The 139,020-nt window shown below is 36.8% G+C and overlaps 17 protein-coding genes and 1 long non-coding RNA gene across 37 annotated transcripts in view; 5 read left to right on the top strand and 13 right to left on the bottom strand.

The window, feature by feature from the left end:
* Positions 1-5,303, bottom strand: part of LOC137746739 (uncharacterized) — a 7,685-nt gene extending 2,382 nt beyond the window's left edge. For both annotated transcript variants that reach the window (XM_068486748.2, XM_088688077.1), the window contains exons 1-14: positions 4,715-5,303; positions 3,958-4,477; positions 3,543-3,803; positions 3,341-3,432; positions 2,878-3,087; positions 2,397-2,798; positions 1,692-1,828; positions 1,483-1,576; positions 1,311-1,367; positions 869-1,003; positions 659-730; positions 411-524; positions 119-280; positions 1-18 (exon numbers count right to left, since the gene is read on the bottom strand). The exon at positions 1-18 is cut by the window's left edge and continues 111 nt beyond it. In XM_068486748.2, coding sequence (XP_068342849.2) covers positions 1-18; positions 119-280; positions 411-524; positions 659-730; positions 869-1,003; positions 1,311-1,367; positions 1,483-1,576; positions 1,692-1,828; positions 2,397-2,798; positions 2,878-3,087; positions 3,341-3,432; positions 3,543-3,803; positions 3,958-4,477; positions 4,715-5,218 — 2,778 coding nt within the window. In that variant the 5' untranslated portion in view covers positions 5,219-5,303. The remainder of the gene's footprint in view (positions 19-118; positions 281-410; positions 525-658; positions 731-868; positions 1,004-1,310; positions 1,368-1,482; positions 1,577-1,691; positions 1,829-2,396; positions 2,799-2,877; positions 3,088-3,340; positions 3,433-3,542; positions 3,804-3,957; positions 4,478-4,714) is intronic.
* An 830-nt stretch (positions 5,304-6,133) lies between these two features.
* On the bottom strand, positions 6,134-7,110 carry LOC137747358 (pectinesterase inhibitor 3). The gene has a single exon (XM_068487456.2). It carries the CDS (start codon positions 6,953-6,955, stop codon positions 6,338-6,340), a length of 618 nt encoding a protein of 205 aa, XP_068343557.2. The 5' UTR covers positions 6,956-7,110; the 3' UTR covers positions 6,134-6,337.
* A 10,234-nt stretch (positions 7,111-17,344) lies between these two features.
* Positions 17,345-18,433, bottom strand: LOC137747734 (uncharacterized). The gene has a single exon (XM_068487890.2). The coding sequence runs from the start codon at positions 18,133-18,135 to the stop codon at positions 17,563-17,565; it is 573 nt and encodes a 190-aa protein (XP_068343991.2). The 5' UTR covers positions 18,136-18,433; the 3' UTR covers positions 17,345-17,562.
* Positions 18,434-29,496: 11,063 nt separating this feature from the next.
* On the top strand, positions 29,497-32,600 carry LOC137746603 (putative flavin-containing monooxygenase 1). The gene is made up of 5 exons (XM_068486615.2): positions 29,497-30,048; positions 30,433-30,673; positions 31,264-31,445; positions 31,693-32,045; positions 32,142-32,600. The coding sequence occupies exons 1-5, from the start codon at positions 29,602-29,604 to the stop codon at positions 32,482-32,484; spliced, it is 1,566 nt and encodes a 521-aa protein (XP_068342716.2). The 5' UTR covers positions 29,497-29,601; the 3' UTR covers positions 32,485-32,600.
* A 2,185-nt stretch (positions 32,601-34,785) lies between these two features.
* Positions 34,786-36,438, bottom strand: LOC137747240 (peroxiredoxin Q, chloroplastic). Its single transcript, XM_068487310.2, has 4 exons — positions 36,114-36,438; positions 35,856-35,993; positions 35,541-35,630; positions 34,786-35,250 (listed from the first exon to the last, which is right to left on the bottom strand). The coding sequence occupies exons 1-4, from the start codon at positions 36,312-36,314 to the stop codon at positions 35,032-35,034; spliced, it is 648 nt and encodes a 215-aa protein (XP_068343411.2). The 5' UTR covers positions 36,315-36,438; the 3' UTR covers positions 34,786-35,031.
* A 930-nt stretch (positions 36,439-37,368) lies between these two features.
* LOC137746429 (uncharacterized) lies at positions 37,369-38,538 on the top strand. The gene is given in 4 exon segments (XM_068486448.2): positions 37,369-37,506; positions 37,590-37,749; positions 37,751-37,798; positions 38,202-38,538. Coding segments are annotated over 3 exon segments (291 nt in total). The 5' UTR covers positions 37,369-37,506; positions 37,590-37,642; the 3' UTR covers positions 38,338-38,538.
* Positions 38,539-38,750: 212 nt separating this feature from the next.
* On the bottom strand, positions 38,751-44,426 carry LOC137748848 (respiratory burst oxidase homolog protein E). 2 transcript variants are annotated; one of them, XM_068489036.2, is made up of 14 exons: positions 43,630-44,426; positions 43,317-43,476; positions 42,263-42,311; positions 42,005-42,118; positions 41,367-41,792; positions 40,813-41,196; positions 40,612-40,707; positions 40,429-40,544; positions 40,161-40,328; positions 39,919-40,078; positions 39,628-39,816; positions 39,396-39,524; positions 39,227-39,305; positions 38,751-39,074 (listed from the first exon to the last, which is right to left on the bottom strand). In XM_068489036.2, exons 1-14 carry the CDS (start codon positions 44,189-44,191, stop codon positions 38,965-38,967), a joined length of 2,742 nt encoding a protein of 913 aa, XP_068345137.2. In that variant the 5' UTR covers positions 44,192-44,426; the 3' UTR covers positions 38,751-38,964. The 2 variants fall into 2 exon arrangements, with proteins under 2 accessions (XP_068345137.2, XP_088544178.1); XM_088688052.1 differs by having other exon boundaries at positions 38,810-39,074; positions 39,231-39,305; positions 43,630-44,333.
* Positions 44,427-49,057: 4,631 nt separating this feature from the next.
* On the top strand, positions 49,058-51,164 carry LOC137748936 (uncharacterized). Of its 3 annotated transcripts, none has more exons than XM_068489126.2 (3): positions 49,058-49,494; positions 49,911-50,509; positions 50,865-51,164. In XM_068489126.2, the coding sequence occupies exons 2-3, from the start codon at positions 50,005-50,007 to the stop codon at positions 50,888-50,890; spliced, it is 531 nt and encodes a 176-aa protein (XP_068345227.2). In that variant the 5' UTR covers positions 49,058-49,494; positions 49,911-50,004; the 3' UTR covers positions 50,891-51,164. The 3 variants fall into 3 exon arrangements, with proteins under 3 accessions (XP_068345227.2, XP_088544176.1, XP_068345226.2); XM_088688050.1 differs by having other exon boundaries at positions 49,873-50,509; XM_068489125.2 differs by having other exon boundaries at positions 49,060-49,494; positions 49,982-50,509.
* Positions 51,165-52,623: 1,459 nt separating this feature from the next.
* On the bottom strand, positions 52,624-56,244 carry LOC137746635 (putative pectinesterase 63). Its single transcript, XM_068486640.2, has 4 exons — positions 55,563-56,244; positions 53,657-53,863; positions 53,298-53,533; positions 52,624-53,088 (listed from the first exon to the last, which is right to left on the bottom strand). Exons 1-4 carry the CDS (start codon positions 56,058-56,060, stop codon positions 52,929-52,931), a joined length of 1,101 nt encoding a protein of 366 aa, XP_068342741.2. The 5' UTR covers positions 56,061-56,244; the 3' UTR covers positions 52,624-52,928.
* Positions 56,245-66,561: 10,317 nt separating this feature from the next.
* LOC137748418 (auxin-responsive protein SAUR76) lies at positions 66,562-67,319 on the bottom strand. Its single transcript, XM_068488561.2, has one exon. The coding sequence runs from the start codon at positions 67,226-67,228 to the stop codon at positions 66,863-66,865; it is 366 nt and encodes a 121-aa protein (XP_068344662.2). The 5' UTR covers positions 67,229-67,319; the 3' UTR covers positions 66,562-66,862.
* An 8,937-nt stretch (positions 67,320-76,256) lies between these two features.
* Positions 76,257-84,918, top strand: LOC137747591 (uncharacterized). 2 transcript variants are annotated; one of them, XM_068487725.2, is made up of 11 exons: positions 76,257-77,327; positions 78,206-78,482; positions 78,654-78,839; positions 78,927-79,079; positions 79,213-79,671; positions 79,846-82,143; positions 82,592-82,791; positions 82,878-83,033; positions 83,352-83,586; positions 83,689-83,996; positions 84,244-84,918. In XM_068487725.2, exons 1-11 carry the CDS (start codon positions 76,573-76,575, stop codon positions 84,572-84,574), a joined length of 5,358 nt encoding a protein of 1,785 aa, XP_068343826.2. In that variant the 5' UTR covers positions 76,257-76,572; the 3' UTR covers positions 84,575-84,918. The 2 variants fall into 2 exon arrangements, with proteins under 2 accessions (XP_068343826.2, XP_068343827.2); XM_068487726.2 differs by having other exon boundaries at positions 76,345-77,327; positions 78,252-78,482.
* A 23-nt stretch (positions 84,919-84,941) lies between these two features.
* LOC137746808 (pectinesterase-like) lies at positions 84,942-87,143 on the bottom strand. Its single transcript, XM_068486816.2, has 2 exons — positions 86,194-87,143; positions 84,942-85,734 (listed from the first exon to the last, which is right to left on the bottom strand). Exons 1-2 carry the CDS (start codon positions 87,134-87,136, stop codon positions 85,040-85,042), a joined length of 1,638 nt encoding a protein of 545 aa, XP_068342917.2. The 5' UTR covers positions 87,137-87,143; the 3' UTR covers positions 84,942-85,039.
* An 8,683-nt stretch (positions 87,144-95,826) lies between these two features.
* Positions 95,827-101,130, bottom strand: LOC137747161 (sucrose synthase). Of its 2 annotated transcripts, none has more exons than XM_068487193.2 (12): positions 100,959-101,130; positions 99,358-99,493; positions 99,113-99,239; positions 98,860-99,011; positions 98,517-98,709; positions 97,978-98,409; positions 97,710-97,886; positions 97,503-97,619; positions 97,239-97,405; positions 96,929-97,153; positions 96,278-96,841; positions 95,827-96,191 (listed from the first exon to the last, which is right to left on the bottom strand). In XM_068487193.2, the coding sequence occupies exons 2-12, from the start codon at positions 99,453-99,455 to the stop codon at positions 96,020-96,022; spliced, it is 2,424 nt and encodes an 807-aa protein (XP_068343294.2). In that variant the 5' UTR covers positions 99,456-99,493; positions 100,959-101,130; the 3' UTR covers positions 95,827-96,019. The 2 variants fall into 2 exon arrangements, with proteins under 2 accessions (XP_068343294.2, XP_068343293.2); XM_068487192.2 differs by lacking the exon at positions 100,959-101,130 and adding an exon at positions 99,811-99,940.
* Positions 101,131-105,568: 4,438 nt separating this feature from the next.
* LOC137747581 (sucrose synthase-like) lies at positions 105,569-110,421 on the bottom strand. 3 transcript variants are annotated; one of them, XR_015957909.1, is made up of 13 exons: positions 110,159-110,418; positions 109,120-109,239; positions 108,869-108,995; positions 108,615-108,766; positions 108,274-108,466; positions 107,735-108,166; positions 107,452-107,628; positions 107,245-107,361; positions 106,981-107,147; positions 106,671-106,895; positions 106,020-106,583; positions 105,698-105,932; positions 105,569-105,665 (listed from the first exon to the last, which is right to left on the bottom strand). XR_015957909.1 is itself a non-coding variant. In XM_088688028.1 (12 exons), exons 2-12 carry the CDS (start codon positions 109,215-109,217, stop codon positions 105,761-105,763), a joined length of 2,424 nt encoding a protein of 807 aa, XP_088544154.1. In that variant the 5' UTR covers positions 109,218-109,239; positions 110,159-110,421; the 3' UTR covers positions 105,569-105,760. The 3 variants fall into 3 exon arrangements, 2 of the variants coding, with proteins under 2 accessions (XP_088544154.1, XP_068343814.2); XM_088688028.1 differs by having other exon boundaries at positions 105,569-105,932; positions 110,159-110,421; XM_068487713.2 differs by lacking the exon at positions 110,159-110,418 and having other exon boundaries at positions 105,569-105,932; positions 109,120-109,470.
* A 4,112-nt stretch (positions 110,422-114,533) lies between these two features.
* LOC137748851 (3-oxoacyl-[acyl-carrier-protein] synthase II, chloroplastic-like) lies at positions 114,534-121,038 on the bottom strand. 9 transcript variants are annotated; one of them, XR_015957892.1, is made up of 7 exons: positions 120,865-121,038; positions 116,752-116,847; positions 116,535-116,705; positions 116,125-116,188; positions 115,487-115,546; positions 115,292-115,399; positions 114,534-115,055 (listed from the first exon to the last, which is right to left on the bottom strand). XR_015957892.1 is itself a non-coding variant. In XM_088687989.1 (6 exons), the coding sequence occupies exons 1-5, from the start codon at positions 121,036-121,038 to the stop codon at positions 115,494-115,496; spliced, it is 558 nt and encodes a 185-aa protein (XP_088544115.1). In that variant the 3' UTR covers positions 115,136-115,399; positions 115,487-115,493. The 9 variants fall into 9 exon arrangements, 3 of the variants coding, with proteins under 3 accessions (XP_088544115.1, XP_088544120.1, XP_088544106.1); XR_015957893.1 differs by having other exon boundaries at positions 115,292-115,386; XR_015957890.1 differs by having other exon boundaries at positions 115,487-116,188.
* LOC148698777 (uncharacterized) lies at positions 118,277-120,340 on the top strand. 2 transcript variants are annotated; one of them, XR_015957904.1, is made up of 2 exons: positions 118,277-118,412; positions 118,570-120,340. It is a non-coding gene; the product is annotated as an uncharacterized LOC148698777 (long non-coding RNA). The 2 variants fall into 2 exon arrangements; XR_015957905.1 differs by having other exon boundaries at positions 118,359-118,412; positions 118,543-120,340.
* Positions 120,811-127,895, bottom strand: LOC137747466 (TMV resistance protein N). Its single transcript, XM_088687942.1, has 5 exons — positions 127,278-127,895; positions 123,936-125,046; positions 123,496-123,792; positions 122,193-123,359; positions 120,811-122,074 (listed from the first exon to the last, which is right to left on the bottom strand). Exons 1-5 carry the CDS (start codon positions 127,457-127,459, stop codon positions 121,211-121,213), a joined length of 3,621 nt encoding a protein of 1,206 aa, XP_088544068.1. The 5' UTR covers positions 127,460-127,895; the 3' UTR covers positions 120,811-121,210.
* Positions 127,896-128,191: 296 nt separating this feature from the next.
* LOC148698776 (TMV resistance protein N-like) lies at positions 128,192-138,753 on the bottom strand. Of its 3 annotated transcripts, XM_088687934.1 has the most exons (9): positions 137,995-138,706; positions 134,381-135,491; positions 133,965-134,261; positions 132,660-133,826; positions 131,527-132,541; positions 131,051-131,221; positions 130,637-130,705; positions 130,238-130,364; positions 128,192-128,499 (listed from the first exon to the last, which is right to left on the bottom strand). In XM_088687934.1, the coding sequence occupies exons 1-5, from the start codon at positions 138,492-138,494 to the stop codon at positions 131,543-131,545; spliced, it is 4,074 nt and encodes a 1,357-aa protein (XP_088544060.1). In that variant the 5' UTR covers positions 138,495-138,706; the 3' UTR covers positions 128,192-128,499; positions 130,238-130,364; positions 130,637-130,705; positions 131,051-131,221; positions 131,527-131,542. The 3 variants fall into 3 exon arrangements, with proteins under 3 accessions (XP_088544060.1, XP_088544063.1, XP_088544057.1); XM_088687937.1 differs by lacking the exon at positions 128,192-128,499 and having other exon boundaries at positions 129,472-130,364; positions 134,381-135,488; positions 137,995-138,753; XM_088687931.1 differs by lacking the exon at positions 128,192-128,499 and having other exon boundaries at positions 129,472-130,364.
* Between the last annotated feature and the right edge of the window lie 267 nt (positions 138,754-139,020).

Here is a 139,020-nt window from a genome sequence, read left to right as displayed (position 1 = left end):
CAACAAGCCCAAATTAGCCTGCAAAAAAAAATAACAAATAAGTCAATGATTTATCAAGCAGTGCACTCAAAATAACTGATAACGCCGAAATGCTGATCCAAAACAGAAGGGAACAAACTTTAATTATTTCTTTGTTCTTTCTCTGAAGGAGGAGAAATGTGGACGGGAGTAAATTGCTGGCACTTGAAACAAGGTCAGAAAACTCATAAGCCAACCGAGCTAAGCCCTTCATCGCAGCACTGATCATATGAGGAGTTTCACCAGCTAGCCCCCCAGCTACCTGTGACCATAAGATTAAGCTTAGACATGCTGCAAATTTATATCAATTTCTGCTTTCCCACAGAAGACCAATTATAGCCAAAAGAATATCAGTAAAAAACTGCTGCAGTGTCTGAAACAATATCCAGTACCATGTTAAAAAACTGCTGCAGGTTTTCTCTCTTCCCGCCAGTCTCCTCATCTCCACAAGCATGGCCAATTTGGACAAGGATATCATAAGCTCTATTTCTTGTTTTCTTGTTAGCCTGCATTGAAAAAGAAAACTATTAATATCATTTTCAAGGGCAAGAAGCTGCAGCTATGGAAGATCTTCTAGCATTTCAAGTAAAAGAATTTTTTGTCATAATAAATCTGATATCGCTGCAGCTTAACCACATACCTCTTTAAGTGCAAGAATTATTTCTGTTAGGAAGGAACTTATGATGTCTTGACGCCTCTCCTCTGTGTCCCTCTACATAAAGATTTAAGTTCTTAAGCATTGAACATATAAAATTTTAACCTAAAGCAAACTTTATTTCTAATACTCAAATAATGAATGCTACACAGAGCATCTAAATACAATTTGGAAAACCAATGTGTTTATGTATACCTTTGAAACACGGACTACCAGGAGGTACAAGCAGTCAAGTCTGTGCCGTTTAGCTGAAAAATGGCATGAAGGAAGCACTTCAATCATAATATCAAACAATTCCTTGAGCTTTGATGAAAGAAACCAATCACAGTCCTGACCATACATCCAGCAATAAGATCCATAAGTAAAAGAGATGGGCAAAGAAAAAAATCACCATAACACAGATAAAAGATGGCTCAGCAGCACATAATTCTAGAAATTATGAATGCCCTTGTAACCATGTCTTCTTTAACTAAGACATGACATTAGCAGTGACGCAAACAACTTTGACCTGGTAAACCATGTTTCCAAATATTCTACTGACCGGTGATAATAATTCAAGTACACTGCAAAAGCATTAATAATTTAATACAGATAATCCCCAACGTTCAAAGCATACAAATCAGTAACTTTTGCATACCCTGAGAACGATTGAAAGAACTTTGTATGCCTTCTTTTGTATCAAACCTTCATTATCCTGAAGCCAGGAAGCCCATAGTTAGTAACTTAGTGCAACATTTCCTTTTACCAAGCATTTCTAGATCCCCTACAAAGAAAGTAAATAACCAGATGGAGGAAATAAATTTCCAAACCTGCAATGCAGTCTTTATTGCACTAAACAAAACATCAACCTCTTTAGCATCTAAACCAGGTAAAAGTGAGACTGCCAGGTCAAATAGTTGTGCCCTGCAGTAAGATGGAAGAATTAACGTCAGGTCAGATATCATGCTAAGATAGAGAAGTAATAACTCAATTGTGAAAATGAACTAAACATCATAGACATAAAAAAAAAATGATGTACCTTGTGGTATTAGAATCTCTAGAGCTTTCTGCTTTCCTAGCCTCTTCAGTAACCTTTAAGAGCTTCACCAATGTACTTCTAAAGTACCTTGATACAACTTCTTTATCTGATATTGAAGCAAACTCACCAATTGTCGACTGTAAAAGGTGCAAACATAATTATTCTCAACTTCACAAAATACTAATGATGCAAAATTTATCAACAAATCCCGTATTGAACGTACAAACAAGTATCTAGCAAAAAGTGTATTCTCAAACAGCAAATTGGACCCAATATGGAAAAAGACAAGAATGTAAGGGGAAGCAGAGAGGACAAAGAGGTGAAAATGTATTCAAAGGACAAAGGGAAGTCAAAGGAAAGAAAAAAAGAGAGGTGAAAACCGTGATATTGTAAAAAAAAAGGATGGAGCTTATACAGTAAGCCAGCTCCATTTTATTCATGTGTCTTTGTTGCTCAATGTTCACTATGAGGTACCTAATACATTTAAGTAAAAAGATGACTCCCCTCCGCCTCTCTTTCTCTTATAAAAGAACGTGTCATGGTTTTAACAAAGATAGGCATGAGTTGTAGGGGAACTGCATTTGTTACACAAGTAGGATATGTACACCATACAAAATCAATGTGGATTTGGCATTCTTGTCAAGTATTTTGCAGGACAAATAAACAAAACACATGTCTACATATAACCACAGTATGCTGAAGTACCTGCAAACAGCCTGCATCATCTTTTGTGGTATTCAAGAAGACACCTGATAGAACAGGTAACAACTTGCGTGCTGATGACTTGAGCACACTCATGTTACCTTCTGTAACTTCAGGGGTATAATTGGCCATAGCTCTATGTCTGGCACTACCTACTTCACTGTGAGACAGATCATTCACTTCCACAATTTTCTTATTTTGTTGAACAAGAATCTGCAAGCTCAAGCATATTATTCCACGAATCTCAGATTCATCTTGAAGGGCACTGCACAAGACTTGCTCTAGATCCTGGAAACTTTCAGCAGTATCAGAAGCATAGTTGCAAAAGGAAGGTAACAATGACCACAAAGCGTGTACAAGTGCATCTGAACTCCTTGATGAAACAATACGTCCTTGTGACTCCAGCTGCAAAATATAACACATAACTAAAAAATTCCATCTGAACTAAACAACTAGCATTCAATCAGTATGAGCTGTTCAATACCTTTCTGGATTTCTCCTTTATGATTCCAACCATACCCAAAATTGACTCTGTAAAGAAGCTCAAACGTGCACCAATAGTATACTGTTTCAGTATCGGAAAGAGCCAAACATTCACCTGACTTAGGTCTTCAGCCTCCAGATTAAGAGGTAGAAGACCTAAGAATGTTTCAGGTCCCATTGCAACAAGAGCCAATCCAAAGCATTCATGCAACTATATATTAATAAAGTCATTAGATTAGTAAATGTTGCACTAATTGAGTGTAAACAAAGACAAAACCACACAAGATGCTTCCAAACAATCTTAAAAAAAAAATGAAATTAGTTTGACTTGCAATCACAAAACCAGTAAATGATAATAGTGGACATCGTAAATGCTATGGTTCATATATAGACGAGTTTGCAATATAGGGATCAATACAATAATGACAAGTAATCATTTAAAACTCAATAATATAAAAAAAGACCTGTTTCCTGAAAGGGAAATCTTCATCAGGTAACTTCTCCATCTCTGCCATGCTCTTGATTGCACCGCTCATGAAATAAGAAGAGTATACCCCTGCATGATTACAGCTGTCATACCTCTTATATCAAATGGAGATAATAAGAACTGAAAAATAAATCAATTAAAAATGTGAGAAAAAAAGTCAGATACATCAAACGTAATACCAAGTTTATCAAACATTGCTGAAACAACTTGAAATGCAAGGTCCCAGACACCCGCGTAGTGATAACCAAGTAAGCTTTCAATAGCAGCACACACTTTTTCAATGACAGTTGGCCCAGACTTCCTTGCATCATTTTTACCATTCATTACAATCTGGTCAACTCCCTGTTTGATCAAGCTTTCATCAATGCAAGCATGAATGAGACTCTTAAATGTGTCCGCTGCTGCGTTTATAGCCTCTTCGTGCTCAGATGCCAACACATCTGCCAAAATCAAAGAAAAAACACAACAGAACTTTTTGAGTTTTGCTTTCTACAATAGAACAGATATAGACAGGAACTTAGACGAAGATTTCTTTAACGAATAAGAGGTAAAACATACACAGCTAAAGTCAATGGAGGACAAAACATTACATACCTTTGAGCGCATTGAATACAAGAGGGAGTTTAACTACACATAATTGCTTATTAAGGGAATAAACTTTCCCCACTCCAGTACCAAGCAAGCGAGCTGTAAATGTCATGCCATCCACAGAAGTCTCATTCGTAGAGACAGATAGAGCTAATGAGCACAATAGATCGAGCAACACTTCAGGAGAAACGTCCAACGATGGATTGAGACAAAGTATATTCAAACTATCTGTTATGCGCTTTGTAACAAGTGGTTGGCGCAGTTCCAAAAGAGTTTTGTAGTACTTGAGGACGTTGGTTTTGCACTTGATTGACATAAGAAACAGACACTCTTTCAAAGCATCCAAAACATACAAGACCTCCTGGGCTCCCTTGGGTCCTTCACTCGCATCTGCCTTTGACCCACCGGCAAGAAGAAGAAACCTTTCAAATAAGTTAGTTATCCCTTCACTTGCAGGTGCAAGGAGCGACGTTCCTTGAAAACTTTGCAACACATCACGAAGACACAAATGTGATTGTCTTCTCACCTGATTTCGAATCCAATCAGCACACATTCACACACATGTAACAGAATCGAAATCTGAATTCAATCATAACAATCGGTATTTACCAAAATATGCAACAATTGTGCCGTGAAGTCGTTTGATAAGCCTCAAATTCATCGAATTTATATAATAAATGACCGGAATAATCTGAATTCTACGATATACAATCAACATGAACCATAAAAACTCGAAAGGCAAATAAAATGTGAGAAAATTCACCTTAGGGCGGGAGTCGGTTTCGAAGCTCAATAGAAATCCATACAATTGAGACACATCAGACCAGTTGACACGGCCTCTGACAATGAGCAAATGCGATATACATTTCAATCCCGAGACGGCGGCACCCACGGTCAACGACGGCGACCGAAAAACACGGACCAAGAGCTCCGACAAGAACTCGTTTTTCTTCACGATAATCGCCGCCGATACTTTCTGAAAGACAACGGAAAGAATTGTGAGGAGTGCGTCTATCACGTGACCGGGAGGGTCAAGCTGGGAGGCGAGGCCGTCGAGGGAGGAGCAAGTGATTCCCAGGTATGCGACGGGAGTCAAAGGGAGGTTCTTGTCTTTGAGCTCCTGGGCCATGGCGCCGACAGCGGCGCAGAGGTGGTGGTGGTCCTCGCGCGTGGAGCTGCTGAAGCGAGTGAGGATTGAGGCGCAGATGTCGTCGTCGTCGTCGTTAAGAGGGAGGGCGTGGGGATCGTCCATTTCTACGCCTTCCATGTTTAGGCGGGAGTTTTGGGGAGTTGCAGAAAAACCCTAGCTTAGATGGATTCAGGAGGTGACTAGGGTTTTAGGGGGGAGAGAGAGAGTTGGGATCTGCTGTGCCCGTTAAGCCTCTACCCACCCTCTGCCTGCATTCTCGTTTCGACACCTGTCTCCGATTTACGGGTCAAGTTTTCAGTTACGTTTTGGGAATTGGGTGGCCCAGTTAGAAGTGGCGGGTTAGGAGTCTCTGGGTTGGTAAGCGCCCGCCGACTCTCTTTACGTCAATTTGGGCTTAACGAGCCTGTCAACAAAAGAGGATTTCCTTTTGGGGCGGGTCGGAAGTACTGACCCGAATTTAACTCTTTTCTCCCCATTTTTTAGGAAAAATATCTTCTCCGAATCTTTTTCACCAAGGTTACCGGATCAAGTGATCCGAACCTTTGAAATTTTATCTAACGGTAAAAAATTATTACACCTTTTAAGGAATCAAAACAGGTGACCCGTTAGATAAAATTTCAAAAACTCGAATTACTTGATCTGATAACCTTGATGAAAGATATCCGAAAAAGATTTTTTTCCCATTTTTTAAGTGAGAGGGTATACCATTATTTTACTGTGAGAACAAAGATAAAATATAAGAGCAAAAAAGGAAACATAAAGGTATTGTTTCTGAATGTAGTTGATGTAATTATTTATGAGTTATGACGTCCTTCCTAGCACAATTTTTCAACACACATTATTGAGGATCATCAAGAGAGCGGTTGTTTGACGTACCCAACAAACGGAAAAATAACCATCAAACAACCACGCATCAGAGCAATCTATCACTTACAAACATTAATTTTAAATGTAAGTAAATGCACAAGAAACTCACGCATCAAAGCAATCTATCACTTACAAATATTATTTTTAAAATAAATAAGATCTTGATAAGTAAAATATCCCAAACTAATAAAAGATTTTATATTACATATGTAAGCATCATTACTATACTCGTTAACAACTTGAACAAAGATTTTACAAAAAAAAACCAAAAGATAGACACTAAAAAGAAAGTACGACGCCATCACCGGCATGGACTGACACTGAGACCTATACTGACAGAATCACAGCCGTCCATCCTCACAATCTTCATCAAGGTCTAGATCTGGGCCGTCCGCGGATCTCGTCAAGGCGATTGATCAGGTAAAGCGCGTTGCTCGTAACCCTAGCCGCATTCTTAATCTTCCGCTTCACATCCGCGGCCTTGGCCTTCACATCCGCCTCCTGAATCCCGTCGAGACACGTGTCGTCGTCCGTGAGAGCGGCGCTGAGCCACGTCTGGGCGTTGCTCATCTGGAACCGAAACGTCTCCTCCCGGAGGTGCTGCAGCTCGCCTAGCGTCTCGCTCAGCTCGTCCACCGACGACGACATCAGGTCCACGCAGTCGCCTATCGCCGAGCGCTGCCTCTTCGTCCCCTGGAAGTTGGCGGAGAGTTGGGCGAGGAAGCCGGAGACGCGGCGGGCGCGGGCAAGGCTGACGCTCACGGACGCCTGGGCGAGGTCGCGGGGGGTCTTGGCTGGGCCCGCGTAGTCGGAGAGTGTGCGGAGGCAGATTTTGGGGTAGGTGGCGTGGCGACATGATGAACGGACGAGATTTGATGCTGGGTTGTGCTGTGAAGTGTGTTTCCGTGCGGTGGCGGCGGCGGCGGCGGCGGAGTAAGGCGAGCAGAGGAGGACGAGGAGAGGGAGAAGAGAGAGCAGGAAACGCATCGTTTCGGTGGGGTACGAGTTTTCCGGCGATGGGTATAAAGAGCAGAAGAGTGGGGGTGAGTAGAGTGAAGAGTGTGGAAAATAACTGGTGGTGGTTCGTTCGGGGATGGGGGTTTTGGATATATATAGGGGTTGTGGGGAAGTAAACGGGCAAGCCTCTGTTTTAGACTAGGAATGTTTTATTTAAATATTTAAATTAATCAACCTGATTAGATTAGGAGAAGATTTTTTTCCTTAATGTTGATAAACTGCTTTTTAATGGAAAGAAAATAAAAGAAGGAAACAAAGAATAGTGACGTTTACATTTTGTAACTTTATCTAGAAATAACATTCGAAAATATATCTTTCTCGATTCATAATTTTTTTGTTTGAGAGCGAGTTTTTAATTTCACAATCTTCTTTTTGTTGTCGTAACATTTCCTTTTTATCTTTTTATTTTGTATTGATTCCATCTTCGGCATCATCGGTAAAATTTTTAGGTGGTGTTATCACCATATATTTTTTTACTTCTTTTAATTTTTAATCTTCAAATCAATTTAATTAAAAAAATTTAATTAATAAAAATTAATAAAAATGTATGAAAAATAAAAAGAGGAACTCAAAATTCTTGTGAATCACATCTTAATTGTCACATCACATGAATATTTGTCTTCTCAATCACATCTTAATCATCACTTTATTTGGTTTATGTAGTCAACGTAGAGATATTCATCAACGAACTATGTACTCTTTTGGAATGATAAATTAAATGGCAGTATTATTGTGTTTTTTTTGTTCTAAAAGGTGTTAGGCTCTGCCCACGACAAATAGGTGTCTAGCATTCAAGAAATTAAGTGGAAGTCTAAGTGAATTGTTTTATTTTAATTAAATTTATTATTCTTATTTAGTATTATGATCTAGTGATATTCTTCTTCACTTGAGTGAAAGGTCTTAGATTCGATTCTCGAAAAATAAGAATTTGAACCACATTATTATTAGCTCATTATAAAGTTAAACTCACATCCCCTCTCTTAATGTAGATAACATCAGTTGTTAAAAAAAAAATTATTTGACATATAAATAAGTGTCTACTTATAATACATAATTGTAGCATAATTAAATTTCAACATAGAATAATGTATAAATTATAAAGTACAATAACATATTGAAACATGGGAACACGCATATAATATGTTTATTCAAGTATCCAACAAATTTTTTATAATTTTCTTTTAAAAAAATAAAAGTTACCTGAACCATTTTCTTTAAAAAAAAATTAAAAAAAAGCAAAAAAAGTCATAAAACTGCTAGTCCTCCTAGACTTGTCCAGGCATCCTTTCTTATATTTTTTAAATACTTGGACAGTAATTTAGGAGATAACCAACCACCTAGCACACGAAGACATTTAGAACACGCTCAAGAGTATTTTATTGATTATGGGTTAGTCCATAGCACCAACCAATGAAAACCAAGGTAATACACAAAACGATATCGAGAGCTATAAGAAATGTTTATGTGGAGCGTAAACGCTACTGTATATAGTGTTGTTATTTTGAAAGCATTTTAACCGTTCTAAAAGCGTTTTTAACTGTTCTAAAACATTAAGAAACGAATCCTTAGTTAAGAATTTCTAATACCATACAGACATTTTTTTTCAAAGGAAGCATTTTTGCTTACCACTATTTAGTGTAGTGTATGCTTATCATTCTATTTATCACCGTTAGATACGTTTGAATTTATGTTTATCATTCTATTTATCACCGTTAGATAAGTTTGAATTTCAAGATTCGTGCAGTAGATATGCACAAATCTCAAAATTCAAACTCATCTAACGGTGATAAATAATATAATGAGCATACATCACACTAAATAATGGTGAGGAAAAAATACGCTCTTTTTTCAAACATGTAACAGGCAATTTAAGAGCCCCCATTTGTGGCTAGTTTTGGCAAGCGTTGGGGACCGGTCAAGATCCAAATAAATGCAACCACCCCGGTCGCCTGGTAGAATAGCTGCTCACCCTTCAACCTATCACTAACCAACCAAACTATGCAAACATGGATTCATTAACCAATAACCAAACTCCCTCGAAGCGTAAAGTGCATGTCCACCCTGTTTTCTCCTCTCCGTTGACGTTGAGTGACCAATCTGTTTCAACCAAGCTCTATGTATCTAATACACGAGGAGACCAAACGGTGACAAATATCCAATTTTTAGGGACATTTCGTCGGCAACTCCAAGCCCGCCTTAGACATCTGAGAGCCACTCACGTACTCATAGACAATAACACAAAAGCACACTTGATTACTTTGATTAAACAATCGTGTTCATACTTCATATCCTCTTGTTTGTACACTAGAAACATCATTCTTTAAAAAGCCAACGAATGAGATGGATTGACACGATTTAATCCGTAAGAAACGATGCTTGGGTGTAGGACTTTTTTATTCGACAAAGTAAGTATTTTATTAACAAGATAAATCTGACGGGAAAACATTACAACTTAGCTATAAATCGTAGGAGTTTATATAAGAGAGATTATGTTCACACACTCCAAATTATTTCTCTCACACCTTTTTATTTTTTTAATATTCAACACATCACTAACACTTCATAGAAAAATATTTAAAAAATTAAAAGAGTGTGGGGGAAGTAATTTAAAATGCGTGAATATAATCTCTTTATATATATAGAAAGCCTTTAAGGGAAGGGATCCTCATTTTTCAAAAAAAAAATGGGAACATCATCTTAATCGTTAGATTTGGTTTTAATGAAATCATATGGTTGAGATTCTATGGCCTGTGATTTAATCTCAGCCATAAAATTTCATTAAAGTCAAATCTAATGGTCAAGAGGGTGTCCCCATTTTTTTTTTGAAAAATTGGGATCTCTTCCCTTAAAGGGCCTGTATATATATATTTAGTACAACAATATATTTTACAATAAGGGGAGGAGAAGTTCAGCTAAATCACACAATGAGCAACCTAGTTTGGTATCAAATTCATCATTCACGAAATTCGAAACTAAAACCCCTCACTTACAATTGAAGAGGAATATCACCCAAGCATAATACTGAGTGACATATCCCTTTAGAGAGATTATATTCGTACACCTCAAATTACTTTTCTCACATCCTTTTAATTTTTTAATATTTTTTAATATTTTTTACACACCATGAACACTTGATAGAAAAATATTAAAATATTAAAAAGATATGAGAGAAGTAATTTAGGGTGTGTGAATATAATCTCCCACCTCTTTATATATTAGATGAGATTTTACACATGGTAATGGCAAGAATATACCATGCCAAGAAGCTATGGCCCTAATGGGGCCTATGATTTAATGAGCATCACCAAACAGACGCAATTACAATGGTCAGTATTCGAAAGCATCGCATTTGCATACAGCGTTTGACGGAGTGAGTGGGATTGAAATTCATTCTGGATTTCTACATTAGGAGTTAATGGGCCGGGAGATCTGGATTACTTATTTTTAATTATACGATCTTCATTAGCTCATATCATTGGTCCATTTCATAAAAATTCAAAAAATTTGAATGGTCTAAATATCTTTTTCTCTTAAACAGTTTGAATCTTTTGATTCACGAAATCTGAACACAGAAATCCAAAATGAATCTCATTTCGAATATGTGGGGAATTTTGATTGAAAAACATGGGACCCTTAATTTATCAATGAATTATTATTTGCTGAAAAGCGGTAAGAATCGACCTCTTGTGAGCCCAGCAGAGCAACCTACTCACGAATTCGACATGTCCGTGGTGAAAGTTCTGAAACAAAACATGTGGAATTACACTCTGGAATGCGCTTTAAGAAAATCCCTACCCCACCATATAAATTGCACAATGAGGTGGTCTCTTTAATATTACGTATCGGTATCACTTAGAGTTGCGGGGTTTTTAGCGGTTGGATTTGATCTTAACAAGTCACAACTATTAAATTTTTAATTTTCTATCTCAGCTATTCATTTTTCATACTAGTCAGTTTTACATATTATTAAAAAAAAATTGCTATGCATTAAGCCAATATCTTCTTTCTTTCAAAAAATTGTACATACACCACCATCAATATTATGTGCTTGTGTTTTTCCCCAGACTTACCACGTAGATTCCACTTTTATTGTGAATATACAGCACTTTCGTAAGAAATGGGATCTTCTTTGTTCCCTTCCATTCGGAATCTTGTCCTTCAATTGAACATCGAAAGGCTAGGAACTAATTAACCTTTTTTTTTTTTTCTTTTTTTTTTTTACCTTTTCTTGTTCATGTTCTTCCCCCTTCTCACTCTCTCTCCCCCGACTCTCTTCTCTCTTTATGGGAGGATTTGGTTCTAATTTTGGGCAACCGGAGGCTAGAAGACGACGGTGTGGCCGTGGTGAGCCGGCAATTAGAGCTAGCACCCTCCGAGAAAGTAGAGAAATGAATGATTTGAATAATCAAAATAGAAGCGATCCAGAGAGAATCTCCACTCACTTTTGTGTAGAACATTTTGTTTTTATATTATATTTTTATTTGGATTTCACCTGAAAGAAAACCATTTGACAGCACCAGCTGGCTTTTCGAGGAGGCCCAGTTCAAAATCTGTGGCGTGTGAGGTGTTTGATAAGATGCCAGAGCGAAGTCTTTCGGCTGGATTATGGCTTTGGTAAGCCATGTGTCCACGTGAAGCAGTGGATTGCTTGGCCCAAATGGGAAAGGCGGGTTAAGAAGCACAAGTTTGAGGCCCCACCATTTTAATTTTTGTGGGTCGGGTTTCTTGATGGATGTCCAACTTTTTCTGAAGGGCTAGTAGGACCCAACTGAGCTGGTGACATTGGACAATGCATCCGTTTCACAAGCCACTCGATCCAACAGTTGAGCATATTTTATTTACAAATCGGGATTTCGTGCTCAATTATTTGAGTACTGGTAATTGGTCATCAAAAGGCCTTGTGGTTCGAGATAAACTTACGTAAAGCGAGTGTATACTTTCTTAATTGATGATTTGATGAGAAGTATATTTTCTTGTAACAAGCTGGAAAAACTTATATACAAAAAAAGATATATACATAAAAAAAATATAGAGCTCGTTTGTAAGTGTTTTTAAAATGATTGATAAAGTTTTTTAAATCAATTCTTAATAAAAAAGTAAGTGAATCATGAAAAAAAATACTTAAAATGCTTCCTGCAAAAATCACATAATTTGTGCTTATTGTAGAAAATACTTTCAGTATTTTTAAAACCTAAAAACACTTTTAATTATTTTAAAAGCATTTTTAAACGAGCTCATACACTATACATAAATAAGTACTTATCTACATTTCGTGTCACTTTATGAATGACGTTGCCCGAACGTAGCATATGGCCGCAATTGGGGTGTGGTTTTGGTGGGAAAAACAGCACAACTATGGCAATTGGACGAGCTCCTACCTGGAACCCATTTACGCAAATAATTGACACAGGAAAAGAATGGCATTTGAAATTAATCTGAATATATAGATATGGAAGTCTTTAAGGGAAGAGATTCTTTTTTTTTTTTTTTGAGACAGAAGAAGAATGACATTTGAAATTAATCTGAATATATATAGATATGGAAGCTTTTAAGGGAAGGGATCCCCATTTTTCAAAAACAATAGGAACATCCTCTTAAGCGTTAGATTTAGCTTTAATGAAATCATGTGGTTGAGATTTTGTGACATGTGATTTAATCTTAGCTATAAAATTTCATTAAAGTCAAATTTAATGGTCAAGAGGTTGTCTCTATTTTTTTTTGAAAAATAAAGATCCCTTCCTTTAAATGGCCCGTATAGATACAGTACATTAAGGTGTTCACATTTGTTGAGATATTAATTCGCGATGATTAATTATACATTTTGCGATAGATACTTTTGTTAAGTGGAAGTTATATAATATCTAGGAAAGTGCTTCCTGTACGACAAGGCATTTTCTCACCCAAAACAACTTATATGATTAATTAATTTTAGTGCTTTGTTTATGTAAGACAAGACATTTTCTACCCCAAACCAACTTATATGATTAATTAATTTTAGTGCTTTGTTTATGAAACGATAAAAAGTAAAAGAGAATTTTAGTGCATTTTAAAAGGAAACGTCAAATTTAAAATTTTATATTTTAATTTGAAAGTGGATTTGACAATTAAAAATATTGTTAATATTTTTTTTCCATCTGATATACGAAAATTTATTTGCTTCATTAACAAATATAATAAAAATTGGGCTGTTGATGGTTTAAAAATGATAAAAATACACTTAAATATGCTAGGCATTAAAGATAAGACAAGTTGAATGCCTTTAAAAATAACAAAAAGCTTATTTGATGCCATTACTTCATGGCGTCAACTTTAACGCTTGAAGCTCGACCTTCATTTTCACGTCAGCTTTGACATTTTAATTAGAGCTAATGATACGTTATTTGTTATTGTTATACATCTATAAGACATATTTGATATTTTCTTTGAAGATAATTTAACCTTTAACCGAGTATATATCACTTTGTATCTCATTTTAGGCGATGTATCTCGTGGACATATCAGTTTATCTAGACTGGTAGGCGACTTGAGACCACTGGTTGCTTGTTGTAACATTCACTACGTAATTTACAACAATTCCCTATGTACAAAACTAGACGCCAAACTGACACACCCCGACCGAGATCAGGACGTGCTGGCCATCACACGAAGGTGACGTAGCCATGTGCACGTGCGGAAGCTAATAAGATAGTAATATAAAGTACGAATAATTAAAAACTAACTAGCATACAAGGTACTAATACAGTGCTAGTGAGGGAGTCATAATTTCAGAGCAAGTCTACAGCACTCCAAAAGAAAAGATACAATAAAAGTGCACCCGAAGGTGACCCTACAATGATAGGTGTCTGTCAGAAGTGTCGGAAAAACCCTCTGGGAAACCACCGGAACTGCTACTCAACTAGAACCTGGAGGGGCGCAAAACAAAAGCGTGAGTGGGCAAAAACAAAGCTTTCGAAAACCATTTATAAAATACTTTCTAACCCCTCGCCGTAAAACCTGTATACTTCCCAGAAAATATACATATAAACGTATGTATAAACATGCCAAACATGCTCCAGGGTATGCCAATCATGCTCAAGATATGACATGCCAAAATCTCATAATGAATGTAAGTGCCCAGGTATAAATCATATCAACATCATAACGTCTGGCAGCCGGAGTCACCTAACGTGACCTGTACGGCTGTATCTAGAGCTCAAATTTCAATCTCAATATCTGAACTTGCCCACGAGTCGGAACCACTCAAGGTGGTCTGTACGACAGGCCTGGGTGTAACATATATATACGCTCTAGTGCTACGATCACGTAAAGGCTGTGCGAATAATCGCGGGTCACCTACGAGTCGGAACCACCTAATGTGGTCTGTACGACAGGCCTATGCACCAAACTTGGATCCAAGCTGAGCGTGTGGTGCGGGAGGTGAACATCACGTGAATGACTGTGCCCTACTCTGGGCGGGAGCACTAACACCGGGGGTGCAGGTTATGAGCTCTCTAAGTATCTCGATTCGCAACTGAATGTAAACAAGTATAACACTTACCTGGCACTTACCTGTGCGTCCACAGCACCCAATATGCATATATATGTATGCCACTACTAATGTGTGCAATGATGCATAAACGATAATAATAACATGCATGGTATAAGGCAAATAACCCTTTTTAAATCAATTTCTGGGAATATAAATGTATATAGGTATATACGGAAAACAAAAGCCCACTCACTGGTATGTAGAAGGGTCGTAGCCCCCCTGCCTCGCGTGACCACGCTCGTCCTCGGGGTACGTGTCACCTAAATGCGAAACAATTATAAAAACGTTAACTTTAAAGCACATAACCCATTTCTCGTAATAACTTCTCACACATTGCTCAAAATGGACAAATGAATATACCAACGTGCTCTACACAACCTCAGGATCACAACCATAATTTTAAAATAATTTTTGGACCTCTCACGCGCCCCCACGCGCCAGAATAGGCACGGACCCACGCGCCCCCACGCGCGGCCACGTGCCATGCACACTGACGGTGTCAACTGACGCCGTCAGGAATATTCCGTTAAACTTAACCCCTGCCGTTAGGAATATTCCGTTAAACTTAACGGAATATTCCTGCTTCTTCTCCGATCAGTCCCCGACGCCGGCGCCGTCGCCGGAAAACCTGCAACTCACGTTTTCTCGCTCGTTTTTCCACCTTTTTCCACGTTTCTTGCACCAAAATCAACCCTAGAGCTAGTAGAACACATTCAAACTACTTTTAAAGGCCAAAAACCACACGATATTACCTGCGCAAACTGTCCAAAACCGGCCAACTTCGAACCAAGCTATCCCGACGTCCAAAATCGTCCAACGAAGTACTTCTAAGCTCCTTGGGACCTCACTAAGACGTCTATGAGCTTCAAAATCCCAAAAACAAGCTAGATTAAATTTGCATGAACAGTACTCAAAACGGACATCGTCGAATCGACGTGAAAACGATGTGTTTCTCACCTGAAAATGGTATGGTTGTGTTCCCCTCGACCTCACGAGCTCAACTGTGTCCTTGGTTTCCTCGATCTGTGAACGTTCGAGTGAGTGTGTGTTTGTCCGTACGTTTTAAGGTGAACGGGAAGGGAGAGGGAGATGAGAGACAGAGACAGAGAAAGGGCAGAGAGAAACAGGGAGTGTGAATGTGTGTGTGTGTGGCCCAGCACATGCCACAACACACAAAACAAACAATAATGTCAAAGAACGAACTAGGGGTAATTTAGTCATTTCACACGTGCGTTTCGATATTTCCGGGACGGGATGTCACACAAACCGACCTTTAGCATGTCACATTATTTTTTACATTTTTTATTTCACCCCTATAATTTAGTACAAGTCGCATTCATACAGTGGTCAGTCTTACTTTTACTTATAAGTAAAAACTTCCGGTTTATTTGAATGTGTATTTAAAATGACTGAAAACGTTTTTGGTTAAAATGGTTTTGGAATTAATCCTTGGTAAAATGACAAGTAAATTTTGGAAAAAAACACTTTATTGCTTCGTAGAAGAAACACATAATTGGTGTTTCTTGCAAGAAACATTTTAAGTACTTTTAAACCTAAAAGACATTTCCTTGTATAAGCGTTTTTAATCATTTTAAAAACAATTTCAAATAAATCTACCAATTTACCCCAACTCAAATTCAAAAGTTGGTTCCGTGGTTGCAATCAACATTATCAATCATTTGTAACACATACATTATAGAACCAACTCATCTTATAGATCATAAAATATTTTGTGTTGTTAATTAATTCAATAGAATAAAGTTAATGATGCTGCTTTGGGTAGTCTACTACCAAACACAACCACCCCCACATTAGTCCTAATTAATTAATTAAATTAATTAATCAGATGCTGTTCTCTCTATCGCAAAGTTAATTAATTATTGTACATGAAAGTTATTCCCAATTAGCCTCACAAGCTTCCGTTTCTCAGGTTCACAATTGAAGAGGATATACAACTGATCAATCGATTTCGTAGATACAAAGAGGATAAACAACCAATTATCAGGAAAAAAAAAATTACTCGTTAATAGATTACATGACTTAGTAAATACAAAAGCATATACAACTGATCGTAAAATAATTTCTCTCATAGTTGAGAACTGAAGAAGATATATAACTGATTGATTTTTTTTCTTGTCAATTGAGATTTTCGTTAAAACCGCCGATACATGCTTTCAGATAAGTGACGGTCCGAATCTTATTTAAATTGCAAGAATAACTGTATAAGCCGTGCCATAAGGGTTATTCTCCAAACGGTACGGGGCCAAGCCTTTAGATTGTTTAAGTGCCTTGCAACACCGAAACATCACTGATCTAGCCACAAGGGCACCAAAAGAAAGGTAGGTGGAGTTAACCCCTGCCTAACCTTGATTTACATTCCTCGGTGAACATGGCTGCCCATCCTTTGACATAACCAGAGAGGAAGGAGCCTGCGAGGCCCACCGTTGATGGCACACCCTCTCAATAGCCGGACAAACAGCTTCTTCATATATTTGTTCGCTTCTCTATGAATCCAACTAATGAATTATACATGCACGATATGATAGACACAAAATTAAAGTTCATTAGCTAATTACAAAACTTCGTAAATACATGAGAATGTACAACCGAATATCGAATAATAGAGACAAAAGTGATTTGATGTGCATATAATAATAGAACATCGGATAGTGCCAATTCAAACATCAATTTGCAAACACTCCTCATACAGCCAGCTGCCAATTCTATATGCTTTATAATACGCACATGAGCATACACAAATAAATCAAAGATTAATGAGGAATTATAATGAGGAATTATATCACGATTAGCTTAAAAAGAAGATTAGCAAGTGAAGAAAAAAGCAACAAGTAGCGTTGCAATTTGCATTGATTGGAGTGGATTATCACGTTTAATCCAACAAAATGTATTTACAAGTTCTTCGGACTTTGAAATTCAAGACCTTATTACATAATTAAGCCTAAAACCAGCTGCTAATCTAACTACCAAACGACGTCACAGCGTTTGGGTTTTGCTGAGCTGGACGTGGTTTCACCAACTATTCTACTGCTCAATCATCCCATAATCTAACGACGTTTCCGTTTAGCTCCGTCAAGTCCTGGAACCTGTACCAAACCATCTCCCCCGTTCTCAACCTCAACACATCATCCCACCAATTAGCCACCACCACCACCTCATCGCTGCCGCTCCCTTCCATCTCATCCTCCTCCGCCATCAGCGATGAGGTCGCGGCCAGGTCAATGTCACTCTCAACGTTACTATCCTCAAAGTACACCGCAAACTTCGAACCCTTTGTCAGCTGCACTCTGCTGTCATTGAACTTGGCCAATGATGGAACAGAGCATGGCGGGTCCACCTTTTTCGCCGCCGCATCTGACTGCGTTATCTCGGAAACCGGCGACGACCCATGCAAGCTGAGGTCGGAAACGGCAGGTTGTGAGCGGAAACTCAATGAAGAAGATGAAGGAGAAGTGATGGCACTGCTGGTGGAAGCGGCGGCTCTGGGTCTGAGCCTCCAGAAGCTAATGGCGGCGGTCAAAACGGCGACCCAAGTTGTCGTGAACAATCCAAAGCTCAAGTAATTGACAGCAAGAGCCTCGAGATTAGAATCCAACACGTTCATGATTGAAAGCGAAGATTAAGAAACGGAGACAGAGGAGGGCTTTTGGTGTTGGTTTAAGGTTTGTGAGAGGTGTGAAGCGTACGAGGTGTTACTCTCTGGTGGAGGCGAAATTATTATTTATGGGCGGAGGAGAGAGAGGGCGAGGGAGAATGTGAGCCGTTGGATTTGTGTAGGTTGTGTCTGGTTCGGATCTGGATAGAGAGATGCCAGGAGAGATGCTGAGAATCGAGAGATAAGATGCGAATTGCTTAATGGTAGATCCCAATTCTTATACCGCATTTTATCCCCACTTGATCGAGTCCATTGACTCTTCGTTGCGTGAACCCCGCAGTCTGATGCAACCCTTTCCTTCTCATGCTAACCACTAAAATGGCACGGTTTAGAAACCCGTAGAAAATTGTAAGATAACAAAATCTACATGTGGTTCAATAGATTTTGGCAGTCATTTCAATTAGGCACGGATAACACTTAGATATTCCGTTTTACTCACGCATTGTTATATATTTTAAATTATATAAATGCATTATTGTGCGTTAGTAATTTTGAAAAGTATACATAACATTGTTTCGGTTTGCAAAAGCACTTGTGACTCACATGTTAATAATACAGATTTTTTACGCTTAAAGTCTTCATTTTGATTCTTTCTTGCGTAATATCAAATTGTAAAATAAAAAAAACAAATGTGCAATATTGCCTTTTAAAGCCAAATTCACCATTATCCGATAAAGGTAATGACTTTATCTAACTCAAGAATGAGTAAGAATTCATAATTAAAATTCTTCATGTTAAAATACAAGAGTTTTGTGCTTATGATTAGAACCGTTCATATTATGTATCACTTTGTAAAGATCATCTCTACAAATAAAATGAATTAAAACTATCTATTATAACAAATACATAGATAATTCGTAATTTTTTACGAATTATGTTAATCTATTATTATACAATTCGATGATTAAATGACCTTAGTTTTATTTGATTTTTTTGCAAAGGCGATTTTTATAGAACGATTTATAATATGAACTATTCCGATCATAAAAATAAAGTTCAATAGATCAATAACGAAGAATTTTAATTACAAAATCCTACTTATTTTTCGAGTAGCCAAGTATTGTTGTTACCATATAAACTAGCATAGTGCGCTGTCTTTTTCTAATTCGTCCGACGCCTCGTACTAATTGTTTCTTGAGAGGATTATACGTGGATAGACATGAAGAAAACTTTACTTTTTTAATCCAATCACTTTGACGAGAATTATTAAAATTGATAAATTTTCTTTTAATAATTTATTTTCCACCTCCAAATTGGCTACAATATCTTCATGTATTCCTCCAACATGGGTTTAAATAATGGTTTATCATTTCTAATACAATTTTGTGTGCCAAACGAGACTGAGTGACGCTTAATCTTGCTTTGGAATTTCACTACCCTAACGTGAACTTATCTTTAGAGCGATGGTACGTAACCTTTGAACTTCACCTTTCTCATATATCCACGTGCCACACACGTGTCTGACAAAGATCATTTGGGCCTAATGAGGATGTAAGATATGAGTGCTGAGCTAGTTAATTGGTGGTTATGATTGATTAGAGCGTTAGGTGAAGGTGGTTTGGTAGATATCTTGTTAAAATGATTAAGCTGATAGGGTTTGGGAAGTTTTTGAGCAATTGGGTCAAGTGTGGAATTTTGGAAACTTGCAAGTCATAGCAATCTAACTCATACTGTGATTCAATGCTCCCATCTTGTTTTTGCAAATTTAGATGTAAGAGGTCATTTTCCTTTTTATATAAATAATAGTATGACAAATCACACGCATACAAGGGTGTATCTTTGCTCACTATTATATTTATCATCGTTAAATGAATTTAAATTATGAGATTTGTGTCTATTCACTACACAAATCTTTAAATTTAAACTCAATTAATGGTGATAAATAAGGTAATGAGCATCACCCTCACTTACGAGTGGAGAGCAAAAATATTTTTCGCATACAAAAGCACAAGTCTTCATTTGTTGTAGCTTTTGTTAAATTTTTTTTTCTTTTGTGGAAATTCAGGGTGAGAAGGAAGGAAAAGGATCCTCGCTTGTTAAATTTTAAAATAATTTTCTGATCGCATAATGTACGATGAACGCTCATAATTACGGAATTTTTAGGATCCTTTTCCGAGACGGAAGACGTTTGAGGCACAGAAGTTTCAGAGAATGAAAGGGAGCAGATATCTGATGGTGATTCGGAGCTGTTCTACTGTACTAGTGTACTAGTATTAGTATAGTTGGCCAAATCTTTCATATCTACTTTCATTTGTGGCCTCTCTGTTTGGAGGAAATGCGTCCAATGCATGCTATAAAAAATCAATAATTGCACTTCATGAAATGCTGGCGATTGTACTTATAACAACACTTTAGAAACGCTATAAAAAAACCACGACACTTCAAAAACGCTAATGTTTATGTCTACAATAGCATTTATAAAATGCTATAATAGTATAGTTTTCAATAGCGTTTCGAAAATACTATGGAAAATCCCTAATCTATTATAACGTGGAATGTTATAGCACTATCTAAAACACTATTATATCCTATTTTAGCGTTTTTGACATGCGATAAATGACAGTTTGTGTTGTTATGGTTTGTGCCACTTAATATTTTAGTCTAATGATGTTGTATACGAACATGGTAGAGGAGGAGTTTGTTTCATTGTATAAGCACAGTACCTAACATGTCAACAGCCAAATAATTTCTGTTGATGTCAAATGCGACAGAGCCAGAAAGCCCAAAACACACATGAAATAAGGGCCAAGAAGTAATTCAGAAAAGAGTTTTGGAGTGGATTAGGCGATTTAAGCCCTGGTCCTTAAGCCCTGTCAAGTATCCATATTCCAACCCATGTATATATATATATATGAATATATGATTTTTGACGAAATACTACTTTAAGTACCACATCTTCAAATTTTTAGCAAACTTTAGTAAAAGGGTAGGAATTCAAACATAAACCTCAGATATAAAAGTATAACTTTCCATCATTTTTTTAAGAGAAGTACAACATTCATTGATGATATGAAATGATTCGTACAAAGAGGCTTTGATACTTTATTTAGGCCTTGAAAAAATCTTCCAAAAGATTTAATCCGGATAAAGGAAAAAGAGTGTCCACACCACAATTGCAAATCTTATCTACCTCTAAAAAGAGGTCTACAATGATATATGGAGGCCCCTCAAACCACACAAAATTTTGTGACGCGGATAAACCAAAGCGCGACTGCCTATGTGCTACTGCATTCGCTGCTCTACTGACCTGGTTGCTGGAACCCAAAATCAACAAGAGAGCAACAAATCTCTAGTTTCTTTGCAATTCCATAATTTTTATCAAAATCAACAAAACTTACAAATGAGCAACAACTTATCTGTGACATGGAACTTGGTGGTCTGTGTCTTCTTCTATTTTTTGTTATGTTGCTCAATAATTAATTTCTCGAAGTGAACAATCCTTTCTTTTAAGTAAAAAGTTTTAAGTATGATTTTTGTTCCAAAAAATAGAAAAAGTTTTAGTTATGATTACAATATTGCTCTGAAGGTATTCTTATTTTATGAAGATCATAACTATCACAATTACTGAACGTACATCTCTTCCTGTTACATTTTTTGTTTAATTTTTCATGAGAGCTTATCACATTTTTATGTTTTTTTAATCTACATTGGATTACAATTATTTAAGAGAACAAATACTTTTTCAGCTATGAGATCTTTTGCATTGTTTTGTTCAGCAAAAAGGGTGCAGAAGCTTGGCCTATGATGAAATCGTCTTTAGGAGACCACGGCATAGCGTGTGAATTGAGTGTGGTATATTGTGATCAATTGTTTATTTCGAGTTATGCATATAGTTTGATGCACATGTGAACTTGTTCTGTTTCACTTATGGGTTAGTCTGATCGTTCCATGAAAGTCTCAACAGCCATGAAGAATGAAGACGAAGGACAGAGATCTTATTGTCAAGCCAGGCATCTTCTTGAACTGCGAGGAAGAACTAACGTTCCACCTTCACTTGTAAACAAATTATCTATTTTTCATGGGAATTGTTGAACTAACTTTTAAATTTGAGCTTATTCTTATTGGACTTGCAACATTTTGATTTCTGGCAATGGAAATTATGAACAGCCGCAGGCAACATATCTTCATGAAGATTGGGCATCAAGAAGGTGGGCTGTGCTCAAGGTTTGGTGTAGGCTGCCATGGGGGTTTCTGGTCATATAGGGTCTGTTTGGTGGGATATGATGTGACTAATTAAAATAGACTTTAGTTCAATTTCTTATTTATTGTGTCAAAATGTGAGATGGACATAACTAGACATATTATGAATCCATAATAGAGTGAGTTATCTAACCTATCCTTCTGGGTTACAAGTCCTGTCTTACAAGTCTCTGCCAACCAACCATATCCCTAAGACTCAATCCCATCTAGCCCACCAAATGTGCCCATAGGTTTAGAGGTTGCACCGCGTGGGAGGGGAGGTTGGTTAGGAGGAGCCACGTGGAGGGGTCAAATAGGGTCAAGGGTGCAGGCTTCAAGAATCCGGTTGAGCGTTTGGGTTCGTGGATTCTTCTAGAATGAAATCTCTGAAGATGATCAGACTAGAGATTCCAGGGTGAAATCCAATAGCATAGTGGGAGATTCGGTCGGGCTTGGGGTGATCGGGAAAGGGAATTAGGGGAAAGGGAAGTGGGAGATGAGCCTATGGTAATTTTATTTTATTTTGGCTTTTTAGCCAAAATGGTTCATGAGATTTGCATAACTCCTCATTTTGGTTCCTGAGATTATCCATCATTAATCATTTTGTTCATCTTGAAAAATCTCCATTAAAAAAAATAAAATGACAAAAATACCCTCAAAATTTTGGCAAATCATTTTGGCCAATTGTTTGTTAAATTGAGGGTATTTTTTCATTTTGATCCTTATTTAACATAATTTTTAATAGAATGATTAAAATGATTGATGATGGACAATCCCATGGATTACTTCTATTGTTTTCAAATCTTAGGGATCAAAGTGAGGAGTTATGCAAATCTCAGAGATCATTTTGACTAAAAAAACCTTTTATTTTTTATTTTTGGATTGGATGTGTTCCTATTGTAAGTTGTAGTATTTCATTTTATTGTTTAATTTAGTTTAAATATTTTTTTTAAATATTAAAAAATTAAGAGGTGATACAATTTTGACAGAATGTTGATGGCGGTTGTAAATTAGCACCAAAGCTAAAGTGTATAGTGGGTAATTGTTAAATTTTTTTTTTTTTTGGTGGCAAATGCACAAACCTTTGAAAATTCAGGTGGTATTTGTGTAAATTTTCCATAAAACAACATTCTGAAAATAAAAATAACTTGAAATAGTTTCTAGTTTTTTTTTTCTTTTCTCTTCTATAGCAAAATCATTGCACCACTCTTATCCATCTCTTCTTTCAATCATGTCTTCGCAAGCACAAAAAACAAAAACTAAAAAAAAACCTAAAACTAAAAACCAAATAATTATCCAATGATTAGTAACCGTTTTCTATATGTATAGCTGTTAGCAAGACGAGTACGTAAGACGGCTGGTGAGATTCAAAGCCGCACCTCAAGGTGAATAAAGCGATCTAAATCATTTTGTTTGAGTTACTTATTACTAGAGTCTAGTGGTATTCTTCTTTACTTGTAAGTAAAAGATCTTAAGTTTGATTATCACCAAATGCGAATTTGAACCACATTATTGCTAGTTCATTATGAGGCTCAGCTTACTCCTTACCTTTTAATGTGGATAATATCGTTTGTTAAATAAAAAAATCATTTTGTTTGATTGTTTTTAATAGCTTCATATATGTGTGTTCTTTTTATTCTCTATGCTAATTGTTTCTCAAATTTTTTCACTATAATCTCAGTAGGGAATTAGTGACGTGACATGCACAAGTGCTTAATTATTTCTGTGTAAGTGTTGTCATTTTGGCTGTTAGGGTTTTACAATATTTTTTCCCCGTCTTATTTCCCACTGGTGGGTGGTATGTAAACGATGATTGGCACACATGCACTACTCTTGTGGGGGAAGCTGGAGGTCCATCTGATGATTTAGAGATTCGCCGGCGAGGACTTTGGTGGAAGCCTACATTGTCCGTAGTGTCAAGCATACTTGCGTGCTAGAAAAAGAAGAAGAAGAAGAAGAAGCTGCATCGCTTGCGAATAGTCTCAAAGGGAAAACATGATATTGAGAATAAAGTTCCAAAGTTTCAAAGGGAGCAAAAAGAAGACTAGTCAGAGTCTTGAAACTGAAAGAGGAGATTTTCTGCTTTATATTGCTGAGTTGGATGTATTTTAGCCTACCTATAGGCTTCTTTGATGATATAGAAGGAGGTTTATGTACCAAAATCTCCATCTAAATTTGAAAGTAAAATTTTAGAGGTAAATAAGAAGTAAAAAAAGTCAGATGGAATGAATGGGTCTTTAGAATTGAAAAAAAAAAAAAAAGCTCTATTGATATGTTGACAGCATAAAAACCTGTTTGGAAAATTCATCAGGCAACTCCAATGGGTCTTTAAAATTGAAAAAACTATATTCTAACTATTCTAGATTTTCGTTCTAGATGAGAAAATTTGGAGACCGATCGATTTGAGACTCCAGAGGTTCAAGTTTTAAAGAAACTTATTTTTCATTAATTTGTCAAGTAAAAGATAAGGGAAATGTACGTTATTAGTTCAATTGCACATGACAATATATTCGCGTTAATTCAATTGCACATGGTAATATGTTCGCAATCTTAAAAGAGTAGTTTATAAACATCTATTGTCTCGTCAAAATACCGCGTGTTGGAGAATGATTAGTGACTAGAAGTGTGCTTAATAAGTGTAAACCTTCGTTTAGTTTCATGTATAACAAAATAAAAACGATAAATGCCATGAAAAATAAATGTTGGTTACAACGAACCGAAAAAGGAGCTTTGCTGACTGTTTCTAGATCAAGCCACGTTGATGGCTCTGTTTGACTTCCATTTATAAAAAGTCGGATTTTGATTTCAATGTTATGTTCTTCTACGTAACTCTTAACTCACCAATTAATCATCAAGAATTAATGTTCAATTCTTCTGCTTCCTCTTAAGTGGCAGACAAGACTTTTGGATCAATTCCGGAATTAACGTGGGCTTGCATTCACACAGTACTCAAAATGCCGAAGCTTAGGGAATCAGGTTCCTTCGAGATCCAAATGAATTGAGCTCAAAAATCAAATAATCTGGATCATTGAAATTTAATCTAACGGTTACAAGTATTATAATTTTTAGAGAGATCTACTATTTGTAGCCGTTTGATTAAATTTTAATGGTCTGAATTATTTGATTCTTAAACTCAATTCCTTTGGGTCCGGAAGAGATCCGGTTCGTAGCTTAGCGCACGGTAGTCTGACAAAAAACAATAGTGCATGCATTAGGGCTTATCAGTGATGATGGGAGAGTACTGCATGCAGACTCCCCTCCTTCCTCAGTTCTGTGAATCTAATCATTTCATGTCCTTTTTAGTTGCAAGTGCATATGGCATTTTGTCACGTCTTAAGGAAAAGGAAAAACTTTTTTGAATTACATTTTGGAGTATGTACTGCTTTGAGATTCCAAGTCATAATCATCTGTTTTATCAACATGAATTTGAGGAATGCAAACGAAATTAAAGTTGCAAATGCCATTTTGCCCAATTCTAAAGAAAAGCACTAACTATTTTGAACTACATTTTGGAGATTGTATTCAAGACTCCACATAAATCATCATGCACTCATTTGTTATACTAACATTAAGTTAAAAAGTGCAGAATAATTTTTATGAGCACCACCAACAATTTCTATACATACAATTACATATGTATCATATATTTGGAAGCACATCAGTATATAACTTTGAGCTGGACGTGAGTTTGAAATAGATATGTAATTTAAATGTAGCCGACATCATTATATTGTTTTGTGCGAAAAATATCTTGAATAGATGGATGCATGGATAGCAACGGGGAGACGGGCAGGTGGTACTATTAGTGGGGATGGATATATAAACACGTGAGGGCCGGCCCTAACAATTTGGGGACCTCAGGTGAATTTTCAAAGTGGCGTTATAAACTCTGATTTCTGATCCTTTGTACATCGATATGTATAAAAAAAATTTTACTAAATACATAAAAAAATTTATTTGTACATCAAATATCATTATAAATTAATATCATAAAAGAATATATATATATATATATATATATATATAAAATACAAATTTAAGCACAAAGTTTATAATATTAATTTATATATAATATATATAAATAAATAAATAATTGAAAGCCCCTTCGCAGTGGGGCCCATGGCGGCTGCCTGCTCCGGCTACTGAATGGATAGCAAAGAAGCAAAATAAGGGAGAAAAGCAAAAGGAGATGGTACTGTTATCCGGTATATACACACTCCACAAGTTCCAAGTCCAGTAGTCCAGGGCAGCTGGGGATAGCTAGATCGATATGTGGCCAAAGTGCCGCAGTCCTTTTGGAAATTAAGATGGATATATGATGTGAAGTGACTTTGAAATTGGAATGGTAATTAGATAGATGCATGGCTAGTTCTCGATAAATAATGCATTTGAAAAGTCGGGTCAGAACTGCATATATCGAATAGTACAGCATATATATACATATATATATATGTTTCCTTTTTCTGGCTTCCTAAATGTGTATTTAGTGTGGAAAGCCAGCACCTGAGTTCTGACCGGCCACCTCCATCTGCCAAAATTTTGTTTCCTGCTATGACTAATTGACTCCTTATAGGCACAAACCCTAATAGGCTGATAGCTAAGGAACTCAACAAGAAAACTCTAAGACTTGTCCAACAAGAAAACCCATAAAATAACAATATACCCTAACATAATAAATTAATAATAAACCAAACAACTAACTAATTAAGATAGATATTTGCGATGAAGATAGTAGTTTATAGGTTTAATAATAATCTTGTTAATGGTAAATAACATAGTAATACTCTATTGTCAGACAACTTGACGTATCAAATCGTCACAATTCTAAAATTACAATTTAAACTTCTTAATCCAGAACAAAAAGCTATAATATGTACATAATAAGAATATGATAGTTATTTTACTTAGATGAAACTCACTAAGAAAAAAAATAATACCATGCACAAATTATTTTAGTGTATACTTACGTATACAATAAGTATAAAATTACGAATATGTTATGTGGACTATGTGCAAATTTTAATTCAAATTCTTGTTGTAGAAAATTATATATATATATATATTAGTGTATACTCACATTTATAAATGTATACAACAAACGAAGATCAGGGGCCCTTTGAAATTGAGGCCTCTGTGCGAGTGCACCACTTGCTCTCTTCAGGCCAATCCTGATTGATGCTACGTATAAATGTGAACTAACTGATGTATATATAATTCATCCAAGAACATGCATGGCAAGTCTTACTATAGACTTCTGTTCAAGTATATATGCATCACGTATTTGCATGAAATCAACTGAATTTTTTGAAATATCGACTCAAATTCTCAATATAAACCGCATGAATCATGGCTAAAAAATTAGCACTTAAATATACCAACATATCGAGTCAAAGGTAGCTGTGAAATTGCATTAGCAATTTCATCACATTGTTTGAAGTTTGAACAGAAATTGTCAACCAAATACTCCACGTGTCTATCTGACTAGCCAATTGGATTGCTATTTTTTAATACATTTCCAGTTTGCTTGTGGCTCAACTTTAGCGTGATAAAGAAGGGTCAGACATAGACCCCCACTTAACTTCGATTAATTTCCACTTCGTTTATGGCTTAACTTTGCAAAATATATAGAAAATACATTCTCATACGTACAAAATATTGAAATTAAGCTAGAAATGCACAAATGTTAAAATCAATGTTTTTGTATGAAACCATTGCATCAACAAACAGTGCATGTGTATCTTGGTTGTTGGTTAAAGGATTGCTTCAATTGTTTTCGAGAGAGACGCATTATCTTTAATTTATTTTCTAATTCTGTATCTTCTCTTTGAAGTAGATTTCAGTCTACAAGTGATCTCATTTCCTGTAAGTTTCTTGTTCAATTCTTGGATGTTTCCTTTTACACACTATTTCATTAATCATATTGTTTCGTGGATTATGTTGCATCAAATTTTTTGGTGGATCATTAATCAAATTGTTTTGTGGAGTGTTGCATCAAATTTTTTGGTGGATAATTAATTAAACTATTTAATGTAGGTTTATATATATGCCTTGCATGAACATATGCATAACAAAATATATGAATTAAATCGTAGCTTTCTATATATATGAGATGCATGTCAATTAATGATTTTATTCGAGCTCTAAATATATCATCACATAGGTCTCCTGAAATGTAGTTGTAAACATGATCAACTTAGCCGCGTGGATGTTGCCACTCCCAGTTTTGAATCTTTCTATGTAATTCCTTAGCCCAATATAGGCACAATTGGTTCAAATTCTTTTAGAAGTGAATGCATATATAAAAATAAGTTGACATCTTTAGTATTTTTTTTTAACAATATACGGTATGATTAATTGATATGATTCTTATTATACACTCATATTTTTCAATAATATACAGTATGATCAAGAAACAATCGCACCATCACATCAAGAAACTTTTATGTACCTGGAACACTTGTCACATTTTTATGTGTTATAATATAAGTGAATGATAAGTTGCCTGTGGTCCAATATTTGGACAGGGTATTGGTTTGTACCCATGCATACTTGGTTCGAAAAACATTCATCTCCTAAATTATTGTAATAGTTTCGAACCCTCCTCTCACCTTAATAATAATAATTTTTTTTTTTTAAAAAAAAGATAAGGTTGATAATGTCCTGCTTTCAAAGTTTATTAATGAAAAAAATAATACATGTGTTACAATTTGTGTGTAACTATAATCTCATGTGACGATGTTCTAGCTACACCTTCACCGAAAAATCTCTCGCACCATGTCATACACTCAATATTTTCTTCTTCATTTTTATAATTTCAATTTGCACGAAATAATTAGGATATTATAAATATTTGAATGCTCAAAGGTATTCAACATAATTACTATATAATTTGATCAACAAATGTAAATAAAACATGAAGCGGTGGAAGGTTCCCCCTCCTTGACGAACCAATTTCGCATAACTAGCTGAAGAAATGGTCGTAAACCACGATCGAAATTCAACCCTAGCATGCCCTTTAGACTTGAAATTCAATTTCACGCGATTCCATCATATATGACGACCCTCTCATGAAGCCCCGCCCCGGACCTCCACTATAAATACCCCTGCTCTCACGTTGTTTTATCAACCAAGCAAATCGACAGTCTACAAATATATCCACCCTCATTTCCAAAACCATCTCAATTTCCAATCGGCTCGCCAAATCCTTCATTACTCTTTATCGTTAACAACAAAATTATGGCTCCAATAGTCTCAAAACTTGGCATCATTGGTGCCGGTGTAAGTGGCATAGCAGCAGCCAAACAACTAGCCCATTACAACCCCATTATTCTCGAGGCCTCTGACTCCATTGGAGGGGTTTGGAGGCATTGTTCTTACAATTCCACAAAACTTCAGTCCCATCGATGTGACTATGAGTTCTCTGACTTCCCTTGGCCTGACAGGGACAACACTGATTATCCTTCTTACCTTGAGATATTGGACTACTTGAAATCTTATGCTGAGCACTTTGATGTGCTTAAGTTTGTCAGGTTCAATTCCAAGGTGGTCGAAGTCCGGTTCGTTGGTGACCGGGAAACTACTGATTTTGGTGTCAAACCTGTGGAGTTTCAGAGTCTCTCGCCGGCCGGCGGTCAGCCTGTTTGGGAAGTTGCCGTCCAGACCAATGATTCAGAGACCATTCAGGTTTAATTATTTATTTCATGCATGCTTAGGGTTTGCAGATGACTACTTACTACAGTACCATTGTGGAAATGGAACTCGGATTAATTACTAGAGTCTTACTAAGAAGTATATAGAGACGCAAATATGTTACAAAAAGTACTTTTATACGTAACCGAATTATTGGTAATAAATAAAACTATTTGAACACACAAAATTAACACACTTATAAACACTTTCTAATAGAGGTGAATTTTACCATTTTATGTAAATCAAACTGTATTAGAGAATGTGTCAGCAATTGAGATGATACCTTTTCCGTAGCTTAAATGTCAATCCTACTAGTTATTATCTTGGAAATGATAAAATAATGTTCTGATTTGTTTTTGTTTGTTCGAATTAATTCAGTGGTATGCCTTCGAGTTCATTGTGGTTTGTATCGGAAAATATGGTGATACACCCAAACTTCCAGAGTTTCCACTCAACAAAGGGCCTGAAGTATTTCAAGGTCAGGCTCTTCATGCTCTTGATTACTGCAAATTGGACAAGGACGCTGCTTCTGAATTGCTAAAGGATAAGGAGGTCGTTGTGGTTGGCTACAAAAAATCAGCCATTGATTTAGCTGTCGAGTGTGCTGAAGCAAACCAAGGTAAAAATTTGGTCCTAAAAATTCCTATATATGATGAAATCTTAGGTTAAAAAATGATAGAAAAATAGGTCTACGTTTTCACGTTACGGGGTTGTAATTTGCATGGTTACACACAGCAAGCAAAGAAAGAATTCAATGGAAAATACGAATTGCGTGGTCAGGGTGTCAAAAGAACTGACCAATATTATGATGGTTTGGACTTCTTTGACTGCACATGTTTTTCAACGATATGATTCCAAATCACATGGACTGAATTACATCCACATCATTAGATTTGACTTCATCAATGTTAATTACTAATTAATTATTTGCTAATTTCGCATTCTCTGTCACTCATTCAATTATCTATGTGTAAAAGATTTGAAATTTTGCAATACATAAAGGAGCGTGTGAATATGTAAAATAGTTCCATACATAAAAATAAAAAATAAAATAAAATAAAATAAAATAAAAAAACCCTTGCAAAAACATAAAAATACTATTTTTTACCAATTGTTTGTGGGATTAAAACCTCGATTTCTTACCTTTTAGGTGTCTTGATTATATTGACCCGAACTAATTTTGTTATTCTTTTTATGGATGTATTGCAGGACCAGAAGGCAAACCATGCACCATGGTGGTAAGGACTTTACATTGGATTGTTCCCCATTACTGGATTTGGGGCTTGCCGTTTTTCTTGTTCTACTCAACAAGGTCTTCACAGTTTCTCCATCAAAGACCAAACCAAAGTTTCCCGAGAACCCTCCTTTGCTCTCTAATTATGTCTCCAATGGTAAATTAAAAATCAGTTAGCAAGAAAAGAAAATATTAAACTAATATATGAGAAGTGATTTCTGCACACTTTTTTTTGTCTCCTGCCACATCTTGTTTACTTCTGGCTTTTGGATTGAGTAAATCCAAAAAGAATCATGCGATAAGACTCAACAGGGTGTACAGAAGAAAGAAAATAAAACAAATGCGGAAATCAGTTCCTTAACATATATGAGATCAATGCTAAAAGTTTTGGTTGTTATTTACAGAGGCATGCAGTTTCAAAATTTATTGAATCATATTTGCTGTGGAAGATGCCTTTGGAGAAGTATGGACTAAAACCGGATCATCCATTTGAGGAAGACTATGCATCCTGCCAGATGGCTATCATGCCGGAAAATTTCTTCCCCGAGGCGGATAAGGGAAAAATTGTGTTCAAAAGATCAACATCAAAATGGTGGTTTTCTGCTGATGGAATTGAATTTGATGACAACACTAAGATAAAAGCTGATGTTGTGGTCCTTGCAACTGGTTATGATGGTAAGAAAAAACTCAAATCCATCTTACCAGAGCCTTTTCGCAGCTTGTTGGAATGTCCTTCTGGTATCATACCCTTATACAGGTAAACCTAGTTTTCGGTTTGAGATTTCAAAAATTTACACGTGTTAGAAATGTTAAAATTGGAGAGTAAATTTTTTGAATGCATGTTTCTCCTCAGGGGAACAATTCATCCTTTGATCCCAAACATGGCTTTCGTGGGTTATCTCGAGAGTGTTTCAAATCTTCACTCTTCCGAATTGCGTAGCATATGGCTGGCCAGGCTGCTGGATGATAAATTTAAGCTTCCAAGTGTGCAGAAAATGCTTGAGCAAACAAGTAAAGAAGTGGAAATCTCAAAGAAAACAACCAGGTTCTACAGGAGGCATTGCATTTCTACATTTAGCATCAACCACAGCGACGAAATTTGCGAGGAGATGGGATGGACATCTTGGAGGAAGAATACTTGGTTGGCAGAAGCATTTAGCCCCTATGGAAGTCAAGACTATCTGAACAAACATTGAACCTAGGGTTTGCAATACCTATTAAATTTATAATTGACAGTTACTTTACATAAGTATACTAAGAATAAAGAAAACCTGGCTGCTTACTGAAACAGTAACGAATTATTGTGCCATGTATAAGCAATTCAGAATCTATTTAATTATCTCAATAAAATATTTCTCCATTGTTTACTTGTTAAACTCCCACAAAATTATGAGCTGCTTGCAAAGTTGCCAATTAATCAGAATAAGCAAAACATCTTCATGACCTACCATTTATCACGACAGCACATCAGTGATTATATATATCCTTCACTTTTTTTTTTTTTTTTTTAATTTGGCCACAAAGTCTGTCCTACTCCAGCATTGCTATCATAGGAAGAGACTTTGAGGAGAATTTATTGATAAACAAGAAAAATACAATATGTCAGGGGGACATGAGGCCAAACCCAGACCATTAAAAAATTCATAACAACAATTGAAAACCTCTTTTAGCAAAACCTATAACAAGGAAGCTTGGAAAGGTTCTGAGAATAAGCAGCTGTAGCACAAGGAGGGCAAGAATCCCACCAACGGACACCGGGGTGATCAACACCATAATTAGCCAAACAATCAGCAACTTGATTATCCTCTCTAAAAATATGAGAAATCTGATCTGCCAAACAAAGAAAATCAGGAGAATGTTTTCTGACAAGGCTCAGTAAAGCTCGTCTAGTGGGGCGATTTGCTAAGTCCCGAATATTCCAATAAATGGTCTTCATGGATCACGGGGAGCCATAGCAGCAACCCTAGCACGAGTTTGAATAGTCTCACGCTCGTAGGTATGATAACCAGATTCCCGTTGTTTTTTCCGTAATCTTCTCTTCTGAGATTTTGAGAGAACCAAAGTCAAGTCATCCTCAGAAACATTATTTGCACCATCTAAATCATTGTTTTCTCTACTGACAACATTATTTTGAAGAGCATATTCCTCCACCATATTGTACCAATCATTAACCTTTTGAATTTCAGAGCGAACTTGAGGAGATAAAGAAGGAGGACTAGCCTCTTGAACTTGAGAAACAACTTGAACAGTCATTAACATTACATCTCTCAGAGAGCACAAGAGAAGAGTTTAACTGAATACCTATAAGGGGAGTATCCATCGGAGTATCAGAAACATGGTCACAAGTTGTATCATTATCATCAACTAAACCTTCCACAAAATATGAGGGAGAAGCATCATCCAAACCTCTCGCACTAGAGAGGGAGTTCTTACTAACCAAACCAGCCTTAGCCAATTGACTAACCATATGATCATGAGAACCTGGAGTTTCTGAAACGTATGCAGAGGTTGTCCCATTATTTTCTAAACCATCGACAACATGTATGGGCGAAACATCACCATCATCCAAACCTCCCACACTTGAGTTGGACACATTATTAACACGAACCTCACCTTCCGGTTGATTGCGGATATCAGTTTCAACTCGAATGTTATCCTGATTGTTCTCATTGCGCTTCACTATTCGTGATCTTGCACCTTCCTTCTCAACCACATGCCCACGCTTAATATCCCTTGCAGCAACACGACAAGTAGCAGGCAGATGCCCAATATTTCCACAAACAGAGCAAAAAGCAGGAAGTTTTTCATATATTATTTCCACAAATAAAACCTCTCCACTATCACGTTCAACCATAAGTGAAGTGGGAGGCTTTTTAGAAAGGTCAATATCCGCTAATATTCTAGCATACATACCAAAATTCACAGAAGCTGTCGCCCTGTCCAATTGGATTGGTACTCCAACTCCCCGAGCGATTTCCATTAAGGTTTGAGGTTCCCAATATTCCAATCCCAAATCATATAGACGAATCCAAACTTGCGCATGGGTCGACTTCTGTTTGGAGGGTGAGAAATCTGCGGACCATTGGGAAATTCTAAATAATCCAGGATTAAGATTGAGTGTACCAACTGCCCAAACTCGTCTCATGTCCTCGGTGTGATCAAAACGCAGAGAGAAAAAACCTTTCCCCAAAGGGATTAAACGCCAAGCCTTAAGACCCCATATGGTCTCAAGCTTATTTCTAAGATGAACCGTTTGAATTGGTGTAGAACCCTTAGGTAAAAAGCATAGGCATGAGTTATGGAAAGAGGGTAGACAACGTGGTCGATGGATCAGCAAGCAAAACATGCCGGCCTCACAAAGCTCTGAGGTGTATCCATGTAGGAGTTTTGTGTGTTCAAGAAGCTCCGGTGATCGGGCTTTAATTTCTAACAATATTAAGTTTATTGGCATCTGTGTTCTTCATTTTCGTAATCTCGTTAGTTAATACAAATATCAATTGAAATTTCCACAGTGACATACAAATAGCATCTCACTTGATTTTCATTGCTACCAAATATCACAGTAGTTTGTCTAGCAGGGCATAATTGCCCTTTTACTTGGGAAAGTTACAAACATGCCCAACGGCATTATTTATAACCATCTTTGATTATACAAAAACTACTACTTGCTAACCCTGTTTTGTGGAGATATAATGGACATGAAAATAGGAATGAAAAAACAGGCAGCTAAAAAGGAGAGAGCTTTAGAGGCTTTGAAGTAGTTTGAGAGTTTCGTCGATATGCTTCTCGGGCTGGAACTGGTTGTTGTAGATGAGCTGAACCACCCCATTCTTGTCCATAACATATGTCTGTCTCCCTGGCAATGCCCCAAACAGATCCGACGGCACTCCCCATTCTTTCCTCACCTTGTTACCCTCATCGCTGAGTAATGTGAACGGAAGTCTGTTCTTCTTTGCAAACTCCTACAAACATTTGCAATCGTAATCAACTTTGAGCATTGATTTGCAGCGGTTATGCATACAAAGCATACAAAACAAGTGTCGAATAAACTACTAGAGAGAAGGAACATTCGCGATTTATAATTCTTAGCTCACGTATTAGCAGCTTAAGTTTTCGATTACATTGAAAAACCAACAAATTTATCCTTACATCTGTTGAAGAATCAATGAGCTTTGGCCTTGTGCATAATTACCAAACTAAGCCTCAATGTGATGACACTACATGATCTAAACACACAAAGCTTTCACAGTACCTTGTGTGATGATGGGTCATCACCGCTGATCCCTACAACCTCGGCACCCGCCTTCTTAAACTTCTCGTAAGAATCTCTGAAAGCACAAGCCTAAGGAAGTATCAATTTGTCAGTGTCAGTACTAACCAAAGGCACAATGTTTATCCGGTGTTGTCAGCTTCAATGCAAATTCCATATCATTAACCGAAAATTTACCGATACATAGCAGAAGTGAAAATTATTGGACAAAACTAATCCAGGATAAGCATATCAAGCATAAAAAACTTCAAATTAATTAGAATTAGAACATACAAAACAATGTGATTAGTTTTAAACCTGTTTGGTGCAGCTAGGGCTCTCATCAGCAGGGTAGAAATAGAGAACCACAGGCTTTCCCTTAAATTTGGAGAGGCTCACAGTTTTTCCATCCTGATCTTTCAACGTGAAGGCTGGTGGAACCGTACCCTTGTCCACCTGTCCACAAACAGACCAACCTAACTAATCAATAAAACAAATTAGCCGGACTTGTACCTCAGATGATTAAGAGCGTTTATCCCGATAATAAGAAACACAAGATATATAAGCAAAATGAACCTTAGCAGAAATGAACATCTTGCCAGAGGAAGATGAAGGGATTGGCAGAGTGGAAGAAGTGGAGAACTTGAGGCCATAGAATTTAGAATGTGAAGAGCTGGAGGCAATTGGGAGGGTTTGGGAAGATGGGTAGTGTTTGGGAGTTTGGGTGGGGAGTAGAGAGGGGAAGGCTGGCTGCTTGGGAACTGAGAGAGAGGCCATTGGATTGGATTAGACTGGACTGGACAAAACTAATCAGAGAGATATAAAGTCGTCTCCTAAGTTTCTCTGTTTTTTGTTGGGTTTTATGACAATTGGTGGAGGAAGATAAGGGAGGGAGAGTGTTGGGTGTCGGGGAGAAGATGGGGATTTATTGGCTTTTGTGGACGATTGCTGACCCCAACCTTGGTACACGTCACATTTGTCGAGTTAAATCGACAAAGTTTGTAATTTAAATTTCAAGCTGATTACAATATATGTATTTACTTAATTTAATCATGTTAATGCAAGTATCTAGCACGCATCAACTTGTCATTAAATGTGTTTAGTTGTTGAGTTGATGCATAATTTGGTATTAGTGTGCTTTAATTTTTTTTTTTTTTTTTAAAGAACTTTTGGTCACTGGAAAAATAAAAGGTTTATTTTTAGCAGCGCTCCTGAAATTCTATTTTAATCTTACTTTGCCCTGTAACTTAAAAGTCATCGTTTTACTCTCTGAAACTCAAATTCGTTCCACTTTGACCTGTGGACTCTCACTTCTTACCTCCTCAAACATATGAGAGACCCAACATCCAATAAGACTCTGCCACATGTGCAATAAACTTGATTATAAATCTCCATTATGCTTTAACATTCAATAACTAGAGAATATTAAGTTTAAATGAAATTGAAGAGATGGAAAAAAATAAAAAAGAAATTGATTAGCATGTCGCTCCCAAATCAAACCCACATAAGAAATTAACGCATCTAGGACAACGTGAAATGAATTCTAAGTTTTATAGAAACGACTTTTAAGTTTCAAAGAGCAAAATAAGATCAAAATCGAGTTCTAGGGACAAAGTGGAGCAAATTATGAGTTTCAGGGAGTAAAAAAGCAACTTTTAAGTTACATGAAGTGAAGTGAGATTAAAATCGAATTTCAAAAGGCGTAACAAAAAATAAGCCGAAATAGAATGGTATACATACATTTGTAAAGGGCTTTACCCCAAGTGGTTTTTATTCACCCAAGCCCAAGTTTCTGGACAGAACCAGTTTGGAGTTTAGTTTTATTTTGGGCCTTGAGCCCGGTTATACCAATACAGAGGAAAGAACATCAAACATAAATATTCCGCGAAATTTGGAGGGAGAAGAATACTCCACGGTAAACTTGGGATCTTTGAAGAAACGAAAGCGTGACCAGTGCGAATCGAAATCGGTAATAAACCCTAAACCCCTAAATTCTCAGTACTAATCTCCTTGCGTGTGGAATCCCTAATTGGGTTTCCGAATTGTAAACAGGATAAAGCGTTCTGGGTTGGGTTCTCTGCGTTTTCTCTCGAAGCATTAGAATTATGGAGGGTTTGCAGAAGTTGATTGGGAAAATCCCGAAAGACCCCCCAAAATTGGGCTCCGCTTCGGCTTCCTTCGACCCTCACCGTGGGACTGAAGGTCTCGCCGCCGCTGTCTTCCTCCGATCAGTCTCGTATTTTGCTCAACAGACCCACCAGGTACCTGTCTCTCTCTTTCTCTCCTTGTTTTTTACTTTACTTGTTCAGTTCTTTGAAGTTTCAGAATATTTTATGGATTCTGTGAATTGGGTTGCGTTTGGTTTGTAATGGGAGGCTTGGATTTGCGAGTTGTCTTTGAAATACCAAATTGTTGGATTTTTTGTTCAGTGATTTCCCCAATCATGGTTTAGGGGTCTTAAGGCTTGGATTTTGTGGGGTTTTTCTTTCAATGATTTCCCGAAAGCGGGTTTCACTTGATTTTAAAAGAGTTGAGGTTGATGCCTTAATCAGCCATGAATTTGTTTCTATGTATGCATGTTGAATGTAAGCACTGAGTGTAAACATTGGATGTTGCTGCCGTTGTCGTCTTCTTTTTACGGCAATTTTCAATGTCTACTTGCAGGCAATTGGTGTCACTGTGGACGTGCTCAAAGCTTTGTACAATTTGCTTTGTTGCTGGAATTGTGGTTGGTTACACGCTGAAGCGACGTGTCCGAAGTTGGACTTCCAAACTTCTCAAGAAGATCAGAGATGATTGATTGCTACTGGATCTCTTTATACGAATCCATCTAATGTGTTGCTCTCCATAGAAGAACGATTCTCCACCAATAGTTGTTTGCTCTAGAGGGTGCAATTTTGATTAGCTTCCCCAGGTTATACTAACCCTGCATCTGACCTGATTAACAGATATTGTTAGCCTTCGGCTTTCTATTATGTTAATGATAAATTTTACGAGTTAACTATGAGCATGATTCTGTTCCTGTAGTTTTGACTTATTGCATCTGCCGATTTAGCTTCGCTCGCATACTTGCATGGATCTATGTGATTTAAGTCGGATGAATTCTGAATACATCAAGTCAGAAAGGTATCCCTTTTGCTTGTACACCTCCATGCTAGGTTTTATCCTTTTCTTCTTGTTTTTCCATCAAAATTGCAATACATCGGGCTCATATTTGCTAGAATTTTGTTTCGTATTGTTGTAAACTAGCTGAATGTGTCAAGCACTCATAGTTTCGAAAGCTGGGCATTATATATGATAAGCAATTACATTTACATCTTTCTAAGCTACCATCCTCATACATTTATGATTATCTTTCTCTACGGATACTCCAAATGATTAGAAACGAATTGCTGCTTGGTATTTTGATGATGATGGCCTTCTAGTTTTAAAAATACTCCTTGTGGAATTCAAACCGTGTCGTTGTCTTCTGGCTGAGTTCATGCGATAGCACCTTCAGCTCCTTTGCCAGCATTGGCACCCCACAGTAGAATACCCCTGCAAATTAACTGATTCGTTCAGTCTCTCGGTTTTTTTATTTCGTTGCTCGAACAGATGCACGCTTAGGGTTTAGGAAACTGGGTTAAAAGTTTGTAAGACTTTCATCTCGTTCTGTTTTAAACATTTCGGTTGTGGTAGAATATCTTTACCTACTGTTGAATACGGATGCTTGGAAGCTATCTTGGTAAACACTTGTTTCCAGTCTGGTCTTGCGAAGTGAGTTCTTACCTGCAATGCATGATTCAATGTTTGAAAGGTCATTAACTGCTTAAGAACACAATTTACCGCGCTAACTGAAATAGCGATGAAGGATCATACTCGGGTGCCAGATAGGATGTCGACACCATGTTTGGCGTGGTTGAGAGCTTGGACCATGGTGATTAGAGTCGACCTGGCGTCACCCTCTTCATAGACACTCGTAAGATAGTTGTGGAGCTCAATCTGACCCTGTAATAAGAGAGAAGGTTAAAAGACTAGTAACTTGGCAGTAGCACATCATCAAAGTTGAAGATAATTATGACGTAAAATGGTAAAGAAATTCGTTCATTACTTTGTGATCCATTTCTGCAACCTCGTCCATGACTCCTTTAAACCACTCAAAAGATCCAGGCTCTCTGGTAACCCAGTAGAAGTGAGCATTTGTAGTCTTCTGAGATTTCTTCTTGTCAACGGGCGTCAAACTTGAAGACATAAAACTATTCGGGCTGTCGTCTGATCTACTAGTTTCCGTATTTGAATCCTAGTTCATGATCAATGTACTGTAACTTAGTTATCAGTAACAGAGAAATCTATCGAAACACTGAAACGTTGTACTCGAAGAGTCGGATATTATGAATTGTACCATTTGTTCTTCTGCTGTTCTTGCTCTGTCAAGAAGATCTCTAAGAATGCTTATAAAAGGGGTAGCTCCGATCCCAAGCCCCACGAGGAGCAAGACATCGTAGTGCTGGTAGTCCTGCGCTGGCGCCCCATATGGACCGTCAACAAACAATCTGGGTTGGCTGCATTGATGTTGCATGTAACATTAATAATCCCATACATACACTGACTGTAAATCTCGGAAGGTAAAATATTGGTTCATACCCTCTCTGATCCAGATTTCGCATCTGAGCAAATCTTGCTGGATGAACTACAGATGAATCATCTTCCTCCGCTATGGCTCGCTTCAATTCTCGAGTCCAGTCTCCTACTGTTCGGATGTGAACGCTGAGGTACTCGTCTCCTGGTGCGGAGGTAATGGAAAATGGATGCCTGTAAATAATAAAGGAATGGTTCAGTACTTATCGTTGTCCGGGTTCTTTTTCTAATTTACATTTCCTGAAAGACGAAGTTTAATATGAATCAGACTCACCATTCAAATGGGGAGATTGTAGGGCATTGAAGAAATATGTACTGCCCACTTTTGTACTTAAATCCAGGTGGTTTGGACATGATTAAGCTAATCACATTTCCGGGGAGGACCGAAGCCTGTGAACAGAGTCAGAAACCAACAATCCCTAAACTATATGAACAGGTTCGAGTTAAATTTTCTTACCTTTAACATCTTAACCGAATAATGCTTCGATCTACATGTTCTCAGACTGCGCTCCGCTACATAGAGCAACAACGGAACACAGATGTACATCCATGTCTGCTAAGTAGTAAAACATTAATTACTCGATGGTCGATGCAATCAGTTAACAAGTAAATGAAATTTCCTTTGTAATTCTACTGTGTTATTGTTCACATTTCGTACCGTTTTCTCGTACCACCTGTGGGCTAAATACAAGCAGCTTCCATGGATGATTAGCAAAATGTAGACAAGACCTAGCAGATGATGAGAATACCAGAATGCATTAAAACCAGTCAACTTGTTGAAGGGCGCAGGAAGTCTCACCATGTTCCTCCGAAATCTATGAGCTGCTAGCGTGAAGGAGATGGCTATTAAAATCACCATCAAAATTCCAGTCGCGCCTTCACTTCCGGTGAGCAGGAATTCATAGGTGGGCTTTTTGTTATGGAAATCCGAGGATAGTGGTGCAAAATTTTCCGGCGAAGAGTTTACCAGGCGAGGAAAGTCGCACGCCAAATGGTTCCCGGCGTGAATGGTTATTCCAATTGCTATAGAAAATGCAATTATCTGTGGTAAAATAAGATCAGTATAAACAGAATGTCACATTGTTGTGTCTTAAGGAAAGAAAATTGAGAAAAAGCACAAAGCCGACTACAAATAGGCGACAAAATGCACTGGTTTATATACGATTTATTATCTGTTTAGTATTCCGAGTCAGTGAAGATTAGTGCTTATACCTTGTGGAAATTAATGTTGTCATCAAATGGGATGAAGGACCTAGCTCTTGTAGACCGAAGCCATGTCAGCGTGTTTCGACAGACCGGTAGGAGGATGAGAGCCATGTTAAGCTTGAGAGTCTCTGCAGCCCCTTTGGCCACTGGCAAGCAGTAATGCATGACCTGAAATGTAGCCCTATTTTTTCTGTACTGGTAGAATTTCCATACAAAAAGGCAAGCCATTGCAACAACCCACAACAGTAAAATCCAACCACGCCGCCAATTCTCGAGTGCGAGACACTGAAGTGAACGGCTCAGTCTCCGGACCAGATTCTTGGGCTTCAAGGAACTGGGGTTCTGACTCCAAGGTACACTTGCTGTGCTCAATGGTCTGCTGTAGTTTATGTACACGTCCCTTTGTAGAAGCAGTGCTTCCAATTGCCATAACTGATAAAATGATATTGGTAAAACATCATCAATTTCCTGATTCAAGACCCTAGAAAGACGATAAACCTTTGAATGTGACGATCACACTACCATTAGTAAACGAGTACACGCGTTAATTATATTGGTGAATTGATAATGTGCCATGACAGTGTGACGGTCGCTGTTACAAAGTTCGATGACAAACTTTTATTCGAAGGTTGTTTTAATTTTACCTCGATGTAACCGAAATTTTCGGGATCAAGTTCTTCCATTATCAATGAAGCATACTCTTCGGCTTGTTCTTTGAGCTTGGATAGCTTGTTTGCAGAAGCACTGAGCGTTATAAGCTGTAATTGAAATAATTAGCAAAAAAAGGACAAAACGAAACTTCATTAGATTGTGCTAATTAGATTCAACTAATGCATGAAGTAGTTTAACAGACGTTTTTTTTTTTTTTTTTTTTTTTTTTTACTGCAGTTAACAGTTTTTACCTCTTGAACTCCTTCCATTGTGATTCTTCCATCTTCATTGATGTCCGCCCTGAAAATTAAATATAAAAAAAAAAATTAGAAAACAACTTTTGACCAACTAAAAACCCAAGGAAAGTGATTTTCTCTCTAAATTTCTAGTTTTTCGATCCAACAAAAACCATGAGCAACTTTTTTTTTTCTAACCAGAGAAACACAACCACAAATAACCAAAGGCAAAAGATACACGCAGTTCAAAAGCATTTAATTACATAACTTTTGTTTTAAAGCTATTGAGGTGGAGACATTTTTTTAGCGTGTCTGGAATATAGGACGGAACATCACATTTCATTATGTAATTGAAGGAAAGTATTTTTCAAGTCTTCTCTAATTGTATAATTATATATAGTATTACGCTATGACGCCATGTATTCTGCACATTGAAAAATCTGTCGTTGAGATGGGAAAGGTTGAAGTAGATAGAACACAAAAAGACATAGCATAGTTAACCCTATGCGGGTAAGATTCTCTCTTTTTGGTCAACTGAACAAAAATCTCACACAAACACAATGCACAACTGCAACAGGCAAAATGCCAAAACACAATAAAAAACTCCAAGAACACAAGATTAATAACTCTCCAAAAGGGTGTGACTCATGAGTACCAATCACTTGATGTGTTGAGTGCATTAATCTTGAATGATACAACTATAAAAATATGCTACGATGAGTCATATGTAGGGTTTGTAATAATATTTTGCCATAAAATTATGTAAAACTCATGTACACGTAGAACATCTTAAGCTCCCACACGTCACTGACTTAAGCACCTCTCAGGCTCTCACTAAGACAATAATATAAAAATTAAAAATATCAAAAGAAAAGAAAAAACATAGGTACAAGTTAGGTCAGTTTATCATGGTGTCCGCCTTCTTTCACTCAAGTTTCACCTTAAGATACATTAGATTAGTTTAGAATTGGAGCTCTGTCTGTCTGGACCGTCGATTTGTTAGAAGCAAAATCATACAAACCTAATCAACGGCTGAGAATAGAAAGAAATGAGAGTGAGAGAGACCCACATGTCAAAGAAGATTTGAAGGCGCGCGTCGAAGCTGTTGTCGGAAATTTGCAACCAAAAGTCACGAAGCTCCTCTATTGTAATTTTGGTTATCTTCTGCCGCCGCCGCCTCGCCAATGCATCAAATATCCCCACCGCGAACTCCTCCGAATCCCCCATCCCTTCGTTTATACAAAATATCATCAATATTTTTCCCTCGCAATTTTCCGGGGAAGCAAACAGACAAATTTACCTAATCTCAACTACTAAACTTAATTAATATCAATTAATTAAACTTCTACGAGCACTTAATATTTTGTGTTTACACTATTTACCTATACATTCGCCGAAGTCTGCTCTGGCGAGCAAGCCGTCATTAGCGAGCGACTCGAACCTCGCCTCCACTTGCTGCCATTGCTCCGCCGCGTCATTTCCTCCGGCAGTCGTCTTGCTGATGAATCTAAGACCGTTGAGAGCTCTTCGCGCGCTCGATCTCGTCCGTTGAAGCTTGGCCTTCATCCTCCTCCCCTCGCGAGCTGACAGAGTGAACTCCACCGCCGACTCCGAATTTGACGCCGTCGTCCTCGAAGACGCCGATTTCAACCACCCGAACGTCCGCCGTACACTCCTCGACGTCGCGGAAAGACTCCTCCGTAAAATCCCGTTCTCCGCTACCGCCGACGACGTCAAGTCGTCGTTTGCGGGAGCGACGCTGCACACGACAATTGAGCCGTCGTCGTCGTCGTCGTCGAGCTCCAATGTGACTTCGACCAAGTCCTGGCTGAGGTCTCTGAGAAACTTCGGCAGCATTGCGCCGCCGACCGGCGACGGCGAGGGTAACTCAAACCCGGGGGTGTAACTCGACCGCTTCGCGCTAGACGACGCCGTCGACATCATTGTTTAGTTATTATAATTCTTGAGGTTTTCTGTGTTTGTTTGAAAAAAATGAAATACTTCGGATTTTTCTAGCTCTAGAGAGAGATACAAGACATGCACTTCTCAACCGATTCGTCCCTCACAATTTCTACACAAGTCGTGCCACTGCCACCTCCCTCTCTCCAACTCTCTTTCTCTCTCTGGAGAGTAGTTGAGTTTTCACTCAAGAACCTAAATTTGTCTCCCCGACTACAATACTTTTCCACTTACTTATAACAATTATATATATATAGGGAAGTGTGATTGGGACAGAGGAATTCCAACATTCCACCGCACGTGAGACCCTATTTTATGGGTCACACGTGGAGTACCACACATCAGCAACCACGTGGAGCCAAGGCGGGGCTCACCCGTTTGAGCTGGGCCAATGCACGTGGCATCTTTTGGCCTACGTGGAGCCATGTCAAGGCTTACCCATTTGCGCAGGGCCAAAGGGGACCCACCCGTTCATGTGGATGTACGGACCCGTTCCCTGGCTCTGATACCATCTTAAATTTCAGGTAGACGGGCCATGGGCCCACTCTAACAACACCGATACTGTCCTCACTTGGCCACCTACTCAATCCGTCAGGTGTGAGGTTTTAATACAAAAGGCCTTGGTGTTAGTTAGAGTGGGGTAATTATATTTAAAGGGTTTGTTCTCAAGCTCTGGCCGATGTGGGACAGATGAATTCTAACAATATATATATATATATAATAATAATAATATAAACTAATTAAAATTTGATGATCTTTGAAAGCAAAGGAGAAAGTACGTACTATATATACCTCCCCGTACTATATTTTCCCCGCCAATGATAAAGTGTGTTATTGGGATTTTATGATTTTGTAATCATTTTATAGGAGGAACTTACCATCTAAAATTTAAGAAGAAACAAAGTTTACGTTAATTGCAATGTTTAGGTTAATTGTCAATGATTATTGTACATACGCACATGTTGTACAGATAAATATTTCTGTATATGATGTATTTCTACAAGACAAAAACCCTAGAATTTATCTTTTTCCACCAACTACACTCTTGAATCTCACGTTTTAACTCTATATAAGGGGGGTGTTGTCGTAAATTTAGATTTGTATTTTATTTTATTTTATTTTGTCACATATATATTGTATCATACTCATGCAAGCATATACTAAACTTATTAAACTGAATTCCTCATGTATTTTACGTAACCCATCGAGTTATTTTGTATAAGTAATATATTTTGCCCTTAATTATATCATTATAACCATTAACCATGTGTTTGAAATGAGAACCATAATAATTAATCTGGGACTAGTGCTATATTTTACTCCATTGCAATAATACAAGATGACGTAAGTAGCTAGAGTGATGTGTATACTGATTGTATGCATCGTTTTGCAACATCACTTGATACAAAAATGAAGTTAATCATGTCATTTCGATATGCTTTTCGTTCAAGTTAGATACGGATGATGACAAATTATTGCTTAGGTCGAACTTAATTTGTACGTGTCACTCTTTGAATCTGGGGCTCATGATTTGTTATAATTTGATTTACAAATTACTTTAAAAAAGTTCTGCATGCTATCTCATCTGAAAGCTATAGCTTCCATCCTCTTGTCGTCGTTTATGGAAAGAATGTCTATCAAGCACCAGAGACATTTGAGGGAAGTAACTCAACCAATCCATTGACTTTAACAAGTTTGATTAAAGATCTAACTTTAGAGTAAACTTAATACTTAAAACTGTTCTGGAAAATTTTTGAGCTTGATGGTCACACTGCTATTCATGTTTGATGTTAATTACTAATGAACATGTATAATATGTACGGACGTATTGTGGATATTTTATGTACTTAGAGTATAGTATTAACAAATAAATACTCTTATTACAGTATGAGTAAATTGGTAACACCATGTGACAATATTTCAATATCGAAAAGCTCTTGTTAGAACGAGAACATTGTAAAATGGGAAGGATTTGTACTTCCAAACCCATTTGATCTTAATTAAATTCTTCCATTAATGTTTAATTTTTCTTGGTTAGAAAGCACATTACATACTTGAAATCCTATAGCAAACAAAGAAACCTTTCCATATGGCCTAGCTTGATCGATCTTGTACTCCCCTTCCCTCGTGCTGAAAATATTGTACTAGGCAACAACAACATTAAATAAATTAAAGAAATTAAGATTTCTTAAGCAGTATTTTGGTCAATTAGGTGGAACCTACTAATCAACTAGAAACAAAATGCATGGTTTAATGTGGACATTTTGTGATGGTGATACACCCTGGATTTGGTAAAAATCTAAGATTCCAAGCAAGTCTTTGGAATGACATGACACAAAATAAAATTAGTCCTTCAAGCAAGTTTTTGATGGTGATACATGCTGGGTGTGGCAAAATCTAAGATTCCAAGTAATTTAATCCTTCAAAATCAAGCAATTAAACTCATAGCTACCAATGCATTTCGTGTCCTTTCTCATTCCATTCATTTTATTTGCATGCTCAAAAATTTTAAATTGCCAGAAAGCTAAACAAACAAAATAGTATTAATAAGAATAAATAATCAGCAAGAGTAATGGCGGATTCAGAAACGTTTTTTTTTTCGGGGGTCGATTTGTACACTAACACGAACCAACAAAGATAAAATTTTGCTCTTATTAACAAGCTTAAAAGATAAGTCAACAATCCATTTTTGCTTACCCATTAACCCTGATCCAACCTACCTCCATTCAGAATCGTGTCATGCGTCTAAAGCGCATGCATTCTTTGAATAATTTTTTTTTCTCAATGCATTCTTTGAATTATACATGGTTTTTTCTTGTTAGAATTGTTTTGAAGGGGGGTAAGGTTACACAAAGATTATGAGTGAACGAAGACTCATCAATAACCACCACAAATTCCCAATGAAAACCAACAGTTTCTCTATCGACCAAAAGATAAACCAATAGTTTCTCAACAGAATATTGATTGTGTTCCAAGATAACTAAATTAAAAGGAACTTAATTAGGTAAATGATCTTCCAGAGATTTTGGTCATATCAGGCTCAAGCTGCTCAATTCTATATAATTGACCCAAAAAATATTCAGCTCCATGTTGATCTCAATTATGTGGCCCAAAAGATAAGAAAGTCTTTGTAATCCCGCAAGCAAATTAGTGGCCCGAGTCCAAAGATCACACTTATCATACACTATTGGCTGAAGCTGCTGAGCTCCTCATCAGATTCTGTGATTTTTCTGACTGATTTGGTTTCTATACTCCTCCAATGGAGCAAAAGAAAATTGTAATCTATTCAGCTTATAGAGTAGACAGATAAAAGACGAGTTTCAAATCGCTATCCTTAAACAACTATATATTAACGCAGCGGTAATTCATTTATCTATCTTGCGATTCAGGAAAATTTTACTGTATAAGCAATTACATTACATTTTTTAACCATTGAATATGACAGATTTATCTTTTACCCTGACATGATATAGAATGGTAGTTACTGCTAATTTAGTAATGTATGTTATATATTGTTTGTATGGTAGAAAATGATGCTTCGAAGTTAGAATCCATGCCTTCAAGTTTCATAAAGTAGCTTCTAGCATACATAGTAACATACTCTAATTTGGAAGCTTTAATATTAATGTCTTCCCTCTCCATCCTTATCAACAAATGTGGCTGGTAATGTATCCTTAAAAGTTAATTCATCTTTTTGGTCAGCTCAACAACGATTCCTCAGCATTTGTGATATGAAAGAACACAACAATGTTAATGAGTGCATGAACATGCATGAAATAAAGATTACAAGAAGTTAACAACAATAAAAAAAAAACCTTATTCTATTAAGTAAGGTCGTTTGTATGAATTATAGAATGCAATTGCACTCAGTTTTGAGCAAGTTTTTTATTAGCTCCAAGGTTTAGGATTCATTATCATAGAGATTCGACGTGAAAATAGAGTGCCATATGTCGACTACTTGACATCCACCTCCTCCTCCTTTATTCAGGCTTGAAACCTGCAACATAAGATAAACTTAAACATGCGGAGTTGCATTGTGCAATGATTAAGACCTACATTTTGTTTCAAAGATAATCTATTAGACTTTGGTAAAGTCATCATCTAACGTAACATGTAATGTAATGCGTGGGTTCAAAGTTGCTTAAAGTCGTCCAATGCTAATGGACCGTTTCTATTATATTTCAACACACAAACTTAAGGTAGAGCTTAAAATGTATACACTCTCATCACCCCGCTTTGCAAGTAACACGAAAAGGCCTCGTAGTAGTGTTGCAATCATTCCAAATAGGCGTGGATATAATATTGACATCAAATTTTTATTTATTTATCGTTATGTTCTTGAATTGTCATAAAGAAGTGATATTAGCGTTCTCGTAATGTGTTAATGTGCACGCCTCATTGATTATTTATTCTTCTTCATTCAACTTTTACATTCGCTCTTACGTGTGTAGTTAATACGGAGTGAGAAAGGAATCAATAAATGCAAAATAACAATTGAGGAGCGAGAAAGGAAACATAATGAAAACAAAGTGAAGCTATGAGTTCGCGTTCGTATCTTGGTATGATTTAATGACTTCATATACAAGCGTTTTCCCCAAAAAGAAAAAACCCAATAAAAACTAATGACTTGGCATCTCATAAACAATGACTTGGCATGGGATTGGACTCAAAGCACGTGGAAAAGCCAAAACTCAAAAACGAAAAGCGAAAGCTATCGCCCTTGTACACACGAAGGTCGTTCGAAGTTGAGAGTCATCAGCTATAAATATGCTCCTCTGTTTTGCATAACATCTCTTCTCTGCCAAGTCCTCGTAAGTTTCCACTTCATCAAATATAAACACACTTCTCTGTTTTTTCCTCTTTTTTTTTTTTTTCTTTTTTTTTATTTTTTTATTTTTTTATTTTTATGGTTTCACGAGAAAACAAAAATATATAAATTATTTATTTATTTGGATATTGAAGAAGAGAAGCCGTTAGGTTTGTTTGGTTCCTAGGAAAACAGAAAAAAACAGAGTCGTCCGAAAGCGTAGGCAGAGCGAGTGAGAAAGGAAATTTGGCTCCGAAAATTGATGGGATCACAAAAGTAGTAAACTGTAAAACTCCCAAAACATTCATCTCCCTTTTTTTCTTTGGGATTTATTTTCAATTATTATTAGCGAAATTTAGAATTTATTTTTTTGAAAAGAATCTCTCTCTTTGGAGAGCTAGAGCTCGCTGTGTTATTTCCTTCCGAAGCTCCCATGGCGTTTCTTGATCGGGTTTGCAGTTGATGTCCTCCCCCTCCTCAGGTAATTACATTTTTATTTGATATTCTCGTTTGGATTCATGGGTTGAAATTGGATTATCAGATTTATTGGCTTCTTTTTTCTGTGTAGCATTTTGATAGTGGTTGTTTTTGGTCATTTGGGTTCTTTTTATATATTCTTTTGGGTTTTTCAATTTGTAGATCTTGATTTGTGAAGTCAAATTATCACATCTGACATTGAACTGAAATTACATTCCTACAGGGATGAAATTATATATTTTATTGAAATTTCACAAGGAAAGATAAAAGAATTCACTTTTCAAAATACAGAAAATATTACCATGTTGCTATTTCATCTTATATGAATGAAAAATCTCAGAAATCGATGTAGGGATGGTTAAAGTTTGGAACTTGGGTGCAGAAATCAATATTACCATGTTGAACTTAATCCTTTCATAGTGGAAGAATATCTGATGAAACCTTTTCGTGTGGAATCGGACAATCTGATTTCTGTGGTGGGATTCTTTCAGCAATTGTGGTAAAACCTGTAGCAATGAATGAAAATGGTGGCACCAAGTTGACCGGAATCAGGCAGATTGTCAAGTTCAAAGAAATTCTGCAGAAGTGGCAAGCTGTCACGCTTGGCTCGAGGGCAAACAGCCCCCGAGCCAAAAGTAGTCCCCATTCTGAAAAAAGAGGAGGGGAGAGCACCACTCCCCGTTCTGATCGAGGCCATGGGGGCATTTCACCGGCAATTAGCAAGAGGCTAACAAATGTTCTTTGTGATTCCGACGAGGATATATGCCACAGTCCCGAACCGCCACCTGATGTCCCCCAAGGGTATTTGGCGGTTTATGTTGGACCGGAGCTTCGGAGGTTCATCATTCCCACTAGCTACCTCAGTCACTCCCTTTTTAAAGTATTGCTGGAGAAGGCTGAGGAGGAATATGGGTTTGATCATGGCGGCGGGCTCACAATCCCATGTGAGACTGAGACCTTCAAGTACCTCTTGAAGTGCATGGAGAACCATCAGAAAGCTCACCCTGATGACATCCCAGGTAAAAAACCACATACTTTACCAGTTACCTTTACGTTTTAGTGCCTTATAGATCAAGTCATCCTCTTTGATACCCATTATGAATTCTAAAACTCTCTAACCGCCGGTATATCTCAAGTCAATCACACAATCTTACACGTTTCAACCTACTTTCTCATATGGATGTGTGTAATTAAGATAAAATATCGACACAGTAACATCACAGGTGCATAAAAGTACTGCAGAAATAGGCCCTTGATCCATTTTCAATTTGATGGGTCATGGATCCACATTGCATAAATAATATTATTGTTTTCTTCACGAAATAGGTTGCTAGTTTTATTGATGTTAATTTGGTATTGTTGGTGGTTTTGCAGCTGGAGACTGGAAACTCATTCAATGAAGAGTAAGTGATCGTGATGAAGCTTTTTATTAGTGGTCCAGGTTTTTAGGGGTGTGATTTTCTGGTGTAAAGCAGGGTCTCTCCTTGTATTCAGACAGCTTTTTAATTTTTCTCTTTTTATTTTTTATTTTTAATTAAAGAACGATTAGAGAAACTTTAGTTAGATATTTTTAAAGGTGTGGTGCCTACAATTTGGTGCTTAGAGTGGTGGTATTGTTAACCTCTCTATTTTCTCTGATTGAATGTTACCTACATCTGATATTTGATCCTCAAAGTATGAAACACATTTGTCCTCCATCACAAAATATGCCAAATATTAATTAATTTCCTAATGAATATATGGTTGGCTAACAAGTTCTAGCCAGCTTAAGAAATGATTTTACAAGCTTTTTTCGCTCCCAGCATCTTTGTTTACTTATATCTCGTTATTTTCTTTTGTTTTATTCGATTCAAATATCAAAAATAAACATAAATGTGCATAATAAGAAACATCGTTTCAGGGAATAATTTGATGTCACGTGCTTAAGGACAATACCCATGTACAATCTCTCACTTTCTCTCTTCACATGGTTTCCAGGATCACAATCCTTAATCTACATAATTATTTTTCCAGTGGCCGTTGCTAATTAAGGTCGTAGTTAATATTATATACAACTTGATGGCAGTTATCATGTGAAGGACCAAATCAAATTGCAGACTTTATTTTAATGAGATATACTTCATAATCGAAAATAGCTAAAAATCTCTCATCGTCTATTAGTACAAAGACCGCATTGTATAGGACCTACAAAAGGTTAAACTGCTTGAGCCTTGGAATCGTGTGCTTTTTTGTTTTTTGGATAACAAAGAAGGGTGAATCATCGTAAACTAACTCAAAGAGTTGTTACAAATAAGGTGAATCCTAAAAATTCTATCATATCATCACATAAACAATCTATATTTAGGTTGATTCTCAAAATATTGATACCCAAGATTCATATTACAACTCTAATTAACAGAGCCTTTCCGCCGCACTGCCGCAGCAGGAATAATCATATATCATACAAAGCCAAGTTTTCAAATTAAAAGGCTAGGCTTATTCCAGGGAATTATAGTCTTTAATTTTGCCTTCTGGGTTGTACATGTCGGCCAACTTGGATCACAAATCAAAGATTACGAAGAGGAAAATTTTAGCCAAGTCGGAAGTTATTTTGGAAGCCCATTTTACCCAACAACCCGCAATGTCCCATTGATATTACTACCGGGTTAATTGTTTCGCGGAAATATGTACACATTAGCTTCTAAAGGTACCAAAAAATTTCACCACTCTGGAGCCAATATAAATATGCATGATAGGATTGAGATAATGTCACTTTTGCGTCTTTATTGCATGTAAATTTCTCTGCCGTTATTGAGAACGATGAAATAGATGCTTAAACAACACTAGAATTACTGGCACGGTTGGAACTTATGCAATAATTTAGAATAGAGGTGGAAGAAAAAAAATTAGTTGTGGTCCTTGTGCAAGAGAGAAAATTCATAGTAAATAGTTGTTTAGTTACAATGATAATTATATGATGTGGTCTAACTCCTAGCTAACCCCAAGGGATTGGTCAAGAGTTGAAACCTCCAATTCGGGTTCGAGCTCCCATGGATGCATGCATTTTGGGGTCATCGGGTTTGTTTTGGCGTAAGGTTTGACCGAGAGGCAAAAATATGACCGCCTCGTACACTATTAAAGCTGCATGAGGATGTGGCTTAATCTGTTACCAATGTGTGGTAGATTATCTCCTCTATTCAAGAAAAAAAAAAAAAATCAAATACTATGTGGTGTATAGAAACCCCAATTTTCACTAAATAACCTGCTTTTCTTGCAAAGTTACAAGCTTACAACATGGGGTAAACTATATACACACGGTAAGACACTTACAGGAGAGCACATCAATGCTGGCCTGGCCAGTTTCCTTTAACCTTCAACCTAGTATTCCTCATTTTATTTACTACATTGATACACACATATATATATATACTGATGATATGAGCAGTATACATATATAATTCATAGCTTGGGAGGTGGGAGAACCCACTTTGTTCCTTTGATGAAAGTCAGGCTAAGAAAGGGCTTTGCTTCTTCATCAGATAACATTCTTGCATACTTGACCCGACCCGATGAGCTCGAACCCGGTCCTATACACTTGTACTCTCCATAATACACAGTCCTACAACAAAATCACCATCATCGTCGCTTAAACTTATCATTTGTATTTTTAATAAAGTTAACATACATGATATCTATTCTTGTTAGACTGTCTCATGATGCGCATATGTATTTAAATTATCGAACAATCATGTTAATTTTTGCTTGAACATAAATTTTTAGTGTGACATTGTAAATCTAGCAAGATAACATTATTAAGAGGGTGCTTACTTGTCACGCTCGGTATGCATGTAGTCAGACCATCCTTGTTTATCGATGAGAGAGCCCATGTATGTGTAAGCAAACACAACCCTAGGTCTCTCCCTCCAAGCTCGCCCAAGAAATGTGTCACCTGTCCCCGTTATGTTGCAATGCACAAATGCAAAACCACTATCGTCTTCCACATTTTCCCTAGCTTGTGCCGTTATCACCCCCATACCATTTGCAACTGAATGTATCGTATTATTCTGCAATACAAAATATTCATTAATTCTGAATCTAAAACTAAAAACAATATTTACGTACAGTTATAAAATTGTATTATAATTTGGCTAATTAATTGGGTTAATTTTAATTATTCAACGAATTACCAAGTAGAGGGATTTGCCATTGCCAAAGATGAAATCGACCGTGCCTTGGATGTGGCAATCCTTGAAGAAATGTCTCCCCCTATCATCCAATAACGTGTCTTGAAATCCTATGAACCTGCAGTTGTGGAACGCTGCCTTGTCTCCTGATATCCTCATCGCCACCGCCTGTGCCCCCGGCCTTATTCCGTCCGGCATCGGAGCTGAATTCTATAAAAACAAACACACCATGCATGCATGATCATCATTAGTCGAATTATAGAACTCTTTATTTTACAAACTTAAAAGAAAAATATAATTAAACTGGTAGTTAAAGTTGATTTATTCATCTTCACATGTTTTTGCCCTCCCCAGTCCCTATTAAAATCGTGGGTTTTTTTTTTTTTTTCTCTGTCACCAGGAAAGCTGCCGTGTCTATAGATATTTTGGTTTTGCAGATTAGCATTTTCCATGCTGCAGTTTACACTTCTGGCCATTGTTGTGACTAGGTCATGATTAAGTTTCATCCACAAACCATCAAACGATATCCATCAATTAATATTATCGTATCTCATATGTATAACGCGTATCATTAATATTTGGGTAAAGTACAAAAACTACCTCAACTATTAGTGTCACGACACTTTCATATCTTATCTTTTAAAATTGACAATGTCATACCTTATCTTTAGAATTGAGACAAATTCGTAAGATGAGGTATGACATTGTCATCTTTAAAGATGAAGTATGAAAGTATCGTGACACCAATAGTTGAGGTAGTTTTTTGTACTTTACTCTTTGTTCCAATGTGTTTTTTAAATCACAAGCCACTTTGTTCCACTGTGATTTAATATCATCGTATTTTCATTCACATCTTTGTTCCACTGTGTTTTTTAAATCACAAGCCACTTTGTTCCACTGTGATTTAATATCATCGTATTTTCATTCACACATCTTTAATCACAGTGGCTTGATGATATGCAGATCTACACCTAACTCAAGTTAGATAAGCCGTGTTTCTTTGAACTCAAGTTCAGATTCACCTTTTCGTAGCTTAGATTAGATAATCAAAATATCGTTTACAAATAAAATAATGCCTTGATGATGTAATGACAAGCGTTTCAAAAATACCATATGATGATGAAGTAAGATTGTAAGATTTTAATTAGGGCAATTAATTTGTTAAAGAAAATATTGCATTGCTAGTGTTTTTAAAGGGAAGCAAAAACCAAAACATGTCCAAGACTCCAAACCTATTTCAGGGAAAGGTAATAAATCTTAATAGCCAGATCCATTCGTCATACTTTTCCTAGGTCTATCTCTCCATTCCCTCATGACCTCATCACTGAAAATAACCACAAACAATGCCATATATGCGTTCCGTTTTGTGTTCTTTCTTTTTCTTCAAGACAGGTAGCAATAGATACAACGACAAAATGTGAAAAATAAAACAAAAGAACAATTTTTCTTTATGGAAAATAATAAAAGTATTTGAACATACAAAATTAACATATTTGTTAATACTCTCTAATGCGGAGCGGATTCTATCATTATATATGAGTTCCTCCTATCTATTAAGGGTAGTGATATTTACATACTCCTTTTTACCTCCTACACACTCTTGTTAATTTTTCTCTATTGATTTTCTTCAATTCATACAATCCGACAATCGAATAATTGAGAGAAGTATGTGAGAAATAAAAATAGATGTGTGGATAACATCATCCTATATTAAAGAGTATGTCAACAAATATGTCAATTTTATTTGTCAAAATAGCAACGCCAAATAATAACGCACATGCAGATCAAATATCATGTTAAGAAATTCCAACAACCAAAAAAAAAAAAATCATGTTAAGAAACGACATCAGAATTAAATGAATTATGAACAAAACGGCAAAAACCATCATGACATGATATTGTAACTCACCACGAACGCAATATTGACGGCCACGAAGTAGTCGGACTCCACCGCCACCGTGGAACTATTCCACGTCCCGTACTTCAACGCCGTGCCATCGAACGTGATTGACGGCACGTCGTTCTGGTCCCCGTAAAACGTCACGAACGGCTTCGACGCGTCAACAAGAACCTTCTCCGTATACACGCCCCCGCCGATGAAAACCACGACGCGCCTTGTGTTCCCAGAAGGAATGCTGTTCACGGCGTCTGTGACGGTTCTGAATTGGCCGGTTCCGTCTTTCCTGACGGTTATGATTCTGACGATTTCCTCGGCGGAGAGAAGTTGGGCGTCGAAGCGGAGAGTGGCTTGGGTGGCCTTGCGGTTGGTGTAGCCCCTCATGTTGTGGGCGATCCACGAGTCGAGTTGGGAGAAGTTGGGTGGGATGAGGTTGGGGCGACTCAGCCCGAGTTGAGGTGAGTTTATGAAGATGTTGAGAACCAGAAGAAATGCTAATAGTGGTGCCATTAGTGAATTCTTGGATTTCTTGAAAATGTTTAGGGTTTGATTGATTTGATGGGTGAGGAGTTGGTGGTGTGGGAATGTTTAGAGAGAGAAGGAATTTAGAAAGTGGAAGAACAAAAGAAAGAGACGTACGGACACATTGCTATACGTGCAGCTTGTTACTGAATTTCATGCTTTGGTTTTAAATGATTTCTTGGATTGTTGTATATGCTTATATAAACTTGGTGTTGGTGATGATGCAAGAAAAAGAAAAAAGTTCTTGCATCTCTCTTGTATATGTTCCACTCGCCACGATTCTTTATTTACTCGTGTACGAGTTATGGGGATGGTTCGTGTGATCAAAGTTTTCTTGAAGGTACAAAGAAGAAGAGAATTTGTATTCTATGTAAAAAAAAACTTGTCACGTGGTAGAGTTATGTAACAAGTTATGTGAGAGGGAAATTGTGTACAACAATTGTACGTATGCAAGAATATTGGGGATGGTAAATATTTAAGGTGGCTACTGGTTTATGAGTTGCGAATTAGGATGTGAAGAGGTTGGAGGAATCTGGGTAAAAGGAGGGTTTGGGTGGACAAAGAGGAGAAGTTGGTGTATGACAATATGAGAGAAGTAACAGATGAAGTTGTTTTAAGTAGTAAAAGGGGAGGTTGGCAGCAGAGTAGCAGTTTTTTTTGCCACGCCCAAAATAGCAGAATGTCTACTGCTTCTTGGGAAACAGCGTTTGCAATTTTAAGCTGTATGGACTTGGATACGGTTTGGGCTGAGAGTAGGAACTCTAGCCCTTTCTTAAGGGATTCATAAACTTAACATGAGGGCTTCTCACTGTTAAGAGAGTGAAGGTGTTAAAGGTTGGGCTAAGAAGCAAATTGGTGCTACGTGCCTAATGTTTAAGCATTGTTATACCATTTAATATCAAGATTCCAATCACTAGAATGCTAGAGCATACATGCATTCTCTAGCATTGTAACGAGGACATGCTGAAAGGGCATGTTTACTTATTAGGAGTGCCGTGTATGTAAGGCAGTGGTAGATTCATGAATCGTTCAATTAGTCAATTTTTGCTGAGTTTTGTCAGTGAGGCATTTTGCTCATGAAAAAATTTGGGGTTCCATCATGGGAATAGATCAACCTCTTATAAAGGTTTATCCTTTTACCGATGTATGACTCTCTTACCTTCACATCATTACATGCTCCCTCACATGTGACGAATTTTCAAGTCAAACACTTGAACAATACAGATTGGGTGACGTGGAACACGTGTGTCCGTGGGCATCGCACGTTCACACGTGGCCCAACTTGCATTGATACCATGAAGAAAGTTGGAGTTCCACCATAAAACTAATTGGTAATATGAGAAGTAGCCCAACCTCTTATAACTCTTGTAAGATTTCTCTTTCATTAATGTGTGACTCTTTTACCTTCACATCTTTATAATTCAAGCACTTGGTGGGTCTGTCCACATCTAATGAGTCATGATGTCGAAACATGTACATCTTCCGAGCTATGATGTCGAGGCTCGTTGAAATCTGTCCCAGTCATTTTAAAAAACACAACAATTTATCACCTATACAAACCTACGTAAAATTCCCCATAGGACCTCCCGAACCATTTTTTTTCTTTTCAGCTTTCTGTTAGTCACATGACCCTATAGGGCCTTAATGGATATGTTGTTGATGCAAGATAAATGTATCATTTTGATTCATTTCTAATCATGCGTTTAAAATCGAGTAATTAGCCTCTTTTTTAGGGTCCATTATTCTAGCTAGCTAGACACTGACTTTTAGAAGAAGATACTATCAACTGAGAATAAGAAGAAATTTACCTTTTATTCCGCACCCTGCTCACTACAAGAGTAAGATGTTGGAATATATATACATATACACTTAAACTAACAGCAAACACTAGAACACAATCCAATTAGATTATCGAGTTCTAACCCGCAGTAGACATGGTTGTGATTCAAAAAGGACTCTTCTACTCACTAGGAGACTTGTATTCTCTTATGGTGATAGTCCCAAATACAAAGAGAGGGTTCTCTGTGAGCAGGAAATCCAATTTATAAAGCAAGGTTTACACAACTTCCATCTATCATGGGAGTTGGTTACAGATCCTATTGCTTTCAATTCTAATTGGGGATAAGTAAGATCAAGTACATGCTCCAGTTTTTATTGGTAGGGGTCACCTCACTTCGCCGAGAAGGCTAATGAGATGACCCCTGCCAATAAGGATTCGAAAATCCTTCTAGACCGAGACTTGGATAGATAACCAGTCGGCCTCGACGCAGTGCTGTTTATACAAACTGAAGGTGCTCCTTGGTCGACTGATTCTAGGGCAACAGTGCTGTTTATCCAAATTGAAGATGTTCGTCGGTTACCTTCACAGTGATGTTTATCCAAATTGAAGGTCTGTTGGCGGAAAAAGAAAATAAAAAATCTCAAGATGTTTGAGAAGTTTGCGCATGGCAGTTGTGTGTTGAGTTGGAGGTGGCCTCTTCTCAGCATTCAAAGCCTTGTATTTATAGAATTCGTAGTGCTCCGTTGCCGAAATAGATTTTCCTAGTTCCACTCTAACTCTTCTACATCCGGATATTGTGATAAAAACCCTTTGATAACATCACTTCGCCTTAATCAAAGTGTCAATGCCGTGCTCCAATTTGTATTATTATCTTAACATATTAATTGGAAGGACAATTCACTTCCCAAAACAATCACCTTACTTTTCTCAAGAATCCGTATCCCCCACATGTTGCAAATGCCTATCCAATTTGCAATTCGAATTCACCCCATCTGCAAGTTACCCACGCATACATGAAGACCACGTATCCCAATCTTGATCAAATTGTATTGCCAACTTATCACCACCATGTATAAAATCTTTTCCCATTGTTCCACGTGGCTTTGTACATGAGTCCATTCAACCATAGATCCCATGCAGCCGACTAGATACCAAGCTGACATCCATCACCTAACCTTATTAGGTTTCCTATTCATCATTATCTTCGGCTTGCAGATCCATGTTAGGCCACATGAAGTGTCCAAGAATCTGTATAATTTATTTTGTATAAGATAATTAAGATAATTTATTAAAAGATAATTATTATGATTAAGAAGCATAATATTATCTCTTAACAATAGCAAATTATCCTAACTTTCTTATCCAACGATTAAGAACCATGCTTACTCAACGGCCTCGATCGCTTGGGCCGATGGTGTAAAATCGGGTCCAAACACACGTATACAAAACTCAAAACGTGATTTATAATTTAAATATGCTGACTCACCTTTATCACTAGTTGAGTCCAATAAGGATTCTTACATAAGAGTAATCCAATAATCCAATTATTCTTGTTTCCCTTTTGTCTTGAATCCAGTAACTAAGTCTATTGTCTAATTAATGTTTGTTAATGAACACAATTCGTTCGAACTATTTGGCAAACCATGTCCGCAGTCTCTAGTTTTATGGACGGACTTGTTCAATATTTGGTATAGCCGGAAAATAAACACTTTCGCTACGTACCTTATCCAGTGCTTGAGTTATGATCCTGAATTACTATTGTGAAATATACTGTGCATGAAGTAATTTTTCAATGTAACATTACACCACCACATGCCTTAACAGTCTACTCAAGTTATAACACGTTGATTTTAATTAGTGAAGCACAACCACAATATGTATGAAAATTGGAAAACTAGCTAATGCATGCCCCACAACTTTCAACCTCAATTGTTCGAATACACAACAGTGAAGACAAAATATTAACCCAACAAAAATGATATACATATATATATATATATATATATATATATTTATACACAAGGAGAATGGGAGGATCTGAAGCCACACAAGGCACCCCGCTCTTTGTGACTATCAAGGGACACTTTCAGAATTAATTATATGTATGGATATCCCAACAACTAGTTACCAGGGGGAACATTCTCTAATTCCTCAACTTGGCCGACCAACCCATTATATCACGGTGAGTCATACATACATTCCACGACCACCAACAATATTTCTCTAATTTTCCAAGTTGTGTGACATGTCTGGCACCACATTCGATATCTTATCCAGTAAACTTGAGGGCATGCTAGGGTTTAATTCATGGCTTCTGCTTTGGATTAAATTAGGTCATGACTTGTACCCTATGTCCACAACATAACTTGTGATCCATATTTCATCACTCCCCGTTGATTTTCTTACACATTTCACCATATCTTCTACACATATTCCTGACTTAATTCACTATATCATCATCAAGTCACGTAGGAGTCTGAAACGCCACTTGCTCAATCAAACTCGGATCGTGGTGTAAGAGATACGATCCCCCTCTAGTCTCTAGGGGCGACTGGAAAAAGCTGCACTTATCCATTAATACCCAAAACACCTCTTTCCCTTTCAGATGACAACAGAGTTACAGATTGATCAAGGCATGCATATGAAACCCTAGTTCAGTAGTTCTAACGGGTTCTAGTATGGGCTGCAGCAGTGAACAAGCTAAATCGTGCGCTGATATCATAGCATGATAGGAGGGGACCCGATTTAAATCGAAATATTACCACCAAATATTAATAACATGTGCAAAACCTGACATGCATGCTGTAGTTTATCTGCAAATCTGATAAATCCTGACCATAAGGTAACATCACCACATGTAATAATTTTGGCGTCATCGAAATCCAATCCATTCCTCTCAAAAACTTTAATGGTCCCCTTCTCTAATTGGTAATTTCACATGCATGAAGGTTTTCAGAAACGTTTACATGTTATTATATAGTCAACACCTCTTCCTCATATTGATGTTCTAGACAATATATTAACAAAAACAAAACATAAACTTGTAGTTTGAAAATAACTCTACGTGACAGTGTTTCAAACCGAATGCATGCGACATCTTTTTCTTTCTTTGACTTTGCTTTCTTGATCTGATAAAAAAAATGAACTTCCTCTCCAGAGTCTTCCTAGGGCTCACAGTTTGGAGGAATAGAAGGAATGGAACCCACAGATTTTGGATAGTGGTTTGTTTGGTAACGTGGGAGATTGAATTTCAGCTTTCAGGCATCACATGTCGTGTCCTCAATTTGGGTTTAGGGTTTTGTAGTCTAGTGCCTACAAAAGTTTTTTGTTGTGTAACAAAACGTCGCATCGCATCGTTCAGTTGATAGAAACTTTCTGCAGGTACGTCGCATTTGCTCTTGTTTTTTTTTTTTTTTTTTTATATTTAATTTTAAATTGCTAATTCTCACATAGATCAAGTCATCAGGTAGAGAACTAGGACTGCAAAATATGATATTAATGTACAAGGAAAACTGCTTTAAAGTTTTAGAGGATCTAGCTTCCTTTTTATATTTCTTAGTTACGTTTTGGATTTCACATGCATGCTTGATGTAGAACTTATCCTATATATTATTTGGCAATCTGAGATATGTAAAATATTTCATATCGAAATTTAAGAAGTTTTACAAAGATGTATAAATTAAGAGATAATATAGCACAATTTTGCCTTTTACTCTCAATATTATATAAAGATAAGTTTCAAAATTAGATTCTAATTTTTATATCAAATTGAATTATGAATAAAAATTCAGCAATCTACCGCAGACATTGACTCTGGTTGATGAGCTTTTTCTTCTAATGTGTGTGTGTGTGTTTAACGAACTTATAATGAGCCATATTTGTGGAGTGACCTTTCAACATCAAGTTTATAAAATGGTAGATAATCAATTCACTCGAAGTCATGGCTGGCTCTTTAGTTTTCATGATTCTGACAGACTGCATGCTGCCGTGGCGCGCACCACTGAGTTACTGTACTCTACAATTTGACGCTTCCTCATGTCTTCTTTGCCTTCTTGGTAATGGCCGCTTTATACGATGAATCCTACTCACACACACCCCACACCCACCACACCCCCCACGCCCCACGCCCCCACTCTCTACTTTATTTTATTTTATTTTTTTTAATGATAGATTTGTAAGATTAGATGTTAAATTAAAAAATTAACGATGTTCAAATTCACATCATAATACAAGACCAACATTCATCTCCATTACTGTGGTATACTAAATATGTATACATATCTCCATCGTAAAACAAGATAATGTTATAAAACATCTTCATCTCCAAATGGTTTTTAGTAGTGGTGGATTTGTAATAATTTACTAATAATTAGTACATTGTTATTGAAGTAGATTTTGACTAAATTCATTCTCTTCACTCATGCATGCATGCATGAATATTTTCATAGGATTTCAAGAGACAAAAATTCCTTGCATCACATGGAGTGGTGACGGGGGTCTTTCAAAAAGGCCAAATCCGATTTGACGACGCACTCGGAACACTCCCACGTGGGCTGGTTTTTGGCGCCTAACTTTGTTGATTTATGACAGAATGACATAAATACCCTCATACAGATGCATGTCTGTCCATTCACCAAAGGATACCAAAATCGATGCAAAGATGATTGGCATCCGGGGGGCACCCTTTCTCTGTCTCATCAACAGCCGCGAAAAATGCCGTCTTTTTCTGCAACTCTGTTTTTGTTCTCTTCGATCCTGACAGTTTAGGCTACTTCCGTCATTCAGGGGTATATCTGTCTTTCGACCTCTTCCCATGTTTTGCTATAGTAAAGTACAAAAAACTACCTCAATTATTAGTGTCACGATACTTTCATACCTCATCTTTTAAAATTGAAAATGTCGTACCTCATGTTTAGAATTTGTACCAATGTTATATCTTCCGTTAGCTTGGCCATTTATTTCTCAGTTAAATACTGACGTGACTTGATTCGGAGATCACTTTTTATTAATAAATTACTAAAATATTATTAAAAACTAAAAAAAAAAAATTTAATATTTTTTAAATATTAAAAGAAAAGTTAAAAAAAAAAAAAAAGCCTTCACTTCATCCCTTCCCCCCTCTCTCTCTCTTCTCCCGCATTTTCATCTTCCTACTTAATCTTCAACAAAAAAAAAAAAAAAAAAAAAATTTGAACCCCCCCCCAACCCGCAGAAGAAGAAGAACAAAAAAAAAAAAAAAAAAAAAAAAAAAAAACCAAACCAAACGCATTTCGTCAACAACCTCCCCCCCCCCCCCAACAAAAAAAAACCCAATCCCCTGCCAACCCCAAATCCACCACTCCCACCCCATCACGAAGGTTTCCCGATTCCACCTCAACGGGATCTGGGTTTTTTTCCTTTTTTGCGTGGTAGGTAGTGGGTGCGAGGGTGGGTGCGGGTTTAGGGAAGACGGGAGGGGGAAAGAAAGGAAGGGGGGTCGGGGAAAATCACTAGTGGTGGGGTGGGGGAAGATAAATTGGTAATTTTTTTTTTTCCTTCTTTTTTTTCTGGGTTGCAAGAAGGGTGCTGGAAGGGGAAGAAGATGAAGATGGGGGAGAAGAGAGAGAAGGGGGCGGTGGGGAAAGGGGACGTGAGGGTTTTTTTTTTTTAATTTTTAATTTTAATTTTTTTACTTTTCTTTATTATTTTAATATTTAAAAAGTGTTAAATGATTTTTTTTAGTTTTTAATAATATTTTATTAATTTTTTAATAGAAAATGGGTCTCGGATCAAGCCACGTCAGTATTTAACTGAGAAATAAACTGCCAAGCTAACGGAAGATATAATATTGGCACAAATTCTAAGATATTGTCAATTTTAAAAGATGAGGTATATAAGTGTCGTGACACTAATAGTTGAGGTAGTTTTTTGTACTTATGTTAAATTATTCATTATCTGATAGTTGATGACAACTTTCAAATGTGTATAATTAGAAAAAGTTTGAACATGTAGCATTCAATAGATTTTGAATTCGAAATGGGGATGGATTTCGACTTTGCAATCCACTATTTACCATTTTTAGCTAGTTTTGGATTGACTACGTATGTTATAATTAGCATGACTTGATCTCTACTCGTTGCCAACTAGTTTTGAATTTGATGTTTCCGTTTTACCAATTTTGTTCTTAGTTTCTCTTTGAATCAGTCACAACTCATGCCCCAACTTTTTTCTTTTGGTAAGTTGGGACATTACTCTTCAAATTGCAACTCATTAATTCAATCATTTAAAAAAGAAATTGCTACTCACACTCCAAATTTTCTATATTCAGAAAGAATTTTTTTTTTTTTATGAGCACTACACAAGTATTTGGAAAGTCAATAATGGTTTCCTTTTTAAATTATGTTTTGTCTTATTTATATGTTTAACTTTATGTTTTATCTTATTGTGCTTGCTAGCTAGTCTTTAAAACTTTGTCAATATTTTCGAGACTTTAAAGATTAAACCATTATCAAGGTTTTTTATTTTTATTTATATTCAATTGAAAAGTGCAACATCGTTCACCAAGAGAAGTACTATATATTTTAGAAACCCTGCTCATTGGCTGGAACTTATTCAATGGCGCCACGTACGATTAATATTTCATTTATATATGCATGCATGAACTTCTGGACAGAAAGTGTGGAAGCTGCTGCAAAGCTTAGACTTAAGAGCTTTACGGGTTGGCAATGGCAATCACAGCTTGGCTAAGACGCGTTACTGGTACTAATGCATGCATTCCGACAAAGTTTTGTGTCTTCCACTTCGCATATATTTTATTTAATTATTTTTTTTCTCCAATTAAAACACTACAAATCAAACAAAAAATTTAAACGTGCGGTTAGATTTATCATATTTCTATATCCATATCGATCGCAAAGGCATCTCGAACTACCTAATCATTAGCTTCTGAATTAATAAACTATATGTATAAAAAAAAGCATTTCTGACTTTATGTGTGTGAGAATATTTTTAATCAAATTTAATAATCATAATAAAGTTCAGCTTAATTCAATCAATTAACTAATTAATTTTTGCCGAAAGGTACCACCTGTAAAGTTGTTGACTAATTCCCCTGTTGTCTCATAACATAACATTTTCTTTACAGCTACCAACTTAATTTTACATGCCTATTATTTTTCTTCTTTTCTGGCTATTTCAGTGTTATTTTGAAGAAAGTTAAGATTCCACAATAAAATCAATTATCAATATGAGAAGTAATCAAATTTACTTGTAAGATTGTGCAAGATCCTTCCTCTCATTGATGTGTGATTCATTATCAACACGTCCCCTCATATATGACGAATTTTCATGCCGAACATGTGAACAACACAAATTGGGTGACATGGCCATTAAGTTTCACACGCGCGACAACTTGTTCTGATATTATAAAAAGAGTTAAAATTCTACATAAACTACTGAAGTAAAATACCATCAGAAACAATAGGTTATAAATCTCCAACCTGTATTAAAGAAAAAAAAAATTGAAAAAGTTTTACACCCTTTTTTGAAAGAGTACAATGCCGGCTGTATACACAAAATTGTAATATCATTTGTCTTAATACAGAGAGATTAGTGTAAGGTTAGTCTGGTTAGAGAGAAAAGGATCTACACAACTAGCTAGGCCTCCAAGCTAGCTTTTAATAAACTTTTTTATTCTGGTAATAACATAATAATGACATATTATAATATATGATGCCACTGAATTAATTAATGAAGGTTACAAGGTTTTGTTGTCTTATTCAAGGATTTGTTGTCTAGGTTATTTATACAGCGGGAACTTAATTATCTCATCAAGTAATTAATATGGCTTTCTAAAACAAATCAACGGTTAAGGACGGTTGATAATCATTTCGTTATTTTTTTAGTTTCTACTTATATATGAGGAAAGCATAGATATACAGGAAACGAGAAATGAAGAAGGATGATGGAATTGATGAGAATGGTTGAGAGATTTTTTATGGAATCTTTGTCACCTCACACTTTAATGTCAATTTGCATGCTAAAATTATAAAACATTATGCAAAAAACATGAGATCATAGAGAGTCCATAGATAATTGCACTTTTGAAAGAGACTCCTTAACATTTCTCATTTGTTGTTTTTATTTCATATGATTTTTTCTTGTACATTTCTCCCTTTATCGTCCTTGATCCACTATTTTTCATGCATTTTCCCATGTATCACTAGCTAACACAAAAAGTTAAAATTATAAAAAAAAAAAAAAAAAAAAAGGTAACAAAGAAGAATAATTAATAAATAAATACATTTTAATTAGTACACACATGATGGCAGCCATTATATTTTTCTGTTTCTTACCAATTGTCGATCTCACATTTTTATGGTCTTCAAAAGTACTCCTTTGAAGGACCCATCAGCGTTACAATTGATAGGTCATCAATTTTGTGACATAAAAATACAAAGGTCGCACACACCTTCGTCAGCAAAAAAATACTCCATGGTTTATTAACATGCATTATATTCCCAAATGTCACAAGTTAAATTAGTTACCTAACTAGATCATAGTCCTTTAAATTGGGTAATTAACAGCTACTCTAATTTACACTATGAAAAATGTGAAGGTCAGAATCCGGAGCGTAATGAGTTGAAAAATAGACCATACATATCAATCAAGATAATATACCATTTAAGAATTGAATAAAAATGTACTCATGAAAAGATAATCCATGAGAAATAAACATAAAAGTTATATTTATTTATATATTTAGAATGAACAAAGAAGAATTACAGAACTGACGAAATTTCCCACCAGCCCAGATGTGAAATATTGGGTTAATTATCCTCGACCGTGCAATCAAATCACACAGTCAAATCTTTTTTCCCTCAGACGCCGATGATCTATTAACAATGTACAACTTTCTCTACCCAGTGCGGATGACCACAGATAATCACCCCCACCCCTCTCTCATTATTTTCCTCAGTAACCTAGTCACACCATGCACATACATACATGGCATTACTTGTAAATATTTCCCTCAGCAGGCATAGAACTCGACTAACTCGTCCATTGACTCGGGCTGTGGATCGGCATTCTCGAGCATCCACAACAAGTGCTCGAACAGCACCACCTCGCATGCGACGTTGATCGTGTCGTCGTCTGACCTGTCGGCCAGCTCCTTGAAAATCGGGTGGTCTAAGACGTCGGAGGCCACAAGGTAACGTCTTCTGGACTTGCCCACATAGACGGGGTGGAGGTCTCCTGAAATTATTACGTCGGTGGAGTAATCGTCATCGGCGGCGGAGACCACGGAGTTGAGGCTGCGGCGGCTGTTCTGCTTGCTGAAGGAGTTCCACTTCTTCAGCACTGACTTGAGCTTTGTTAGCTTCCCACCTTTGGCCATTGATACGAATGGTTTTCAGAGAGAGAGAGAGAGAGAGAGAGATTTGTTTGAGAGTTGAGGAGCGTTGTGTTGCTTTTGGGGGATTTGGAAAGGGGAAGGAAGGTTCATATTTAAACGGAATTTAGGTAAGCGAAAGGGGTGTAATTGTAATATCATATATTAATGGGGCTAATTGCATGAGGAAATTTACAGGGATTATTATGTGTGCTGTGAATATTTTCTTTTTAGGAATTTAAAAAATAAAGGATGTACTTTGCGGCGCAAATAATCAATTTGGTATATGTATATGTAGTCGGTTGTATAGTTTAAGTAATTAAGAGTATTTACTCTGACGTATTTAGATTGAATTCATTCAAAATTTGATGTCATAGATGTGATAGGGTGCTTTCATTTTTCTCAATTATGCATATTTATTTTAAAATTGATAGAAGTGATAGGGTGCATTCTATGAAAAATCTCTGTTAAATTAAAAAAACCACCAGTTCAAGGAGAAATATTGATTTGACAAAAATACTCTCTATTTAAATTAAGGAGATTTCTCATAGAATGATCAAAATGATTGATGGTGAACAATCTCATGAACCACTTGTATCGATTCTAAATTTTAAAGATGAAAGTGAAGAGTTATGTGAATTTCAAAGACCATTTAATATTTTTTTTTTTTAAGAAAAAAACCCTTTAAAGTGTGACGTTAACCATACACACTAGAGAATCATGGCCCTTATACATAGATGACCAATTAAATTCACAGTTTTACGATATAAATATATAAAATTGTTCAGTAACAGCAAATCAGCTTGCGGATTTCCGCACATTATTCCTTCAAAGTTTTGTTGCTGTCTGATGCTTACTAGAAAGTTGTTGGTCTCCACGATGAGAATGAAATACATTGACTCCTTTTTTTAAAAAAAAAAAAACAAAACTGATTTTATTCTAATATTTTTCATTTCAATTTCAAATTACAATAGTATTGTCACTGAAAGAGACAGACATGTGCAAATGGTGTTTTCAAGAACGTCGTCGTCAAATCGACCATCCATAATTCATTAGTTTGTCTGAACTTGTTCATTGTTTTTTTTTTTTGTTTTTTTTTTTGGTAAACGATTTGAGAAGGTGAATTAAATTTAAAAATAATTGAGAATTAAGAAGATTATCGTTGCCTCCATCTTCCAGAATATTATAACTTTAAGTGCTAAGGCAATTGGTGTGTTTCAACGACGGAATGTGCTTTGGCAATGTCCTTAGATGGATTCTAGAATAAATCACGGTAAATGTAGGTAAAATATGATACACTTTTTTTTCTTCAAATTGTTGAAGGAGTCAGATTCGAACTTGAAACTTTATTAATATTGTGGATTAAGAGCATTTTGCGGTGTGACACAAGTGTAAAACTGCAAAACATATTACCAATTTTCATAGACTCTTTTGTTTTAGACGTAGATATACAATGAATATATGACTATGCAACCACAACAAAGTTGTATGGCGAAAACTAAGCTAGTTACAATTAGATATCAAAAAATCACAAAAACATAATTTAATCAGATTTATGAGTCAGATTTGAGAGCTTCTCCGGCTAAATAAAGACAGTTATTACTAGTCCAATGGTAGCAAGTTATATTCATATCCTCTAAAAAATGAGTCTAAGAATTAAGTGTCTAAATGAAACAGATGAAAATATTGTAACTACTTCGAAATAATTGGGCACTATGAACATCATAATTGGTGGTTAGTTTGGCATTTTATGACAAATCTTGATAAAGATACATGACGGCCGCTGGTGGGCAAAAACATGTGAACAACACATGGACTTAGCATGTCCTAGAATATTTGAGCCATGTCTACGTACTAGTAGCATTTGTCACACCCATACCTCCCCCACGTGGATTTGTGCAACTATGTATAAGTTGTAGAACTAGAGTGGTAATGGACTCATTTTCTTGTCAAATTATTTCGAATATTGTGTGTACAATAATGGTTGATCCTAACCAGCTGATATTTAATTAATTGCAATTTGATTGTTTAATACTAGATAGTGCAAAATGTTTTTATCATGTCATGTTCTCCACAAATCAGTTTAAACAAATTTTGTTGTGTTATGTCTTTTTCATACGAGAAAATTGAATTTAGAAGTCTAAGAAAAGAAGGACCATGCATTACACTAATAACTAGTTTTATTAATTAGTTGTGTAAGTATCTTAATTATTTATTTTCTGTTTCGTCCCGATTTAGCCCGTACTCGACCCATAAATTAAGGATCATGATTGTTTTCCGGATAAGGGCTGAATCAATTTATGTTCAGAGTCCTAGTCGAAGACGGTGAGATTTGGTTGCTATAGAGTTTTGACCGAGAATAAGTCCAAGTATATTATGCCGCATAATTGAAATATTATTAGAACTATACTATTTGGTATACTTGGCCATTACAGAATTATCCCTATACATACAAGAGGTTTTGCAACGTAGAAAACCCTCACTCCATGTGAAAACCCTTCTCACAACCCTAACAAAAATACTAAGTATCCCAACCCTCTCGTCAATACATACACTGTGTTGACAATCTGCGACATCTTCAGTTTGAATATGTAAATAACACTGGAACTGTAGACCCAGGCGAAGCATCTTCGGTTTGGACAAGTAAACACCACTGCTTCTAGTTGGTTGGTTATCTATTCAAGTCTCTCTCGGCCGAGAATTCTTAATTCTTTCGCCTAAAGAGGCCACTTCATTAGCCCCGAGAAGTGAGGTGTTCTATGATCCGTTACTCTCATTTGTACTTCACAGTTCGACATTCAAACGATCGAGCCACATTCATCATAAACACAATCATCTCCTTTGAGTACCTTTGCCCGTATAGCTTGATAGCGATTCCTCACTTATATTCTCACAAATATAGTTGAAGTTGTCGAACCCAGTAGAGAAGATTTTGAACTTTGCAGTGAATTAAGCAAGATTGTCTTCAGGTTCTAGAACCCTAGGCCGAGAAGTGTTCCTTTTTTTACTACAGTTGCTCAGGTGTAGAAGCTGTTAGCAGTGCAATCAATACCACCACTACTTCATCTATTTTACTCGGCCAACCAAGCTCGTTCGCAAGTTGGCATACCCACATTTACAAAAACGATGTAGTTAGCTCAATAGTTGCTCGACTTACATGCAGCGTAGGCTTTGCATTTTTACGGTCAACACTTTCTTTTTTTATTTCGAGTATCTTATTTACTTTACATAATCTTGTCATGTTATATCCAATGATTTAGTTCGTAAGTAACTGTTGATAACATCAACTAATTGTGACCGATGCGTAGTATATATCATCGGACTTGTTAGTTCAATCTTATTCATTCATTAGCTCTGCAAATAAAACAACATGTCTACTTAAGCACTAATAAGACGACCCTAATCTCTATAAGGAATCAAAAGATTAATGGATTAAATAAAACAAAAACGTGATAGGTGGTTGAGAGTCATCGGAAGAAAAGATGTTTAAGATTCTTCATGTCCTCCTACATATTCATACATCAGTTTATAGTCGGTTGTTTCTATACAACAACATTATATTTACATTAGGCACTAGGCAGGTGAAGTGAGGTAAGCTAACTCATACAATGAGTTATTCATAACAAATATGATATTAAATTTGTGTGATTAAAAGGAAGACAAATTAAAATTTCTTACTTACAAATAAAAAAAATACAACTAAACTGTAATGTTAAATAAGTTTGGTCAAAAATCAAAGAGCAGAAAATGGCGTAAATAATAGAGATATGCAATCTGATTCTCTTTTAGAGACACAATCTCATATTTTGCAGGCGGGTATGTGACAAAGAGCACGTGATGAACAAAATCTTTAATCACATTTTGTGAACCATATAATTATTTGCTCTTTTTATTAAGAAAAATTAAAAACATTAGTATGGACAAGAAACTTTTCAAATTGATTCCTACTGATTGGATAAAATAAATTGGAACAAAATATTAAAAGATCTTGATTGGTTTTAAGATAAATAAGTAGAGACAAGACCACAATATGATGCCTCTCTATTTCTGTAGCAATGGGTAAATAATATAGGTTCCAAATCATGTGCTTAAGAAAATCTGGTCGACCTCATTTATACATTAATGCAATTATCTTTTTTTTTTTTTTTTTTTTTTTTTCAAATGAGATTAGTGGGTGGCTTCGCCACGACAATCCATCTTTCCGGGAGCTAGAAAGACTCACAGAGGCATTTCAGCCTTCCCCTGACCACCATTGTGTGATTTACAAGCACCAAAAATCGAACCTAAGACGTGCCATGTGAAATACGAGTCTAAAATTCATTCCCACCCATGGTTATGTTAGTTTTGTCTTGCTAATTTATGAGGCTCGCATTTATCTGTTATCATAGACGTTAAGAATCAGAGAATAAGATAATAAACTTACTAGGTAAATTTACTGACATTGTGTTTGGTCATGCACCAAGTAAAATACTCTAATATGTTGTGCAAAAAAATTTGAAAGAAAATGGAAAACACTATAACATGATGTAATAGATGTTATTTTTCAATATACAAGCAATATTCTACGACAAACTCATCTAAACTATAACTAAAAGGATTCGAACTCAAGAAGAGAGAACACTGCTTTGTAGATGATGTCATAGATGTTATTTAATTGAATTGCGACACTATTTTTCTCCAACTCGGGTTTTATCCCACTCAGGTAAGGTTCTAATGAAGGTAAAGAATAGTAGAATAATTGGCTTCTTGCGGACAAATTAGACTTTGCCATACGTAAAGAAAAACATTTTTTGTTTTATAGTTTTAATATGGTGTATTTGTAAGTACTTTAGATTGTTACTTACAGTTAAGGGAATAACTTCTTGCATATAACGAGCTAACGGTGGTAAACAAACCTAAACCTCCCCACTGTGCTGTTGGAATCGAAGGATTTGAAGTTCATGATGTTTTCACAAGAGAATGAGGGTGGGCCTGCCTAATGGGTTTCATCGTTAAGAAGTATCCATTGAAGAAAGTGGACTATTCCAAGACTAACAAGAGGTTTGGATTCTTGGTAGGTCCGTTTGAGATTAAAATGCGGGCTGGATACATTAAGGCCCGTTCAAATCGAAGAGTGTACTTGGGCCACTTGAGAAAAAAATAAAAACCCGTATCGCTCAATGCCACGAAATACTGAAGTAAAATTACATAACTAGCTAGAAAAATGAAAAGAGTGATTTTTCTTTGTGAGCATATCACGATTAGACATATGTGTATAGTTAATTTCTAAGAGTTATCATTGACACTTTAAAAATAAAATTACTCGTTAACTAATAATTAAAGAATAAATAGATCTACTTAGTACTATAGTCTAGTGGTATTTCTCTTCATTTGTTAATAAGAGATCTTATGTGACAGCCCGTCCCAGAAACATTTTAACGCACGTGTGAAAGGACAATTTTGCCCCTAGTTTGATTTCTTTACGTTCATTTGTTGTTTTTGAGTTTGGTTGGCATGTTTGGAGCCACACACATCTTCCCACACACCACCACCTTTCTCCCTGTTTCTCTGCACCTGTCCCGAGCCCCATTCCTTTCCTCTTCCTTCGAAAACGTACGGACACACACACAAGCACACTAAACCTCCACAGATCGAAGAAACTAAACCCATATTCGAACTCGTGAAGCTTGTAGGAGCCCAACCTTACCATTTTCAGGTAAGAATATCAACGTTTTCACGTCGATTCCACGAAGTCCGATTTGGGGTACTATTCATGCAAACGTGATTTCTCACGTTTTAGGAAATTTGAAGCTCGTAGGTAGCTTGGTGAGGTCCCAAGGAGGCTCGGAGTAGTTCGTTTGAAGGAATTGGACGTCGGGATCACTGTATTCGAAGTTGGCCGGAGTTGGATCGTTTTGACAGGTGAGATTTCGTGGTTTTTAACCCTTGAAAGTAGTTTAATTGTGTTCCTCTAGTCCTAAGCTTCAATTTGGTACCAAGTTTGTCAAATTTGGGTGAAAAACGAACGAGATATTGAAGTTTGAAAATTTTCCAGTTTTCCGGCGCCGGCGATGGCGCCGGAGGTTCGCCGGAGAAGGAGACGAAATATTCCTGACGCCGTTAACGGAATCTGTCAAAACTAACGGAATATTCCTAACGGCGTCAGTTGACGCCATCAGCGTGCCAGGCACGTGCCTGCGCGTGGCCGGCGCGTGGGGGCGCATGCGGCGGTGAAATTTTTTTCTAAAAATTTGGGTGTGTTCCTGAGGTTGTGTAGAGCACGTTGGTATATTCATTTGTCTAATTTGAGCAATGTATGAGAAATTATTTCTAAAGGTTGGTTATGTGCTTTTAAATTGACGTTTTTGTAGTTGTTTCGCATATAGGTGACACCTATCCCGAAGACGAGCGTGGTCACTCGAGGCAGGGGGGCTACAACCCTTCTACATACCAGTGAGTGAGCTTTTGGTTTTCCGTATATACCTATATACATATATTTTCCCAGAAATTGAGTTTAAATCGTTAATTTCCATATGCCATGCATTATTGTATTGTTGGTCGTGCATCGTTGGTTGCATTATTATTCATATACATATTTATATGCATATATGGTGCCGTGGACGCACAGGTAAGTGCCAGGTAAGTGTTATGCATGTTTACTTTCAGTAGTGATACGAGATGTTTAGAGAGCTCATAACCTGCACCCCCGTTGTTAGTGCTCCCGCCCAGAGTAGGGCACAGTCCTTCACGTGATGTTCACCTCCCGCACCACACGCTCAGCTTGGATCCAAGTTAGGTGCACAGCCCTGTCGTACAGACCACTATAGGTGGTTCCGACTCGTAGGTAACCCGCGATTATTCGCCCAGCCTTCACGTGATCGTAGCACTAGAGCGTATATATGTATTACACCCAGGCCTGTCGTACAGACCACTTTAGGTGGTTCCGACTCGTGTGCAGGTTCAGATAGTGAGATTGAGATTTAAGCTCTAGATGCAGCCGTACAGGTCACTTTAGGTGACTCCGGCTACTAGATTATATGTTATTGATATGATTTATACCTGAGCACTTGCATTTCATTATGAGATTTTGGCATGGCATATTCTTAAGCATGTTTCGTATATATATACGTATATCTATTTTCTAGGAAGTATACAGATTTTACGGCGAGGGGTAAGAAAGTATTTATAAATGGTTTTCGAAAGCTTTGTTTTTGCCCACTCACGCTTTTGTTTTGCGCCCCTCCAGGTTCTAGTTGGTTAGCAGGTTCGGTGGTTTCCCAGAGGGCTTTCCGGCATTTCTGACAGACCCTCACCAGCGTAGGGCCACCTTCGGGTGTACTGTTGTCGTATCTTTTCCATCTGGACTGCTTTAGGCTTGCTCTGAACTAGGTGTTGCACTTATTAGTACTTATTGTAAAACCAGTTTTTATTTATTCGTACTACTTACATTACTATTTTATTAGCTTCTGCACTGTGCACATGGCTTCGTCACTTCCACGTGACGGCCAGCACGTCCTGATCTCGATCGGGGTGTGTCATCTTAGGTTCGATTCTCATCAAATATGAAAGACTGTTTTGAAGTAATAATAACAATTCTTTTTTATTCTTATTCTGATTTGCATATGTAACAACCTTTAACATGTTGGGAACAAGGACTTTACATGTACAATGATCACACAGTTACATTTCTGCACGCATGCTATATCTAAGAGTCCATGACACACAGGTCACTGACAACTTTCTAACAATACACTCATGCGTTTAACATAGTAAAATAATTTTTTCATACCTTTTTAGCTTTTCACAAAACTCCATATATTGATAGTTATTGGATTAAATAAATAAAAAGAAATCAACAGTCATAATTAAATAGGAGAATGTAAGAGGCTAAAAAGAGTGAAAATCATTGCCCGTAACATATTGTTCTAATATGTGAGGTCCTTGTATGGTTGTATCAATACTTAAATAGTGCATCAATACTTACCTAGTTGCATCAACACTTTGACATAACACTTGGGATTGTTTATAAGTACATTTAAAATGGTTGAAAGCGAAAATAGTAAAAATATTTTTTAAACCACTTTATATTAAGTACTTTCGGAACCTTAAAACATTGTTTCTAAAACCATTTTCAATTATTTTAAAAGCATTTTCAAACGAATTCATAAATTATTGCATCTAAACACTTCTTAAATCCCGACAATCTTAGTAGTAGCTTCCCCACCGCCCGCCCCGTCGTTCCCCCCCCCCCCCCCCCAAAAAAAAAAACCACCACCACCATTTTCATTACTTCAAATTCATTTCCTGATTTTTTTTCAAATTCAATTCCAGACCCACCTCACAAAATGTTCAGAAAAAATAAAAATTTATTTTTTTAGGAATTGGGGGAGACCAATTACTCAAAAATGGCTCTTAATGACGAAGTGACGGTTGCCATTGGAGTAGCACTACTAGTACAAAAAATCAAACTTAAATTGATTGACTACACCGTTGTGATGATACTCAATCTAATAATACAATATTACATAAAAAGCTATTATTAGCATTTTAAAAATTTTATTTTACGCTTCTTAAAAATGTAATTTTTTTTATTAATTATAAAAATTTAAAATACGAAATGAAATTTTTAGAGTACAAATAACAATTTCCTATTACATATTAAATTTTCTTTCATTTCACGTAGCATTATATTATAAAATTAAAACGTCGCTTTAATTGTGCACCTGCCCTTAACTTCTGAGATTTTTCAATGTGATCGGTATACGGAGTGATACATTACATGTCATTATACAAATAGTGGGATAAGTGTGCTTAAAAGTTAATAACTTAAAAAATAAAATTTCCCACAATTTATATTAAAACACGTGATATACTACTTATATTCCCGTTACAATTAAAATTTTGTACACGTGGAACCCCCATGACTCACTTTTCCTGGGAAGGGACACTTGTGCCACATGGCACGGCCTTCCCGCCGCTAAAATCATAATGTATGGACAATAATATATGGACCGTGGAACTTTCTATACTGGTTGCTCTCGTAACTCTGCCTTTTAGTGAATTTAGTTGGAAATACGGACCGTTGAAGCTCCTTTCTTGGGATCCATTCGCGGGTAAAAACGCACCCGCCTCTTCTTCTGACCAATCAAGGTCGGATCCCTCCAACTTACTTTCCGTTTCCATCCACCGTCTTCTTCTCCACCGCCCACGTCACTCTCCATCACAGCTTTCTACATCTTTCTCTCTCTAGAACTCTCTCTCTCATCTCTGATTCCCCATCACTTCTTCCCCACCCGAAAAATAAAAACCGAACTCCAGAGTTTTCAAAAAACCCGATTTCCGGTTCTTGTTTTTTCGAAAACCCAAAAACGATGAGCAGTCTGAGCTTGAATCTTCCCCACTATTCCGGCTTCACTCCCCGTTTCTCGCCCAGGCACGCTTTCCAGATCCGCGAGTTCCGCGTCTTCCGCCGCCGCAGACTCAAACTGGCCCCGCGAAGCCAGCTCGGAGGCGGAATCCCATTCCACGAATTCATTTCCCAATTCCCGTCCTCCAGTTCCCTGGAATTCATCGCTCCGGTTCTGGGGATCGTCTCCGGCGCCGCCCTCTTCCTCGCCAACAATTCGAATTCGAGTCCGGGTTCGAAACCCGTCGAGTGGAAATCCGACTCGGATATCGGGGAGTGGGTGCTGTTCACCAGTCCCACGCCATTTAACCGGTTCGTGCTGTTACGGTGTCCGTCGGTGTCGTTTCAAGGCAGCGAACTGCTAGAAGACGTGAACGAGAAGCTGGTGAAGGAGGACAGGCACTTCGTGCGGTTGAGCAGCGGCAGAATTCGTTTCTATTCGGGTAGCGAAGCGGGGAGTTTTTTGGAGGAGAAATTGGAGTATCAGAGACTTTGTATAAGTACGGACGACGGAGGAGTGATATCTTTGGATTGGCCGGCGAATTTGGATTTGAGAGAAGAGCATGGCTTGGATACCACCTTGGTTCTCGTGCCGGGCTCGTCAATGGGAAGCTTGGATTGGAGTGTCAGGTCGTTCGTGTGTGAAGCTCTCAGGCGAGGCTGCCTTCCGATTGTTATGAACCCGAGGGGCTGCGCCGGTTCGCCGCTCACCACTCCGCGGTATGTTAACTCTCTCAATCAATTCAAAACTTGGAATATTGGGTTATTTTCAGAAAATTTGATATCTTGGATTGAGTATTGCCCTTGTTGCATATAGCTAAGAAATGGGTCTGCATTTGTTTTGGGTTTTTTTTTTGGAAGGCTAGGATCATGTGTTTGTGAATTGAAGTTAAAAACTTGGAGCAGCCGTGGGCGGAGCCGCATTGGAGAGAACGGGTGTACTGCCCGTATGCACCCAAGTTCAATCCTCCTCATAATTTAGCTTAGTTCAAAGTAGAATATCACTTGTATCAAAAAGTTCAAAACTTGAACAAGGGGTTATGGTTGGAAATTCGGTATCTTGGATTTAGTATTGCCTTTGTTATATACAGTTAACAAAGTGCCTCTGGTTTTGTTGTGGATTTTTTTTTCTTTTCTGTTTGTGCTTTTTGGGAGAATCACAAAGTGGTGATCGTAGGGCTCATGGATGGAGCCAATGAAGACCCACTGGGGGTAGATGCCCCCACTCAAGCAATTCATTGTTAAGCTGTAGACTGCAGCTATATATTACACTTGTTACATTTGAAGAATGTATATGTATCTAACATCAAGCATACCCCCAATATCAAATATTGAGCAAAAATTCCATCATTTAAACAGTAAAACCCCTCTCCCGCTTAATATTTTTCTCTTCACTTTGCCACTTTTCATTACTACACTGAATTTTTCGTAACATTGAAATTGTGATATATCAGCGTTTGAAATCATCCCCATTATCATATTAGGTATAAGCGATACCATAATAAGGTTTTGTTAGTTGTTTTTTGGGTTTCCCCCATTAGAAGAAATTTCTAGCTCCATCCCTGGTAGGGCTACTTAAGTTACTTCATGTTATGTAGGTTATTTTCAGCTGCTGACAGCGATGATATCTCCACTGCTATACAGTTCATTACTAAGGCTAGGCCATGGACCACGTTGATGGGTGTTGGCTGGGGTTATGGTGCTAACATGTTGACAAAGTACCTGGCAGAAGCTGGGGAGAGCACACCGCTTACAGCTGCCACCTGCATTGACAATCCCTTTGACTTAGAGGAGGCCACTAGGTCCTCTCCTCATCAGATGGCTATTGACGAGAATCTCACTGATGGTCTCATAGATATTTTGAGATCTAACAAGGTGGATGACCAGCTTGAAACTTCTAGTATAGTGCAAGTGCATTCCATCTATTATGAAACAAATTGTTACTTAAAATTCTTAACGTGGTTTCCAACTATGTTCAACCATTTTGTTAACGTAACCTACCCCTTACTGCTAGAAATTATGCTATATGCATGCCTGGTTTTGTAGGAACTGTTTCAAGGAAAATCAAAAGGGTTTGATGTGGAACAAGCTCTTTCAGCAAAATCTGTTCGTGATTTCGACAAAGCAATCTCCATTGTATCTTATGGTTATGAGGCCATTGAGGATTTTTATTCCAAATCAAGTACAAGAGGTGTGATTGGGAATGTAAAGATCCCTGTCCTATTTATACAGGTACCTACATAGTTGTCAACTCAATGCAGTCTTCTTCAATATTGACAAGCTTGTTCATTTTATGCTCATATTATGTCAATTTATCAGAAAAACGATGGCTCAGCACCACTCTTCTCAGTTCCACGCAGTTTGATAGCAGAAAATCCATTCACAAGCCTACTTTTGTGTTCTTACTTGCCTTCTAGTGTTATGGATGGTGGTAGATCTGCAGTGTCTTGGTGCCAGCACTTAACAATTGAGGTAATTAATGAGTTTATTTCTCTTTGAGCTTGAATAATTTTTGTGTATCATTAAACCACCCCATGTTGAAGATTTTGATGGGATCTAAGTTTGCATTCTAATATTCTGATAAGAATGCATGTGGTATGTGCAGTGGCTCACAGCAGTAGAGCTTGGACTTTTGAAGGGCCGTCACCCTCTTCTTAAAGATGTAGACCTACCCATAGACCCTTCAGAAGGATTATCTCTTGTGGAAGGCAGACTGTCCAACAATAGTGGTGCCAAGCTGGTGGATCTTGCCCAGTCAGATTCCTTAAATGGAAATACCGCAGGTCCCGCAAACAGTATGCCTGAAGAAAATGATAATGCTGCTAGCTTTTGGGTAAGATCCAGAAAGGACTCTTTGAGAAAGTCAGAGGTCCAAAACACAGGGTTGCAGTGTGTGGAAAATGGTTCCCCGGATCAGACTAAATCTGATGATCAAGAATTGGTCAATGAGGAGGAAGTCAGTCCTGTAGGTGAAAAAGGTCAAGTGTTACAGACAGCAGAAGTTGTGATGAATATGCTAGATGTAACCATGCCTGATACTCTTACAGAAGAAAAGAAGAAGAAGGTGGTGCTCGAAATTGCAGTTTTACGCTATTGTTTACTTTTGTGGTTGTGTTAATGTTAATTTTATATGTTAATTTGGGTCTCTGGTCTTCTCTATGTTTGGTTCTGGTCCATCAGAATAAAATTGTGTACCCAATATGTATTTATCTCACATTTATGTGGTATATGGGCCCAGGTCTTAGCAGCAGTTGATCAAGGAGACACGCTGATGAAAGCTTTGCAAGATGCAGTGCCGGAAGATGTTCGTGGAAAGCTAACATCTGCTGTTTCTGGAGCTCTGCATACTCAAGGCACAAACCTAAAGTTTGATCAACTTTTGGGTATTGCTCGGATTCCTGACATGTCTTCAGGTCTAAAGTCAAAGATCGAAGACAAGGTCATGGGAACATCAAGTTCAGAAGGGGTACAGAAAGACAATCGTTCATCAGATCTGTTGAAAAAGGATGATCTGGTGGACAGCTCAACTAACAAACTACCTGATGCAAACAAGCGTCCAGGGGGATTAGAATCAGAGGATCCTCCCTCAGAGGGATCAGAAAAGATTTCAAATCTGGACCAGTCTCAATCGTTGAGCAGTCAGGAAAGTGATATTTCTGATTCTGTTGGAAAGGACACCAGCGAATCAGGAAATAATTCTTCCAAAGAAAAGGCTCCTGAAGATCTTTCCAATAGTGAAAAGTTTTTAAATCTAGACCAGTCTCAATCGTTGAGCAGTCAGGAAAGTGATATTTCTGATTCTGTTGGAAAGGACACTAGCCAATCAGGAAATGACAAGTCTTCCAAGGAAAAGGCTCCTGAAGATCTTTCCAATAGTGAAAAGGGTTCAGAACTAGAAACGACCCCTAACAATTCCAGCCAGGCTGAAATCGTTGGTGGTACTGAGGAAGCAATTGTTGAGGAGCAGAAAGACCAAGATGGTAGAATCACTCCGTTAGACACAAAGAAAGAGGAAGACAATGATAATCAAAAGAAGGATAATAAGAATGTGCAGCCCGTGGTGGACCAAAGTAAGAACTTCAGCGTTTCTGAGGCATTGAATGCATTGACAGGGATGGATGATAACACCCAAATGGCAGTCAACAATGTTTTTGGTGTTATAGAAAATATAATAACTCAAATGGAGGAGAGTTCACATGAAAGTGTAGTAAAAGAAGATGATTCTGTATCAGAGTCTGAATCTGCAAAGGACCATGTCAGTCATGTCAGTAGTCAAGAAGATTCAGAAGCAAGTAAGACTGACAAAAATGTACAGATGGATATGTTAAGCAATGTCCTTGTATCTGATCACCCTGAGAATGGTGCGGATTTGCAAAATGATGCACCAAATGGATGGGTAGAGAAGTCTAATCAAAGCCCCTCATCAGCTTATGGGATTGGTTTGAACAGTTCTCAGGGAAGTGATGCAGTTAACAGTGTAGGTGATGATAAAAATGAAAAGAAGGATCAACTAGTTGGTACAAATCTTCTTGCTGGAAGTGTAGACAAACTTAATCATGTAAAGAAGCCGCCGCTTTCTGTAACTTCAATTCCATATGGGGTGAATACTCTCGTTTCAAAGGTACCTGACGAATCACTTGATTTAGATTCAACCGCTGCTCTGTTGTTGGACTATTTTCCAGAAGAAGGTCAGTGGAAGCTCTTAGAACAACCGGGACAAGTTGAAAGTTCTGTTGGTAACGTTGCAACTCATAGGGGTGTTGACAGAAATATTCACACCCATTCTCCTGCAAAGGTAAATGGTAAAGTTATCGAACCATCATATGTAATATTAGATACAGAAAAGCATCAGGAACCAGTGAAAGAATATGAAACGGTGGAAAATATTGAGGGGAGAGTTGAAATTGGTGAAGAGAAAATAGAGGAGTTTATGCAATTTGTGAAAAATATTGTATTGCATACTTTGAAGATTGAAGTGGGTCGCAGAATAAGTGCGGATGACATGAAACGGATGGAACCCTATCTTTACAAAGAAATGGAAAAAGTGGCAAATGCAGTTTCATTTGATGTTGGACATGACAAGTATGCTCCATGTTTGGAAGTTGATTACCATAGTATTATTGACTGCACTACGGAAAAAGTTGGTACTCTCCATGGTGAGCATATAATAAGAGCCATATCATCTGCTGTTCAGGGCACTAGTCACTTGAGAAGAGTGCTGCCAGTTGGTGTTATAGTAGGCTCAAGCCTAGCGGCACTGAGAAAATATTTTGATGTGGTTACGATCCATAATTATGGTCGAATAGAAGCCCTGACGCTTAGTCGAGCAAAAGTATCTGGAAAAAAAGATCTGGGCAAGGCTAGTGGCACAGAGATTCACCACATGCCTGTTGATAAATCTGATCAAAATGCTAGCGTGGACAGTTCAGTTAACAGGGAAGGGGAAAAGACTGGGTTGAAGAATATCAACAACAGTGTTATGGTTGGTGCTGTTACAGCTGCCCTAGGGGCATCTGCATTGTTCGTGAAGCACCAGGTAATATGTTCATTTATTCAGACGTTTTTAGTTTTCTTAAAATGGTAGCTATACAAGTAGATGCCCATGCAAAATTGTTTTTAGGGATTTGTATTTCTTAAACTACTGTCCAACTTGGTAGTTACCAGACAGCATAGTGTTGTATTTGAGATTAACTTACAGAAAACTTCCTGTTTCTATTGAGGCAGCTGTATCATCATTATTCCCACTGCTTAACATGATCTTGTTCAAAATCAGTTACTTTGTATTTACCTTCTCTTTGGTGTTCTGTTATTGTTCTCAATACGAGAGCTGCCTAAGATGATGTCCATGTCACTATGTCAGATTCCATTGCCTTATCCTCTATTGTTTTGTTTATTTGATTTTGTTCTTTGTGATGACAAAAATCAGCTGACTTTATCTGTTTTTTTTATGTTGCTACTTATTATGCATATATACAAACACACAGGATTCGTCCAAAGGTGATGAAACTTCTGGCGAGAGTTTGTCCAAGTCATTGGTGAAAGGTAAAGGTCAGAAGGAGCCTGACAAGTTTGAAGAGGCTGAGAAAAACCAAAGTAACATTGTCACAAGTCTCGCTGAGAAAGCCATGTCAGTTGCTGCTCCTGTGGTACCCACCAAGGAAGGTGGTGAAGTGGATCAAGAAAGGTATTAGCACAAAACATATGTATTTCCAATATATAGAGACGTACCACTTCTTTCTTTTACTAATTTTGTAACCCCTTTGCAAATAGATTGGTCGCAATGTTGGCAGACTTGGGACAAAGGGGTGGCATGTTGAGGTTAGTTGGAAAAGCTGCTTTGCTTTGGGGTGGTCTACGTGGTGCGATGAGTTTGACCGATAAGCTTATCCAATTTCTTCATATAGCTGAGCGTCCCTTAATCCAGAGGTATTGTGTAGGTTAATTCTAATTACTGCTTTAGAAAAGAAAGAGAATCTTTATCTCGAAATTATTTAGAGTACAAATTTCTATGTTCAAGAAGTTAATCTTGCATGCCAATCCATATAGTTTACGACTATTAAGAGAGTTTCAAAGTGGAACTTTTATATGTATGTTGCATCATGCATTCGTAAAATCAGTGATCTGATTTCCCTTAGTTTGTTAAGTTCCTTTGGTTTGCATGGCGATCATTTTATTATGTACAAAAATTTGTTCTTGATTATTTTAGTTCCTGATATGTTCTTTTATCCTGATTTGCTTCTGTAGAATTTTTGGGTTTGTCGGTATGGTTCTTGTTTTGTGGTCGCCAATCATCATTCCACTACTTCCATCATTTTTGCAAAGCTGGGCAACCAATACATCATCTAGATTTGCTGAACTTGCTTGCATTGTTGGCCTCTACACTGCTTTTATGATACTTGTTGTGATATGGGGTAAAAGAATACGTGGATATGAAAATCCTCTTCACAGATATGGGCTAGATTTAACGTCATTTGCAAAGGTATGTGTTAGCTGAAATTGTGGACGTGTACTCTAAGATCATGCAAAATAAGATAGTGTTATTTACTTGCAGTTGTATGATTTTTCATCTCCTTGCTTGCAGTTAGGTGATTTTTTGAAGGGCTTGATTGGTGGAGTTGTCCTTGTTTTGTCAATACACTCTGTAAGCGCACTACTTGGCTGTGTGAATCTTGCCTGGCCTTCTACTCCGTCTTCTTTGGATGCTGTGGCACGGCTCAAAGTGTATACGCAAGGGCTTATGACGGTTGGTCAAGGAGTTGTAGTAGCTACTGGTATTGGTCTTGTGGAAGAATTGCTTTTCAGGGCATGGCTGCCCCAAGAAATTGCTGCAGATCTTGGATATCATCGAGGAATAATTATATCAGGACTTGTGTTCGCTTTATCCCAGAGGTTGCTTTCTATTCATTTTATTTTACTCATCGCCTCCTAGAACCAGTGCTTTCTTTTTGTCTTCTGTATGGTAACTGGAATCGATATTTGCTATACCTTTTAGCTTTTTAGGTGGCCTCAGTTTCTGCTATTGTTGTGCCATACACAAGATACGTGCAATGCAATACCGGAATCTTCTATATAATGCTTTCTGCTGACGACGTGCAAGACAAATCTAACAGTTCTTTATATTTCAATGGAATTTCAGGTCTCCGCTATCAGTACCAGGACTATGGCTTCTATCTTTGAGTTTAGCAGGTGCTCGGCAAAGAAGCGAAGGCAGCCTTGCGATTCCAATTGGGTTACGTGCAGGAATTATCGCTTCAAGTTTCATCATACAGAGAGGTGGCTTCCTAACCTACCGGGCTAACTTTCTTCCTTGGATTATGGGGACACAGCCATTCCAACCGTTTAGTGGGCTAATTGGTTTTGCAGTCACCTTAGTTTTAGCACTAGTTCTGTACCCTACGCAGCCTCTTCGTAAAGAGAATGTGGAAAGGACAATTGAAGAATTTAAAAAACAGCACGGTGGTGAATAGTGTGGCGGTCTTCTTGCTTACCGGTAGTGTTTGCCCGGATACTGATGCCTTGTAGCACAAACAGCCGCAGGTCACCGGAATCAAGTATGGGAGATTCAGAATGGAAATGTTGCTCAAAAGTTCAGAGTGCTTCATGTGACCTTTTCGTCGCCAATGCTACAACTCGCCAAGGCGATGGACGTGGTGTATATATTTGCGACCTCATACGCGCTGCAGGCAAATTTTGTAACTAGGTTTTTCCTGTACGTTACATTTGTAATTCCTGAGTATGTAAATTCATTCTTATTCCGATTCTATGTACGTAAACAAGAAATAAAAATGACAACCTGCCATTTTTTTGTAAATCTGCATTCGATCCTTACACGTAAGATCTAACCATTAATTTTCCGAACCAATTCCATACCACGAATGAAATTTTGTATTTACAGAATGGTTCTATGTAATTACAGAAATTGATTCAAATTGTTATGAACCATAAGAGAGTGGAATCCCAGTGGTCTGAATCCAATCACTTTCACCATGCAAAAACAAGCCAACTGTAAACTGCCTCACAATCTCCTCACTGCAATTCCTTTTATACCCTCCCCAATTTACCCTTTGCCTTGTGTCTGATCCAGGTCCAAAGTTCAAGTACTCAATGTACTCCACCGTGTCCACAGTGGTAAATTCATCCCACTTTGACCACCCCTGTGGGTGTATCAAGTCCCCCAGATAGCTCCTCATCACAACTGTCCTTGAGTAGTTCCTCCATGGCCTTCCCAAAAATGCTGTGATAGTTTGCCTCTCGGTCTTGTTGAATTCCGGCGCAGCCACAATGGTGCATTTCTGCAGTGAAATGCCGGTGTTCTGATTCGGGTCCGTTCTGCCTTGTGCAGTGATCATAACTTTCTGTCCGGGGATTGGTTTTCGGACAATCACCCTGCAGCGTTGGAAGACTGCAGCTGCATTACCAAAAATGAAATCAATCGTGCCTTCGATGATGCAGTTGCGGTAGAATTGGCGGAGTGAGTGGACGTAGAGGGTGTCTTGGTATGAACTGAAGTTGCAGCGGTAGAATGCAGAGTTTGAGGTCACTCTTGCAGCAACTGCCTGGAACTTTTCTGAGCCTGCTGTGTTGGTTATCGTCAGGTCCCTAGCTAGGAACTTGTCCCCGATTACAGCTGCAAAGACCGGAAACACAAAAAGGGTTTAACTTTCCATCAGCAAATCTCAGATAAACATCTCAAAAATGCCAAGAACACAACAGTTCAAATGATTTTCGGAGCCACGAAAATAAGACATACTTAAACCCTAGCTATGAACTTGTCCCTAATGACAGCTGCAAACATCGAAAACACGAAAAAGGTTAAACTTTCTTCAATCAAATTTCAGACACATGTAAAAAAAATTGCCAAGAACACGTCAAGATTAAATTAATTACTAATTTTTGGAACTGGAAAAATCTGGCATTCTTAAACCCTAGCCAAGAACTTGTCCTCAATTACAGCTGCAGCTATCCAAAAACACAAAAAGGCCTTAACTTTCTCATCATATTCCGCATACAAATAAAAAAAAATGCCAAGAACACACTTGAATCAAAACCAACTAATAATATTCGGAACCGAAAAAATGTGACATACTTAAAGTGGCTGTAGCAAAGGTGGAAAATCCATCTGCAAAGCTCTTAGACCCTGTGATTATGGTTGATTTCATCCCTTCTCCAACAAGCATGATATTAGACTTTACTCTGGCGATCTCTACAGTCTCATTGTAAACCCCGGAATTTATTCTAATTACAAATCTGTCCATGCTAAAATTAGGAGCCACCTTCAGAGCTTCACCAATGGTTTCATAATCTCCACTCCCATCGGCAGCAACAACAATGTCAGCCCTTATTCTTGGCACTAATCTCTGCATCAGATTTCGATCACCCGGCAGCATCCATTTCGGAAACCTCTTCTTCGATGATTTCTTGGTAGTACTGCTACTAACCCTCTTCTGCGAATTCAGAATCTGTTCTTGGTTTCTGATCATTGCCAAGCAATTACTCATCGACTCGGAAATCGGACTCAGCAGCCCTTGCAAGTGACCTTTGAGACCCTTTTGGTTTTCGGAGTCCAACTCCTCCAACTCAAAGAACCCATCAATGCAAGTGTTCTGATTCGTCATTGCAGCGCTCAGAAGGGTCTTGAGGTTGCCGTAAGACACACGCAAACCGTGCAAGTCTTCGATTGCCTGGCCTAGTTCGTAAAGGGTTTGGTCTAACATCTCCAAGCAATCTCTCAGCGCATTCCTTTCTTGGACATACAATTCTTGGAGCCTCAAAAGGGCTCTGATGCTCTGCTGGGTTGTTCCAATTGACGCTGCAGTTCGGTTGATGTTGGTCTCGAGGAAGTGGTGGAATGCGGTGAAGTGGTTGTGGGATGGGGCGGAGGCGAGGGCGGAGGAACAGAGAGATGGATGTAGAATGGCGGAGAAGGAAGACATTAGAAGCAGAGAGGTTAAGGAGGGAAAGAAGATGATGAGCTTGTTCATCTTCTTGATGCGGTTTCTTGATCGATACGTTTTGGAATTGGAGTTCATTTCTGTGTGGAGTTTAATTTCTACATCAAAGATTCAAAGTAATTAATGGCGCCGGTGTAATAGTAACAACGACAATTTGTCTGATAATATTTGTGTCGTTGGCCCATTTAATAGAAAAATTAAAGGAACTTTAACGAAAAACTTTCGGTACTGTTCAGTTTAATAAAAAATTATATTTTTACATTAAAATCAATCCTGATACTATTCATTTTATCCTTTATTTTGTCTTTATCGTTAAAACTTAAAATTTTGAAGTCATTTTCATTAGTTTATCTAAAAATGAATTTTTACACCTCAAAAGGTACGACTAATCTCAATGCTTCGTGCCTCGAATCTGAGATCATCCAAGATCAAAAAGCATACTTGGCTTAGAATACTACTGCAATTTCACTGTACCACTTGTCATAGTGTCATGGTTAATTTAATAATATTACTTTACTCATAAACACTAGATGAGCTTCTGTCAATTAGTACTATGGTGTAGTTGTAAATGACAGATCTGAGGTTCGATTTTCGCCAAAGAAGAAATTGAAGCATATTATTATTAACTCATTATAAGGCTCAGCCCATGTGGACAAGACCGAATAGACTTGTCCCTTTTGAACAATTTTAAGTGAATATGAGTAGATGTGTGTCATGATGATATGATAATCTTAGTTTTTCTGTTTACTTGATTACAATTTGCGATTACTATGGACGTAAACTGTGTTCGTTAGTAGCCTAGGAAAAATGATTTTCAAACTATTTTAAACTATTCTAATTTACGAAGTGAGAGATTCAATCAGTACTAATGCGGAAACGATGACCAACTAGTCTAACTCACCTAACTTATGATGAACTTTTGGTATTCCGAATTTACTTATTGATCCCCTATCTCTTTCCATCTTCGAATTTGGCTATCTTATAGAATTCTCTTTTAAAGTCATGTTTTGAGTTGTGCTTACAACTAGGTGTGGCAATTTTAAACAAGTTGACGAGTTAAATTCAAACGCGCTGGTTTACTAATCGTGTCATGTCAAAGTTACTAACCCTACATATTCAACCATCCATTTCTTCTAGATGTCACTAGGGAAATTACTTAGTCGTCAAGCAAGTTAAAATAAACAAAGAACAGACAAGCCAGATTGAGCTCAGAAACTTCAACTAAAAACGAAAGTGAATTAACAATACAAAATAAAGTTGATGATCAACGAGATCGAATTTTCTTCGAACTTTTCTCAACCAATGCTGCATCATTTTCTTGTTTTAATTTTCTTTTCGTAGACTTGTTGGCACACGCATATGCATGCTCCTGTTGAAAAAGATTAAAGTACAAAACTCTAACACAAGTGTAATTGGAGAGACAAAATAAGTAAACAAATTATTTGTATTAACTTACAAAATATTACAAACACAAACTCTCAAAGACACAGTTTAGAAGCTATGGCATTCTCTCACTTCCTAGAGACAAACTCTAGATCACTCACACTCCTCACAAGACCACTCTCACTTCTAAGTTAATTTCTTGCTTCTCTTCTTGGTTTTTCTTTTCTTTCTTAGTTGTGATTGTGGAGTGGATACTTCTACTTCACTAGGTCTATCTTCTTCTAATTGTTAGTACACGCCAGTTTGCCAAGGATTATGAAGCACTTATTGCTCGACATCGTCACCATCAAGTAAATCCTCAGACTCATCTAGACTCGATTGAATTTGAGCAGTTTACTCTCCTATTTTCTCGTGCAACTTATCTTCGATCTCTCTCAAGTCAGGCAACACCTCATTTCTGAGAACCAGCAAGAAGATTTTCAACGTCCCATTCTTCTTATATGGCCAGATATGTTACGACGTCCCAATCATCTTCACTTTTCTTCTTTAAGTTGGAAGTGGCAACATTACTCTCTGCATGCCTTTTGAACCAGCAATCCTTCACCTTGTGGCCCTTCTTTCCATAATTGTAGCGTTTTCCCTCAAACCTTTTATTGTTCTGGGACTGACTACAATTGTCATGATACGTTGGAACTCCCCCTTGATGAAAACTTCCTCCTTCTTGATGACATTTTACCTTGTCACCATTTCTCTTAGATCCTCTACCGACATGCTGCTTGAAGCTGCCTTTACTTTTGTTGGTGTAGAACGCTTCATCTTCACCTCTTGACAGGACCTCTCCCATTTGCTTTGCCAAAGCTTCTTGATCGGCAAACAATTTTTCAAACTCAACAAGTGATGGTTGGTTTGGCCATTCTTGTATAGAGGCAATAAAGCCTCCGTATTTGGGTCTCAACCCATGGATAATTATTCTTTTTATTATGGATTCTACAATTGCAGCACTAGGGTCTAATTCAAAATTTTCATGGCAAATAGACTTTATCTTGTGAAAGTACTGGGCAATCGTCATGTTCCTTTGGGCCACCGATAACAGCTCGTTCTTGAGAAGTTGTAGTCTTGTGTTGTTCTTTTTTGAACATAGTGTGGCAAAGGTGTTCCATGCTTCTTTTGGTGTTTTGGCTTTCCTTATGTGCTCCAACATCTCCTTTTCAATTGTGGTTTTCAAGACAATCATAGCCTTAACTGCCTTGATTTTCTACTTCCGCAGAGTGACACTGGTGACTTCTTCTGGCTATGTAACTTCATTACCGCTGACAACCTCCCAAAGATCTTGGCCTTGTAGGTAAAACTCCATGCATGTCAACCACGTGTTGTAATTTTTGTTGTTCAACTTCTTGATTGCTCCAACAACATGAAGATCGAACATCATGTCGACAAAACTACGATACACCGAACAAGATTAGCCAACAATCTTGTGAAGTACTAAACTTCTCACAATTCTCAAAAACTTCACTCGAGTCGGTCCTTGATCGTACTACTCTGATACCAATTGTTGAGGAAAAATTAAAGTGCACAACTCTAACACAAGTGTTGAAAAGAGAAAACAAGTAAACAAATTACTTATATTACACTCACAATATATTATAACACACAAACTCTCAAGACACAATTTAAAAGCTATGACAAACTCTCTCACTTTTTAGAACTCTCACTTCTAAATTATTTTCTTGCTTCTCTTCTTGGCTACTACTCTCTTACTTTCTTTGTTTGGTTCCTCCCTTCTTACTTTCTTACAACAACAAACAACCATTTATAGGTGAGCTTAAACCTGGCAATTTCTTACACGACTCGTTAACATGACACATAAACGACACGAAAATAACAGGTTTCAGGTCAACACGATAACTAATCGGGTCATTATCGGGTCACATGATAATAACCTGTTAATAATGAATCCTTAATAGGTTTACATGAGAGTGACACGTGGGTAAACTATTTCGACACGATAAGAAAAAATTTATTTTGATGATTTTAATTTTTTAAACTACTAAAAAAACTTACTATAAAATACAATATATATAATGAATATGTATATATTGTTTATTAATTATTATTCTATATAAATTTTAAAATTTAAGTTTTATTTATTTTTATAATATATTATAGGTAAAGATTGAGATTAAAAATCATAAAACACATTAAAAATAAAAATATCAAGTAATTTAAAAATACCAAACACATTAAAAAAATTATAATAATTAATTTATATGTGCGAAAAATATGAAAAAAAAAATAGGGTAAAGTACAAAAAACTATCTCAATTATTGGTGTCACGACACTTTCATACCTCATCTTATGAATTTGTATCAATGTTATACCTTCCATTAGCATGCCGTTAATTTGTCAGTTAAATGCTGACGTAGCTTGATCCAGAACCCACTAAAACTAAATAAAAAAATCATTTAATATTTTTAAATATTAAAATAATAAAGAAAAGTTAAAAAAACAAAAATACAAAACCTTTCATCCCTTCCTTCAACCAAAAAAAAATATTTTGAAAACCCATCAACCACCAACCCCACCCCCCCCCCCACCTCCCCGCGGCGAAGAGGAAGAAGAAGAAGGAGAAGAAGGAAGAAGAAGAAGAAAAAAAAAAAACCCAGATCCAGTTCGCCATGCTGATTCTGCGAGTGGAGAACTTGGGTGAGGAGAAAATGGGGGGAATAAGTGTGGATTTAAGGAGTGGGCTGTGTAGAGGAGGGAAAAGGGTGGGTGCGAGTTTGGGTGCGGGGGAAGACAATTGGTTTTTTTTTTTTTTTATAATTATTTTATTATTTTTTTTATTTCTCGGTTGCAGCAGATAGGAGGAAGAAGAGGAAAAAAGATGAAGATGGGGGAGAAGAGAGAGGCCCCCGGGGGGGGGGGGGGAAGGGACAAAGTTTGGTTGGTTTTTTTTTTTTTTTTTTTTTTGGGTTGCATCATGTAGGAAGAAGAGGAAGGGAGATGAAGATGACGGAGAAGAGAGAGGGCGCGTAGAGGGGAAGTTTTGTTTGGGTTTTTTTTTTTTTTTTTTCAATAACTTTTTTTTATTATTTTAATATTTAAAAAATATTAAATGATTTTTTTAGTTTTTAATAATATTTTATTATTTTTTAATAGAAAGTGGGTTCCGAATCAAGCCACGTCATTTAACTGAGAAATTTGGTATGATATTGACACAAATTCGTAAGATGAGGTATGCCATTGTCATTTAAAAAATATGAGGAATGAAAGTGTCGTGAGACCAACAATTGAGGTAGTTTTTTGTATTTTACCCAAAAAAATATACAAACGCTCGTAGTCGCATCCTCTACGCTTTGAGGATGGGTATATGATCTTTTGAATTTTTAAAACCAAACAAACTCTCATGAATAGTATTTTTAAGGGAGTTCAAAATAAAAAAAAATTCATAATCATTAATGTATAAGTCTAAAAGATGTGAAAGCATAATAAAAGTTCATCATTGCATCATCAATGCTTAGATGATGGTTATATAGTCATTTAGATTTTTAAAACCCTCCAAATCTCATGAACAATATTTTTTTATTTGAGTGCAAAATTAATAATAATTATTGTAGAAGTGTGAAAAATGTAATCACTCATAATGAAAAGTTTTACAACTTTCATGAAGGGGTCAACTCCGAAATGTAGTTTAGTATTATGTTTTGCATTTTTTTGGATCAAATTATGTTTTTCATTTTTATTTTTATTGATTTAAAAAATATATTTTTTTAATAGGTAACGGATCAGGTCATATTACCTGATAATATTAGTGGATTGATTTCAAGTCGGATCATATTACTCGTTTACTTTAACGAGTATTACACGACACGATCCGTTAAGCTATCGGGTATGACACGAACACAAAAAACACGACACAAATACTAGATGTCCACCAAACTTGAATTTGACATTCTACTAGTTTCTAGCTAGTTCTTTCTACAAACAGCCTACCGATATGGGCTTCACATTTTACTAACCTTACAAAGGCTACAATAGCTTTGTGTTTTTTTTTTTTTTTTTTCGAAAAAAGGCTACAATAGCTTTAGATACTTGAAGTGCATGCACCGCAGAAAATTATAGTTCATTTGCACCCGGTCAAAGTGCATGTCTTCTAGAAGCTCCTGCCTTCTAGAGTTGCAGCTATAATCTTCTAGAATCCAAACACCGACTAGGCGGGTGTTAGTCTTCAACAGCTCTTCCTCCTCCTCTTCTAGAAGCTCTTGCCTTCTAGACTTGCTGCTTGAATGTTCTAGAATCCAAACACCAACTGGGCGGGTGTTGGTCTTCAACAGCTCCTCCTCCTCTCCCAGAAGCTCCTGCCTTCTAGACTTGCTGCTAGAATCTTCTAGAATCCAAACACCAACTGGGCGGGTGTTGGTCTTCAACAGCTCCTCCTCCTCTTCTAGAAGCTCCTGCCTTCTAGACTTGCTACTAGAATCTTCTAGAATGCAAACACCAACTGGGTGGGTGTTGGTCTTCAACAGCTCCTACACCTCCTCCTCCTGATGTTCATGATTCGGCTCAACAACATCCAATATTAACTCTTCCTCCAACGATGTCTCGAATTTGTCAAAAGTCGATCCCAACGGCAGTCACAGTACACACAAGGTCAATTTGTAGATGGCATTTTTGGAGGCGGAGGCAATGAGTTGCTCGCGCTGTTTCTCATACTTGTCCTTGTCGACTACATATCCCGAAATCTTGATGAAGGTACTCTTTTGTCCTCTTAGGCATGGCGTTTTTGCCAAAAGTCGAACAAAAAACCTAGAGTTGGCAATGTTAGCGGTATGATCTGCGGATGTTGTCGCCGTGGTCGGGGTCATGATGATGGAACGTCGAGCCACTTCCAGTGTGCTTGAAAATCCAATGTCGGATAACAGTACTTTCACCCGGGGCCAAGATTCTACAAGCCACTCCATGTTGGTTTCGTCTTCCAACAACTCGGTGAAAGAGAACGCCATCGAGTTTCGAGTTTTGGTTCGAACGAAAACACTCGATACAGAAGAATTAGCACGACTAGCAGTAGATCAAAGAGAGAGACGATCGATCGAGGATTTTGGGTTGTGAAGGGAACGAGTTTATGTTTATGGAGTGAGAGGGGTTGCTTATTGCTTTTATATCCCCCGTTTCCCGTTTCCATTTTTTTTTTTTTTTTTTTTTTTAATAAAATTTGACCGCAAAGTCCATCTCACTCCAATATTATTATCTTGAAAAAAGATTTTGAGGAGAATTTATTGATAAACAAGAAAAATAGAACATGTTAAGATGGATATAAAACCAAATCTTGACCATTAAAGAATTCATAAAAGCTTGTCAAAACCTCGTTTAACAAACCTATAACGAAGAAGCTGTTAATTTTGTATGTTATAAAAAGTTTATGATATTTATTATGTGAAGGAGAAAATCATGCAAATAATAAATTAGAGATTGCATAATGTGGTTTCTCGAACCATGACACCGCTTCATCACATTTATCTTTTAAAAAAGAACAAACGTCGTGTTAAAATTTTTTTTGGGTAAAGTATAAAAAACTACCTCAATTATTGATGTCACAACATTTTTATACCTCATCTTTTAAAAATGACAGTGTTATACCTCATCTTTAGAATTTGGTCTAATATTACACCTTCCATTACTTGGCCGTTTATTTTTAAGTTAAATGCTGATGTGACTTGATTCGGAGCTCACTTTCTATTAAAAAATTAATAAAATATTATTAAAAACTAACAAAAAAATTTAATATTTTTTAAATATTAAAAGAAAAGTAAAAGAAAAATTAAAAAAAAAAAAACCCCAGTAACCACCCCCTCCCCCCGCCCTGCGGAAGAAGAAAGAGGAGGAAGAGGAAGAAGAAGGAGGTCACGAAGGTTTCTGATTCCACCTCAATGGGATCTGGGTTTTTTTTTCTTTTCCTCCTCCTTCTTCTTTTGCTGATTTAGGTTTTTTTTTTTTTTTTCTTCTTTTTTCTTTTGGGTTGCATATTCCGTTTTTTTTTCCTGGGTTGCAGGAAGGGGACTGGTGTCACATCTCGGCCCAGGCCCCCACTACATTCTAGGCTCGACTCCATTGTAGCACGATATTGTCCATTTTGGAGGACCACACCCTCACGATTTTGTTTATGGGAACTCACACGAGAACTTCCCAATGGATCACCCATCTTAGGAATGCTCTCGCGCGCTACTCGCTTAACTTCGGAGTTCCGATGGAACCCGAAGTCAGTGAGCTCCCAAAAAGCCTCGTGCTAAGTAAGGATGGGAATATACGTACAAGTATCGTTTGATATGCAGACGGGACGGGACGGAACGGAACGGAGTGGGAACAAAGATGCCCTCGGATGGAAACAAGGAGGAAGAAGAAGGAGACGGAGAGGTTATAATTTTGCGTTCCACGGATGTGGAACGAGTCGTTCTAGGGGGTGAGGTGGAACGAAAATTCACCCAAAACTCATTCCATCCGTTTTAGGCGCACCAAACGTGGGACGGAACGCCTTGTCCCACTCTGTTCCGTCCCGTCCCACGTACCAAACAATACCATAAGGATCACTCCCCTGGGCGATGTGGGATCTTATAATCCACCCCCCTTAGGGGTCCGACGTCCTCATCAGCACACCACGGCCAAGGCTAGACTCTGATACCAAATTGTCACATCCCGGCCCGGGTCCCCACCACATCCCCAGCTCGACTCCACCGTAGCACGATATTGTCCGCTTTAGCCCCCGACCATGCCCTCACATTTTTGTTTTTGGGAGCTCACACGAGAACTTCCCAATGGATCACCCATCCTAGGATTGCTCTCGCGCGCTATTCGCTTAACTTCGGAGTTCCGATGGAACTCGAAACCAGTGAGCTCCCAAAAGGCCTCGTGTTAGATAGGGATGAGAATATACATATAAGGATTGCTTCCCTGAACGATGTCGGATCTTACAACTGGAAGGGAGAAGAAGATTAAGATAGGGGAGAAGAAAGAGAAGAATGGTAGGGTTAGGGGGAAAGGGTACGAACATAAGGTTTTTTTATTTTATTTTATTTTAATTTTTAACTTTTATTTATTATTTTAATATTTAAAAATTATTAAATGATTTTTTTAATTTTTAATAATATTTATTAACTTTTTAATAAAAAGTGAGATTCAAATCAAGCCACGTCAGCATTTAATTGAAATGTAAGCGACCAAGTAACGGAAGGTATAACATTGGACCAAATTCTAAAGATAAGGTATGATATTATCAACTTTAAAAGATAAGATATGAAAATATCATGACACCAATAGTTGAAATAGTTTTTTTTGTACTTTACCCAAAAAATTTCTACTTGAACCAATAATGGTAAGGAGGGAAATAAAAAAAAAAAAAAACCATTAAAATGACTTCATTTCCAATGGGAATCGAAAATTACAAATAACAAAAGAAAAGAAACATTAAAATTGCTTTGGTAAATAAAAAATATATACAAAATCCTCATGCTAAGGAGGAAAAAACTCCACTGTAAGCCAACCAATGCTTCCGCCCCTTTATTTACTCTTAGAAAAACTTTCCCTTCACTCCTCCACGGCAAGAGGAACAGACGCCGCCAGCTTGCGGTACTTGAGGGCGTAAAACATCTCCAGATAGCGGCGGCTCTCCAGGCGATCAAGGTTCGAAACATCTTTCCAGAAGCCATAAACTCCAGTGAGTGTCAAGAGCCTCTCAGAGTAGATTTGCCATGTGTACCTAAACGAAAACAGAGCAGAAATGTAAGATAACTTGCAAGCCAAGCAAAACAATTTACTGCAAAAAATGGATTTGTTCTTGCTTACTTCTCGTAAATGCGCTGCAAGCCGCCTTGAGAAATCTTGTCCCAGTGGCTAGGATCAGCCTTGCTCTTCTCAAAGAAATCAACAAGGATCTCAGCAGCCTGATCGCCGTGGTATGGATCAATGTGGTACCCCGATTTTCCATTCACAATAATCTCAGCCGGGCCACCCATGCAAGTGGCAAACGTGGGCAGTCCACAAGTCATGGCCTCAATGACTGTCAAGCCGAAAGCTTCATACACAGCAGGCTGCACAAAGGCTCCCCTGGTGTCACAAATGTAGCGGTAGAGTTCACCATTCCTCACACGGTTCATCTGGGATGAAATCCATCTTAACTGCCCGTTCAGCTTGTAGGTGTCGATCAGCTCATACATCTTCTTCAACTCAGCCTTCTCCTCAATGTCATTGGACTCGTTGCGGCGATCACCAGCAACCACAAGAAGGTTAACCAACTCTCTAAGCTTGGCATTCTTACCATACCACTCAACAAGCCCAGTGATGTTCTTCACCCGGTCCAGCCTTGCCATTGTGAAGATGATTGGCTTGTTCCTGTCCTTCAACACACATCTGATCGGAAAACAATATAAACACGTTAGCACATATTCGATCACACGAAGTATTGAGCAAAATATAAATGGGAAAAAAGTAACTTACAATTGTTCAATATTTTCGACTTGGCCATAAAGGAGCTCTTCAATTTCAGGGTGGAAGTGGGTCAACCTCTTTTCTTTCTCAGAGTAAGGGAAGTAGACATCCATGTCAGCTCCTGGTGAAACAATGTTGAACTTGGGATCGAAGACATCAATACCATGAACGACACGGTAGAGCCCGGGAAGGGTGAAGGCAGTGTGGCTCTCATACTGACCAACAGTGTCTTTGCTGCAAACAGTCATAGAACACAAAATTAGGATCCCAAAAGACAATACGGTTGATACGAAAAGTCTAGGCCGAATGTATATATTACGTTCCAGCAATCTCTTGGAAGGTACTGGTGACAATGAAATCAGTGTGGTTCATGGCGATAAGATCAGCTGTAAATTGGCATGAGAAGTGATAATTCTCATCCAATTTCTTCCAGTAAAGGTCAGAATCAGGGTATTTTGACTTCTCCAGAGCATGGGCAATGGTGCACTGAAAGACAGCGAAAACCAAACAATAAACTTAGCTACTAAGATGTAAAAGGCATCGAAAGGGCGTAACTAATTATAACTAAATGGAAATCACAAACCTGTGTAACACCCAACTTGTGTGCCATCAGTGAGGCCACAATATTGCCATCACTGTAGTTTCCAATGATGAGATCGGGCTTGCCCTGCATTTCCTTGGAAAGTTCCTTAATCGCATCCTAATAACACGAAAATCAGCAAGTCTGAGAACCAAATACAAGCAAAAATTGGAACATATGGAAACCGATAGTATTAACAAAGAAGTTCACCTCGGCATATGTCTCTAGGTAGGGCCAGACTTCGAATCGTGAAATCCATCTGCGGACAATGGCACCCTTCTCATCTCTGAAAGGAACACGAAGAATATCTGAATGCTCACACCCGTAAACTTTCTCAAGACGATCACCACATGTGGTTCCAACAGCATCAGGAAGAAGCCTTGTGAGCTGTGTTTGAAACATAATCAAAGCATCAGAATAGAATGAAATCACCAAATAACATAAATTCTGCAGCCACAAAATTTCAGACAAAACTCACAATGATAATGCGGGGAGTGATATCGAGTCCTTGCTGCTTAATGCGCTTAAGCATCTCAGACTCCAAAGCGCGAACTTGATCCAAGATATAGACAACCTGGCCACCAGTGTCAGGGAACCCCAAGACATGGTCTTGGGCAAAATATCCGTGGGGCGAAAGGATCACAACATTGAAGACCATGGGGATCTGGCCAAGGAATTTCTCAAGAGTAAAAGGATCGGGTGCCTCAAGAAGGTCCAACAGAAGTTGGATCATCTCAAGCACGTGCTCAGCAGTGTCACCCCAACCCCTCTCCAAACCGATGGCTTGCAACTTGGGCTCAAACTCCTTGTAAGGAGTTCTGGGGACAATTGAAGAGAGGAAATCCTCTGCCTTCCTCAGAACATGTTGCAGCTCATTCACATTCTTAATTCTGTTATTCAGCATCATGTTCTGCACAAAGAAGCCGATCAAATTAAATCCAGAGATCAGCAAAAGAGTATTAATTTCATTTGATTTCAAACAAAGATGGTTAAGTTGCAAATGAAAGAAAATCAGACCCTGCCCTCATAGCAGTGAACTTGGAGAAACTCGAGCAAAGGGTGCAGGCTCTCCTTGTCATGGAAGAGCTTAGCAGAAAGGTGACGATTAAGGAACTCAACGCCATTTCCAATGGACTTGGAAAGAGTTGGGCGGGGGAAAGATGCGTTGAATGGCTGAAAGTCCAACTCAAGCACGAAGTTGCCATTGGAACTGCAGTTGAAACCAGCAAAAATGATTAACAACACAAAGAAACTAACAAATGCGATATTCTAAACTACTCAAAATCTATGAAAAGTAACAAAAAATTAAGAACCGTATAGAAACTTTAGAAATCAAACTATAAAAAAACAAAATATATACCTCCCATCAACAAGTTCCTCTTTGAATTGCAAGTACTCAGCCACACGCAGCTCCTCGAGAGTGAGAGCATGGACATTCACACGAATGTACTCCCAAACACCGGGCCTTGGGCGCACAGCAAGAGCCACCCATGGGGGCAGAACAACAGCCTCCTACATTAAACAAAAACATTCACACAAACAATTCAAAAACTCCTAAAAAAAAACACAGAAACAAATGACTATAAAATATAAGTATGATCGAAAATGTATACCTGGGTGTGCTTCAAAACTTCACCAAAAGCCCCATCCAACAGCTTCTGCCTGTTATTTTCAGGAATCGCTTCGAACTCGGCATGAAGCTGATGGGGTTGCAGAAACCCTTTCCCCTTGCTCTCAATCCTAAAACCCCAAAAACCCTTTTAGTGATCAAACCAAAAAACAACCTTATTGCAAAAGACAAGTTTTTGCATGTTTTGGAACATTTGACAGAAACCCATTTGTGATCATAACATAGTACCTTGAAAGAAGGGCCAGAATCTCATTGCGTTGAGTAGAGAGGGTTTGGTCCAGCCTCTCCCGTAAGCTCTGGACCCGGGTCAGCACACGTTCCGCCATTGACAGCAGCAGCTTGAAAAATCAGACACCCTTAACAGCTGCAAGAAAAGTTAAAAAACCAGAACTTAACAAGTTATCCAGAAAAAAGTCAACAATTCAAACCTTAAATAAGACTAAACCAACAAATCAAACGGATGAACAGGTTGTTTTTAATATTCAACAAAAATAAAAACAGACATCTAAAAAAAAACAGGGCAAAAACCCATCAAATAAAGTCTGAACCCAAAACGCAGAAGCCATTGATCTATGAGGTCGCGTAATAAAAATCCGGAAAAGAAAAAAAAAAAAAAAAAAAGATCATCCCAAGAACAAGAAAAATAGAAAAAGTAAAAAGTGGGAAAAAGAAAAGGAGTACCTAGGGAGGAAGGAAAAGAGTTGAGAACAGTGAAGTGAAATGGTTTGATGAACAAAGATAGTGGGAGAGCGAAATAAAATGGTAAAAAAAAGACTTGGACAAGATTCCATTTCACTTTCGACCTTTTTGTCTCAATTAAGATGAAAAAAATACTCATAGGCCGTGTTTATGATTATGGATAATCGTTTAGATGAATAAATAGTTAAAGATTAAATTGTTTATTTGTAAAATTTAAATGAGTAGTTATGAGGATTACTCGCGGTTATAACAAGTATCGATTATAGATATTACTTACGATTATAACAGGTATCTATCAGTTATAATACTTTGATTTTTAAGTGTTGGTAGGAAACAAAAGTTACTTGCGCATAAAAAAACTCTACGGTGTTGATATTTCAAACAAATATCCCACCGCTAGGTGTTGGACTTGCACAGCATGGCAAGTTCAGGCCCTTGAGCTATCCTAAGGGTGAGGTCGGGTTTGATGGGCTCAAGCAACTAACTAAAGTAAAATATTTGATGAATCAATTTAATTCGAGAAGTCAATTTGAGGCAAATATAAAGACATCTTCTCATCCATTTGAAGCAATTAAAATTTAATATATGTGTTTAATTGTTCAAAAACGAAAATATGACAATTTTTTTTTAATTTTTAAGTTGTTTAAAAAAAATATGTAGAGGGATGAAAAAAATGAAAAATAGGTAAAAAAGGATAAACGGGTTCAAAAACGGGTAAATGTTTATGGTTAAATAAGTAAACGGATATGGTTAAATAGGTACACGGTTATGGGTATAAGTATAACCGTTTATGTAATTATCCAACAGGCAAACGGTTATGTAGGTATAAACCTAAGCGGTTATGGGTAAATAACCATAATTACCTACCCGCCATAACCGTTGCCCATCCTTTGTCTCAATTTCTTACCAAAAGTAAACAAAAATAGTAGTAATTTTTACTGCAGGTGCAGGCATTGTAAATGTGGATAAAAAATGAGAGTATTAAATGCATGGAAATTAAGCTGAAAACATTCAATTGAAACACAAGAATCAAACGCTGCTTGAAACTTTTGGATATATATATATATATATAGGATCAATCAAAAAATGTGTATAAACTTTTTCTAATGGTAAAGCCTAGCTAGCATTACCTTCAAATCCGACGAAGAATTACCGCCAACAAATGTTCTTGACTGAAAGAGTACCGAATCAACGAATAAATCGAAGTGGTGATGAACGAAGTATTCAATATACAGAACGAAGGATTCAATATACAGAACACAGAGATGATAGAAATGAAGAGAGGATGAATAAGAATGGGATGGAGGAGAAGGATGGTAGAACAGCCTTTTATACATGTCTTTTGCCTCCTTCCTTGGTGTTGGTGGTGACTGCCGCGTAATGCTGTTGCTAATTGACTTGACTATTAATTTAATTTAATCTCTTTTCAAAATTACAAAATAAAACAATTGGTTCCTGCGGCTTTCATTTCCAGCGGTTTCGTTGTTGTTTTTACAAAACTGCTTTACTTTTCTTCTGGAATATGAGTCTATGACCCCATTTCTTTTATACTCATTTTCCATGTACACTTTCTTCTTCAACGTCCCTTTTTCTGTTCATTAATTATTTGTTTATTTCTGTACATTATAGCTTGTAGGACCTTTTGCGATCATATATTATCGTCTATGTTCTTTTTGTATCTTATGGGTGCATTTGTTGTGTTGGACTATTTAGTACTGGACTAGTTTTGGAGACTAACTTGAATTGGCTTAGATTAGACTAAACTGATTTAGTGAAGGATTTGATGTAATGTCATGATTAAGGAACAAATTAATAACAAATTCAAATATTATATTATTTAATTTATATTTATTAATATTTTATATTATTTAATAAATATTTAGTAATATTTTATTATTACTTCGGTCTATTTTCTCATTCTAGAAACCTTTTTCCATTCCCAATTGTTTTCTCTTCATCCCCTTTTTCTTCCTAAATTTTTTCCGCCCCTCCCCCTCCTTTTTCTTCCTAATTTTTCTTCCTCCCTTTCCATCTTTTTCTTCGTCCCTCTCCCTCTTCATCTCCATATTCTTCTTCCTTTTGTTCTCGTTCATCTCCCTCTTTTCTTCCTTTTGTTCTCCATTCATCTCCCTATTTTCTTCCTAATTTTTCTAAGACCCAATTGGTGAATCAGAACTCAAACAGAATCTAGTTCATCTGGGTATTCATGGGTCTGCTTCTCCGACGTCAATGGCAAAGGTCTACAATAAAGGAGTCAAGACTTGGTGCATGTGTGATTAGAGCAACTGTTATGCATTTCATACACACAACAATGTGTTTTTTCTTTTTTTGCTTTTTTGTTTAAAATTTTGGATTTGGATATGATTTGAAAATGGAAAGACCGCAAAATTTTGCCTTTTTTGTTTTGAATTTTGCTAGATATGCATTGAAAAATGGTAGATGAGAGGGGCGAAGTAGGGAGTTGGTAGATGGGAAGGGGGAAGTGAGGAGGGCGAAGCGGATAGGAGTGGGCTTAGCAGTCAAGCCGATTTCGGCGGGTTTCGCTAAGGCCCTTTAGCGAAGAGCTTAGTCCCGTTTAGTCGGGATGAGTCTCATTAAACTTTGTCCCGACGTGTAACAAACATGGGATTACTCTACCAATTAATCCAGTCAAATCTAGGGAATGCAAACAAACGATACTTTTTTGTATTACTTAATAGTCCCAAACTATTAAAAATTGAGCTACAACATGTAGATTTCATTGAGTTTCATTTTTATTGTTGTATTTTTAATTGCGTCGAATTTGGTTTCTGTAGTTAATTGTTCTACTCCGAAAAGTATTTTATCTTTTTAAATATTTTTCTTTTGTCGGAAAAAAAAAGAGCCAGATAAATGGTTTCATAGATGTGCATCAACCTCCTTTTGCAAGGGATCCGGAAGCTTTAAATCTTCCTTGTGTCGTCACTTTTACAAGCATGGCAAGATAAAACATCATTTAAAATAAAAGAATTTTAACGAAAAGTTCATTGTAATGTTTCCTTTAACGAAAAACCACATTTTTATACTAAAAAGTCAATCATGATATTATTCACTTTATCATTTATTTTGTCTTTATCATTGAAACTCAAAGTTCTCAAATCATTTTTATTAGTTTCTTTTAAAATAAAGGTTCATTGCACATGTATACCGCTTCATAAACCTCCCTGTTAGCAACAGTTCCACCAAATAGAAAGTAAAAATGAAGAACACCTTGCCATCGACTGGTCTACAGCAACCGCTACAGCATCATACTTAATTCTTCGGACAAATGACCTTGAGGGCACGTATCTGCTTCTCCCCCATGGTAGACATGACAGTCACCACAAAATCCTTTCCATCCTTAAACCCGTCCTTGATCTGTGTAAGCAGACTGTCATCAGTGGGAAGCCTCATATCCCGAAATCTTGACGAAGGTAATCTTTTGTCCTCTTAGGCATGGCGTTTTTGCCAAAAGTCGAACAAAAAGCCTAGCGTTGGCAATGATATCGGTATGATGTGCGGTTGTCGTCGTCGTCGTGGTGATGGAACGTCGAGCCACATCCGGTGTGCTTGAAAATCCAATGTCGGATTTCGGGTTTCGAGTTTTGGTTTGAATGAAAACACCAGATTTAGAAGAAGGAGAACAATTGGGAGTAGATCAAAGAGAGAAAGACGATAGATCGAGGATTTCGGGTTGAGAAGGGAATGAGTTTATGTTTATGGGATAAGAGGGGTTGCTCATTGCTTTGATGGTTGGAAAGTAATACTATTTTATGATTATTTGGATTTAGTTAGTTTAATATTGGGCTTAGCCCATATGAAATAGGGTTTTTTGTTGTTTTTCCTTATAAATATATCTTATAGTTTAGTACGAATATATGTTAATCACATTGTAATCTATTGAGATTTTGTATTTATTTTGACATTTTTGTTTGTTTAATAATATTCTTGTTATTTGTTAGTCTTGTTTATAGTTTAGTACGAATATATGTTAGTCACAATGTAATCTATTGAGATTTTGTATTTATTTTGACAATTTTGTATTTATTTTGAAATTTTTGTTTGTTTAACAATATTCTTGTTATTTTGTAGTCTTGTTAGTCTCACACTTTGATATTCAACTTCAATCCTTTGAGATTTAATCTGTTTAATCTGAATCTGTTGTTGATTCGTATCAGTATGTCTGTTTGTGTTGTCCGTTGTTTATTTCTAGTTTAGATTGTCGTTGGTGTAGTTTGAAAAACAAAAATATCTGGAAAAGAAAAACTGTCATTGCGTTGAGCCCCCGGAGCGCGTTGCACCACAGCCAATCCGAAACGTAAGGTCTGTAACCAAAGCCACCATGCCCAGCATCCATGACCACCCCACCATCACCTGCATGATTCATCGTCGCTGCGCACCACCCGTTGCCAGACCTGGCTGATCAACCCGCACCCGATCCATTCATGGTTCGCCACTGCAGTACCCGCTGCCTGAGAGCTAGTCACTTGCTGCTCATGTTTGCACTTGTTTGTTGACGGTCGTTGCCGCTACCAAATCGAATCCAGGTTGTCGGTGCAAGGAACTGCTGTTGCTCGAGGCTCCCGTCTTCAATTCTGATGAACCCGAGTATTATATGATGATGGCCCCTTATTTTGTTCAGATGGACCTTTACTTTGATCTAAAGTGTTGGAAAAAGGACAAAAAATTGTTTGGTTTTTTTAAGGCCCATACGGGCAATGAGAAATAATTCGCCAGGAAAAGATTGGCATTTTTGGTTTGAAGTTTTTTTAGGCCCACAAGGATAAGTGTTGCGAGTTTGTTTGTCTGAGTGTTTGGATTTGTGACCACTCGAGTGATAATAGTTTCTTGATTCTCTCCATTTGTTGTTGTAATTGGAATATGGGAATCTTGTTTGTGAAGAGGAGCACTAGTATGCTTTCTTTCCATACTCTCAATACTAGCCAATCGGAATCAGTTTGCCAGTTAAGTCAAGTCAAGTTTGCATGTCTGCCAGTCCGCCTAATGAAGCCAGTCCACATCTGCTTGTTTGCAAATCCATGTCGTATACCGCCATGAGTTTGACGAGGTATTGGAAAATATTAGTATTTTATGATTATTTGGGTTTGCTTGTTAGTTTAGTATGTGGGCTTAGTCTATCCGAAATTGGGTGTTAGATCCCACATCGCCCAGGAGAATGGATCCTCTATGCATTATATGTACATGGTCATCTCTTCCTAGCACGAGACCTTTTGGGAGCTCATTGGCTTCGGGTTCAATCGGAACTCAAAAGTTAAGTGAGTTCGCGCTAGAGCAATCCCATGATGAGTGATCCACTGGAAAGTTACTCGTAAGTTCCCAGAAACAAAACCTTGAGGGCGTGGTCAGGGTCTAAAGTGGACAATATCGTACTACAGCGGAGTTGAGCCCGGGATGTGATTAAGTTCAGGTTAGGATGTGACATTGGGTTTCTAGCTTTTTCTCTCTATAAATATAGCTTATAGTTTATTATGAAGATATATTAGTCACGATGTAGCCTCTTGAGATTTTGTAATCGTTTTGGCATTCTCGTTTGTTTAATAATATTTTTATTATTTTGTAGTCTTGTTCATCGCACACTTTGATATCCCTTGTTGTACAATAATTAATATGTAAATGGGGAAATCAAGCAAATAATGAATTACAAATTGTATAACCTCTTGATTACATTTATCTTTTAAAAAAGAACGAACGTGTTGTTAAAAAAAAGAAGTCATGTTCTCTATGAAAATAAAAACATTGAAGTTGACTTCATTTCCAATAGGAATAGTTACAAATAGCAAAAGAAAAAAAAACATTAAAATTCCTTTGGTAAATCAAAATACATACAAAATCCTCATGCTTAGGAGGAAAAAACTACACAGTAAACAACCAATGCTTCCGCCTCTTTACTTCCTCTTTTAGGAAAACTTTCTCTTCACTCCTCCACAGCAAGAGGAACAGACGCCGCGAGCTTGCGGAACTTGAGGGCGTAAAACATCTCCAGATAGCGGCGGTTCTCCAGGCGATCAAGGTTCGAAACATCTTTCCAGAAGCCATAAACTCCTGTGAGTGTCAAGAGCCTCTCAGAGTAGATTTGCCATGTGTACCTAAACAAAAACAGAGCAGAAATGTAAGATAACTTGCAAGCCAAGCAAATCAATTTGCTGCAAAAAAATGGATTTGATTTTGCTTACTTCTCGTAAATGCGCTGCAAGCCGCCTTGAGAAATCTTCTCCCAGTGGCTAGGATCGGCCTTGCTCTTCTCAAAGAAATCAACAAGGATCTCAGCAGCCTGATCGCCCTGGTACGGATCAATGTGGTAGCCCGATTTTCCGTTGACAATAATCTCAGCCGGGCCACCCTTGCAAGTGGCAAATGTGGGCAGTCCACAAGTCATAGCCTCAATGACAGTCAAGCCGAAAGCTTCATACACAGCAGGCTGCACAAAGGCTCCCCTGGTGTCACAAATGTAGCGGTAGAGTTCACCATTCCTCACACGGTTCATCTGGGATGAAATCCATCTTAACTGCCCGTTCAGCTTGTAGGTTTCGATCAGCTCATACATTTTCTTCAACTCAGCCTTCTCCTCATTGTCCTTGGACTCGTTGCGGTGATCACCCGCAGCCACAACAAGGTTAACCAACTCTCTAAGCTTGGCATTCTTACCATACCACTCGACAAGCCCAGTGATGTTCTTCACACGATCCAGCCTTGCCATTGTGAAGATGATTGGCTTGTTCCTGTCCTTCAACACACATCTGATCGGAAAACAAGATAAATGCGTTAGCACATATTCAATCACACGATGTATTGAGCAAAATATAAATGGGAAAAAAATAACTTACATTTGTTCAATATTTTCGACTTGGCTGTAAAGGAGCTCTTCAATTTCTGGGTGGAAGTGGGTCAACCTCTTTTCTTTCTCAGAGTAAGGGAAGTAGACACTCATGTCAGCTCCTGGTGAAACAATGTTGAACTTGGGATCGAAGACATCAATACCATGAACGACACGGTAGAGCCCAGGAAGGGTGAAGGCAGTGTGGCTCTCATACTGACCAACAGTGTCTTTGCTGCAAACATTCATAGAACGCAAAATTATGATCCCAAAAGACAAGATGGTTGATACGAAAGGTCTAGGGCGAATGTATATATTACCTTCCAGCAATCTCTTGGAAGGTACTGGTGATGATGAAATCAGTGTGGTTCATGGCGATAAGATCAGCTGTAAATTGGCATGAGAAGTGATAATTCTCATCCAATTTCTTCCAGTAAAGGTCAGAATCAGGGTATTTTGACTTCTCGAGAGCATGGGTAATGTTGCACTGAAAGACAGCGAAAACCGAACAATAAACTTAGCTACTAAGATGTAAAAGGCATCAAAAGGGCGTAACCAATTATAACTAAATGGAAATCACAAACCTGTGTAACACCCAAGTTGTGTGCCATCAGTGAGGCCACAATATTGCCATCACTGTAGTTTCCAATGATAAGATCAGGCTTGCCCTGCATTTCCTTGGAAAGTTCCTTAATCGCATCCTAATAACACGAAAATCAGCAAGTCTGAGAACCAAATACAAGCAAAAATTGGAACATATGGAAACTGATATTATTAACAAAGAAGTTCACCTCGGCATATGTCTCTAGGTAGGGCCAGACTTCGAATCTGGAAATCCATCTGCGGACAATGGCGCCCTTCTCATCTCTGAAAGGAACACGAAGAATATCTGAATGCTCACACCCGTAAACTTTCTCAAGACGATCACCACATGTGGTTCCAACAGCATCAGGAAGAAGCCTTGTTAGCTGTGTTTGAAACATATCAAAGCATCAGAATGGAGGGCATAAAATGGAATCACCAAATAACATAAATTCTGGAGCTACAAAATTTCAGATAAAAGTTAAAACTCACAATTATAATGCGGGGAGTGATATCGAGCCCCTGCTGCTTAATGCGCTTAAGCATCTCAGACTCCAAAGCACGAACTTGATCCAAGATATAGACAACCTGGCCACCAGTGTCAGGGAACCCCAAGACATGATCTTGGGCAAAATAGCCATGGGGCGAAAGGATCACAACATTAAAGACCATGGGGATCTGGCCAAGGAATTTCTCAAGAGTAAAAGGATTGGGTGCCTCAAGAAGGTCCAACAGAAGTTGGATCATCTCAAGCACGCGCTCAGCAGTGTCACCCCAACCCCTCTCCAAACCGATGGCTTGCAACTTGGGCTCAAACTCCTTGTAAGGAGTTCTGGGGACAATTGAAGAGAGGAAATCCTCCGCCTTCCTCAGAACACATTGCAGCTCATTCACATTCTTAATTCTGTTATTCAGCATCATGTTCTGCATGAAAAAGCCGATCAAATTAAATCCAGAGATCAGCAAAAGAGTAATAATTTCATTCGATTTCAAACAAAGATGGTAAGGTTGCAAATGAAAGAAAATCATACCCTGCCCTCATAGCAGTGAACTCGGAGAAACTCGAGCAAAGGGTGCAGGCTCTCCTTGTCATGGAAGAGCTTAGCAGAAAGGTGACGATTGAGGAACTGAACGCCGTTTCCAATGGACTTGGAAAGAGTTGGGCGGGGGAAAGATGCATTGAACGGTTGAAAGTCCAACTCAAGCACAAAGTTGCCATTGGAACTGCAGTTGAAACCAGCAGAAATTATTAAATCGCAAAGAAAGTAACAAATGCGATATTCTAAAATACTCAAATCTATGAAAAGTAACAAAAAATTAAGAATCGAATCAAAACTTCAGAAATCAAACCATAAAAAGATCCAAAATCTACCTTCCATCAACAAGTTCCTCCTTGAATTGCAAGTACTCAGCCACACACAGCTCCTCGAGAGCGAGAGCATGGACATTCACACGAATGTACTCCCAAACACCGGGCCTTGGGCGGACAGCAAGAGCCACCCATGGGGGCAAAACGATAGCTTCCTACATTAGAATAAAAACATCCACACAAACAATTCAGAAAACGCCTAAAAAAAACACAGAAACAATTGACTATAAAATATAAGTATGATAAAAAATGTTTACCTGGGTATGCTTCAAAACTTCACCAAAAGCCCCATCCAACAGCTTCTGCCTGTTGTTTTCAGGAATCGCTTCGAACTCGGCAAGAAGCTGATGGGGTTGCAGAAACCCCTTCCCCTTGCTCTCAATCCTAAAACCCCAAAAACCATTTTAGTGATTCAACCAAAAAACAACCTTAAAAATGCAAAAGACAACTACTTTTTGCATGTTTTGGAACATTTGACAGAAACCCATCTGTGATCACAACATGGTACCTAGAAAGCAGGGCCAGAAAATCATTGCGTTGAGTAGAGAGGGTTTCGTCCAGCTTCTCCCGGAGGCTCTGGACGCGGGTCAGCACACGTTCCGCCATTGACAGCAGACAACCTTAGAATCTGCAATAAGAAAAAAAAGAACCATACGCATGCAAGTTATCCATCAAAGTCAACGATTCAGATCTTTAATGAGACTAAACAACAAATCAAACAGATGAACAGGTTTTTTATATTAAACAAAAATATAAGCAGAGCAAAAACCCCATCAAATAAATAAACCCAAATTTCAGAAGCCATTGATGTATGTGATCATGTAATAAAATCCAAGAAAAAACACCGTTTGGCCTAAAGAGAGATTAATTACCCAAGACCCAGAAAAATAGAAAAAGTAAAATATGGGGAAAAGAAAAGGAGTACCTACTACCTAGGTAAAAAAATGGTGAAAGAAAGCCTTGGACAAAATGCCATTTCACTTTTGACCGTTGTTAATTTCTTGAAAAAAGTAAACAAAACAGGGGTAGTTTAGTAATTTGAGCGTTCGAATCAGACATGTTAAGATTTTTTACTACGGTTGCAGGCATTATAAATGTGGAAAGAAACTTGCTCTTCAAAATTTGCCTTTTCTATTGGCCTTGCTCTCCAAGAAGAAATCCGATTAATTAGATTTTTTTTCATCATCTTTTAGGGCAAGAAAATTTGGGAATTTGCGATTGGTGAAGGTGCTTGGTGATGATTCAAAAGTTGGACTTTCGGATACGTGTAGAGCTTTGTAGGTGATCCCTATAAAATTTGATGTGATAAACCCTAAAATTGAGGGTTTAGTGTAACCCAATCTTTGGTATTGTAAATATTTTAAGGCTGTTAGTGTGTATATAGACACACAAGTATATATACACGCTAAACATTCAATTGAAACATAGGGATCAAACATTGTGGTTAAGAACAATTTACTCATGCACTCGAAACTCTTGGATAAATATAGGATCAATCAAACAATGTGCATAAACTTTTTCTAATGGTAAAGGCTAGCTATCACTACCTTAAAATCCAACGAAGAATTACCGCCGACGAATGTTCTTGACCAATAGAGTAACAAATCGACGAATAAATCGAAGCACTAATGGACGGAGAGCTTCAATATACAGAACGCAGAGAATGATAGAAATGAAGAGAGAATGAATACGAATGGGATGGAGAAGAAGAAATGCTAGAACAGCCTTTTATACATGGCGGATGGAGAAAAGGAAAGAGAAAGCTGACATGTCTTTTGCCCCTAAAACTTCACCTTCCTTGGTGGTCACTGCTGGGTAATGCTGCTAATTGACTTTATCATTAGTTTAATTTAATCTTTTTAAATTACAAAACAAAACCACTGGTTACTGCGGCTTTCATTTCCTGTGGTTTCGTTCTCGTTTATAAAAAACCGCTTTACTTTTGTCTGGTATACGAGTCTGACGTGTCCATGACTCCCAACTTTTTATTTTTTACTCGCTTTCTTTAGAAAAATGTTATGTTTAAGATTTTATGTGAAGTTTCTGTCACTTCACATTTTTGGTACAATATTTATAATATTGATAAAGAAATTAATGTTAACTATTGGGTGTTAAAGAGTTCATAAAAGTTCTCATTTTAAAGAGATATTTTTCAGTGTTCTCCGAATACAGGATGATACACTTGTCATTATGCAAATAGTGCAATATGTGTGTTAAAAATTTGATAACTTAAAAAATAAAATTTCTCACAACTTATATGAAAACACGTGATGTACAACATGTGTTCCGATCACAAAGAAAATTTTTTTTACTTTGAGAGAATCTCCTTTGCATTTCTCTTTTACGTATTGACTTTTTATTATTATTATTATTAAGAAAATGACTAACTAGTGGCTTGTTTATGAAAGTTTATCTTTTTGTGAGTCGAAAAGACTTTCAAAGATATTTCAATATCTTCTTAATCGTCATGGTGCGTTTTACCAATATTAGCAACTTATCCGCTTTCTTCTTCAAACTCCTTTTTTCTACTGATTTATTATTTGATTGTTTCTGTAGTTTATAGTTTGTGGGGCCTTTTACCATCATATGTTATTGTCCTGTACCTTATAATTTTAATTAATCAGATTCAACTTATTTTTTTTGTAATATTTAACATGCGCATGCATACTCCCATCCAATTAGCTGCCTGGTTTTTTATGAGTCCTGTTTTCTTTGACTCGACGCTCGAAGGAGCAGGTATTGAGTATTGACCTATAATTTAATGTTTAGAAAACAATGTTCATCATTAAATTATTTAGATTCGATCTTCACCGTACATTTTATGAACTGTGCACCACTTGCGGGGCCGGGGACACGTCACTGTGTCGGAAAACGAAAACAAATGTCTAAATCTTCTTTCTTGGGATGACGTGGCAATTTCTGATTGCATAAAAGAACGAGTGCAGAATCTGCAGACTGCAGAGGCTAAGAGAGAATCTGATCTCCACGACGAGAGACCAGAATTATGGGGCGTCAGCGAGGCAGGGAATTGGAATCTGCTGCATGAGGGCGGCCAGAATTTTGGAAATAATGTGGTCCGTGAGTGTGTCACACCAAACTGGCCAATAACTTTTCCAGGAAAAATATTTCTGGATGTCTGATGTGGCAAATACCACCGACGTCGTAGGTTTTTAGCGTAAATCTGTGTTGGTTTTTGGTGTTTAATTCGGTAAGTAAACATATACATGTATTAATTATGTTGGATCGAAACTGATAATCTAGCTAACATGTGGAAGAGCAAGTTAGTTCAAAACCCATCGGCCGTTTTAGTGGGTTAACGATGATTTTTTTGTATGCGACTCTTTATTAATTTTCTATCACTTTACAGTTTATTGTCAATTCTCATGTTAATATTATATAAAATTATGCAAAAACATATGAGATGACATAGAATCTATAGAGAGTCGCACTTTTAAGATAGTCTCATTAGTATTTCTCTAGTAAAACTAGTGTTTCATGTGTTATAGTTGACTATTTAGGGTTTTTGAACTTTTGATGATACAATTTGTGTACCCTATTCAATTGCTCTTTGACCAATAAATTGAAAAGCGTTTTGAAAAGCATTTGCACAAAAGCGTGAAGTGATTCAATTTCAACTGTTGAGTAATTGTTAAAACTACATCACGCGCTATACTAATTTGTTTCAAACAATAATTATAACACAATATTGTACACATATGGTTCGACATAATGGTCATGAAAGTTTTCAACCAATGATTATGAAGATTAGACGTGATTAGTTTCTCATAATCTTGAATTATTTTTTTTCGAGAACTACCGTATATATATGGCGATAAAACACACAAGGATATAACTCCATGCATCAGTCAGACCATATATCCTATATATATCTGATTCAACCCCTTATGTATTGCCAATATATGATAGTTCCTACAAAAGAAGTTCTCCATATTTTGAGACCATACGTTGCCATATTGTTTGGAACCATTCCAATTTTGGCAACAAGTTGTTTTTTTTTTTTTTTTTTTGTTGCTATTACAGAATTGTCATTAAGAACTTTTTCCTACTCGATGTCAACTTTATCAGTTTGGCTGCCACAAAATGTAATTTTATCTATTTAAAAGTATATTTCTATCAAAATCCTAGTTGCCATAAAGACCTGCACGGCTAACAAGCTCAAAACAGTGTATTGCATGTGTACGTGCGTACATAGGCGGAAATATTTTTAATCATCACTCTAAAGTGATAGTGATGTTCATTATTCTATTCATTATTGTTAAATGAGTTTGATTTACTACATAAATATCGAAACTTAAAGTAATCTAACAGTTATTCATAAAGTAGTGAATATCACCACCGCTTTAGGGTGAGCAAAAATACACTCATATATAGGCCATAGCATCATATGTTTCCTTACCGCTCACGTTAATTTTAATTTGCAATTTTTGTTCTCTTTCACTCATCAAGTAATTATTCACATCAAAGATTGCAAGGAAATTGGAATTCGATTTGCTGCTTTGTTTTTTTAACCAATGGATAAGGAATTTTGGGCCATAATTGAATTATATATGGTGCCACAGAGTAGTTGTAACTATAGATTTGATGTATGAGTAGTTTGCTTTGTTATCATTTGTTAAAGTTGGAGCATCCAACTCGGAATCAAAAAACCTAATCTAAAACAACATAGTTAAAGCATCCAACCCAAATTGAATATCATTTGGGTTAGAGTTGAATTATGGCATGATCCGGAATAAAAATAATTAGGACGGTTGACTTTAGAGCAAACCACTTGACTTAGGGTTGACTTGTGGCCCTTCACAAAAGTGTTGAAATAAATGTACGTATTTGCAGGTGTTTTGATTCGTCTTACCCATGTATTAGGGGAAGTTCTGTTGAAATTTTGGTAGTTTTTAAAATTTAATAATTTTAGTTATGAGTTCATGCATATTATGGCTTCATCAACTATTTGAGTAATGGTTATCACGTCTCGATTTTGATGCCCATTAGACACTGGAGTTGGGGTGTGTCAATAGAACCCAAATTTGAGTTTAGCCGTAGGCATCCCAACATAGTTGGGTACAGCTCGAACAAAAAACAAGCGGAAAATTGGCTTGCTTCGAGATTGGAGCAGCCTAGAGAAATCGGGGTGCTGTCCATGTAACCCAACGTGAGACAGCCCCACAAAAACAGCTTCAGGTTGCAGGAAAAAAATGGTTTTTGCTCTAACCATTTAACGAGGGCATTCTTATCTTTCTTGAGAAAAAGTTCACGTGTTTTCTCTAATTTTTGAGATATTATGGCCACATTTTTCTTCAACTCCGTTAGAACTTCTGTCAAAATGAGTCATGTGTCACACACGTGAAGTTCAACCAAAGGACAAATATGAAAAATCAAATGAGAAAAATTGCAACGATGATCCCTCAACTTTAACTTATTTGGAGAAATGATCCTTCAACTTTAACCCAATTGAAGCAATGGTTCTTCAACTTTAACCGAATTGTAGTAATAATCATTCCAACATGACTCATTTTGACGGAATTCTAACAGAGTTGACGAAAATGACCATGGTTACACTTTTTTATGAGTTAAGGAACCAATAATTATGGATTTTTTGTTGAGAAATCATTACTCTAATTAGATTAAAGTTGAGAGACTATTATTACAATTTTCTCTAAACCATTACAACCCAAATTTTAGCAACAATACTTTCATACCCTTTGTAATGGCCGCTATTTTTTTATCTTTCTCCTCAAGTAACAATAAAATTGTCTGTCTTATATTTCTCTATACGTGACAAAAAAAAAAAGAGGAAATGGTTCATATATATATATATATATATATATATATATATATATATATATATATATATATAGATCCTCTTTGACCCCGCCAAAAAAGTTTATTGGGTCCAATTCCAAAACATAACCAAAATCATGACCCATACATTAATCCACAACTTAACATTCACTTTCTTCTTCCCCACCTCTTATTGGAGAAGTAAATTGGCGCAATGGTCCATATATTGTAACTTGGTCCCTGAATTTAAAATCCATTACATATGACCCTTGAACTTGATAAAATGTGAAACATTTGTCCTCAAGTCTAACTCCGGTAATTTTCCATCTATTATGCTTACATAACATGCAATGGTATTTTGCTTACTTTGCCACATATAGCAAAAAGGACGAAAAAAATTAACGGAGTTAGACTTAAGGACCAGTGATCCATATTTTATCAGGTCCAGGGAACAAATGTTATAGATTTCTTGTTAACCATTGGGTGAGCCCTTAATATTTTCTACTTAGGGGCCACCTCAACATTCTTCTCGAGCGATTCGGATTTCATAACCGCAATCCATCCCACCATAGAGAAGATCGAATACAAAGGAGACTTCTTGGGCTCTTACTTCAATGTGGATTCAGTCCCATCCGCAAATAATTAGTTCTGCTTAATTTGAAAGCAAAATAAACGAAAGAAAGATCATTGATTTTATTGTCCAAGAAACATGTGACAGTGCTTGTTACTGTTCTACGAATGTTGACTTCAATTTCATAGCCGCAATACTGCAGAATTATGTTTCCGACTACTATTTTTCATAAGAAATCCCGACACTTCGCTTGATTTGTTTACATATTACAATTCCTTCTAAGTTGTAATAAAAAGGTGGTATGCAAACATACCTTCAGTAAGATTGCAGCAAAAGTTGGAGTAGCACACTAGATCTGTGCTTCTACTTGTATGGGGCAAACATGACTGTTGAATGTAGTTTTGTATCGTGCGTTCATGCGCTGACAGAATTAGAGGATTCCAAATATACTTTCATTGGACATTATATACTTGTAAAAGTGCGACAAGGGGAATGGAAGACAACATACCACGCCCTCATCTGGGTTTTCCAGATTGATATTTGGATGTATCCACCCAGTTCGCATCGCCTACCCAAAAAGAAGATAATATGTCAAGAACTACACTTCAAGCCAAACAAAGAAGTACTGTATTTGGTCTTTACGTATAACGTCTAAGAGTTGTACAGTTTTTCCAAGTCGAAGATCTCATCGAACATGGAAATATAGGAACTAAGAAAACAGATGATGCATGTTATGTATTGTGGTTACCTCAGGATTCTGGCCAAACAATGAATGAGAGCATTATACTCCCTGAGATCTCCGGCCGGCGTGGAGGTAGCATGTGCATTAATGTAATTAACATCTTCCCTAGACACCCCAGACTGTTCTAAAGCCTTTTCAATGCAGAGAATAACCCCGGCTCTTGTTTCCAAGTACATTAATAAAAAACACCATATTGCATAGTAAGATAGAAAGGAATGGTTAGAAAACGTGTTTGTGAGACTATAGGGGTAGCAGCAAGTTCAAGAAACGCAACAGAAAGCATGATCCCTACAGACTTTGGACCTACAACCTTACAGACGATGTGATCCTACACAGAAAGAGCGGAGGGATATCCAGACACCGTAATGCCATTGCCAAGATCATAGATTTAGAAAGTACCTTACCATGTTCTAACTCTTCTAGAGGCAAAACGCCATCTCCTTCTCCCCTAGCAAATCCATCATGATTCTGTCCAATAACAAAAAACATGATTTCGTTAAAAACAGCACCTGTTAAACGTTTCAAACTTATTCATTCGCAATGCAATAACTTTGCACTTGTTAAACTTTTCTAAAATTAAGAAACTCAACTCTCAAGCTCAATAGATATGACTAGGTTTAGATATAAATTACGAACATATCATTTCAAAAAAGCTGACCAGATTCTATCACAAATTTACATTGAGACAACCAATATATGACATGCCTTTCAATAATTCTTGTTCTTAACAATATTTACAGAAGTTTCATCATATAACCAATCACAGTGGAAATAAAAGAATAAATGAATCTAGCATAGTTATTGGTCACATTACACTATCCCAAGGGCGTGATGCTTTGGTTGTTTCTTTGTGACAGTGCTCTGCATGCCACAAAGCCTCCCAATCCTCCAGTAATTGCATAAGAACAAGATTATTGTACGTGAAACTCTGAGTAAAACCAAGAGGTATCATCCCTGAATCTGAACCACCACAGAGCATAAGGTCCTGCGTAAGATTTCAACAAATTACTTCACGTTGTAGGAATACTTACTGCATTGGCTTTAATGATATGATTTTCCGAATTCAAAGTACAGAAGCTGCTTGTAGCGCAAGCAGTAGAGGTTGAATAGTTTGGGACCATCCAACCCTGCAAGTGTAAGAGTAAATATCAGCAGTGTTTACAAGATGTTTTACTACAGGAGAGAGATACTGATACACTGTCTTAAATTAATAGATAAAGAACATAAACAAGTGCAGTTCTGAAAATCAGCAGTGCTTCATTGAAAGACCAAATGGTCGAAGAAATATACACAAAAGAGAGATCAGGAGGTTCTTCAGACCAAGAACAAAAACCATTACAAAGAAGTGTCGAGCGGGCGATGACAACTCTAGTGATCTGGTCTAGCAATGCCCTTGCATCCTCAACAATAGGGCCAACTGGCGAGAGGTTGAGGGATTAGTCCTACAAAGCTAAGACAATCTGGAGAGAATCGCTCTCCTGAATAAGATTTTGATAACCCGCGTTGATCGCCAAAATGAGGCCTTCTCTAACTCCTGGAGAAAGATAAACAACAAATTCACAGTCCTACTAAGTTCATAAACATATAAACATGATGGAGCTCCAGCATTAGTCCCACACTTTAAAATTTGCAATCACACAATGGTCACCAAATCTTTATACACCAAAACAACACAAAATATATTTCATAGAACTTCACTAGTTTTGAATCATTTCAAAGAGAGACAAAAGTTCAAACCTCAAGAAACCTAGCCCAAAAAACAAGCAAACCAAAATTTAAAATTCCAACCATGGCCTCAATAGACTTGCTAGTTAACCAGGTGAAAACTATAAAGTGACATTATCTATAAGAACTTCAAACTGATTTTAGATCCGTAAAAATTAATTTCTGCATTTTTGAACGATCATTTTCACAATTCATGCACTTCTGGAAGATTACTTTCAAATTTTCTTTGCACTTCTGTAAGGTCAGTTTCAAAATTTCTATAAGATCAATTTTAAATTCCAACACTTTGAAAAGATCAATTTCGAAATTTTCAATACTAGTAGAGATAATGATGTAGGAGGAGGAATAGGGAGAAGTACGAAGAGAGAAGAGAAAGAAAAATACAAAAAAGAAGGTGGAGAGAGAGAGAGAGAGAGACATGGGTAGAAAGCAGAAGGATGAGAGAGAGACATGGACCAAGAAGAAAAAACAAGGACATAAAACTAAAATGTATAAATAAGAATAGGAAAGAACTTGGCTGCTGAATTTTTAGCAGCCAAGTAGTGTTCATAAGAATATAGAGACATTACAGCAAAATTGTGAATCGGAAAGCAATTAAAAAATAATCATGATATCACATGTCACGTGAATAAGTTTAATCTCTCTCAAATAAATAATAAAACTTAGTCTCTTTCAAAAAATATAATGTAATCTTTTATTACAAAATAAAATCATGACAATGATGTAATTTTGAATAAACGAAATTTTTACGTTTTCTTTTTTTTCTTCACCCACCCACATTAACCCAACATATCTCTAACTTTTTAGGGAATTGTTATTAACATTCTAAAAATCTTATTTTGCACTTTAAATTTTTTATAATTAGAAAGAAAATTACACATGTGAGGAATGTAGAATGAGATTTTTGGAATGCTAAAATTCGATAGGCAGAGGACTCTGTTAGGGTTTTGGTCTGTTGAGATCCGAGGTAATTTTGAATCATTTCTTATGATTGGATTGAATTGTTTCGATTCGCTTGTTATTATTATTATTTTTTCATTTTTCTGAATTTTTATTTATTTATTTCGTTTTCGAAGAACTGATTGGATTGATTTCAGGAATACTTTGTATTTCTATGATTTCAGATATTTGAGGCTGCGATTTCGAATATTGGAGCTTCGAGTTCAGAGGTTTGAGACCTGCGATTTTGAATATTGGAGGCAACGATTTCATAATTTTGAGGCTGCGATTTCTGGTTGTTAATACGTAAGTCACAAATCTAAATTCTCAATCTCTAAGTTTCGTTTTAAGTTTTGCATCATATAGAACCCTAGAAACTCACAAATTGCCACGTTTCAGTTCGTTTTATTTTTTTATTTTTTCTCCTGGCCGATGAAAACCTCATTCTGCAGTTGCCCTAACGAATTTAATTTGGTTAGATTTACTGCGATGGAGTTTGGGTCAAAGTTGCAGCCTACGGTGTCTTGAAGCATTTTTGGTTTTGGACAAAATTCTGTCTCTTGCCTTTTGCCTTTTATGGGTCCTTTACTGTTCACAAAATCAACAACTGGTGAAGGGATGCTCTTGTTGTTACTTATAAATTAGAAAGTGAATGATTGATTTTAATGCCATGGCTATTCAGTTATTGTATTTAAATGTATATGTGAAGGAGTTTTCTCACTTTAGATTATTGTGAACCCCGACTCGTGATTAAACAGTAGCCTACAAGTCTACCGTCTCTGCGTGGATACTTGATTAATAAAGCCAGGAACAGAGGAGTAGTTGCTTTACGTGTTCATCCAAATGATGTAGTTCTTTGATCACCTTGTAGAAATTTTGTACTTATAATCTTATTTCTCCTTGTAGGTTTATATATCCGGATAAAACCAAGTTTTTAGGTAATTAATGTTGAATTCATAATACTTCTTTCATTCACGTATCTGAAAAAGGCCTGGATTTAACTGAAAAGGTACACATCAGTCCCTTCTTTTGGATTCTCGACTGTTGTGGTTTCTATGTTTTTGTGATTTCTAGAATATTAACCCTTCAATGTATAATCCTTTTCATTTTTGTTCTCATTTATCAACAGATTGCTGAGGAGGCAATGATCCTATTGATTCAACGTTATCCTTCGATGTCAGTTCAAAGTTACAAGTAAACTGAGGTATGCAAAGGTTGTATATGTTAACTACTAGTGCAGATGTTCTCTTCAAATTCACATGGTAACATTTTTCAAGTTAGTTCACGTAGAAGAGTTGTGGGTCGTATAGGTGTTGCTTGAGCACTGCGGTCAAACTCATAAAGTATGATGGCGGGTCAAGGTGAGTGAAAGAATAGTTCTTTATAGGTTTTATCTACTCTATCTACTTCTGTGGTATATGAATATGAAGTATGTTTTCCTTTCATTGTTGTTTGTTTGAACTAATTAGAATTTGGTTTTGTTAGTCGAGGGTTGTGGTTTACTCACTCGCAGTCACAGATATCTTTAGGATACAAATGTGGTTCCTGTTTTTGTAATAACTAGCCACCTACAGATGAAATCTTTGTTTCTGCAGATTGAAAACTAATATTATATTACAGAGCAAATGTTGGAGAATCTTTTCTCCGTTGCTGGCATCTGAGGACTGAATTGGAAGTTCCTAGACGGTTGTTTGGAAGTCCGTTGTTCATGCTTTTTCATAGTAATGTACAAACCAGCTGAGCTCGGTAGATTTCTATTGATATCAACTTTCAGTTGATTTGTAGATGACTTTATCTTGTGGAAACGACTTACCATTGATTTGATTAGCTTTATGATATTTCCGTTTTTTATTGATGATATTTTTAGATTTTAGTTAACAGAAAAGCAAGTGTAAGTGGTAGAATGGAAGATATTAGTCTTTGATTTGAAGTTGTGATTAGTTGATTTTTGTTACAGTCACTAGTTGTTACCAATCGAGTTTTAGTAGTTACTAATTTTTTTTTTATCATATACTAACATATGGCCACACACTAAGTGTGCATGAAAACTTTTTATTTTTGTTTTTAAAGTAGAAGGAGAGAGGGAGAGAGAGAGAGAATGTGGGAGTGGGGAGAGAGACTTAATTTTTATTTTTTTATTTTTTTAATTTTTTTAATTAGAGATTTGGGTGAGGTTTTGAAATAAAAATAAAAAAACAAAATTTTGATTGTTTGAAGTTACAATTCTGTCCATATTTCTTATTCATGTTCAGTTTTAAGTAGAGGGTTAAGCTATTAATTTCATAAGAGTTTGGTTGACATGAGTGTTCTAGTAATATGTAGTTTACATATATAATAAAATAAAAAAAATAAAAAATAAAAGCCAGAAAGGCAAACGCAAGATAATAGATCAAACAAGTTTTCGGTTTGCAAACTGAAATGGTCATCAAACAGCCTCTTAGTTTTAGATATTAGTAAAGTGCAAACAAATATGTACGTACCCAAACTCCTAATAAATCAGAAATGCGGATCATCTGAATCGGACGGTTGCTCTTACTCCTCATCCTCCTCAGTATCAAAAGGAACATTGAGATCAATCCGCCAGCATTTTGGATGATCATCTGCTGGCTCCGAAGATGAGGAAAGCCATTGTTGTTGCTGATCATATTTATCATTAACGATATTTGAGGATCCACGTGGACGAGGCCTCATCCCAAGACTGCTCGTTGGTCTCAGAGACAAGTGAAGTTGCTCCTCATCCTCCTCAATATCAAAGGGAACATTGAGATCAATCTGCCAGCATTTTGGATGATCATCTACTGGCTCTGAAGATGAGGAAAGCCATTGTTATTGCTGATCATATTCATCATAGACGATATATGAGGATCCACGTGGACGAGGCCTCATCCCAAGACTGCTCGTTGGTCTCAGAGACAAGTGAAGCTGCTCCTCATCCTCCTCAATATCAAAGGGAACATTGAGATCAATCTGCCAGCGTTTTGGATGATCATCTGTTGCCTCTGAAGATGAGGAAAGCCATTGCTGTTGCTGATCATATTTATCATCGAAGGGAACATTGAGATCAATCTGCCAGCGTTTTGGATGATCATCTGCTGGCTCCGAAGATGAGGAAAGCCATTGTTGTTGCTGATCATATTTATCATCGACAATATCTGAGGATCCACGTGGATGAGGCCTCATCCCAAGACTGCTCGTTGGTCTCAATAGGTAGTGCGCGTCGCAGCTTTTAATGGGACATCCATTCTGGAATCGAAATACAACTTGACAAATATATCCCCCCGGCTCCTGTTCCCATAAACCCACTAACGCAAGCCTCACATGAGTTGCCTTTATGTCCTCACCATACCATAAATTAACTTCATGCATTTTTTGTCCATACCATAAATTATGTTCAAGCAATTTTTCTCCGTTGATGATAATACACGGGTCAATATCATAATCATGATGAGTCGATGGTTCAACAACAAAACATAAAGCCAATCCTACTAACGTCTCCCCCACTTGTAATTTTAGAGGAATTTCAAAACGAAATTCATTGCCTCCAGCAAATTCTTTTTCCCTGTCATCTTCATCCGATTCATATTCTGGTAGAGGTTGAATGGTTGTGGGATGGTTAGATGTATAGCTGAACCATTTTGGAACTTCATTGCCTGGGTAAATAATGCCGAATTCAGAGCGCAGATATATTTCCTGCAATAGTAGATATATATAGTTAACAAATTACAAACATTTGTGATCTGATCTCTCTTTCAAGTATCAACAAAATTAATTTTCATTTGAACATAAATTAAGAAGAAGAGATACCAACCTCATTCAACAAGTTGTTTTCCAACTTTGTCACCTCATCACCACTTAGTCCACAGCAGCTACACAAGGTAAGCTGCTCAAGGCTCGGGGGCAGTTTTGGAATTTTATCCAATGATGTGCAACCATCCAGATGTAACCAACGTAGTTTTGGTGGAAGGATTGGAATTTCCCGAAGCCTCTTGCAATCCCTCAAGTAAAGTTTCTTCAAGTTGACAACTTTGCTAATACAATCCGGAAGGCTAACAAAATTGTTTCTCGACAGATTAAGTCGTTTTAATGTGGACCAGCAAACAAGAGGCACAAGGAAATCACTTTCTGATAAATTGCATCCTTCAAGATCAAGAGACAGATGTACATCGGTACTGCAGGATGAAACTTCATCGAACTTCACCTTCTTTCCAAAAGGGAGGAGTTGGATATTTTGCAACTCACAATCACTTGCTTTCAAATTCACAAGGTTAGTAAAATAAGCAATTGATGGCAGTTCTGTTATGCCACTTTTTTCTATACCCAAATACCATAGGGATTCCATCTTGCCCTCTATTTTTGGGAAAATCTCGAGCCTTCTGCAACCTTCGAGAGAAAGATAATAGAAGGACCTCGATCCAAGTCTTGTTGCAAACCTCGTAAGCTTAGAGCACCCATCAAGATGCAAAAATTCAAGTTTATCAAGGAATCCAACTGAATCATGAACCTCGAGCAAACTTGTGCAGTCTCTTAGATCCAACACCCTTATGTTTGGGCTTCCGGATAAGTCGGGGACATTTTGCAACTCACAACCATTTGCAACCAAGTCCGTAAGCCCAGTAAGATACGCAATTGATGAAGGCAATTCTCTTATGCCACTTTTTCCTATCTCCAAACGCGTCAGAGATTTCATCTTGTCCTTCTCTATTTCTGGAAATCTCTCCAGCCTTGTGCAGTCACAAAGATTAAGCTTTTCAAGGGATCTCAATCCTAGTCTTGTTGCAAACCTCGTAAGTTTAGAGCACCGACTAAGATCCAATATAACAAGTTTGTCAAGGAATCCAACAAAATCATCAACCTCAACTAAATTTTTACACCCACTTAGATTCAAGTGCTTTAAGTTTGGGCTTCCGGATAAGTCGGGGATTTTTTCCAAGAATTCGCAACCACTTAAATTCATCCATATAAGCTTTTCCAAATTCTATAAAACCAAAAACAAAAACAAAACAAAAGTTCACATGCTTTAAAAAGAATATAATAAAACACTTGAGTTTTTTTTTTGGGAAATAAAATATATGTTTAAATAATAATGATTCAAAATCATTTAAAGTATGTACCTTAAATCCCTTCAATTGTCTTATGTCACTGTATGGCACATCAAACTTAACGAGATGTCTTGGATGAAAATTGGACCGCAAATTGAGTGCAACCGTATGCTTAATATTAATAATGGATCGTCCACCCAGGTCAAACCACCTCAAACTGTTGGGCAAATAATCAACGCATCCAGAAAAGTGTGCATTACGGTTTAAAAAAATTTCAAGATTTCCCATCCTCAAGAAGCTTTCTGGATTCAAGAGTATCACATCTGATTCGGGTAGCTCCACCACAATACTTCTAATTTTCTCTGTTCCCTAAGATGGAAAAAAATAATGAAATATTGTTAACAAACCATGTCGTTTAATTAACAAACAAAACACAATCTCTGTTTTTAAATTTTTGTTTTTTTTTTTTCTAGATCATGCCAGTCAAATGTATGAACCTATATTCTACTTACCTTGTTTTCAGTTAGAACATCGTTCACATCTTTATGAAACCACAACCTGCTTCGCTCACCTGGTTCGTAGGGCGATTCTTGCCAAACTATATGCTTACCCATTTTTTCTAGCAAGTCATGCATCAAAAGCCAATTATCTTCGATAGTTATTATGGCTTTCTCAACGAGCACTTCAACATAATCTTGACGTGCTCCGAGCTTTGAACTTCTTAATATTTGTAACACTTCTTCTTTATCTCCACCCTTAAAGAAACATGCAATGTCTAGGAAAACTTGTTGCAGCCCATAATCCCAGGCATCATAAGTTTTTCGAAGTATTTCTTGAATATCTGTATAAGGTTCTCCATCGTAAGAATTGTAGCCATCCAATATAGCTTGCCAACGATTTATATGTTTATCACACAGATGAGAACCTATAATATTAAGAGCCAACGGAAGGCCTTGAGCATAGGCTATTGCACGTCGTGCGAGTCTCAAATAATCCTTCGGAGGTTCATTACTTCCAAAGGCATTCAAAAGTAAAAGCTCAAGAGCTTTGCCTTCTTCTAAGGTTTGGACCTCGTATACCAACTTGACTCTATAAGAGTCCAACAATCCTCTATCTTTTGTGGTTATGATCACTCTGCTACCCTCACCGAACCAACTGATCTCTTGAACCAAGTTGTCTAACTGCTTCAAATGATCCACATCATCAAGAATTAAGAGAATCTTCTTTTGACTCAACCGATTCTTAATAAGACTGATTCCTTCATGATAACTGTCAATTTGGAACTGTGTACCACATAGAATTTTAGATAGAAGTCTCTTTTGTAGTTCGATTATGCCTTCACGAGATGTCGATCTTTCCCTAACATCTGCCAGAAAACAACTACCTTGAAACTTATGAGCAATTGCATTATGAACAGCTTTAGCAATTGTTGTCTTGCCTATTCCGGATGTCCCCCAAATCCCAACCACACGACGATCATTTTCACCGACACCTAAAAGCTCTTCCACCTTTTCTACACAAGACTCTATTCCAACTGGGTATTTGGCCACATGCAAATATGTGCGATTTAATACTTGGGTTGAAATCTCCTCAACGATGCCGTTAATAAATGTAGTTTCATACCTACCAAAGAAAAAAATAATGACACATTTAATTTGGTTGACATGATATGGCAATGGCACAACCAATTTCGTGGCCTATTTCATTAATTTTAACCCCTGTTTTTTTATAGTCCAATTCATTGATGACTTTTTTGGCCGAAAACTGATTTGTATTTTTATTTTTATTCCTATGTTGTACCTCAAAATGTATTATCAATCACTAGCCTCTTGCTACACGTTGGTAATTGGCTCTTTTTTATTTTTTTATTTTATCATTTTTTTAATTTTAAATATTATTATTTTTTGTTATAATATATTTTTTAGAACAAATAATATATGTTATTTTAAAAACAACTAGGGCACACACAATATGTATGTGAAATTTTTTTATTTTTGTTTTTGAAATAAAATGAGAGAGGAAGAGAGTGATAGAGAATGTGAGAGTGAGATTTTTTTTTTTTTTAAGAAATATGTTAGGATTACATGTAGGTGAGATTTTGAAAAAAATAAAATATGTGTGGAATTACATTTTTGTCCCATATTTCTTATTTATGTTCTGTTTTAGTTAGAAGGTTAAACTAGTAATTTCATAAAATTTTGGTTGACAATGAGTGTTTTACTACTTAGTACTAGCAGCGAGCACACACTTTGTGTGTGTGAATAATTTCTCTTAATAAGTGCATAATTTTTTCTAATATTACATAATTACTATTTTGTCCTCCTTATTAAATATTGTGTATCAAAAGTGAGGGTAAAATTGGAAGAATAAGTATATGACTGTCATTTTCTAAAAAAAAAAAGGTAAAATAGGAAAAATAGGGATATGATTGTCATTTTGTCAAAGGTACAAAATTACTATGTTGCCCTCCTTTTTGTCAATAGTGTGTATCAAAAGTAAGGGCAAAATAAGAAAAAAAAGGGAAAAAAGTTGACAAGGTTGGTTCTCTTAATAATATAGAATAGATGAACAAAACTACCTACAGTCCTACTATGTGAATTTTTTTGTGAATTTTTTTTAATTTTTGAAATCTTATTGGGAGAAGGTTGATTTGGGTATTATAAAAGTTTCACCATCTTTGCCATCTCCCTTTACACACACACACATAGATGATAAAATATACACATAATGAGTTGTTACTTAACGCCTTTTTTAATCATTGAGGTAATCTAATATACTTGTTACCTATAATCAAGATCCATCACTCACATTTCAAACATATTTAGTAAGTCAAGCCATGCATCAAGATTTAAGATACAAATTAAAGTTAAAAACCAAATAGAAGTTACAAAATAAATCAAATGAAAGTTTAAGTACAAACTAAACGAAAATTGCAAAAGCAAAATAAAAAATAACAAACCAAACAGAAGTTAAATTTACAAACAAAATGAAAATGAAAAAGTGTATCTATATTTTAAAAATTTATTCTACGATCAATTTCTTCAACTTTGGGATGTAGAAGCATTTCGATATTTAATTGACAATTTCTTTTAGTTTTATATATGTAAACTATATATAGTTTTATATTTAATTAATTATATATAAATATAAGTATATATAATAATTATATTGGTATGGTACGGTACATTGGTGGTATTGATTTTAAATACCAATATCATACCAATTATGTTGGTGTGGTACAATTACCGTACCATTACTAATTGGTACCAAAATTGGCACAAAATCGATGTGGTACAGCTAGTAATTTGGTTAGTATGTTAATACGGTAAAAAAATTCACTCCTAGTAATGAATTGATTGCGGTTACAATTTTAAGTTTTTGTAAACCGTTTTAAACCAAATCAAACCGACTACTCACATATTTGTTCTTATATTAATTTTATTTTACCCATTTAGTACTCTTATTGGCGAATAATTGAATATAAAGTTATTGATATCGTAGAGTTATATTAAAGTTTGACGACATGATGAATTTTAGGATGCATGGTTCGTTGTACTAAAAAATGATTAATATGTGGCAGATTTTGGAATTGTTCGTTGTTGTTGGGCTACTACGCTAAGTGCTAACAAAGTAACAAAATTGCAAAAGAAAAAAAATATAAGATTTAGGCATAAACTGCTCAAACCAACCTAACCAAATTGTTGATTATGGTTTGGTTTCTTTAAGAATTCTTATCAAATTTCGACCAAACTAAATCCTTATATCGTAATTGAGTGAATTCTGAAGTATATATAGAGCTAGCGAAGCAACTAAAACCCCATATACAGTAGCATAAGGGTCAGAAATATACGTACTCTCCATTGTTGAGAGTAGCTCCCTTCAGATCTGCTGCTTCTGTAAGAGCTGTCCTCCATCTTTGCACCTTCTCCAGGTTATTCTCATATTTGAGGCTATGGTCAGCAAACGCAGCATCATAACTATTTCTTTGGTGTCGGACATCCGATGGATCCACCTTGTAGAAGATTGACCTTGTCATCTATCCCTTTGACTTTCTACATTCAAGAATATGTACGAGCTCGTCCAAGCACCATCTTGAAGAAGCATAGTTTTCAGAGAATATGATGATAGAAATTCTCGAGTTTTCAATTGCTTCGAGAAGAGTTGGTGCTATTTCTTCTCCTATTGGAAGTTCACTATGATCAATGAAGGTGTGGATTCCGTGACGGACCAAGGCTTGGTATAGATGATCTGTAAAATTGTAGCGTGTATCCTCACCTCTGAAACTCAAAAAGACATCGTATGTCCATGAAGGAGTAGTGGTGAAGGAAGAAGGGACAAGTTGCTTGGCCATAGGAGAATTAAAGCCAGACCATAAACAAAAGAAAAGAGCCTCTCAAAGAATTGGAATACTGGAATGGTGTATCAGTCCTCAAGCTTTTCTCACTACCAACGAAACGGCTTCCTACCTATACCTTTCAATATGAATGTGATAAAGTAGAAGGATTAAAGTTCACGAAACTTCCTCTCTCTTTCTTTGCAACTTCATATCGGCAAACAGTTTGTTTTTAATGTTACTCACGCGTTACTTTTCTGTATGCAAGATATATTCACAGATCTCAGGAAATCAAATTAACCACTGGTATATCATCAAATGTACATATTTGGATTTTTATTTTTATACAACAATATATTTATATTATAAATCGACATAACAAAAACAATGAAACATCATAAAAAAATATGAAACACATAAAAAAAAAAATGCATAAAACATGAAACACACGAAATATATTTGAAACACATCCAATCTAAGTGTGCTAGATTTGCTAGTATTTACAATAAATTTAAGTGTACTGGTATGACAAAAAATGATTTGCTTCAATGGTACAGAAAGAATTAATTAGTCCTCATTTCACCAAATAGTTGACCCACCGAAAAGAATTAATTAGTCTTCATTTCACCAGCTATATCACTTAATTGTGGTGAATGTCTGCCGTTGGATTAGTAAAAAGAGCCATTGGGCTCAATATTCAAGCCAGCAAGTGGCCGTACAGCCCACGTGGGTGGGGTCACCTCCTGCAGAAATGGGATCGTGCGCGTCAGTTTCCGTGTTTGTGCATCAACGCATTGCTCTCCACTTGCAGGAGTGGGCCACTATAATAATAGATCAGTATAGAAGAGAAATCATCGCCACGTACTCTTTGTGAGGATTCAGTAATTCTCAATTATATTCGTTTATTATATATTATGCAATTATAAATTATTGTAAAATTTTTATTTAAAATTAAGTATAAAATGTCATTGACAAAAACTAATCGTACGATAAACTAATGTGATTGGAGGATGTCTGAGATTTTCACAAAAAGAATCCGACAAAGATCCTTTCTTTTAGTATGAAGCTTGCCATTCCCAAGAAAGTAATGGTAGGGAGATTAAATTTATAAATTAAAATTAAAAATTAAATAATATGTCACCAATAAAAAATAAGCACGTTTATTAATATTTAAGTAATAATTTAATTATCAATTTTTATAAAATTTAATCTATAAAATTTAATCTTCTTAACATTACTTTTTATAAAAATCAAACTTAAAACCATGCAGGTATAAGTTCCACAATATGACCCAAGTTGGAGGAAAAACAATCCAGACTTTCAATTTGGAGAAAAAAAGTACAGAGTTCCTCTTTTTCTTTTTTTTTTTCTTTTTTTTTTGGCGAACACAAACTTTCAATTTGGTAACTCATGACTTAGAAGAACCCTATCCCATATAAAGGTTTTGTTTGTGGATGGAAGCCAATGAACTAGAAACTGGGACAATCATGAAATTTTAACGGTATAATAGGGTGGTATTTCTTTTCATTCATAAATAAGAGATCTTAAGTTCGAATCTCGTAGATGATAAATTCAATACCAAATTAAGTTGTCCATTACTTGAGATTCCATCATAAAAGCAATTGATAATATAAGAAGTAACTTAATTACTTATAAGCACATATAAAATTACTTTTTTACCCGATTTGAAATTCACTTTTAACATCAGTAAACCATTTAGAACTTAACCTATGAATTTTTATTCACTGTCTTTTCATATTAGAAAATGATGGAGGATAAAATGTCTACATATCTACTGGATTGATGAAACGGTAATCATCTAAGTACCTAGATGAAACCTAACTTTACGTAAACAAGGGTTCGCAGTCAACTAAGTAATGACCAAAAATCAAAAGAACAACTTCCAGGACATTTCTTGGTATATGTAATGTAGTATGGACAATGGACTCTCTCTTGTTATATCAGCCCTCGCTTTTCTTTCTATCTGCAAAACAGTTTCCTACCTACTACCTTCAACAGTTTCAAGTGTGAATGTAATCAAGCTAAAAGAGAATAATTATCGTGACAACTTCTTCTCAAAAGTGATTTATACAAAGCATTTTCATATATACCACCTTTTAATGTGAGAGTAACTTTCATAGCAACTTAATTTCATCAACAATAATTTATCTTTCTTTACTGATGCGCTCCTTTTTAACCTCATGTCACTAGCACGATGCAATGCAACGTGATGCTACTATGTTCGTATGTCAAACCAATCTTGCACATAGAAAAGTTACTTGAATACTGCAACAAAAGCACGTTACATTGTTAAGTGGTTTTCTTCACACCCTCTTTTTTTTTTTTTTTATCTTTTGTACTTCCTTTTTTATTTGAGGGCGAACCTGAACGCAATGGAAAGGTTGCTCCATTATAACCAAAGGGTCACTAGTTCTTGTAATGAAAACAGCATATTTGCAAAGCAAGAGTAAGGCTACGTACGATAGACATTATACTCCCTGATCTCCGGCCGGCGTGGAGGTAGCATGTGCATTAATGTAATTAGCATCTTCCCTAGACACCCCAGACTGTTCTAAAGCCTTTTCAATGCTGAGAATAACCCCGGCCCCTGTTTCCAAGTACATTAATAAAAAACACCGTATTGCATAGTAAGATAGAAATGAATGGTTAGAAAACGTGTTTGTGAGACTATAGGGGTAGCAGCAAGTTCAAGAAACGCAACAGAAAGCATGATATGGATTAACTTGAGGGAACCACTGGATACAGAATGTCCCTACAGACTTTGGACCTACAGCCTTACAGACGATGTGATCCAACACAAAGCGGAGGGATATCCAGACACCGTAATGCCATTGCCAAGGTCATAGATTTAGAAAGTACCTTAGCATGTTCTAACTCTTCTAGAGGCAAAACGGCAGCTCCTTCTCCCCTAGCAAATCCATCATGATTCTGTCCAATAACAACAAACATGATTTCGTTAAAAACAGCACCTGTTAAACGTTTCAAACTTATTCATTCGCAATGCAATAACTTTGCACTTGTTAAACGTTTCTAAAATTAAGAAACTCAACTCTCAAGCTCAATAGATATGACTAGGTTTAGAAATAAATTACGAACATATCATTTCAAAAAAGCTGACTAGATTCTATCACAAATTTACATTGAGACAACCAATATATGACATGCCTTCAATAATTCTTGTTCCTAACAATATTTACAGAAGTTTCATCATATAACCAATCACAGTGGAAATAAAAGAATAAATGAATCTAGCATAGTTATTGGTCGCATTACACTATCCCAAGGGCGTGATGCTTTGGTTGTTTCTTTGTGACAGTGCTCTGCATGCCACAAAGCCTCCCAATCCTCCAGTAATTGCATAAGAACAAGATTATTGTACGTGAAACTCTGAGTAAAACCAAGAGGTATCATCCCTGAATCTGAACCACCACAGAGCATAAGGTCCTGCGTAAGATTTCAACACATTACTTCACGTTGTAGGAATACTTATAATTCTGTCTATATTTCTTATTCATATTCAGTTTTAAGTAGAGGGTTAAGCTATTAATTTCATAAGAGTTTGGTTGACATGAGTGTTCTAGTAATATGTAGTTTAGATATATAATAAAATAAAAAAAATAAAAAATAAAAGCCAGAAAGGCAAAGGCAAGATAATAGATCAAACAAGTTTTCGGTTTGCAAACTGAAATGGTCATAAAACAACCTCTTAGTTTTAGATATTAGTAAAGTGCAAACAAATATCCACGTACCCAAACTCCTAATAAATCAGAAATGCGGATCATCTGAATCGGACGGTTGCTCTTGCTCCTCATCCTCCTCAATATCAAGGGGAACATTGAGATCAATCTGCCAGCATTTTGGATGATCATCTGCTGGCTCTGAAGATGAGGAAAGCCATTGTTGTTGCTGATCATATTCATCATAGACGATATTTGAGGATCCACGTGGACGAGGCCTCATCCCAAGACTGCTCGTTGGTCTCAGAGACAAGTGAAGCTGCTCCTCATCCTCCTCAATATCAAAGGGAACATTGAGATCAATCTGCCAGCGTTTTGGATGATCATCTGTTGCCTCTGAAGATGAGGAAAGCCATTGATGTTGCTGATCATATTTATCATCGAAGGGAACATTGAGATCAATCTGCCAGCGTTTTGGATGATCATCTGCTGGCTCCGAAGATGAGGAAAGCCATTGTTGTTGCTGATCATATTTATCATCGACAATATCTGAGGATCCACGTGGATGAGGCCTCATCCCAAGACTGCTCGTTGGTCTCAATAGGTAGTGTGCGCCGCAGCTTTTAATGGGACACCCATTCTGAAATCGAAATACAACTCGACAAATATATCCCTCCGGCTCCTGTTCCCATAAACCCACTAACGCAAGCCTTACATGAGTTTCCTTTATGTCCTCACCATACCATAAATTAACTTCATGCATTTTTTGTCCATACCATAAATTATGTTCAAGCAATTTTTCTCCGTTGATGATAATACACGGGTGAATATCATAATCATCATGAGTCGATGGTTCAACAACAAAACATAGAGCCAATCCTAATAACGTCTCCCCCACTTGTAATTTTAGAGGAATTTCAAAACGAAATTCATTGCCACCAGCAAATTCTTTTTCCCTGTCATCTTCATCCGATTCATATTCTGGTAGAGGTTGAATGGTTGTGGGATGGTTAGATGTATAGCTGAACCATTTTGGAACTTCATTGCCTGGGTAAATAATGCCGAATTCAAAGCGCGGATATATTTCCTGCAATAGTAGATATATATAGTTAACAAATTACAAACATTTGTGATCTGATCTCTCTTTCAAGTATCAACAAAATTAATTTTCATGTGAACATAAATTAAGAAGAAGAGATACCAACCTCATTCAACAAGTTGTTTTCCAACTTTGCCACCTCATCACCACTTAGTCCAGAGCAGCTACACAAGGTAAGCTGCTTAAGGCTCAAGGGCAGTTTTGGAATTTTATCCAATGATGTGCAACCATCCAGATGTAACCAACGCAATTTTGGTGGAAGGACTGGAATTTCCCGAAGCCTCTTGCAATCCCTCAAGTAAAGTTTCTTCAAGTTGACAACTTTGCTAATACAATCCGGAAGGCTAACAAAATTGTTTCTCGACAGATTAAGTTGTTTTAATGCGGACCAGCAAACAAGAGGCACAAGGAAATCACTTTCTGATAAATTGCATCCTTCAAGATCAAGAGACAGATGTACATCGGTACTGCAGGATGAAACTTCATCGAACTTCACCTTCTTTCCAAAAGGGAGGAGTTGGATATTTTGCAACTCACAATCATTTGCTTTCAAATTCTCAAGGTTAGTAAAATAAGCAATTGATGGCAATTCTCTTATGCCACTTTTTTCTATACCCAAATACAATAGGGATTCCATCTTGCCCTCTATTTCTGGGAAACTCTCGAGCCTTTTGCAACCTTCGAGAGAAAGATAATATAGCGACCTCGATCCAAGTCTTTTTGCAAACCTGGTAAGCTTAGAGCACCCATTAAGATGCAAAAGTTCAAGTTTATCAAGGAATCCAACTGAATCATGAACCTCGACCAAACTTGTGCAGTCTCTTAGATCCAACACCCTTATGTTTGGGCTTCCGGATAAGTCGGGGACATTTTGCAACTCACAACCATTTGCAAACAAGTCCGTAAGCCCAGTAAGATACGCAATTGATGAAGGCAATTCTCTTATGCCACTTTTTCCTATCTCCAAACGTGTCAGAGATTTCATCTTATCCTTCTCTATTTCTGGAAATCTCTCCAGCCTTGTGCAGTCACAAAGATTAAGCTTTTCAAGGGATCGCAATCCAAGTCTTGTTGCAAACCTCATAAGTTTAGAGCACTGACTAAGATCCAATATAACAAGTTTGTCAAGGCATCCAACAAAATCATCAACCTCAACCAAATTTTTACACCCACTTAGATTCAAGTGCTTTAAGTTTGGGCTTCCGGATAAGTCGGGGATTTTTTCCAAGAATTCGCAACCACTTAAATTCATCCATGTAAGCTTTTCCAATTTCTATAAAACCAAACACAAAAACAAAACAAAAGTTCACATGCTTTAAAAAGAATATAATAAAACACTTTTGAGTATTTTTTTGAGAAATAAAATATATGTTTAAATAAATAATGGCTCAAAATAATTTAAAGTACGTACCTTAAATCCCTTCAATTGTCTTATGCCACTGTATGGCACATCAAACTTAACGAGATTTCTTGGATGAAAATCGGATGGCAAATTGAGCACATACTTATACTTTTGATCAATATTGAATCGTCCACCGAATTCAATCAACCTCAAACTTTCGGGTAGATAATCAACGCGTCCTGAAAAGTGTGCATTACGGTTTATAAAAAATTCAAGATTTACCATCTTCGAGAAGCTTTCTGCACACAAGGGTATCACATCTGGTTCGGGCAGATTCACAACAATGCCTCTAATATTCTTTGTTCCCTAAGATAGAAAAAGAAATAATGTTAACAAACAAGTCACAATAAAATCTTTTTTTGTTCTTTTCAAAATCATGCCAATTAAATCAAATGTAATTATTTAAGAACATATATTCTACTTACTCTACTGTGAATTAGAACATTGCGCACATCTTCATGACTACACAATCTGCTCCGCTTGCCTGGTTCATTAGGAAATTCTTCGTAAACTATACGCTTACCCATTTTTTCTAGCAAGTCATGCATCAAAATCCGATTATCTTCAATAGTTATGATGGCTTTCTCAACAAGTACTTCAATATAATCTTGACGTACTTCGAGCGTCGAACTTTCTAATATTTGTAACACGTAGTCTTTATCTTCTCCCTTGAAGAAAAATGCAATGTGTAGGAAAACTTGTTGCAGCTCATTATCCCATGCATCATAAGTTTTTTTTAATATATTTTGAATATCTATATAAGGTTCTCCACTGTAAGAATCGTACTTGTTCAATACAGCTTGCCAACGACCCTTACTTTTATTGTGCAGATAAGAACCTATAATATTAAGAGCCAATGGAAGGCCTTGAGCATGGGCTATTGCACGTCGTGCGAGGCTCAAATAATCATCTGGAGGTCTATTTCGTTTGAAGGCATTCCAACTAAGAAGCTCAAGTGCTTTGTCATATTCTAACTTTCGGACTTCATATATCCATTGAACTTCATAAGATTCCAGCAATCCTCTGTCTTTTGTGGTTATGATCACTCTGCTACCTTCACCGAAACAATCGACATCGACCCAGTCTTTTAACCGCTCCAATTTATCCACGTCATCAAGAATTAAGAGAATCTTCTTTTGCCACAACCGATTCTTAATAAGACTGATTCCGTGATGAACATTATCAATTTTCAACTCTGTACCACGTAGAACTTTTGATAGAAGAGTGTTTTGTAGTTTGATTACGCCTTCATGTGATGTCAATGTTTCTCTCACATCTGCCAGGAAACAACTACCTTCAAACTTATGAGCAATTGCATTATAAACCTCTTTTGCAATTGTTGTCTTGCCTATTCCAGATGTCCCCCAAATCCCAACTACACGACGATCATTTCCACCGACACCTAAAAGCTCTTCCACCTCTTTTGCACAAGACTCTATTCCAACTGGGAATCTGGCCACATTCAAATGTGTGCGATTTGATACTTGGATTGAAATCTCCTCAACGATGCGGTTAATAAATGTAGCTTCATACCTACTAGTAAAAAAAACAATGACACATTTAATTTTGTTAGCATGGTACGGTAACGACACTAGCAATTTGGTGTCCTTAACCCTTTTTTTTTTATACTCCAATTCATTGGTAACTTTTTTTAGCCGAAAACTTATTATTGTTACTTTTTTAATTTTTTAGCTGTAATCCAAATTTTTTAGCCGTAAAAGTATCTTATCAATCGTGATATAATACACATGTATAAAGTTGTTACTTAACACCATCTTTAATCATTGAGGTAATCTAATATACTTGTTACCTATTTAGTTAAAATCAAGATTCATTATTCGCATTTCAGACACATTTAGTAAATCAAGCCATGCATCAAGATTTAAGATACAAATTAAAGTTACAAACTAAATCAAATAGAAGTTAAAGTTACAAACGAAATCAAAATAAATTTTTTTGTTTTAAATTCTAAAAATACATCAAATATCCTATTAAAATACAATTATGTGATATAATATGCACATATATTAAATTTAAATTTAATTCGTGTGAGTATTAGTACTTTGGTAGTTATAAAATATTATTTTTGGTACGTTATGCAATTCTTTATTCGGTACGTACCAAATTATTTGTGCGTTGTGTTGTCCTTATTTTGGTACGTACCAAGTTATTGGTAAGTTGTGTTGTCCTTACTTTAATTATAAAAGAAATCTCTTTTTTTTTTATAATCTGTAGAAAATGTCGAGTTGAAAATTGAAAGAAAAAAAAAAAATATATATATATATATATATATTCCATCCAATTAATCTTCATCCCACTAGATATAATTGAATCCTTAAATTGAGAAAGGGATGAGATACATAAAAATAGCAATAAATTAATTAATATTAGCATTTTTGATATGGAAATAAATTCAAAATTCAAAAAACAGTTAAGTTAAGAATATACCTAGAATATAGGGTTTAATCAGAAGTTCGAAGGTAACAACAAATGTTTAGTTTATAAATGTCTAAAATGAGGCATCTAATTCTAATTTTCTATAGTACTGTATATATTGATTTTAAATACCATTATCATACCAATTATGTTGCTATGGTACAATTAGCGCACCATTACTAATTGGTACAAAAATTGGCACAAAATCTGTGTGATACAATTGGTAATTTGGCTGGTACGATAATATGGTGAAAAAAAAAAATCACCCCTAGCAATGAATTTATTGCAGTTACATTTTTAAGCTTTTGTAAACCGTTCTATAAAAAAAATCAAAGCGACTACTCACATATATTTGTTCTTATATTAATTCTATTTTACCCATTTAGTACTCTTATTGGCTAATAACTAGATAATGATGCTGAATATAAAGATATTGATATCGTAGAGTTATATTAAAGTTTAATGACATGATGTATTTTGGGACGCATGGTTCGATGTGCTAGAATATGAATAATATGTGGCAGATTTTGGAATCTTTTTTTTTTTTTTTTTTTTTTTTTTTTTTTTGTTGTTGTTGTTGGTCTACTGTAAAGTGCTAACAAAGTAAAAAAAAATTTGCAAATTAGATTTAGGCCTAAACCGCTCAAATCAAACCCAACCAAATTGTCGATTATGGTTTTGGTTTGCTTCGGTTTATTCCAGAATTTTTACCAAGTTTCAACCAAACTAAATCATTATATCGTAATTGATTTGACATTGTTTTGGGGGCAAACAGTAAACTTGAACCAATCCGGATCCTGCACACATTTTAATTCTCATTTTTTTTTCTAACACTTCTTAATTCTTCGGTCAACCAACATGATTCATACTAACAAACGATTTTAAAAAAAAAGTAAAAATGTTATTTTTATCATCTATTTGTATCACCTCCCTAATAAAAATAATCTCACATGTATTCGTGGGCTCTAACTCTGTTAGAGAAATGATAGAAATGAATGATAAGTGCAATTCCAAATTCCCAACAATAAATTTTTTTTGTTTTGTTAGAAGAATACAATAATATTGAGCCCTAATTTATAAGTGTTACTCTCTCTTTGGTTGAAAATTATTGATTTAGCTTGAGTTGTTTTATTAGCACACTACATATTATTAAACAATTTATATAATGACTCTTTACGCCTGATAAGATTTAAAAGTCAAACAAAAATTTTGAATACCCCAAAATCACTTTTAAGGTGTATCCCAAAAATTATTTTTCTGCAAGTTCTCAGAGCCACTCCCACCCTCCATAATATACAAAACTCTAACTAATAAAAGTAAAAAGCCATTGATAAACTTTATTTTATGCATTGTATGTCACTTTCTAATTTGAAATCAATAGAAATGCATGCATAATCATACAGTATGTAAGGTGTGTTCAACAATATGTGAAGTGTATTTAGTATGTAAGGTGTATTTAACCGTATGTGTGGTGTGAATAAAACAACCCAAAATGCCATTAAATTGAGAAAAAGATTATATTTGTAAAAGGAAGTAGTAAATTCTGAAATATAGAGTAAAACAACTCAAAAACCATACGCAGGAAGGTCAGAAATAAACGTACTTTTTCTCGTCGAGAGTATCTCCTTTCAGATTTGCTGCTTCTGTAAGAGCTGTCCTCCATCCTTGCACCTTCTCCGGGTCATTCTCATATTTGCAGCTAGAAACAGCAAACGCAGCATCATAACTATTTTTTTGGTGTCGGACATCCGATGGATCCACCTTGTAGAAGATTGGCCATGTCATTTGTCTCTTTGACTTTCTACATTTAAGGATATGTACGAGCTCGTCTAAGCACCATCTTGAAGATGCATAGTTTTCAGAGAACACGATGACAGAAATTCTCGAGTTTTCAATTGCTTTGAGAAGAGTTGGTGATATTTCTTCTCCTGTTGGAAGTTCACTATCATCAAGGAAGGTGCAGATTCCGTGACGGACCAAGGCATGGTATAGATGATTTGTAAAATTGGTGCGTGTATCCTCTCCTCTAAAGCTCAAAAAGACATCGTATTCCCATGAAGGAGTACTGCTGAAGGATGAAGAAGGGACGGGTTGATTGGCCATAGGAGAACTAAAGAAAGGAGCCTCTCAAAGAATTGGAATATGCAGTATGGTATGGTGTATGGACAATGACTCTCACTTGTTATATATATCAGTCATCATGCTTTTCTCCCTACCAACGAAGCAGCTTCTTAATTACTACCTTTCAATGTGGTTGTGATGAAGTGAAAGGATTAAAGTTTGACATGAAACTTCTCCTCTCTTTCGTTTTAATTTCATTTCATCAAACAGTTTGTATTTTGTTACTGCCGCGTACCCTTTCAGCATGCCAGAAATACTCATAGACGTCGCGATCTTGATGGGTCAATTCATCATCCCATCACACTGTTATTAGTTGGGAACAGCTCAGCTACAAGTATCCACCTTTTCTTTTTAGTTACATGATAAAATGATCTTCTTGGATAAATTATTTTTCTCTCTTTCATGCAAAGCGTACTGATGAAATGCAATTCCTTTTACATAAACACATATGAATTAGTGCCACAAATATGTAGGAAATCAAATTAAATGCCATCAAAGGTAGATGTTC

This window comes from Pyrus communis, chromosome 2 (assembly GCF_041283825.1).
Source record: "Pyrus communis isolate YQ-2024b chromosome 2, ASM4128382v1, whole genome shotgun sequence".
NCBI classification, from domain to species: domain Eukaryota; kingdom Viridiplantae; phylum Streptophyta; class Magnoliopsida; order Rosales; family Rosaceae; genus Pyrus; species Pyrus communis.
Note: the sequence above shows the minus strand (reverse complement) of the source record. Positions and strands in the feature narration are given on the sequence as shown.

What these genes read in the sequence shown, in the direction of transcription:
- LOC137747358 (XM_068487456.2), bottom strand. Translation starts at nt 6,955, where the DNA reads ATGCGTTTCCTGCTCTCTCTTCTCCCTCTCCTCGTCCTCCTCTGCTCG.
- LOC137747734 (XM_068487890.2), bottom strand. Translation starts at nt 18,135, where the DNA reads ATGAACGTGTTGGATTCTAATCTCGAGGCTCTTGCTGTCAATTACTTG.
- LOC137746603 (XM_068486615.2), top strand. Translation starts at nt 29,602, where the DNA reads ATGGCTCCAATAGTCTCAAAACTTGGCATCATTGGTGCCGGTGTAAGT. An exon ending in CTCTAATTATGTCTCCAATG is followed by an intron (nt 31,446 to 31,692) that starts GTAAATTAAAAA and finishes TGTTATTTACAG; the next exon opens with AGGCATGCAGTTTCAAAATT. An exon ending in GGTATCATACCCTTATACAG is followed by an intron (nt 32,046 to 32,141) that starts GTAAACCTAGTT and finishes GTTTCTCCTCAG; the next exon opens with GGGAACAATTCATCCTTTGA.
- LOC137747240 (XM_068487310.2), bottom strand. Translation starts at nt 36,314, where the DNA reads ATGGCCTCTCTCTCAGTTCCCAAGCAGCCAGCCTTCCCCTCTCTACTC. An exon ending in GCCCTAGCTGCACCAAACAG is followed by an intron (nt 35,631 to 35,855) that starts GTTTAAAACTAA and finishes ATACTTCCTTAG; the next exon opens with GCTTGTGCTTTCAGAGATTC. An exon ending in ATGACCCATCATCACACAAG is followed by an intron (nt 35,251 to 35,540) that starts GTACTGTGAAAG and finishes AAATGTTTGTAG; the next exon opens with GAGTTTGCAAAGAAGAACAG.
- LOC137748848 (XM_068489036.2), bottom strand. Translation starts at nt 44,191, where the DNA reads ATGATGTCGACGGCGTCGTCTAGCGCGAAGCGGTCGAGTTACACCCCC. An exon ending in CAATGGAAGGAGTTCAAGAG is followed by an intron (nt 42,119 to 42,262) that starts GTAAAAACTGTT and finishes TTTCAATTACAG; the next exon opens with CTTATAACGCTCAGTGCTTC. An exon ending in GCATCCGTATTCAACAGTAG is followed by an intron (nt 39,075 to 39,226) that starts GTAAAGATATTC and finishes GTTAATTTGCAG; the next exon opens with GGGTATTCTACTGTGGGGTG.
- LOC137748936 (XM_068489125.2), top strand. An exon ending in TCACCCTGATGACATCCCAG is followed by an intron (nt 50,510 to 50,864) that starts GTAAAAAACCAC and finishes GTGGTTTTGCAG; the next exon opens with CTGGAGACTGGAAACTCATT.
- LOC137746635 (XM_068486640.2), bottom strand. Translation starts at nt 56,060, where the DNA reads ATGGCACCACTATTAGCATTTCTTCTGGTTCTCAACATCTTCATAAAC. An exon ending in ATGGCAAATCCCTCTACTTG is followed by an intron (nt 53,534 to 53,656) that starts GTAATTCGTTGA and finishes TTTGTATTGCAG; the next exon opens with AATAATACGATACATTCAGT. An exon ending in ATGCATACCGAGCGTGACAA is followed by an intron (nt 53,089 to 53,297) that starts GTAAGCACCCTC and finishes ATTTTGTTGTAG; the next exon opens with GACTGTGTATTATGGAGAGT.
- LOC137748418 (XM_068488561.2), bottom strand. Translation starts at nt 67,228, where the DNA reads ATGGCCAAAGGTGGGAAGCTAACAAAGCTCAAGTCAGTGCTGAAGAAG.
- LOC137747591 (XM_068487725.2), top strand. Translation starts at nt 76,573, where the DNA reads ATGAGCAGTCTGAGCTTGAATCTTCCCCACTATTCCGGCTTCACTCCC. An exon ending in CAGAAGAAAAGAAGAAGAAG is followed by an intron (nt 79,672 to 79,845) that starts GTGGTGCTCGAA and finishes ATATGGGCCCAG; the next exon opens with GTCTTAGCAGCAGTTGATCA. An exon ending in GGTGAAGTGGATCAAGAAAG is followed by an intron (nt 82,792 to 82,877) that starts GTATTAGCACAA and finishes CTTTGCAAATAG; the next exon opens with ATTGGTCGCAATGTTGGCAG.
- LOC137746808 (XM_068486816.2), bottom strand. Translation starts at nt 87,136, where the DNA reads ATGAACTCCAATTCCAAAACGTATCGATCAAGAAACCGCATCAAGAAG. An exon ending in CTTTGCTACAGCCACTTTAA is followed by an intron (nt 85,735 to 86,193) that starts GTATGTCACATT and finishes CGGTCTTTGCAG; the next exon opens with CTGTAATCGGGGACAAGTTC.
- LOC137747161 (XM_068487193.2), bottom strand. Translation starts at nt 99,455, where the DNA reads ATGGCGGAACGTGTGCTGACCCGGGTCCAGAGCTTACGGGAGAGGCTG. An exon ending in AAGTTTTGAAGCACACCCAG is followed by an intron (nt 99,012 to 99,112) that starts GTATACATTTTC and finishes TGTTTAATGTAG; the next exon opens with GAGGCTGTTGTTCTGCCCCC. An exon ending in GTCGAAAATATTGAACAATT is followed by an intron (nt 96,842 to 96,928) that starts GTAAGTTACTTT and finishes TTTTCCGATCAG; the next exon opens with ATGTGTGTTGAAGGACAGGA.
- LOC137747581 (XM_088688028.1), bottom strand. Translation starts at nt 109,217, where the DNA reads ATGGCGGAACGTGTGCTGACCCGCGTCCAGAGCCTCCGGGAGAAGCTG. An exon ending in TTCACTGCTATGAGGGCAGG is followed by an intron (nt 108,167 to 108,273) that starts GTATGATTTTCT and finishes TTTTTCATGCAG; the next exon opens with AACATGATGCTGAATAACAG. An exon ending in GTCGAAAATATTGAACAAAT is followed by an intron (nt 106,584 to 106,670) that starts GTAAGTTATTTT and finishes TTTTCCGATCAG; the next exon opens with ATGTGTGTTGAAGGACAGGA.
- LOC137748851 (XM_088687980.1), bottom strand. Translation starts at nt 121,038, where the DNA reads ATGATAAATATGATCAGCAACAACAATGGCTTTCCTCATCTTCGGAGC. An exon ending in CTGATTTATTAGGAGTTTGG is followed by an intron (nt 116,848 to 120,864) that starts GTACGTACATAT and finishes TTACACTTGCAG; the next exon opens with GGTTGGATGGTCCCAAACTA. An exon ending in ATATCATTAAAGCCAATGCA is followed by an intron (nt 116,706 to 116,751) that starts GTAAGTATTCCT and finishes AATCTTACGCAG; the next exon opens with GACCTTATGCTCTGTGGTGG.
- LOC137747466 (XM_088687942.1), bottom strand. Translation starts at nt 127,459, where the DNA reads ATGACAAGGTCAATCTTCTACAAGGTGGATCCATCGGATGTCCGACAC. An exon ending in GCTACTCTCAACAATGGAGA is followed by an intron (nt 125,047 to 127,277) that starts GTACGTATATTT and finishes TTTCTTTGGTAG; the next exon opens with GTATGAAACTACATTTATTA. An exon ending in AAAACAACTTGTTGAATGAG is followed by an intron (nt 122,075 to 122,192) that starts GTTGGTATCTCT and finishes CTACTATTGCAG; the next exon opens with GAAATATATCTGCGCTCTGA.
- LOC148698776 (XM_088687934.1), bottom strand. Translation starts at nt 138,494, where the DNA reads ATGGCCAATCAACCCGTCCCTTCTTCATCCTTCAGCAGTACTCCTTCA. An exon ending in GATACTCTCGACGAGAAAAA is followed by an intron (nt 135,492 to 137,994) that starts GTACGTTTATTT and finishes TTTTTTTACTAG; the next exon opens with TAGGTATGAAGCTACATTTA. An exon ending in ATGTTCTAATTCACAGTAGA is followed by an intron (nt 134,262 to 134,380) that starts GTAAGTAGAATA and finishes TTTCTATCTTAG; the next exon opens with GGAACAAAGAATATTAGAGG.